General features: G+C 34.8%; 5 protein-coding genes, 1 long non-coding RNA gene, 1 other non-coding gene and 3 pseudogenes across 10 annotated transcripts in view; 6 read left to right on the plus strand and 4 right to left on the minus strand.

The window, feature by feature from the left end:
• Positions 1 to 17,329: 17,329 nt before the first annotated feature.
• LOC107627535 (serine carboxypeptidase-like 11) lies at positions 17,330 to 35,173 on the minus strand. 4 transcript variants are annotated; one of them, XR_015904799.1, is made up of 15 exons: positions 34,958 to 35,172; positions 34,598 to 34,746; positions 33,543 to 33,619; positions 21,488 to 21,607; positions 21,276 to 21,378; positions 20,205 to 20,242; positions 20,020 to 20,118; positions 19,843 to 19,929; positions 19,608 to 19,751; positions 19,444 to 19,515; positions 19,059 to 19,174; positions 18,807 to 18,920; positions 17,807 to 18,280; positions 17,657 to 17,702; positions 17,444 to 17,526 (listed from the first exon to the last, which is right to left on the minus strand). XR_015904799.1 is itself a non-coding variant. In XM_088503626.1 (14 exons), the coding sequence occupies exons 1-14, from the start codon at positions 35,107 to 35,109 to the stop codon at positions 17,443 to 17,445; spliced, it is 1,401 nt and encodes a 466-aa protein (XP_088359752.1). In that variant the 5' UTR covers positions 35,110 to 35,173; the 3' UTR covers positions 17,330 to 17,442. The 4 variants fall into 4 exon arrangements, 1 of the variants encoding a protein (XP_088359752.1); XR_015904800.1 differs by having other exon boundaries at positions 17,330 to 17,526; positions 17,657 to 18,205; XR_015904798.1 differs by having other exon boundaries at positions 17,330 to 17,526; positions 17,657 to 18,280.
• On the plus strand, positions 25,056 to 31,625 carry LOC148575046 (lysine histidine transporter-like 8; annotated as a pseudogene).
• LOC110268946 (uncharacterized) lies at positions 25,153 to 26,163 on the plus strand (annotated as a pseudogene).
• On the minus strand, positions 29,846 to 30,927 carry LOC148575047 (uncharacterized). Its single transcript, XM_088503627.1, has 2 exons — positions 30,050 to 30,927; positions 29,846 to 29,976 (listed from the first exon to the last, which is right to left on the minus strand). Exons 1-2 carry the CDS (start codon positions 30,466 to 30,468, stop codon positions 29,868 to 29,870), a joined length of 528 nt encoding a protein of 175 aa, XP_088359753.1. The 5' UTR covers positions 30,469 to 30,927; the 3' UTR covers positions 29,846 to 29,867.
• Positions 35,174 to 43,561: 8,388 nt separating the features above from the next.
• On the plus strand, positions 43,562 to 50,263 carry LOC148575048 (uncharacterized; annotated as a pseudogene).
• Positions 50,264 to 50,676: 413 nt separating this feature from the next.
• Positions 50,677 to 51,357, plus strand: LOC148575049 (uncharacterized). The gene is made up of 2 exons (XM_088506026.1): positions 50,677 to 51,026; positions 51,117 to 51,357. Exons 1-2 carry the CDS (start codon positions 50,677 to 50,679, stop codon positions 51,355 to 51,357), a joined length of 591 nt encoding a protein of 196 aa, XP_088362152.1.
• Positions 51,358 to 57,782: 6,425 nt separating this feature from the next.
• On the minus strand, positions 57,783 to 57,888 carry LOC148575050 (small nucleolar RNA R71). Its single transcript, XR_015906460.1, has one exon. It is a non-coding gene; the product is annotated as a small nucleolar RNA R71 (small nucleolar RNA).
• A 25,199-nt stretch (positions 57,889 to 83,087) lies between these two features.
• On the plus strand, positions 83,088 to 90,176 carry LOC107625591 (uncharacterized). The gene is made up of 3 exons (XR_015905055.1): positions 83,088 to 83,310; positions 83,400 to 83,718; positions 89,438 to 90,176. It is a non-coding gene; the product is annotated as an uncharacterized LOC107625591 (long non-coding RNA).
• A 16,598-nt stretch (positions 90,177 to 106,774) lies between these two features.
• LOC107627537 (uncharacterized) lies at positions 106,775 to 108,497 on the minus strand. The gene is made up of 6 exons (XM_016330371.1): positions 108,224 to 108,497; positions 107,939 to 108,132; positions 107,588 to 107,811; positions 107,496 to 107,501; positions 106,887 to 107,376; positions 106,775 to 106,792 (listed from the first exon to the last, which is right to left on the minus strand). Exons 1-6 carry the CDS (start codon positions 108,495 to 108,497, stop codon positions 106,775 to 106,777), a joined length of 1,206 nt encoding a protein of 401 aa, XP_016185857.1.
• A 31,846-nt stretch (positions 108,498 to 140,343) lies between these two features.
• Positions 140,344 to 144,179, plus strand: part of LOC107625592 (serine carboxypeptidase-like 11) — a 5,619-nt gene continuing 1,783 nt past the window's right edge. The window contains exons 1-11 of the mRNA XM_088503632.1: positions 140,344 to 140,581; positions 140,794 to 140,942; positions 141,963 to 142,039; positions 142,163 to 142,282; positions 142,390 to 142,492; positions 142,701 to 142,738; positions 142,852 to 142,950; positions 143,041 to 143,127; positions 143,257 to 143,409; positions 143,662 to 143,733; positions 144,037 to 144,152. Of these exons, the coding sequence (XP_088359758.1) occupies positions 140,430 to 140,581; positions 140,794 to 140,942; positions 141,963 to 142,039; positions 142,163 to 142,282; positions 142,390 to 142,492; positions 142,701 to 142,738; positions 142,852 to 142,950; positions 143,041 to 143,127; positions 143,257 to 143,409; positions 143,662 to 143,733; positions 144,037 to 144,152 (1,166 nt within the window). The 5' untranslated portion in view covers positions 140,344 to 140,429. The remainder of the gene's footprint in view (positions 140,582 to 140,793; positions 140,943 to 141,962; positions 142,040 to 142,162; positions 142,283 to 142,389; positions 142,493 to 142,700; positions 142,739 to 142,851; positions 142,951 to 143,040; positions 143,128 to 143,256; positions 143,410 to 143,661; positions 143,734 to 144,036; positions 144,153 to 144,179) is intronic.

Raw genomic sequence — 144,179 nt, forward strand, 5'->3', positions numbered from 1 at the left:
CCAGCCAAGCAAACATTCATAATAATTTGAGACAATCAATAATACATAAGGATGATATCATCACCAAATACAAAATTGTCTCACAACAGTATCCATATGTAATAATTCTAACATATAAAATATAGTTTTCGGAAACCGCCCCTACCTCAGAATGCAAAACCATAGCCCAAATTCATCACAGAATCCTTTCCGCCTCGACCCAAGGTCAACAATCAAAATCCCGGCAGCCAAAACCTCGGTTCCAAGCCACTTTCGCAACGGCCTCAACAACTCTAATCGCAACATACAACAACCGAAACTCAATCGTATAGCAATTAACGCCACAAACCTCAGCGTATGATAACAGAACAGCAACTAAAGGGCTTTCAAATCGAAACGCTTACCGAACCAAAGAAGGAACGGTTGAACCGAAACAGCGGCGGTCTTCGAACCGGTTCGGCGGCAACCCGGCAGTCAGCCCCAAGCAGCAGCGGCGATCTGAACCACACGCAGCGACGATGAATTTCCAGGAAACTCAACTTAAAACCCTTATCGGTAGTGGAGTTCGGTGGCGGCAGCGGCGTTTCCGGCGGTTGAGGCTCGGCCAGAAGCTCCGGTGGATCAACGGCAGAGTTCTCCGACGGCCAGAACAATGATGACGGCACTAACCAAAATAGAGCAGGATCTGAATGAGTGGCAAAACCCCGGAACAGTTCCAGCTAGTTCCATTAGCGGCGGCCTGGACCCTTCTCTGGCGGCGGTGAGACCCCCAACAGCACCGGCGCGGCTCACTCTGTTCCATAGCACAGCGGCGCCTGGCCCTTCCCCCACCGCGAGCTCTCTGCCTCTTGCTCTCCTTCGTGGCGGCTCTGGCGGCAGTAGTCCGAGACAACGGCGACAGCACACGGCGGCGCAGCTCCGCGCAGTAGGTCGCGCTCCTCCTCGCACGATTCCGACAGCAGCTCGTGGCTGGACAGAACGGCGGCGGCGGCAGCGCGGCCTCCTCTCCCTTCTCCTCTCTTCGAATGCGTCGCTCTCTCTCTCTCCTCGGCCCTTCTACTGCGGTGGTGGTATGGTGCGACGACGACGGAGCAGTGGCGCGGTGCTGACGACTGCACGCAGTCCCCTCCTTCCTGATCTCCCTTTTTCCCCCGGATCTCTTCCTCTCTGCCTCTCTTCTCGTTTCCTCCTAACCCATTCTTTCTTTCTTTCATTTAGTTGGGGAAACTGTGTGTTTGGCTGCTGGGGCATGGGGGGAAGCAACGGGTAACTGGGTAGGGTTTTAGGGTCAGGGTTTCGTTTTCAAAAATTAGGGTTAGGGGCATTTTAGTAGTTTCAAATAAACTTGGAAATAATATAATAATTGAAATCCAAATCAAATCCAACACTAGTATATAGAAAATACTATTTGTTCACCAGTTTTACAAATTATTTTCAATAAAATGCCTAAATCAAATAATTAGAAATAATATATTAAATTTCTCTATTTTCCCAAAACAGTAGTATTAACATTTAAAATACTAATTATTTAATCCGAATCATATATAAAATTCGTATTATTTCATAACTATCAACTTTATAATGCAAATAAAGGAAGTAATCCAATAATTGTAAAATTGGATAATAATCTCAATTTATTTCAAATTCAATAAATCAAAACTTGCTTTAATTTTCTTTAATAGAGAAATTTCTAAAATTAAAGCTACAGAAACACTGAATTTGAAATTAGCTAATGATAACCCTTTTTTAAAGGTTTTGGGTCTTACATTCTACCCACCTTATAAAAATTTTTGCCCTCGAAAATTGATACAAAACGAAAGGAATTTCATAACAGTTCACCCTTGAACACATTTAAGGAAGAAATAAAAATATTTCATCATATAAACATATATACGATTTTCAAATACTTTGATTGTCAGATGCATAAGGATGCAAAGGTAGGAGTGTGATTGCAAAGCAAACGTTACAAGATAGGCTCAATGCACAAGGTTATATGATCTCAAAGCTTTACAAAAACTTGAGGTGCCAAAATAGGGTGCAAATCAAGATAGGCGTTCACAAAGCAAAGTGATAATTAGTATGGTAAAAGGCTGCAAAGCATGTTGGTATTTAAACAGCGGCATAACGTTCACTGATAATTCTCGTTCCCACTTCAGAACTTCAATTTCCCAACTCCACCAATCATTTTACAACCTCATAGCCAATCATAAGCCTAACAACCGCAAACTTGTTCGCAAGGAACAGAACACCCACAACTCATAACATTTTACACCTACCGCTTCACCTTCCGCATTCACATATCACGTCTTAAAGAACTAACGCATCGCGCTACTACATCTACAAGTCACACGTGATATCAAAACAATTCTCGAGTCTACTCAGAAGGATACCAGATTCAAAAAGGAAAGACATATGTCAAGAATAATACTCATAGATTTGGGAGAATGTATCCAATCCAGGTAAACAAAGACACTCAACCAATAAAGTTTGCTAGAAATAAATCGATTGACAACTTCAAAGATAACCCTTGTATCAAAGAAATCCAACAGGACCAATAAGAAGAAAATTCAATGCATTATTTTGAAGCAAACTCAAGCTAAGTCGAAGAAGTATGAATTTTATAGAGAAGAATCTCTCAAACCCAAGACAAAGCTCACAGAACTCCAAGAGCACGATTAAAAACACTTCCGAATACATTGTTCATAAAAGAATCGAAAACTTGCAGGAAAATCACCTCGCAGTCTAAAAGAAAAGTTAAGCAACAAATATCCTTCAAGAGAGTAACAAAAGCATAAACGTGGCTTTGCTCTAGTTCAATTTCACATCGAAGTAGATTATGTAGAGTTTTAAAAACAAGATGCTCACAAGTTTGGCTAAAGGCTAAAATATTCCCTCAAATATTTTAGAAAGATAATTAGGTGCACAACTTACCAAAAGCAATCATAAAACTCGGAAGAGAAATCAAATGCTTGTTCAAAAATCTCCAAAGTCCATATTCAAACAAGCGTGTATAAAATCTTAGCGAGGTCAAAAGAGAAAGTTAAGCTCTATTTAGGAAAGAAAATCCGAAGTAAAAGTTTGCTATAAATTGGTAAAGGAATTAAGTGTTGCATTACAAACAAACCGGTTTCCAATAAACAAGGAAGCTTTTCAAACCTCATTTAAAATAGCGCATGCCGACTTTAAAACAATTTTGCCAAAAATTGAACAGTGGTCTCAATTATAACCAAGCAAATGAAAAATAAGTTCAATTTAGAACTTATTCAAAGAGAATTCAATCTGCTTTATAGAATTCAAAACAAGTCTCCAAAAGTATACTTGAAATCACCATCTCACAATAATATTCAAGAAAATTAGGATGTACTTGAAAAGGAGTCAAGCCATACAAGAAAGGATCTTAAACCAAAGTAGTTCAAACAAGATTTACTAGGCATGAGTCATCAGACAAGCTTTCCATTGATCCAAAAGAATACAAAACCTTAGGAAAAGACCAATCAATCATTAGAAATTTCCCAAGGATAAATCTTTGATTAAAAACTCTTGTAAAGACAATGAGAGGATAAACAATGCACTAATTTGAAATGAATCAAACTGACTCATATAAGAATGAGCTTCACCAGAGAAGAAAAACCAAGATCAATGGTAATGTTCACAAAATATAAAAGATTAGTTAAAAACAAAGTCAAGTATAACATTCATAGAGATGGAAGGTTTAATAGAGAATTTAGTCCGTTCATAGGAAGAAAGCTATGAGCCCAACACCTTCTAAAGAACAACAATGGCATAAACCATATAGCATGCTAAATCAAACTCGATTCAAAATAAGTTAAGTAAAGCTTATCAAACGAAACTCAACCGGGATAACAGTGAAAAATCCTTTCTTTCCAGAATTTTGAAAAATATCCAAATACATAATCAAATGAAGATGTGCATTGGAACTATAGTAAAATTACTAGAAAGCCAAATTGTAATTTAAGGTAAATGCAGTTCCATAAACCAGTAAAAGCATAGGCGAGGTATTAGAAATAAATAGTTGTTAAACTGTATAAGAAATCTTCAAAGCTTCATATATAGATAGGTACATATCTAATCAACAGCAACTTCTATAAAAATCTCAAAATTAGCTGTAATCACTGTCAAAGAAGAGGAAAACTGAACCAACAAGTTCTCTAAGAATGGACTCGGAATCCGAAGTTAAAATGAACAACGAATTAGGACAAGTTCAAAACCATATCAAAGAATACATGAATCAAGAAGAATTCAAACAGAGGAAGATAGATGTAACAAGGATTTTAAACAAGCATATGCACTTAAGGTCATACAAGAATGCATATGATTAGAAGAATAGAGTTGAAAAATCAAACTACTTTTCAAGAGAAGTAGCAAACAAGAACTTCAAGTTAGGATATAAAAGAACAGGTCGACTCGAACAAAATTCAAGACACACAACTGAATAGCCTCGAAAAATAGTTTCCAACTTTTCCAAAACCCGCGATTCGCTTTACTCAAAACTCGTATTTTATCTATGATAACCCATTAGTACTTTCATATACATAATTCACTAGTATTAAGCCGGCCAAACTTAATACCAAGAATTATGCAATGCGAGACTAACAGCGTTAATCAATAGACCGTCATGTGCATAAAGCTCTAATTCTCGTCATTCGACAAGACCTAATACATGACAAACACTCAGAGTATGCAACTAAAGCATAGTCGGTCCATTCCTCAGGCTCTACAAGAAGGACTGCTCTGATACCATAATGTAACACCCTAACTACCAAAGTTCATGCTTCCGGCTGCGCTTTACTGATAGCTCGGACATTACGACGACACTTATACTATTTAATATTAAAATATGAGCCTGTTTAAAACTTTAAACTGTGAAACCACTCCCAAAATACTTTCATCCGATAACATACATTCATAGATACCATACAACTTACAAAACTCATAAAGAGTACATCCATATATATACATACATAAATATAAATAAATAATATTACAAGAAATAACCAATACAATTCCTATCCCTCTTACAGAATATATCAAGATAATGGCGAGGGTTCAATAAACCATAACTAAAACAATACAGAGCATCTCAACAACAACTAAATAAACTCTTCGTAACTTCTGCGCCCATATCCTGAAAGGGGAAAAATGTAAGGAGGGGGTGAGAACATCATCCTCGAAAGGGTTCTCAATAAAGGGTTTTTGGGAATTACTGTAATAGGATACGTGAAGATAAACCGTACCAGTGATTAATAACTTACTTATGCCACTTTTCAAAAACAACGGTTTACAATAAAAGTAAAGTCGGAAATCTTTTCTGAAAGAAGAACCGTTCAATTTTCAAAAACTCAAAAGCCTTTCAAAACGGTTTATCTATGCAGAACCAAAATAGCCTTTCATATTTTATTCCAAACCAGAAACACAAAACCGAAATCAACCATCAGTTTATCTCATTCCAACCACGGCCCTAGGCCCAAACAATCCAACAACAACCAATCACCACAGTTCAATAGAGTCCCAGTAGCAAACACAAATAGGAAGATGCAAGCACAAACAAACAATTATTGCAAGTAGAACAGTTAGCAATTAATCACATAGGCAAACCAAGTATAATATGCACACCCAAACAATGTCACATAAATGCATATGATGCATGCCTGTCCCTAGTGGCTGATGATATCATCTGTCGGTTATATAGCCAACCTGACACGTCCTGGTAGCTAACCATGGACAGAAACACCCATCGCGGAGCAAGTAGGTTTGAGCTACAACCCCATTGCTACTACCCGCTCAACCCAGAGCCAGTGGAATAACCACTACTGCAGCTATTACCCAGGCGGGTGTTTAAAAGCTCAACCTGGAGCGAGTGGAATCACCAATACTACCGCTACTACCCAGGCGTCACAGTCTCTAACCTGGAGCAAGTGGGACGAACCACAACCCTTGCTACTACCTAGGTATCTCAAGCATATATTCATTCAGTCCCAGCCATGGATCAACATCCATCTCAGCCATCCGGCTTAAATTCATAATTCATAGTCAGCCATACGGCCCATAACTCATTCGGCAATTAGCCATAAATCAATATCATACACAGCCATTCCGGCTCACGGTTCAATCCAGAACCAGCCAATATTCATAATCATACACAGCCATTCCGGCCCATAACAAAACAGCACTTCCACCGTCCAACATCATCAAATTCATAAAACCGGCATTTAAGCCATAAATCACTTTTTTCTCAAATCGCTTTACTTTGAAATCAAGTTTCAACTCTTTTCAGCCTTGGCTTTAGAAATCTCGTTTCTCAAATCATCTCAGGCTCATAAGCCAAATTTACTCAAAGTGAGTTCCCTTTTTAAAACAAAGCCACTCTCGGCATTCTCTTTCCAAAACTTCCAAAACCATGGTAAGTTAAGGATTTATTTCAAAGTATTCAAAATCACCCATACAACAATGGGATTTTATAACAAAAGTTTCTCGACAGAGTCCCAAGTCTTTAGGGAAGGTCAACCTATATCAATTCCTCAAAATTCACTGAAACTCTTAAAATCATGGATTCTCGGTTTAAGTAAATAAAAATGAATTTATTATGAAACCAACCATACAAAATCACAAGTTCCAACCCGGTCCAAAAATCAACTCATTTGAAAAGGAACCGGTTCATTTGAATCAAACCACTTTCAGGTTTCTTTTTGGAATCCATTTTTCTAACTCTTCCAAAATGCCTCAAACTTAATTACTCAATCAAAAGTCTAGATTCCTTTGAAATCACTAAAAGCTCCTTTTTATATTGAAATCAATATTAGAGCATCATTCTTTCGTTTAGTGATTCAAACGGTAAAAATAGTTCATTTCTAAATAAGTCAAACTCAAGGCATAAAGTTCACTAAATAAATTAAGCTTGAAAATATAAATATTCTCTTAATAAATCAAATAATACAGCTTCTCAAATCCAATCCTTTTTAAATAACTTTTTAAACAAGACTGGGATTTTGTAGAATTTTTGGCAGCACCTCCCCTAAAACTTGGACTTTTGCCACCCGGTTCGGGTCCCAACTAAACCGTTTCTCATTCCTTTTCAACAGCTCAAACCAGAAATCAATTCAAAGCAAGCTAAATCCAACAGTCGCCTCAGTGGCATATCTCAAGAAAACCATTTCAAAGTCAACTCAATATCAACCGATTTAACTCATTTCCAAAGCTTTAAAGAAATGGTTCAGTAACAAATCATTTGTCCAAGATCAAGTCAATTAAAGTAAACCAGGCTGAATTCAAAAGTGCATTCGACTTTTCACATCATCAAACTAATTAACTCAATTCAAATCAATCCTCAACAGATTAAACTCATATTTCAGACCTTTAAAGAATCAACTTCAAAACATTGCATTTCACAAAAACACACAACAATCCAGCCAAGCAAACATTCATAATCATTTGAGACAATCAATAATACATAAGGCTGATATCATCACCAAATACAAAATTGTCTCACAACAGTATCCATATGTAATAATTCTAACATATAAAATATAGTTTTCGGAAAGCGCCCCTACCTCAGAACGCAAAACCATAGCCCAAACTCATCACAGAATCCTTTCCGCCCTGACCCGAGGTCAACAATCAAAATCCTGGCAGCCAAAACCTCGGTTCCAAGCCACTTTTGCAACGGCCTCAACAACTCTAATCGCAACATACAACAACCGAAACTCAATCGTATAGCAATTAATGCCACAAACCTCAGCGTATGATAACAGAACAGTAACTAAAGGGCTTTCAAATCGAAACGCTTACCGAACCGAAGAAGGAACGGTTAAACCGAAACAACGGCGGTCTTCGAACCGGTTCGGCGGCAACCCGGCAGTCAGCCCCAAGCAGCAGCGGCGATCTGAACCACACGCAGCGACGATGAAGTTCTAGGAAACTCAACAGAAGGGAAACTCAACTTAAAAGCCTTATCGGCAGTGGAGTTCGGTGGCGGCAGCGGCGTTTCCGGCGGTTGAGGCTCAGCCAGAAGCTCCAGTGGATCAACGGCAGAGTTCTCCGGCGGCCAGAACAATGATGACGGCACTAACCAAAATAGAGCAGGATCTGAATGAGTGGCAAAATCCCGGAACAGTTCCGGCTAGTTCCATTAGCGGCGGCCTGGACCCTTCTCTGGCGGCGGTGAGACCCCCAATAGCGCCGGCGCGGCTCACTCTGTTCCATAGCACAGCGGCGCCTGGCCCTTCCCCCACCACGAGCTCTCTGCCTCTTGCTCTCCTTCGTGGCGGCTCTGGCGGCAGTAGTCCGAGACGACGGCGACAGCACACGGCGGCGCAGCTCCGCGCAGTAGGTCGCGCTCCTCCTCGCACGATTCCGACAGCAGCTCGTGGCTGGACAGAACGGCGGCGGCGGCAGCGCGGCCTCCTCTCCCTTCTCCTCTCTTCGAATGCGTCGCTCTCTCTCTCCTCGGCCCTTCTACTGCGGTGGTGGTATGGCGCGACGACGACAGAGCAGTGGCGCGGCGCTGACGACTGCACGCAATCCCCTCCTTCCCGATCTCCCTTTTTCCCCCGGATCTCTTCCTCTCTGCCTCTCTTCCCGTTTCCTCCTAACCCATTCTTTCTTTCTTTCATTTAGTTGGGGAAACTGTGTGTTTGGCTGCTGGGGCATGGGGGAAGCAACGGGTAACCGGGCAGGGTTTTAGGGTCAGGGTTTCATTTTCAAAAATTAGGGTTAGGGGTATTTTAGTAATTTCAAATAAACTTGGAAATAATATAATAATTGAAATCCAAATCAAATCCAACACTAGTATATAGAAAATACTATTTGCTCACCAATTTTACAAATTATTTTCAATAAAATGCCCAAATCAAATAATTAGAAATAATATATTAAATTTCTCTATTTTCCCAAAACAGTAGTATTAACATTTAAAATACTAATTATTTAATCCGAATCATATATAAAATTCGTATTATTTCATAACTATCAACTTTATAATGCAAATAAAGGAAGTAATCCAATAATTGTAAAATTGGATAATAATCTCAATTTATTTCAAATTCAATAAATCAAAACTTGCTTTAATTTTCTTTAATAGAGAAATTTCTGAAATTAAAGCTACAGAAATACTGAATTTGAAATTAGCTAATGATAGCCATTTTTCAAAGGTTTTGGGTCTTACAATTTTGGTTGTTTAGGAGTGCTCTAGTATGAGCTATTGATGAGTTCATAAACAAATTCTATGGGTTAAGATAAGAAATCCCCAAATTCTTGTGATTTATCAAATCTCACAAGACCCTAGATTAATGTATATGTGAAATTAGTTATATTAGTGTTGTTGGGTGAATTTGGTACACTTTGAGGACTTAAATTTACTTGTGAAACTTTTGGGTTGAGCCTTGGAGTGGAGAATTCAAATGTTGGGTGTGAACTGCCGTCATTAAAGGTACGGTTTAAGTATCATTTAAGTACCGTATGGTGTGATGAGAATTCCTAAGTTAGATGCCCCTAAGAATAAGCTTGAATGGTTTGATTGAATGTATTACTATGTATAGTGAATGTATGAATGGAATTGATATTAGATAATGATTATGCATATATGAATTTGTATTGAATTGAAAAATATTAGGCTGGAGACCGTGGAATTGGGCTGGAGGCCGTGAAGGTAAGTCCGGTAAGTTATTGAATGGTTATGATTGTGGGTGAATTGTGAAATTGATAGTTTGAGGTTGAAATTGAGATTTGAGTTGTGAATCTGAATGGTTTAGAGTTAGAATGTGTGAATTGCATAGGTTTGAGTATAAATGATGGTAAATGAGTGATTTGGATTGGTTAGAGGTCATTATGTTAAGTTGAGATTGATGAGGTCATTATGTCTAATAAATTTTTATGAAAATTTATTTATCAATCTTTCCAACGGTTTAAGAATGGTTGAAAAAAAATTTTGTGAAAAAGATATGAAGGTTTGAAATTTGGGCTGAAAAATTGGTTTTTATAACATATAAGCTTTTTCAAGTTCTGGTATGGCATGCGTACGCGAGCATTATCATGCGTACGCGGGAATCGGCCTCTACCTGCAACCATGCGTACATGGACAAGGTGATGCGCACGTGAGTTTGTCGAAATGACGCCCCCGCATATGCAACGCAAGTCATGCGTACACGAGCATCTTCCACTGCCCAAATTTCTCGCGTACGCATGAGGCATGCATACGCATGACCTCCCAGATTTTCAAAATTTTAATTTTAACGTTCTTAACCATTCTTTTAACCTTCTAAACCTCTGTATATCCCAATAAGAGTATAGAGCCGGTAAAATTAAGGATGCAAGAGTTAGATACCAAATCTAAAGAGTTGAGTTAGTAAAATTGAGAAAATTGAATAACACGTGAAGTGATGCGTGATGAGGATGAATGTGATGATGAATAATGATTGATTATGATGATGAATGAGTTTAATTAAGATTGAATATAAATTGAGATAAGATTGTAAATGAGATTAATGATGAGTTGATAATGGAATTAATGTTGAATATGATTATGATTAAGATATGAAGCGAATGATTAAGAGGTTGATTGGTAAAAAATAATTTATTATGATTGAGATATAATGAGGAAGATTATGATATTGAGAGATAGTGATAATTGATTAAGATTGAAATGTACCTGTCCGGGTAGATGCAGTAGAGTGATTCCGTTTATTCCGGGACGTGGTGACATGTAATTGCCTAGGTAGATGCAGTGGAGTGATTCCACTTACTCCAGGATGTGACATTTTGATAATGATATTTGATCTGAGTTTCAAATACACCTGCCTGGGTAGATGCAGTGGAGTGATTCTACATGCTCCGGGATGTGGTGGAAACTCTGTTGATCCTGCGTCTCAAGTTGTGGCCGGATACTTATACCTTTTCGGAAGTTTCTCCTTGAAGATGTAAAATTCCTTCTTGTCTTGACTTTCCTATTTATATATAATTAAATGTCTATATGCTATGTGCTGTACTTGAATTTAATTGTGCATTATTTTGTCTATTTTGCTTATACTTGAACACGTGAGAGGTCCCTCATATTGGTGTCGGTTGATGCTGAGGGCTAGTTCTGTTCTAAATTGGAAGTTGGAAAGTTTGGAAGGTTGGGAAAGATGAGAAATTGAATTAGACTTAGTATTCCTTAGGACAGTTACCTAATTCATGGATTAGTGAGAACCTAAGGTAAATAATTGATGAAAGGAAGCTTAAGATGCTTAATGAGTTCCTATTATAGTGCATTGTATTTATTTGGCATTTTTACCGTACTGAAAACTCATAGGTTGGGGGTTCTCATTCCGTATATACCTCTTGTTTTTCAGATGTAGGTCCAGGTGCTCAGTAGTGAGCTGTGATTCATCTGAGAGATAACGAAGATCATTGGATGCTGTTTATATTTGTTTAGAATCTTTCCGTATTTATTTATTTCTTTTGGAATTTGTCTATAGAGGCCATGATGTATATTTGGGAGAGATAGAAAAATACTGTTGTCAAACTGATTTTATTTCTTACCCTAGCCGGCCTAAATTTCGTATGTCGCGACTAATGGCTAGTTATATATATATATATATATATATATATATATATAGATCCTGTCTTTATCTTTTTCTTCCTTAATGTTTATAGCTTATCGCTTTTTGATTGCACTTTACCTTTCGTTTTCATTGATACGTGAGTGTTCCCGATTCGCAATTTTATTTTATTCCTTTTCAGACTTCTCGTTTAATTATTCCATCCAAATATATATATATATTAGGGTGTTAGACTCTGAAACCTCTCGTTTGAGTGAAAGTCATTGGAAGTCTCCTATCTTCTCTTTTTGCTTAAGTACGTGGTTGAAGTCCCCGAATATCATCCACAACATGTTGTTTAATTATCCAAAAAATTTCAGCAATTTTCAGGATTTTTGTTTATTTTTTTACTTCTGGACATCCATGAAAGCCGGTAGCAGCCCATGGTTGTTCATCCTCTTCTTTTTTAATCACCGTATCTATGTAGTTTGACGACATAGAAACGATATCCACAGCTATAGAATCTTCCCATAATACAGCTAGTCCCCCGCTCTACCTCTTTCTTCACCCACGCAATCCACCCCTGTTGCATTGTTTAAATTTCCTCTTCTTCTTAATCTGCTGATCTCGTTCGCTTTTCTCCTTGTTTTCATGAGAAAAACGAGGTTGGGAGATTTTTTTATTGATGAGCTTGTTCAAAGCTCTAACTGCACATGGGTTCTCAAGTCCACAACAATTCCAACTTATAAGCCTCATTGATTCCGGCAGGGCTACCTTGCAGCCTCTGCCTCTTGTTGGAATGGTTTTACTATGTGTCTCTTGGTTCTGGTCTCCTTTTTTCATGCTCCTCCTTTTAGGTGTCTATCTTATCTTAAGAATCTCTTTCAGCTCTGTATCTTCGCTTGCATTTTCTTTCTCTCGTTATTCTCTTCCACTTTCGCCTTCCCCTCACTTCTGTCCCTCCTCCTTATGTACCCTCTTTTTGTGCTTTTCCAGATTCAGCCTTATACTCAGTTTGCTTGAGATTTTCTGTTTGGTAATTCTCCTCCTCCGAGCCTGGATGTCTTTGTTTGCCTTTCTCCTTTATTTGTTGCTCCATTTCTTCAATCTCAACGTCTGCCTCTATCCCTCTTTAGTTTTCCATCAATTTCTCTGTCGTATTTTTATTATTTAGTGTTCCTTTATGTTTTATTATGCTTTCACAGTTCACTAATAAGTTTGCTAGTTGTTCCAAGAGTCTTTCTTGTCTTTTCTGGTTATTTCCTCTTTGGTCTCTTCCCTCTTCACTCGCTTTCCTTGTGCCCCCTTCTCTGTGCTTATTTCTTTCACCTTTGTACCCATTATCTCTGCTCAAATCCATGTTCCTAGTTCTTTGGACTTTCTTTGATTCCCTGATATCTCTTCTTCTTTTTTCGCACAAAATCTCATCATGGTCTGTGAGCCCACAAAAATAACAAAGTGTAAGGAGTCTCTCATATTTGAAATCAATCTAGGTTATTTCATCCGCTGCACCTTCAATATTTGTTCCTTTTTTATTAGTTGATCTATTTTCATGATCACTGAAGATTTTATGAAGTCTCCTTCAAAAATGATACGGTCTCTGACCTCTCCTACCAAATTTGCAAGTTGATATAATTTTCATGAGTTCAAGAAAAAAATCACTTTTTTTCGGTTATTATAAGTCAATTTATAAAGTTATTATTTTATTTTAAATTTTATCTTAATTTTAAACCTTGAATTCTCATCCTATATTCTGTACCCTCTAAAAAATAAAAATTAAAAAATTTTACAATAAAAAGATTGACTAATAATTCTAATTAAAAACTAATTTTTATATACTTGTGCATTTTTCAATAGTTTCGAAAACTCCCTCGCCACCTTTTCTCCTCCTTTACTGGATACTAAGACAATACTGAAGCTAGTTGTTTTGGGAGCTAAAAGAATTTGAAGGAGATTGCATGACCAACGAACAAAGTTTTGATCTTTCGAATAATTGGGCGCGACTCACTTGATATACAAAATGTTTCTCGTGTCATTGATAACTCAAAGTAGTATTAGAAAACCAGCAACTATTCAGTAAATTTCAACCGAAAATAATAATTTTATTTGTCCACAATTTTTTTGAAATTATTTTTTATTCTTTCCTCTTTTACTTTCTTTCTTCCACCACCATAACTTCATCACCACCAGCACCGGCAACCACCGCTATCGTTGACCGTTGCCGTGAACCACCACCTCCAATCACTTTATATTCTAAATCCTAAATTCTAAATTTTATATATAAATAGTAAATTCTAAACCCTAAATTAGTTTTTTTTGTTTGATGTTTAAATATTTTTTTATTTGAGTTTTTGATGATTTGATTATTTTTAGTTTTGGATTTATTTTTAATGTTTAATTTCAAGTGATAAATGTTTAGCTACAATAATGTTGGTTGAGAGATGTTAACTCATTTTACTTTCTCTGAAAAATAAAAGAGACCAATTCAAACAAATCTCAGAGTAATTATTAATGAGAATCTAATATGTAACCAAATTTTCTGGCGTCTTTGTGGCTCAATTTTTTTTAGATATTATAATAAACAGAAATTCTTCGCATACAAGCGATTAAGGCTTGTAAGCCTTACAAGTCCAATTAAAACTAACGCTCAAAACGCGTTTCGAACCTCTTCTTTCTCTTCGACTTCTTCTTCTTTTATTTCGTTTCTTTCCTTCTTTTTTTTCTTCTTCTTCTTGCTGCACGTTCTTCTTCCTCTTCCTCTTCTTCTTCTTCTTTTCTTTTGTTTCTTGCCTTCTCTTTCTCCTTCTTCTTCTTTTTGCTGCACGTTCTTCTTCCTTGTCTTCCTCTTCTTCTTCTTCATTTACGTGCTTTTCTCTTTGTTTTCTTTCTTCGTTATTCTCGATTACCATTGTTTTTTGACATCAAGCTCTGAAATTATTTTTGAAGAAGAAGAAGTAGCAGAAGATGAGGAGGAGAAAGAGAAATAGTTCTGAATTATGCATAAGGTGTACTTCAACGAATTTTGGGTGTAGTTTTGTAATCCTTTGGGTGTATTTCTGTAATCTTTTGGGTGTATTTCTATAATCTTTTGGGTGAATTCCTGTAACCGTTTGGGTGTATTTCTGTAATCCTTTGGGTGTATTTCTGTAATTGTTTGGGTGTATTTCTGAAATTCCATTATCTTCAAAACTTGATTTCAGAAACCATGAAAATCGAAAAAAACGAAGAAGAGGAAGAGGAAGAGGAAGAAGAAGAGTCATTCATAATACATGGTGAGTGTAGCGCTTTGAAAACAGAAAACGGTTGAATAGCGTATTAAAAGGCCCGTATGTGTAGCAACTTGTAAGACTTGTAAGTCAAAAAGACTTGTATGTGTAGCAGACCTCTATAATAAAATGGGTGATATGTTTTATTATTTTCGTACAAGTGAATTATACAGTGGTATGGAAGAATGCTCACTTCTTAGAAGGTACAAACGTTATTGACGTTTTAGGTGTGTCTAATATTTTTTTAATCCTTTCAAAACAAAACGGCACCCACGTTTTTATTAAAAAAAAATGTTTCAACATTTTGATTAACAAAACAAGCCATTTTGGTTTTTAAATATTTAGATTCTTTAATTAAATAGTCGGATTTTCTTTATTCATATTAGTTTTGAGTTGATTGTTCGACATTCGGGGAAGAGGTCCCAAAAGGTCCATTTTCAATCCATTCCCCGACTAACACATGATGATCCGTTTTTGCTACGAGGCAGTTCGAGCAGTCCACCGACGGGTTCAGAGCCGGGACCCCCTGTGCCCAACCCTCAGAGCCAATTATTTTTCCGAGGTTATGGATTCATTTTGTCGACTTTCCTTGTCTACATTATTCCATCAGCCAGAAGCTAACCGTTTTGGAAAAAGTATAGGGAGACCATGAGAATACTAAACAATGTGAACAATGGATATGTCTGATGTTCAATTCAATAGGTATGCAGATGATTATGTTGATTATTTTTAATTGGATGGTCATTTTTTTTTATTCGATTTACTCATGCACAGTTAACAATGGCTGGATATTCAATTCACTATGTGTGCGGATGGTTATTCTAGTGTTAAAGTTCAGGAGGTAATTTAGGAGTGGAGTATTTTTTTATTTTATTGAATCAATTCTAAAATCCATTGTTTACATTAATTAGAAAGTCATTGTTTCCCTAATAAAATCGTTGTTTTTAATTTAAAGAGTAAAAAACAAATAGGCCCTGACCTTTTTTTCCGCAGACATTTTCGTTCATCACCGTTGAAAAATACTTTTAAGTCCCTGACGTCCTTAAAAGTTGGACGAATCAGTCTCTCCGTCCAAATGCCTCCGTCAGACCCAATGGAAAAGTCTGATGTGGCTCCCGTAATGCTTGTCACGCGTACGCGTCATCTGGCAGACTTCCCTCTACGTTCACGCGTACGTGTCGCCATGAATTCTCCACTTTGCCCTAAATTTTTGACTTTGCATACTTTTTCCATTTCTTTCAAGTCATTCTTACCTTCAAAACTTTAAATCACTCAAACCAAAAAAATGAATAAATTAGATGGAAAATTCATTCCTTTTCTACCAATTCTACCCTTCATTTTCTTCTATAAAAAAGATGCAAGTAATCATATAACTTTTACCGTAATTCTTTGTGTATGTTCTTCGTTCCAAATTTTTTTTTATCAGAATCTTTTGGATTTATTTCAATCACGCTAAGATAAATATTTTAATTTTTTTTATTATTTTTAGTACTTTCTTTCATATTTTAATTTTTATGTTTTTATTGTATTTTTTTATTTTTATGATAAATATTTTAATATTATTTTTTTAGTGTTCTAATGTTATATTTTTATTGCATTTTTTTATTCATATGACAACTATTATTAATATAAATTCTTATTTTTATTAATTTTTATGATATTTTTATTATTTTTTGTTTATATAAATTCTTTTTTTTATCCTTTATTATACTATATTTATGTGGTGTATAAATTTTTTTATTTTTTTATTTGATTTTATTCATATAAATTTTATTTATTTATTATAATTTTTTTGTTCATATGATATATGTTGTTGGTTGTAATTATTATATATTATATTTGTATGAAATTTGTTCATTTTTTTATTGTTTGAGTGATTTAAAGTTTTAAACATAAAAATGACTTGAAAGAAATGAAAAAAAAAAGCATGCAAAGTGAAAAATTTAGGGCAAAGTGGAGAATTCATAGCGATGCGTACGCGTGTACGCGTCAAAGGGAAGTCTGCCAGGCGAAGGCGACATATACGTGTACGCGTGACAAGCATTACGGGAGCCACATCAGACTTTTCCGTTGAGTCTGATGGAGACATTTGGACGGAAGGACTGATCCGTCCAACTTTTAAGGACGTCAAAAACTTAAAAATATTTTTCAATGATTAGAAACAAAAATGTCCGTAGAAAAAAAGGTCAGGAGCTATTTGTCTTTTACTCATAAAAATAAAAACATCAATGACGTTTTATTATTTATATATTTTTTAAAGTAAAATTTGGTCAAAATGTGTCTCTCGTCCGTAAAAAATGTCGGTAACGTCGACGTTTTGATCAAAACATCACCGCGGTTTTGTGACTAATGGCGTCGACGTTTTTTTTGTGTCAAGCATTAAACACGCATGTGGGCTCATTCTGGAGAGAAACAGCAATGAAAATCCAAGATTAAAAAAAGAAAAATATAGGTAAACAATGAAAATATTAAATAATATAAACAATAGATATATCGGATGTTCATTTTACTAGTGTATGGATGGTTAGTTTAATATTAAAATTTAGAGGGTTAATTTGGAAATATGGTGTGTTTTTATTTGATTGGTGGTTGTTCATATTGTTCAACAAAGTCATTGTCCCCTAGCATTCTCCTAAAAAATATATGCCGTCTTTGTTGCTCAGTTAAAGAGGCTTATTAGATATCCACCTAGCGAACATGGCAAAACCTTCGTCTGGCTTAGTCTCCTGAGATGTATGTCCTGCACCCTGCAATTAAATAAGATGAGGAAAAAAAATCAGCAACCTCTCTAATTGAAAAGACTTGAATCTTTCGTTAAAACATGAGAAATTATAAATAGTGATATTAAGAGTTTAAAGTGTATTCTTAGTTTCTTACCCTTATAGTTGCAAATGTCATTTGATTCGAGTAAGTCCTCGTGTATCTGCATGAAAGACACATTTGTTCATAAAGTTTTTTAGATGCATGCTTTTCATGGTGTGGTTAGTACTCCTTCCCCGTTGTTTGGGTTTAATTTCAAGAGCTTGCCTTAGTATGAATCCCATCTACGGCTGAGTCAATAGCAACCTCCAACTTTAGTGATTCAATTGCAAACAGAAAGACAACTGCAGTTGCTGGACTAGCACTTCAATTAGCTGTGACAGTTCAGCCACTCGATCGTCCATGAGCTTGAAAGAGAGGGGTGCCTCGGCCTCTGGTTTGCCTCCGAGTCTCAAACGGTGTGTGTCTGATCCCACACCTTCACCTGCCAAGACCTTTTCGACTTACAGTTAAAAGCAACCTCTAGAAGTTGCACCTGATAGCCATCCGTTTCGTTCGGGCTTCTCTTTACAGTCTTTACAGGAAGTACACTATCCAGCATTTTCCTTCAGGCCTCAACAACCGATCTTCCGACAGCAGGAAAAAACAATTGATCTTGCGACATCGCTTTTAGCGGCAAATAGAACGAAGCAGACAATATAACGCAATCTATCAATTGTTGAGCTAAACCAGCCTTTTACCCTAAAGAAGATTTCCAACTAACACTATATAAAAAAATTATCAACTATGGTAGATATATACTAAAATCAATTCCTAGTAAAATATATGTTGGACAAAAATATTATTTATACACTAAAATTAGCTATTATATATTTTTATATAAATATATGTATAGTTTAATTTATTTTTAATGTATATTTTATATTTCAATGTATATTTTATATTAATGACTAATTTTAGTAGCTGATTTTAATATATTTGTATGTATTTATATACAAATAAATAGTAGCTAATTTTAGTGTACAAATAGTATTTTTGAAAAACTATATTAAAAAATAAGATGTACAATAGAATTATTCCCTTTTTTTAGTTAATAACAAGATTCAAAAAAATTTAATTTAGGTTAATCTAATAGTTCGTTTAAGCAAGTGTCCAGATTCAATTTCTGCCTTGTGCATGCAACAACACATTATCCAATGGTAACTCTTAAATGAAGTCCAGATATGCATCGAATTAGTCCTAAGATTATAAAAGTTTCATATCTTACCCCGCAACTTGGTCATTTAAATACCACGGCCTCCAATCATCCACGATCGAGTAATTTAGAGACCTTATCCATCGTTGAGTCGACGAGAAAGGAATCACAGCGTCGTGATCTCCACTGTAAACATCACAAAATCAGTTAGTTCCTAATGGCTACAAGAGAGGTGAAAGAAAGAAATTTTTTTTTCTTTCTTTTTGGGAAACTACACAAGTTTTCAGACAAATAGGAACTAATTTAGAATGTGATAATCTTCACCTGTAAATCAAGGAACGGTAGCCTTTTGCACTGAGATTTGCATGAAACGGAACGCTGCTACGGATGTCATGTACATAATTGTCGCTATAACATACTTTCCATTTCTCTATAGTTCCCTGCAGAACATTAATATGTATGATATAATCCATTAAATGTTAACACTTCATTGCTCTCTGTTTGAATCAAATTTAAAGCACACACTGTAATTGAACCTGAAACAACAGTATTGTAAAATACTAAATAATCCTTTTAAGTCAAGTTGCAACACTTTAAAGGTTAATAAAAGTGGCGATACAAACATTGAAACAACAATAATTAATAAAAAGCAGTAAATAATATCAGGGGGGAAAAATTCTTAGAGTGAGTATCATTGTATCTTTCAAACCTCTCGAATATGCAATGCGCTGCGGACAGCTGGATTGTTCATCCATTCCGTACAAAGGAAGTAATCATAAATCTACAATAGAAATATCAGATCATATTTTGAAAATACTTTGGCCAAGATGTGTATGAAACTATAAAAGAGATGTAAAAAGGGAAAAAAGGTACCGGACAGCGAATATCGGGCACCGGATAAGCCTTTATCTTCTCAGATAGAGATCTTCTGGGGCTCCATCTTGTTCCTTTGACAGGATCATGAAGATGAACACAATATATCTCCAAAATATTGTACAATTCAACGTCTTCAAGGAGCTGGAAAAGATAAGAAATAAGAAAGATTAGAAAGAAGTATATAAATAAATATCATATAGTAAAATTTATTAGGACAGTCATCATCACTTGCCTCATGATAGTATTCCATGTCATTTACACACAATTTATTTGTGGAATCCACATTTATAATGTTCCCTTTACAATTTTTCTTCAAGGACTGTATCCATAGATAACAAATATGTTAGAATCACTGGCATTTCATTCTAATAATCACTTTCAGTGAATGCTTGAAGAAAAATATTATTACCCAATAGAGTTCATCAGAGATAAGTCCCATTCCATGAACATAAGGGATCCGATCATTATCTTCTTCTCTTGATGTTAGAGGGTTTCCTAGTATATATCCCTGTAAAATTTAAGAACAATTTAGGCTTCATGGTACAGAGTTCAGAGTCATTTTTAAAAACATAGGCAGAGGAACTGATTACAAACCTGGAGATTTATCCAGGGTTCGAGACCTCTTTCATTTCCTGTTGGGTAAGGAAATTTAGTAATCATAGTTAGTTATGTTCAATTATTGATGCAGACAATAATAGTAAGTTTAAGAATAAATAGCTATTTTAGTACTCGAAAGTTTCTGATTTTGATAAAATGGATCTTAACTTTTATTTTTGATAAAATAAATCTCCAAATATCAGTTTTATTTGACAAAATAGTTTAACTATCCAAAGTAAAGGGTTAATGATTTAGTCCATTTTGTCAACAGAAAAAAAAAAAAAAACTGATATTTGAAAATTCATTTTGTCAAAAACAAATATCAAAGTTTATTTTGTCAAAATCAAAATCTTTCATATACCAAAATGATTATTTACTCTAAATTTGACCATAATTATGTCTGAGTCAAACTTTTTATATGGTAACCATATATATAGTAACTAAGTAATATGATTAAGAAACAATGTCAGCCTTATTATTTTCATAAATTATGAAGATTTTTGCTATTGATTCTTGTTGAGTTTGAAAAAACAACATATTAACTTTTGGTCATGATAAATATTGATATTTAGTTGGATTAAAAGTCTAAAATTTGTTTGATGTGTGTTTTAAGTTACAAATTGTTATGTTTTCTGATTCAACAAAGACATTCATGAAGGTTTACAGCTAGTGCAACTTGTCCAAATAGTTTCGGGTAAAAGAAGAAGTTGCAAAGAAAATGGATTCTCTTCAATCCAAATCAAAATGAATTTTTCATCTAATGGTTGGAGGAAAAAAGATCACAACTTGGAGTCAAAGGAAGAATTAGATGGTGCTAATTCAAATAGTACAACAAGATCAAATGGCCTCCATCAAAAAAAAAAGAAAAAACAACAAACAAGGACAGCAGACCAACATTCTTTCTAAGCACGATCCTCTGCTGCTGCTGTAATGTTAGATTATTTTTCAGTAAAAATATAAATAATTATATTTGTTTTCATATTAGTCATTTGGATCTTTTCTCCAAGTTTATGGAGTTTGAAAAAACAACATATTAACTTTAAGTATTAATAATTAATAATTCGTTACCATCGGCGATCTCTTGAGTAATAGGAGGAGCAGGAATGCCGGAGTATGAATCAGCTGCCATGTAGAACTTATTTGAAAGAAATTCCGGGTTCTCAGCAAGCCACTACAAATATTACGATATAAATACCATAACTTTATTACTACATTATCAAAGTAGTTATAAAGCACTCATCAAGTTGGAAGTGACATGTTCGTAAGCATAGTGACTTTACCTTTCTAATAAATCGATGGGTTTGATGAACAAATTTCCAGTCACTTCGATGGGGAAGGATATTTTTGGCGTAAGAGAATCCCGTTCCCATTGGCAAATCCACAAAAATAATGTTAGCCACCTGAGAAGAGAAAAGAAAAGCAATGAACATAGCATAAAACAGTTAATTTTATTAACCCGAGTATTACTGGATATATATTTTTTTTGAAAATTAGTTTAAAATTATGTCATTTTCAGTATATTTTATTTAGGGTAAAATACTTATATAAACTAAAAACAATCCAATATTATCTGAATCATTTAAAACTAAAAACATTACTTGAATAATGTCTTTAACTTCATGTATATATCTATGTAAATCAAAATTACTGAATTCGATTTGCACATTTTAGTAGTAAATCGAATTAATGTGTATTGAATTACATGGATCACTATATTTAAACATAAATCGAATTCATATAATTCAAATTAGCTATTGTAATACTAAATCGAATCCAGTTGATTTGATTTACTACTACTTCACATATATAGTAAAACGAATTAGCTTTATTCAATTTACTATCTGTACAGATTATTGACTTTAAAACATAAATATTAATAAAAAAATACCCTCATTTGAATCCAAATAAAATATCAAAAAATCAAAACGAATAAGAATAGAATTCAACTTTTGTGTTTTAGTTCAAAAAATTTCAGAAAATTTACATTTTTATAAACTTATAAATTTAAAACGGAACAATAAACATTTCTAAAAAGTTTATTAAAAATCATCATTTGACTCATTAGTTTCTAAAGAATCATTGTCGGGACTTTTAATGTTAAAAAAATTAATATAAAGTATAGCCTTCTAAGATGTTATAAGAGTTAAAACTTAAATTTTTTTCAGAGTCAGTCAGAAGTAACAGATGATTATATATTATACAACATGTAAATTGAGAAATAATTAAAATGACCAACTATATATATTTACATATTGATATATCAATATGTAAATTGATATAATATTTTAATTATAATTTAATTAATATAATATTTTAATTATTATAATGTAATTGGTTATTTTAAAATAGGTTTAATTATTCTATTGGTCTTTATAGTTTCACCAAATTTTTAATTAGGTTCCTATACTTTTTTTCCTTTCAATGCAGGGACGGACTCAGGTAGTGAAATAGGGGGCATTTGCCCCCACTATTTTTTTTTTTTAATATATACATATATAATATACCCCCATTTTAAATTTTAAATGACCCCATTATAAATAAATTTAGCCCAATTATTTAAAGTCTCAAATCCACTTTATCTTTCTATCATTTTGACTATTAGTTAACCTAATCAAATTTAGTCTTCTCTTATTCTCAAATTTCAGCTGTCATCACTCCTTTATTCTCTTAAATTCTCTTCTTAGTTTCAACCTTCTTTTTCTATTCCTTTTCTAGTGATCATCTATTCTTCATTAAAAGGTAAATTTTAAGTTTTCTATTTTTTTAATATAACTCTTTATAACTCTATATATCTTTCAATTTTATTGTTTTTCTTTTTGATATTTTCAATTACAAATTATAATTCAAGCAATTATAGTTTAGGTATTAATCTAATTTTTTATTCTCTTTATAAATTTATATATTTTATTTTATTCTCAATTTAGTGATCCTTATTATTTATTTGTTTATCTTTCATTCTATTTTATTATATGTAATTATGTTGCATATAAATTTCTAAAGTCAATTGATCAATTTACTAATTTAGAATATATATTTTTTATTTATAGAAATAATAATGGAAATATATTTTAAAAAATATCTTTTGTTCTATTTTATTATATGTAATTTTTGGCTTTTTTTATTCGAATAAGTAATGTGCATTTTTATTTTTTTGAATATAGATTAATATATCTTTTGATAGTAATGTATATTATTTTTGCCCCCCAAACATAATTTTTTTGGGTTCATCACTGTTTCAATGGGTCCCTACACTGCTTTAATTTTGTAATAAAGTCATTCCTAATGTAAAAAATATTAGAGTTAATTGACTATTTCTTCGTAAATTGAAGGTATTTATAATTAAAAACTTAATTAAATCTTTGACAGCATGTATTTTGATAAAAATATTATGTTAATTTTAATATTTTTAACATGAAAAGGACGTAATTACAAAATTAAAACAGTGTAGGGACTCATTTGAAAGGAAAAAAAAGTATATGGGACCTAATTAAAAATTTGGTGAAACTATAAGAATCAACAGAGTAATTAAACCTTTAAAATATTATATCAATTAAATTATAATTAAAATATTATATCAATATATAAATATGCATAGTTGGTCATTTTATAATGTAGTTGGTCATTTTAATTATTTCTCAATTTACATATTGTATAAATATAGTTGGTCATTTTATAATATATAACTATCTGTTATTTCTGATTTTGAAAAAATTCAAGTTTTAAGTTCTATGTCACTTTAGAGGGCTATACTTTATATTAACTTTTTTAACATCAAAAGTCCCGGTAACGATTCTTTAGATGCTAATGAGTCAAATGATGATTTTTAATAAATTTTTAGAAATCGTTTATTATTCTATTTTAAATTTATAAGTTTATAAAAATGTAAATTTTCCAGAATTTGAACTAAAATACAAAAGTTGAATTTCTATTCTTATTCGTTTTGATTTTTTTGATATTTCATTTGGATTCAAATGGGGTATTTTCTTATTAACATTTATGTTTTAAAGTTAATAAAAAATTAACTTAAAATAGTAAATGTCAATAATCTGTACAGATAGTACGTAAATCGAATCAACTAGATTTGATTTAGTGTCACAATAGTTAATTTGAATTATATGAATTCGATTTATGTTTAAATATAGTGCTCCATGTAATTCGATACAGGTTAATTCGATTTACTACTAAAATGCGCAAATCGAATTTAGTAAATTCAATTTACATAGATATATACATGAAGGCATTCAAGTAACGTTCTTTGGTTTGAGTGATTCAGGTAATATTGGGTTGCTTTTGATTTATATAAGTGTTTTACCCTTTTATTTATTTTAAAATTTTATTCCAAAATGATTTAAATTTATAAGTTAGGACATTAATTAAATTAATTATGAGATTATTTAAATATTTATTTTTAATATAAAATTAACAATTTAAATTATGATCTAATTACTCAATTGGTCCTTATAATTTTACCAAATTTACAATTAAATTTTTATATTTTTTAATTAAATCTTTAAATTATTTTAATTTTTTTAATTAAGTCCTTATTAATTATTTTAATTTATAAGTTAAGAAATTACTATTATAACCATTGTTTTCACTTTACATAACCTAGCACTAGCCTAATCCTAATCCCCTTCAGCGTTTTTCTCTTCTCTTCCCTTCTTCTACATGAAAGCAGAATAATGCATATTCATAATATTGATGAGGGAACATCAATAATATTATTACTAAGATATAAGGAAATAAGTAAATCAGAAACAAAATTTGCTTTTCAAGGATGAACTTTAATCTCCAAACTCCAATGTATATGTAGGCGAGTAAATCTCTATAGTAGTTATTGAGATTTGCATGATTATCCAATGTAATCCTCGAGATCTCGATTTTTCTATTGTAGTCCTCCAGATAGAATTTCGAGTACTCATAGTGGTCTCTGGATATATTTCTGATGATAAGTCATTACCGGAGTGCTTACGAGGCGTCGTTTTGCCACGCTGGTCCCTCCCACTATACCCACATTGGTCCCTCGCAGTTGGTGTTATTGTACAAAGCCCCACTCCTGAACGCTTCACTCTCCCTCTTCCTCACGTTCTTCATCGCATTCTTCAGGTTTCCAATTCTCTTCCTCTATACTCTCCAAACCTATATCACCCCAATGCCCAACCCTGCACGTCCGACGGCCTTCGTGCTACCATTTGCCGCCCTAGCGCCCCCGAAGGCCCTGCTCCCGACCTCAGAAAGCAGCCCAAGAATAAGGACAAGCTCGATTTCGACGAGAAGAATGCCCAGATCTTTAGGCTCAGGCTCGACCATGCTCACCTTCAATCTCGCCTCTACATCGATCAATACTGCGTTGCGTTCACCGTCTCCTTCGTTACCTTCTCTTCCCTCTTCCTTCACACTTACTTGGGTTCCGATATCAATTCTGGCTTCTTCGTGAGTGGTGCTTTCGTTCCGATTCTGTTGTCAAGTTTGAGCCTTTACATGTGGGTCATGATGCTTGCGAAACTCACTTTTCTAGAGATCCGCGTCCAAGAGATCAGAGAAGCAACTCAGTGTTCTTTTTGGTGTTTTTGAGATTTTTGTGGGAATTTTGGGTTTGGATCACACCACTTCGTTGCTTTTAGACCTCCATTTTGTTGGTCTTGATGGGTTCTGGAAGGTTCTCCTTGCTGCATTCATGGGATTCCTTTCATTGGTGTTGTTCATTCCTGTTGCTAGAATTGCACATTCCTTTTGGCTTGGAACTAATAAGATTCGTTGCAATTTGTCCATGATCACTTGTGAATAGTTTGGTCACACCATCCTTTATGCAAACCAACTGTTTGTTATATTTACTGCTTTGATTTGGATTAAGCCTTTAGCTGAGATTTTCGTGGATAGTTTGGGGAATCCTTTCTTTAACCATAGTATATTGTTGGCAACTGTATACTTTATGGCTTTTGGTTCAGCTGCATGAAGCTGTTCCTGGAAAAAGGTACAACAGATATGTGGAGCTTGCTCAAGCAACATTTGGTGAGTTTATTTGATATAGTTTATTTATTATATCACATTGTTATGTAAAGTTGCATAATTAATAATGCAAGAATGCTTTACATATAATTGATCCTAAAAAAACTGTGTTGGGTACTCAAACCAAGTTAATTGAAGATTCATATGCATATAACAGTCCTAAAACTTTTATTGCATGATTTGAAAAGGTTTCAACCTTGCTTTTTCAGGAAAAAGATTAGGGGTGTGGCTTGCTCTCTTCCCAACTGTTTATTTATCAGCAGAAACTGCAACTGCATTGATCCTTATAGGAGGGAAAACTATGAAACTCGTCTTCCAAATAGTTTGTGGTCCAACGTGTACCTCAAATAATTTAACCACAGTGGAGTGGTACCTGGTTTTCACTTTTCTATCCATTGTCCTGCTCAGCTTCCAAACCTCAATTCAATTGCAGGGCTCTCACTCATAGGTGCTGTGACAACAATCACTTACTCCACCATGGGTTGGGTTCTATTTGTGAGCCAACAAAGGCCACCCTTCATCTGTAATATCCTAACTACCAAAGCTCACGCTTCCGGCTGCGCGTCTTTGATAGCTCGGACATTACGACGACTTTTACATTATTTAATACTAAAATATGAGCCTGTTTAAATCTTTAAACCGCAATACCGCTCCCAAAATATTTTCATCCAATAACATACATCCATAGATACCATACAACTTACAAAACTCATAAAGAGTACATCCATATATATATATATATATATATATATATATATATATACATACATATAAATGATATCACAAGCATTAGACAATACAATTCCTATCCCTCTTACAGAATATCTCAAGATAAAAGCGAGGGTACAAATAATAGTCTAAAACAATACAGAGCATCTCAACAACTAAATAAACTTCTCGTGACGTCTGTGCCCATAACCTGAAAGGGGAAAAATGTAGGGGGGGTGAGAACATCATCCTCGAAAGGGTTCTCAGTAGAGGGTTTTTGGGAATTACTGTAATAGGATACGTGAAGATAACCGCACCAGTGATTCATAACCGTCTTATGCCTCTTTTCAAAAACAACGGTTTACAATGAAAGTAAAGTCGGAAATCTTTTCGGAAAGAAGAGCCGTTCAATTCTCAAAACTCAAAAGCCTTTCAAAACGGTTTATCTATGCAGAACCAAAATAGCCTTTCATAATTTTATTCCAAACCAGAAACACAAAAACCAAAATCAACCATCCGTTCATCTCTTTCCAACCACGGCCCTAGGCCCAAACAATCCAACCAACAACCAATCACCACAATCCAACAGAGTCCCAGATGCAAACACAAACAGGAAGTTCAAGCACAAACAAACAGTTATTACAAGTAGAACAGTTAGCAATTAATCACATAGGCAAACCAAGTATAATATGCACACCCAACCAATGTCACACAAATGCATATGATGCATGCCTGTCCCTAGTGGCTGATGATATCATCTGTCGGTTATAGAGCCAACCCGACAAGTCCTGGTAGCTAACCATTGGACTGTCCCTCTGTCGTGCATCCCCAACTCGAGTTATACTCATCATAAACTTGATCATAATCATGATCCATATCCATCACCCTCACTGGTGAATATTTACGGGGGCGAGCTCATCCGGGCCTTTCACAGTGCCCGGCCACACTTACGACATAGGGTCAACAGAGTATCAAGTCTCGACCTGGAGCACGTGGTGGCTAGCCACTGCTACTATCCAGGGAAACTCGTATCTCAGATAGTGGAAGTGCAACATTCACATTTATCAATGATTCAGCATAAACATGCATTCAATCTCATCCATGGATCAACATCCATCTCAGCCATCCGGCTCACGGTTCAATCCAGAACCAGCCAATATTCATATCATACACAGCCATTCCAGCTCACGGTTCAATCCAGAACCAACCAATATGTATAATCATACACAGCCATTCCGGCTCGCAACAAAACAGCACTTCCACCATTCAACATCATTAAATTCATAAAGTCGGCATTTAAGCCATAAATCATTTTCTCAATTCATTTCACTTTGGAATCGAGTTTCAACTCTTTTCAGCCTTGGCTTTAAAGATCTCATTTCTCAAATCATCTCAGGCTCATAAGCCACTTTTACTCAAGGTAAATTCCCCTTTGAAAACAATGCCACTCTCGGCATCCTCTTTCCAAACTTCCATAACCATGGCAAGTTAAAGATTTATTGTGAAACATTCAAAATCATCCATTCAACAATGGAATTTTATAACAAAGTTTCTCGGCAGAGTCCCAAGTCTTTAGGGGAGAATAACATATCTCATTTCGCCAAATTCATTTAAAATCATTAAAACATTGGCTTTCTGATTTGAGTAAGAAAATAGGATCTAAGCCAAACCGAGTCACGTAAATCATTTACTTCTTTCAAAGCCGTTTCCTTTACTTAGGCAAAACCAACTTCAACCCCCCATGATAAATTCTAAAGCGTTTCACTATTCAAAATTGCCTTAGTCTTGCAAGAATTCAGAATTCAAAGAGTACTTAAAACCTTTCTCAAAACATTTCAAAATGAAACTTGTCAATTGACATTCAGGTTCTTTCAAAGTCATTGAAACTTCTTTAATTGAAACCCCAAGTCAAATTCAAAGGCATAAACCCTTTTCACGTTCAAACAGCTTTAAAACACAAGTTTCATCTAAATAACTTTCTCTTGAAAGAGATACAATGCCTTTCTTAAGAAGCAAGACTAAATTACAATTTCCCCTTTTACTAACTCATTTCAAAAGCATGAATCATCCTTTTCTTGATAATTCAAATAAAATAGTAGAAGTCTTTAACTCATCATTCTCCAAACAACATTTCAATAAAGACTCGGATTTTTTTGAAATTTCGGCAGCACCTCCCCTAAAACTTAGACTTTGCCACCAGGTTCGGGTCCCAACAAAACCATTCCACAATCCTTTTCCAACAGTCCAAACTTCAAAAATCAGTCCAAGGCAAGCCAAAAATCCAACAGTCATCTCAATTCCATATTTCAAGAAAACCGTTTCAAAATCAAATCATTATCAGCCGAATACACTCATTTCTAAAGCTTTAAAGAAATGGTTCAGCAACAGTCATTTATCAAAAACCAGCTCATTTAAAGCCAGCCAGGCTGAAATCAAGAGTGCATTCTATATTACACATTCTCAAAAAAAAATCCATTCAATTCAAATCATTTTCCAACGAATTCAACCCGATCTCAAAGCTTTAAAAGAATTAACTTCAAAAGCATTTCGTTTCACAAAACCACACAATAGTCCAGTCAAACAAACACCCATAATCATACAAAACAATCAAATAATACATAGGACTGATACAATCACCAAATACACATCCTCACATCAGTACCCATATGTAATAATTCCAATAATAAACTATAGTTTTCGGAAAGCGCCCCTACCTCAAAACGCAAATTCATAACCCAAATGCCTCATCAAGTCCTTTCTGTCTCAAACTGAACTGGCGGCAACCAAAACCTCAGCTCCAAGCCACTTTCGCAACAGTCTCAACAACTCTAATCGCAACATACAACAACCGAAACTCAATCTTATAGCAATTAACGCCACAAACCTCAGCGTATGATAACAGAACGGTAACTAAAGGGCTTTCAAATCGAAACGCTTACCGAACTAAAGAAAGAGCGGCTGAACCGAAACAGCAGTGGTCTCTGAACCAGTTCGGCGGTGGCCCCGGCAGCCACCTCCAGCGGCAGCGGCGACCCGACTCCGGCAACGGTGACTGAAACCAACATGCCGCAACAATAAAACTCCAGAATCTCATAAGAAACGAAAATCAAATTCGAAACCCTTACCGGCATACTTTTTCCGGCGACGGCAGCAAGGTCTCAAGCGACAGAAATGGCCAAAAGCTCCGGCGGCGGTCCCGGAAGTCATAGAACCATCCTCGGCGGTCCGAATCACAGAGATGCAGCTCCCTTCTCCGGCAGCGACACCGGCGGCGGCCTGAACCCCTTGACATCATCAGAACAGCCGGCGATGACCAGGGACGCGATGAACACCGCGACAGCCGCTGAGCGACCCAACAGTGGCGGTTCTGGAGGAACGGTGACGGCAGCTCAGCAACGGCGATGACAGCAGCGTCGCCTTCCCCTCGCGCGAGCACGCGCGCTCCCTCTTTCTCGTGCCGGGCTCCTACATCGCATCCCTCACGCCCGCAGTCCTGGGTTCGACGCGGCTTAATGATGATTAACGGCGACTCCCAGATCTCCATCGACGGCGGCGAGGTGCGGTGGCCAAACAGCGCCTCCTTCCTCTCCCCTGCGCGCTCCCTTCGCGCACGAGCTCTCCCTCTCGCCGTTGCGATTCTCCTCAGGCGACGGAACGAGGTGGTGGTTGGCAGAGCCACGATTGGGTAGGGGTGACGGCACGGTTATGGCGACGAAGCTCTTCGCGGTTCTGGCGACAAGGAGGACGGCGTCTCCCTCCCCTCTGAACCCTCCGTCTCTCAAATCCCCCCTTCAGCTTCTCTTCTTTCTCATTGCAGCGTTGCTGCTGCTTCTGATTGAGTTGCATTTGTGTGAATGGAAGGAGGAAGGGAAGCAGGCTGAGTGCGGCGGCTGGGTTGGGAAGGATTTGGGTTTCACTTTCAAAAGTTAGGGTTAGGGACATTTTTGTAAATTCAAATAAAAATAGGGGTAATATGATAATTAGGAGCAAATTTTAACCCAATAAAATTAATGTATGAAAATACTATTTGCTCATCAATTTTACAAATTATTTTTAATAAAATGTCCCAACCAAATAATTAGAAATAATATACTTAATTTCTTCATTTTCCAAAATAGCAACATTAATATTTAAAATATCACTTATCTAATCCAAATCATATAAAATCCTTATTATTTCATAACTATCAACTTTATAATTCAAATATAGAAAATGATCCAATAATTATAAAATTGGATAATAATCATAACTCATCTCAAATTCAATAAATCAAAACTTGCCTTAATTTTCCTTAACAGAGAAATTTCTGAAATTAAAACTACAGAAACACTGAATTTGAAATTAGCTAATGATAGCCCTTTTTTAGAAGATCTGGGTCTTACATCATCTCTTATGAACCTTTGTCATCGCCATCATCTTTTGCATCTTTGTTTCTTGTCTTGAATGCTCTTGGAATCGTAGCATTTTCTTTCAGAGGCCACAATTTGGCACTATTGATTCAGGTACTAATAATGTCTTGCTATAAACTTTGTCTAATTAAACTTCTAATTTTTCTCTCTTTAGTTAATGAAAATATGAGCTTTTCTTCTTTTTCAGGCTACAATGCCATCGACTTTTAAGCACCTGGCTCAGGTGCCAATTTAGAAAGGTGCCAAGATTGCTTATTTCTTCATTGCATTGTGCCTCTTTCCTTTAGCTTAGTTACTGGATTATGATTGATTTTTTAGGCAGAATTTCAAATATAACTGAATTGTTTGTACCTGTTTATCAAAATTTGGAGATTTAGGGTTAAATATAGTGGAAAGGACCAATATGAATATAAATTGGAAATGAGCCAGCTTAGCTAGCCGTTGAAGTCATCCAGCATGGCAAAACGACGCCACGTAAGCGTTCCGGTGATGACTTATCACCAAAAATATGTGCAGGGACCACTATGGAGTGCTCGGAACTTGAGAACTACATTGGATAATCACGCGAATCTCAGCAACTACTATGGAGATTTACTTGTATGTAGCCACATTGTCAAATTCATGCTTTTTACATTAACTCCCATTTTGTCAAGTTATTTGGGTTATCTTTGCCATAAGTGACTTTAGCTTCTTGAGAATTAGTAGCAGTAGCAGCGCCATCTTGATACGGAGCACCTAGATAAAGAATGTGGGAAAGGGCCTAAAATCTTCTTTGGATATTCCGATTGCTCTTGGCTCTCAATAAGAAAAGCCAAGTCAACTATCAAGCTCGGGATGTAACCGAATACCAAGTGGACGCCAGCACTGTTAACCATGGAAGATCCTATGTCAATATCAACTTCCATGAAATTCTCTCCTGAACAATATTTACAATGAAGGGCTGGCCGATTATGCATATTTTCAAAATCCATTGTCACCCCTCAAGAATTTGTCCACGAGGGAACCCTCGGCTACAGGCTCCACGAAGGCAAAATACGCTACGACGCTGTTATTGTTGTGGTTGTTGCCAGCTTTGTAGTGGCAGCACTTGTGGGTTGTGGCCACTCAATTCCTCACCGGTAGTGAAAGACTTATGACGTGTGGAACACTCGTGCATCTTGGGGCTGCCGTTCGTGGTGGTGGAGGCTGACACGTTTTCGTTGTTGACTGCAGCTGCTGTGGTGGCGGCGGTGGTGGTGTTGTTATTGTAGTCGAATGTGAACTTTTGGGAATGTTAGGGTTTTGGAGGGAGAAAGAAAGACAAAGGACAGGGGAGAGGATTATTTTGTCATTATGTAAAACAAGAGAAAGTCACGTTTAGAGTTTTATTAATTACTCAACGGGTATCTTTGATTTAAAAGAGTTTTGCTAGATAGAGAATCATTTTGTAAATAATGTGACAATAGATTTTAGAATTGATTCAATAAAGTAAAAAAACACTCCATTTTTAAATTGTTTTTTAGATCTTAACATTAGAATAATCATCTGCACTCCTAGTAAATTGAATATCCAATCATTGTTAACTGTGTATGATATATCGAATTAAAAGAAATAACCATCTAATTAAAAATAATGAACATAATCATCTGTATACCTATTGAATTGAACATCCGCTATATCCATTGTTCATATTGTTTAGTTTTTTCATTGTCTACTTATACTTTTTCAATCTGAAAACAAAATATTTTGATAATTTAAATATTTTTGTCATTATAAAAATTTAATTATAAATTTAATAAAATTATAGAGACTAATAGAATAATTAAATTTTAAATTATTGATATTTTATTAGTTAAAAATTATTATTTAATTTTAAAATTTGTAAAATTTACATCTTTATTTTTCTATAATTATTAATCTCTTGACCCATATGGAAAGAAAATCTAAAACAGAAGCAGAAAATAAAAAATGACATCTAAATTAAATCAATCAAGACTCTTGCCTAGATTAAGAAGTTTATCAAATTATAAGTACACTAAAAAATTTTATAATAAAAAAGATAATTTTAAAATTTAATTTTAAATTTTAGGGACGATTTTATATAAAAAAATTTTTTTAATATATACCTTAAAAATTAAAATCGTACTTAACTCTAAATAGTATTTATTATTACATAATATGGATTAAGTTAGAAGCAGAACAAATAATTATATTGGATGGATATTTTTACCTTTGTCCATGACTGTGGCCTTGGAATCAGCTTAGGGAAGCTCCCATCATATTCCTCAATTTTGAATTTCATTGGACCTGCTCAAAATCTCATTAAATATATTGTAAGCGTGATAGATTAAGATTTAGTTTGGTAAAGTTTTTCGAAGAAATATTTGTACTTATTAAAAGCTCAAGTTCTTTATTTTGTGTTTGGTAAATCAAAAAAATCATGTGATTGTACTTGCAGCTCTTAAAAGACTGGGGTACTTTTAAAAGCATTTAGGATAGAGCTTTTCAAAGTTGGCTTGTACTTTTCAATTTTAAAATTTAAAAGTCTAATATAACCTCATATGTTAACTAATTTTTAAATTTAATGTTTGCATTTATGTCTATTATAATATTTTTAAATTTTAAAAGCTATTTTACAAAACACTATTAATGTTGCTTATGTTTCTTAAAAGCTATTTTTTATTTGATTTATCAAACATAAATGCTACAACTTTTAAAAAGTCATCTTTTAAAAGTTAACTTTTATAAGTTACTTTTAAAAAATAAAAGCTTTACCAAACTAAGCCTAAATGGCATCTCAAATAGTCTTTAGCTTTTTAAATTTTCTTTTTTAATAACATGCTCATGAAAAAAAAATCTAAACACATTTTAAAATAATCAAATAAAAAACTATTAAAACGTTTTATATACTCATTCAATCATATCAATTTTTTTAGATGATTATTCATGTAATTAATATAAAAAATAATTTTTATTAATATGGTATTACGTAATTTAATGTATATATAAAATTACTTAATACTAAAAATATATCAAAATTAAATCACACATACTACGTGTACACAAAAATTAATCGCTAAAATCAGCTATTAATATAAAACATACATTGAAATATAAAATATATGTTAAAAAATGAGTTAAAATACACCGTTAATTTTGATATACAAATAATATTTTTGAAATTAAATTCATGTCAAATAAGTTAAATTGTATTTCTTATTTCTAAATGAAGAGAAGGTTGTAAAATTATACTTTTGAAAAGACAAATTGCGAATTGAAGATCACCTATTTGAAAACTAAGGCCGGAAAATGAAGAACAACCGGGGCCACCAGTGAGCCATAGCAAAAGAGGGTCATTCTTAGGATCATTCTCTGACTTAATAAAATAGTAGAAAACTTGCATGTCATCATCTGAATCCCCCAACCCAATATACCTGTAACAATAATAATAATAACTTTTCCTCAGATCCAAACATTGTTCGTTAAAATTGCTGCATGGAATTGGAAAAATATACTAACTAAAAGAAAATGTTGAATAATACATGTTTCTGATTGTTTTCGGATATCTTTCTACTTCATTTGTTATTCAAAAGAATGTTTAGTAAGATTTTGAGACGACAGGTGATACGATAATAATGAACGTACCCGGTTTCAAGATGAAAGGGAAGGGGTCCATCATAACCAGGAAGGTTTTCAACTTTTGCACCAATACCTTCAATCTGAAATGGTAGAAGCTGCAAGAAAAGTGTGAGTGTGAGTGTGAATGCAAGAAGCAGCACTTGATTATTAGAAGCCATGGCTGCTACTACTTCGAGTCACTTTACTTTTTCTCTGTATTCGGTGTCTTCCATGAGTTATAAAGATGAATGCATTCACGGATCCCACCTACTACCTAATTGATAACATGACTCGTTTATTTCATGTTATTTTTAGATTGGGGCCACTCAGATAAAATGGTATTTTAAGATTTTTTTAGTAATTAAGATTTAATATATATAATTATTAATTCGTATTATTTTTATTAAAATTAAATTAGATATATTAATTTAATTAAAAAATTGATAAATTACATTTTTAATCGATTTAAATTAATATTTTTAATAAAAAATAATTATAATATTATTATTATAAAAAATAATTAAAATATTATTATTATTATTATTATTATTATTATTATTATTATTATTATTATTATTATTATTTGAGAATTTTATATTCTAATTTTTTTTTTGTATGTGGTGATAAAGTTTGGGTTTAAGATTTTTAAAATTAGAATATATAATATGAGTATTTTAGTTATTTTCTATAATAAAATTATTGTAGTTATAAATATTGATTAATTAAATGTTTGATTTATTAATTTTTTTATTAAATTAATTTATCTAATATATTTTTTGACAAAAATAATACGGTTTAATTGATTATATATATTGAATTTTAATATATTTTTAAAATTAGAACCCTCTACTGAGGAGGATAGGTTTGATGACAGTGCTGATGATGGTGAACATGAGGATTACTTTGAGTTCGATGTAGAGGATGGTGTTGATGGTGGACAATCAAATGCGTTCGGTGAGTTTAATGGCCCGCTAAATCAAGAAGGGACAACAGATAAGGGTGCTAAGGATAATGAAGCTTCTGGAGAGATGGATGAACAAATTGGAGATATTTTGGATGGTTATGAAACTGAAGACATAGATAGTTACGAGGGAGATTCTGATGACATGGTTAAGAAAAAAAGATTTCCTAAGTATGATGAGGGAGAAAATATGTAGAGAGTATGAGTTTAAGGTTGGGTTGGAGTTCAAAACACTGTCCCAGTTTAAAGATGCAATTAAGGAGCATGCCTTATTGAATGAGAGAGACGTTAGGTACAAGAAGAACGACAAGTTGAGGTGCAGAGTAGTGTGTAAGGGACAAAAAGGAAAGTGTAAGTGGATTTGCTTTGCAAGTAAGGTAGGAGGATCTGATTGTTTTAGTATAAAAACCTTGAAGGGCAAGCGTAGCTGTGGGAGGAGTTATAGTGGTAGGCTTGCTTCTAGTGAGTGGATATAAAAAAAGATTGTCAACAACATTAGTCGTGGAGAAGATATGCGGCTGGCCACTATTATTCAAACAATTCAGGATAAGTATATGGCAAATGTTAGTGTTGGAAAGGCTTACTGGGCAAGGAGAAAAGCAAGGGAAGAAGTACATGGAAGGGCCATACTACAATATGCCAAATTGAGGGATTATTGTGCTGAGATTTTAAGGGCAAATCCCGGGTCCAAGCTTAGTATTATTGTGGATAGGCCATCTTTAACACACCAACCGCGATTCATGAGGATGTACATATGCCTCGATTCGGTGAAGCAGGGCTTCTTGGCTGGTTGTAGGCCGATTATAGGAGTGGACGGGTGTCACTTGAAAGGGGACCATGGTCAACAGCTACTAGTTGCAGTAGGGAGGGATCCTAATGACAATTATTTTTCAATTGCAGTTGCAGCAGTGGAGGCGGAAATAAAGGACAGCTGGGGATGGTTCCTTGATTTGTTGCTAGATGATATCGGTGAATCAAGAAGATGGGTTTTCATGTCAGATCAACAAAAAGTAAAGATAATATGACTTATGATTCTAACTATTTCATTGAATAATATGACTTATGATTCTAACTATTTCATTCTACTTGCATTGTTTTTGTTGACTGAATAATGATACTGGATACTGTTGTTTTTGTTGTTATAGGGTTTGATGCAAGTTTTTGCTGAGATGGAACCATCTGTTGAGCATAGATTATGTTTAAGGCATCTGTATGCCAACTGTAAGAAGGCATATGGTGGAGGGACAGTTTTGAGGGATCTAATCCTATCCATTGCTAAAGCTACCTATATGGAAGAGTGGGAGAGAAGAATGAATCTGCTCAAGGAAAAAAATAGAGACTATTATGATAAACTGATGGGAGTGGACCCAAAGTTGTGGACAAAGAGCCATTTCACGTTTATGGCAAAGAGTGATATGCTAATGAATAACATATCAGAGGCTTTCAATGGCAGGATTCTTGAGGTAAGAGACAAGCCCATTCTAACGATGTTTGAGTGGATCAGATGCTACTGGATGTCAAGATTTGCAGAAAAAAAAGAAGAAGGCTGAGAAGCATGAAGGATCCATTCTGCCTAAACCAAAAAAGAGGTTTGATGTTATTGCAACAAGAAGTATGGAATGGCATGCTAGATGGGCAGGTGAGCTGAAGTTTGAGGTACATCACAAAAATAGGATGATCATGGAAAGGTTTGTGGTGGATCTGTTAGCTGGTACTTGCAGCTGTCGATTTTGGGATTTGAGTGGTATGCCATGCCCACATGCATGTAGTGCCATCTTTGAAAAGGGTGATAATCCTGAAGAGTATTGCAGCAACTACTATAGTCCAGCAGCATACCTTGCAACATATGGAAAATCAATTGCTCTAATTAATGGAGAGAACATGTGGCCGAAAGTGAACTGTGATACCATCATACCCCCAGTTTTCAGGGTTAAACCTGGTCGACCAAGAATGGTGCGAATTAGAGAACCTGATGAAAATAGATCTCAAACGAAGTACAGAAGGACGGGTACCTCTGTGACTTGCAGCAATTGCAGCCAGTATGGACACAACAGGAGGCACTGTCCAAATCCTATTGTCTCAGGTACATCTTATTTTGTTGTTGTTTCATAATTGTTGATTGCACCAGTTCTTTTCTGTAATGTTGCCTTGATTCGATTGAACTTGCATCAGCTCCTGAACCCGCTGCTGCTGCATCTGATGTTGCAACTGACTCAGCTGAACCTGGAAATGGTGCACATGATGCTGGAGCTGCTGCAAGGGGGAGAGGCAGAGGAAGGGTTGCGGGACTGGGTAGAGGAAGGGGCAAAGGAAGAGGAACTATTGTCACAGGTAATTCTAGGATTTGTTGCTGCATACTAGACGATTGAAAATGTTCTATTATGAAATGAGTTAACCATTATACTTTTGTTCCATCAGCCTCTGCACCAACTACTGCTGCTGAATCATCTGCTGAATCTGATGCAAGGGGGAGAGGCAGAGGAAGGGGTGTGGGACTTAGTAGAGGAAAAGCAACCAGTTTCACAGGTATAACTATATTTTGCTATTTCATACTACATAATTGAAATGGTTTAGTGATGGAATGATTTAAAAATTTGGTTGTTGTTGTCTCAGCCCCTGCACCAAATACTCTTGCTGCTGAATTTGGATCTACAACTGTGTCACCCCTTACTGGATCTGGTTCTGCAAACGACTCACCCCTTGCTGGATCTGGTTCACCTACTATTGGAGCTGCTGCAAATCCTCCTTATACACCAGCAACTCAAGCAACTCCCTTCATTGAACCACTCATTCAGCCAACTCTACAAGTAGCACCAGTTACACAGCCTTTGCCTAAGACTAAGACTTTTGGGATGAGAAGAAGTGAAAGATTGAAGATGGGGATAAGAAAGGGAGCAGCCAAACCTGCTGAACACATAGACCTCACAGATGATTGAAGCTTTTAGGGTTATGTAGCTCCTCCTACTGTGGATTTATGTAGGGCTTTTTTTGTGCATTATACTCTACTGTGGAAGTATTTTGGTATTGGGAACATCATTTTTTTAGTTTATTTTGCTTTGTGGTGGACCACTTTTGATAGTACATTTTAGGTGGAGCATTTATCTTGTGACTAGTGGAAGTTAGATCCACTGAACTTATCTAATGTGTGGAACATGTTAAGGACCACTTTTGTGAATTATATTATTCTAATGATGCATCTGTGATAGGCTGATAGCAGTTGTTTTTAGTTGTGTATATTTTCATTCAATATCACAACATTATATTTATAGCAGCAAACAAAAAAAAGTTTCATCCATTCAATCTAAATAACATAACATACACTTTTTATAACTGCTCTGTTTAAAGCCAACAATGACCACTTCATCAATAAACTTTACCACATAGCACTGCAACTATTAGGATTACACAACAAAAAAACAACATCATCGGCATCTTGGTCTGCTTCATGTTTTCTTCCAACTTTCAAAGTTCCTCCTGGACCGAATTCAACTCTACACAGATTCTTCCAACACAATCATCAACTTCTCCAATCTTCTCCTTTAACCTCTCCGTGTCAACACTAAGTCTATCAACCCTCATTTCTTGTGCATTTTCACCCCTAATTTCACCCTATACCCAACCAGAGTAATACTGTGAAGAAAATAAGCAAACATCGCCAACCTTCTTATCTTCATCAACCCACTCAAAAAATTTGCATCTTCTACTTGGGCAAGACATAAACCTTATATTTGGATTCTTGGGTGTATTAGCACTTTTCAGAATTAGAGACTCTCCACAGAAGCAATGACTCCTCCTCTCCTTCTGCTTCAACCACTCACCTTTCATATCATCTTCATTATCAATCCACTCAAAAAAACTGCACATTGGCACTCGTTCACAAGCTACATACCTCCTTCCATGGCTGGCCACTTCAGAAGAAGACAGAACAACAACTGCCTCCCCACAATAACACAAATGTCTTCTCTTGTTGAGACTTCTTGAACTCGAAATTCTCGAAGAACGTTGGGTGGAATCCATGCAAGATGAGAAAATTTCAGCAACAAATAAGAAGAAAGGGAGAAGAGGAGAACGATGAACAGAATAGGGTTCTGGAGTTTTAGGATGAGGGCAAGGATTATGTAGGGTTATACACATGGGTATTTTGATAAATTTAACACAGGTAAACGTTTTATTTAACGTTCACTGCGAATAGGGACCCAATTAAAACAAAAAAATTGGTATAGGGACTCAATTGAAAGGAAAAAAACTATAGGGACCTAATTAAAAATTCGGCCAAACTATAGGGACCAACAGAGTAATTAAACCTCTTTAAAATAATACTGGTATCAATAAGAACTTATTATATTATTAGAAAAAAAAGCGAAATGCTATCACTTGTATACTTTATTAAACCCCATTAAAGGGTAAATCACTAAAAATGCAACCGAATAATTTGTAACGGACGAACACGCATTCGAATTTTGTTATCGACAAAAATTCTCTCAAATAATTTTAAAATACGACAAAAATATCTAACATTAAATATGTATTTTTAAAAAATACCTTAAATATTGAATTTGATGCGGTTTTTTGCAAACATAATTAGAAAAATAAGATATTTTTATCTTTAAAATTTAGTGATTTTTCGCTAAGTATATATTTTTTTATGATTTTTTAACAACCAATAATATTTTTAAAAAATCATAAAAATTATATATTTAGCGAAAAATTACCAAATTTTAATAATAAAAATATTTTATTTTTCTAATTATGCTTGCAAAAAATGCATAAAAATTCTCTCCAAAGCATTTTTTGAGAAATACATATTTAATGTCGCGATTTTAAATTATTTGAGGACATTTTTTTTATAGCAAAATTTAGGTGCATTTTTATCGTCAACAAAATTATTCGAATGCATATTTTTTATAGTTTATCCCCATTAAATAAATATTGTAACGTTGTAACAAAAATATAATTAAAATGCACCGAAATAAATTAGGTGTATTCAGTTGTACTCCTGCATTTTATTGCTCTATTTTTTTTATTATCTTGTTATCAATTTGGTAGAAAAATAGATCCAAATCAATTTAACATAAATTTTTTTCTCAATTATTTACAAAATTCTATTTTTTCTTCCAATTGAAATACACAAAATTTTTAACCTTCACATCTATAAAATTTAAATTTTTCTATTGCAAATTTTTTTTGTAACATCCTAACTTTTAACACCTCAAGATCATACTAAAAGCTTTAGGCATTATTTATCTCTAACCCTTTTTATTGTATACTATCTTTATTTAATATCGAACCTTTATGAATACGAACCGAAACTTTAATTAAGAAAACAAAAAGTCTTCACTTAAAATATCTTAGTCACAAATATATATATATATATATATATATTCACATAGCAACATATATACATAGACTTATTCAAAGATCCTCAACTATAAGTCCTACCCCTCTAGAAAGCTAAACAGTAAACAACGAGGGAAAAATAAAATCTAAGAGCTTAACTCGTAAACACCATCTTCTATACTCCTGTAACTCCGCACTAAACCTTCGCACTTGTAGCTAAAATGGGTGGAAATAAGGGGTAAGAACTGGAGAGCTCTTAGTAGGGTCGGGGTGTATAAAATCAACAAAACTCAAATATTCAAATCTAAAACTCTCATATTTTTCTTGTATAAAATTTTGCACAAAACTGCATTCCATATATTTCACCACTTACTAAGAAACTATTTTAACCAAAACTTACCGCTGATCCTACCAATCACGGCCTCTGGCTCGACTCAAATAAACTCAGCCTCTGGCCCAAATTAAATCAACATCAAAACTTAATCACAAAACAGAATCAATCATAAGCACAAACAATACAAGACAAACACAATCAGATAGTGATTACAGCACGTACAACAAATAACAATTAGACAGAAACCATCAGATAAGAAAACCAAAATACTTAAGCATACATAGAAAAAGCAAACAAATGTAGTATGATGCATGCCTGTTCTACTGGCCGTGAGCTCACGTGCCGGTTATATTGCTAGAACCTAACACATCCGACAGCTAACCTGGATATCCTCTTCTTGAAAACCGGTGTGCGGTACACCACCACAAACCCCACCTGGCGGCCAGTACACCACCACAAACCCCACCATTGTGAGTGGGACACCACCACGAACCTCGCAAGATCTTCAATTGAAAAAACAACACACACATGAGCGGTAAATAACCACGATCCTCACAAACACATTCACAACCCGTGGGTGGTAAACCACCACGATCCCCACGTTCATCACGACACTGGACAAGCAGTACACCACCACGGTCCTTGCCAGGTCATAGCTCAAATTCAAAACCACAATCTTTTAAAATCTTGACCTAGAGCAAGTGGGACTAAGCCACAATCCTTACGTACTGCCCAGGTATTTTTCAAATATCAAAATCTCTCTTTTAAAAATAATTCAAATCTATTTTTCTTTCATTAAACTCCTTTTCTTGATAAATCAAATTCAAACATAATACTTTTCTTGATAAAATTCAAAACATAATTATTTCGTTAATAATTCAAAAAAGTTAATATAATTTTTAAAATTTTTGAAAATCCATTTTGACTCCCAAAATAATCAAAACACCCTAGGTGGCTGTTCATACATCACCAAATCAAAATCCCAAGCAATCAACAATAATTCAACATAAATTCATTCAAACTCAAACAATAATTAATTAAACCAACATTCATTTATCAAATTCACATTTAATTATTATAAAATTACTAAAATCCTACCTTCGTACAAAATCAAAACAAAGAAAACTCTAGAGAAGCTTTCTAACCGAGCTGCTGAAGAAGAAAATGTCAGAAGTCATCTGTGCCTCCTAGAACTTCAATTGGCCAAACTCAAGGGGAAGAGGGGCTACGTCACCGTCAACTTCTACCGGAAAAAAGTAACGCCAACGTGTAGAGGATGATGATACGAACACTTTTACCGAATTAGATTTTTTGTTGAAGTTACGAATCTCAAAAAATCGAAGCCAAAAATTTTGGTGAGAGTCACGATTTTTTTTTCAAGGAAGCTTCGGTCTCTCTCTCACCCATGGTCATTTCTCTCTCTCTTTCTTTCTTAAATGGCTTTGTGATGGAAAGAAAGAATAGACTATGTTGAAGTTTTCAAAAGAAAAGGGTTAGGTGCCATGGAAGGGACATGTCATTTAATATATGGCTACGTTTGGTTAGTGTATACTAAAAGACATAGACACTGAGTCATCAATAAAAAAGACATAGACACAAAATACATGTGTACATATTTTATATTTGAAACATAAACACATAAGACACAGAAATTATTGAAAAGACTATAATATCCTCATCATCTACTTTCACCACCACCATTACTGCTTACCAGATTCTTCATCAACCCAAAAAAAATAAATAACAAAAAAATTCAATAATTTTGACAATAAATTTAATCACCAATGGCAGCAAGAACTCTATTTAATAATTAATTCAACAATTATTTTTTTAAGAAGATAAATTAAAACAAATAAAAAAAAGAGTGGATAAAGAGAAAGAGTAGGAGAGATGCGGCAATGGAGAGGCGACATGGGAGAAGCGAAAGTGGCAGACTCAAAGAGGGAGAAGAAGAACAACGAATCTGGAGATAACGTGAAAAATAGATCTGAAGGCAACCATGTCAAAAGGCGACGACGGCGGTGATGGAATAGAAGCAAAAAATAAAGAAGAAGGAGAGAAGAATGAGAGAAGGAAGAAAGGCAATGGTTGTTTGGTTGGAGAAAGGGAGGAGAAAGGTGAAGATGCTGGTTTGGGTATGAGGAAGAAAAGGAAGAAGAACTGATGCAGAGAGAGGGATAACATGAAAAATAGAAGAAGGAGAAAGAAGATCTATAAAGGGCAAAACTGAAAAAAAAATGAAAAAAAATGTGTCTGTGTCTAAAAATTTGTATTCCACCCTTTGGTCCAGTACACAAATTTTGTGTATTTGTGTACTTGCGTGTCCTTCTGTGTCTACTAAAAATCTATATCTCAGTAAACAAACAATGAACGTGTACTACTGTGTCTATGTCTCAGTGTTTATGTCTCTCAAACCAAACGCTGCCTATACATGCATGCATAAGCCACGTTTGGTTTTTCTTGCTTTTTTTTTTTTTGTTTCCTAATGAAACCGCCAAATGAATGTAAATAATAATAATAATAATAATAATAATAATAATAATAATAATAATAATAATAATAATAATAAATTTAAAATTTTTCTATCAAAATAGTTTTTAATAAAAAATTCAAACTAATAGAATAAGTCATAATTAAATTAAACTTAAATAATCATAAAATTTTATTTGATTATTTTTGTTAAAAAAATAGTTTTCTTAATGGTTATGCTACACATCCATATAATTTTTCATCCAAATCTATCCAAGTTGGCCCAATACCAAAAAAATCTAATACCATTAAATGAGCGTGTATACACGGGCTCACAACACCGAAACATTAACATATTCATTCGCGCCTTGAATATGAAACAACGTTTCTTCTTCAACATTGAAACCACTACTGGAGAACTTCGAATCTCTCTCAAAATCTCTCAAACTTAACTTGTGTTTTCTACGAAAATCGCTACTGGAAAAGAATTGGGAGAAGATTTCGAAAGGAAGAAGAAAAAACAAACAAAAACAAGAACAGAGACTGTGAAAGGTATGATAAAAACTACTGTTCATTTAAAATTTTGTAACCTAGCATTTCTCTTAGTTGTATTTTAGGTTTACTGAATTGAGTTGCTTCGTTTAGTATATTGACTTAATCTGATTCCATTTTTTTGCGTAACTAGGACGTAGGAATGGAAATGTGTTCTTACTTTCTTTCTGTTCAGCGGAGTTGCTCATTTTCATTCATTTGATTGTTAGTGTGTTTAGTTGAGTCCTTTTGCATGCAGAAATGATTTACTTGATGATTGAATGTTTATCACGTTTTATTCAGCACATGATTGGTATTCGGTTCACTGGTGTTTGTCATTTGATTCACCTGATTGTTAGTGCATTCAGTTGAATTCTTTTGTATGTAGAAATTATTTACTTGATGATTGAATGTTTATCATGTTATATTCAGCACATTATTGGTGTTCAGTTCATAGGTGTTTGTCATTTGGTTCACCTGATTGTTAGTGCATTCAGTTGAGTTCTTTTGCATGCAGAAATATTTTTCTTGCTTATTGAATGTTTATCAAGTTTTATTCAGAACATCAATGAAATTCAGTTTAGTGGAGTTGGTTATTTTAATTCATTTGATTATTAGTGTGTTTAGTTGAGTTCTTTTGCATGGAGAAATGATTTACTTGATGATTGAATTTTTATCACGTTTTATTCAGCACATGATTAGTGTTCGGTTCACTGGTGTTTGTCATTTGATTCACCTGATTGTTATGTGTTCAGTTGAGTTTTTTTGTATGCAGAAAAGTTTTTCTTGATGATTGAATATTTATCACATTTTATTCAACCTGAATGGTGTTCGGTTCAGTTGGGTTGGCCATTTTGATTCACTTGATTAAAATATGCATGATTGTGCTTGTCGGTGTATTGAGTGAAGTATTGACCAAATATTTTTGGCTTCGGGCTCGAATATGGTCCAAATATTCTATTGCACAAACTGAACAAAATCAGAGACCAAGTGATTCGGGCATCTGAAGAAATAAGACTCCCAAAGCCATCTGCTGCCCTTTCCAACCCTTATTGTAAATTTACATCTGGGGATATAAATAGTAAATAGGATATACTTTGTTTGACTGGTTGTAATTAACACTATTTTGTTTAACTTGTTTAAAAAACCAAACAATGTATATATGTGAATATTAGTGTAAATGTTATTAGAAATTTAATGTTAATGTATATATCTTATTCAAGATGGATTAGTCCTTGTCCTGTTGGTCTGAGATGTTAATATATATATGTTGTAACTATCTAGCTACTGTTTTGTTCTAGGTTGACAGTGAATGGAATCAGGGTATTTATCAAACATTAAGAGCCCAAAAAAACAAATGAACCGAAATTAATATACAGGGTGAACTGAAAAAGTGCATATATCAATATAGCAGAGAGATAATTTTAAAAACATGTTGCTATCAGTATTCTTGGTTCTATCTCAATTCCTAACTTAACCCCTAAGCTCATCACCTTTTCTCCAATCCTCTGAAACACCGATGCACAGACAGATAAAGCAGACATGGCAAACATAGGTAGATATTCAAATATAGCAAATACGCATAGATATTCAAGTAAGCAAACCCAAGTAATGAAAACCAAACAAGTCACATAAATGCACATGATGCATGCCTTTTCTACTGTCCATGAGCTCACGTGTCGGTTACTTTGCTAGAACCCGACACATCCGACAGATAACCCGGATATCGTCCTCTCAAAAACCGGTGGGCGGTACACCACCACGAACCCCACATGGTGGGTGGTACACCAACACAAACCCTGCCATTGTGAGCGGTAAACCACCACGAACCTCGCAAGATCTTTAATTGGAAAAATAACACACACATGTAGGCGGCAAACCACCACGAACCCACAAAACATTCACTTTTAAAAACATGTGGGGGGTACACTACCACGAACCCCACAAAACATTCACTTTCAAAAACATGTGAGCGGTACACCACCACGAACCCCACATACTCCTCGACACTGGGCAAGTGGTAAACCACCAAGAACCTTGCCAGGTCAAGCTCAAATAATTTCGTTTTTAAATTCATTATACATTATTCATCCAAAATCATTCAATAAGACCAGATTCATCATATACATATCACATTCACACACTTTTCATTCGTAATTCACCACCTCTCAAACTTTTTTCATCTCCAAGTTACTACTCCTCCCTACCTTCTACTCACCATTTAACATACAACTGAGGTTTATGGGCTAAAAGAGTGAAAATAGAGGTCTAGAGATTCAAAATTACATTTTAAAACACAAAATTCATTTTGCTAATTTTAGGGGTCACACGTACGCGTGGGCCACGCGTATGCATGCATGCCGAACAGAAATGCCTATCTGCGTATAGAGGGGTTTGCGTACGCATGCACTGCAGATTAGTCAAAGATGGCTAAGTCTGCAGAATTTCAGTTTTACATACCGAACTTCCGATGTACATAAATTTTTTGTTTTAAAATATTTTTCATCTATTCTTCAAACGGTGCAAATTTTACGAACCCAATTTTTATATGAAATAAGTTTGAAACAATTTGGGGGTCTGAAAATCGAGTTATGGCTCGCCAAAGTTCGGTCAAAAATCAACTTTTCACAAAATTTTCACAAGATTTCTAAGCCTCAATTTTCATAACACTTCAATTCCATCCCTTTTAAAACTTACCAAACCACATCAACCCAAGCCCCAACATTACTCAATACACCAATTTTACAGGTATGGTCACTTTCACACAATAATTCATTCTCAACAACAATATAATTCATACCAAAAACTCACACACACACATACACACACACACACACACACACACACACACACACACACACACACACACACACACACACACACACACATATCATCAACACCATCAACTTTTTCATACAAAATGACAACCACTTAGCCAATCCACATTCAATTCAACATAAATATACTACAAAATACATCACCATTATCATATCCAAGTCCAATATACATCACCAACATTATCATTATCATAACATCATAATTATCATTGTTCAACACACACTCAAGGTTAGTTCTCAATATTCACATTGTCCAATCCCAACAATCAAAATCATGCAACACAAATCATGAATACCATCATTCCTCACCCAAGTTCAAGATAACTCAACATTTACTTTAAGGTCACTAACCACTAATCATACATACATGCTTCAACCTATCTTATGATTATCTAGCCTATGTTTTTACAAGATATTATATTTTAGTTACGAGAAACCGAAACCATACCTTGACCAATTCCCCGATAAACCCAGAACACCACGATTAGCACCGTTTCGCAAAGACCCAAGCTTTCAAAGTCACACCAAAAGAATCCCCAGCTCCTCAAAGTCCAACGTCAAGTCTCCAACACCACTAATGACCACTAACATGCCCCAAAATAACCCACAACTCAATCTAATATAAATAATCATTACTAAATCAATATAGATTCTACTTAATCACAGATTTCACAAGGGTTTGGGGGTTTTTACCTTTCTCAAGCATCAATAGAGTAAAACTCAATGATTTTCTCAAGTTAGTTCAAGCCTATAACATCAAAGGATAAAAAATCTCAACACCCACACATTGAATTTTGAAATTGAAGGGAGGAAATTCGAAAATGAAAATGAAAACTCCTTACCAAATTGATTACTGGACTTTGTAGAGCTCATTGCTATGGACACATGGTCGCAAACGGCTTGTCAATCGGAGTTCCGGATCAAAAGTTATGGGCGATTGAATATCGGGGTGAATAGTGTTTGGGGTTTTGCTTCTTCCTCTCTCACTCACCGTGTCTCTCCTCTCATGGCTGAAAAATGAGCTGAATTGCTCAAAAGGATGGCTTGTGTATGTTGGGCTTGGGCCAATTTGGACCTGGTTCAATCGGTTCGGCCCATTTGGCCCGACTTTGGGCCAAATTCTTTAAAATAAGTGTCAACATTCTTATTTTAATTATGTCTATCTCATTAAACTATAAAATCCTATTTTCTAATTTTTTTTATTAATAATTAATTTATTAGTTAATTATTTACTAATTTTGTAGATTTACATCCATTGTAGACTACTGTGATGAGGATGAATGGAGTTTGATTGAGGTATATGAAATAGTGAGTTTGATTGCAATGGATATGGCAAGAATTAGGGTGAAGGATGATATGGTTGAAGTTTATATTGTTTATAAGACAAGTGAAGTGGGAGAAGATGCAGAAGAAGTGCAACTGGGGCAAATTACTACTCCTGCAAAAATAGGTGATGAAGTTTGGCCTGGCCCAATTGTTGTGTATGAAGGCCCTGGTGTTGGGCTTGGGCCAAAGCATGCAACTGATAGGCCTACTGATGTAGAAGAGGTTGGGTCCATAAGTGATGGATCATGTGAGGTTGCTAAGAGTTCTGATGCTACTGAAGAAGAAGCGGAGGGGAGTGAGACCTCTAATGATGATGACTATGAACCTAGGGGTAGTGAAAGTTCCTGGAGTTCTGATTCAGTTGCTGGTTATGCATCAGATCACAGTGTTGGAAGTCTTGACTTTGGTGATAGTGATGATGACAGGGAAGGGGCTGAAGGTTTAATTGATGTGAACATCATAGAAGAGGGGGAAAAGGAATCTGCACCTAGTCAGACCCAAGCTCAATCTTCACAACCAGCTGCACCAACTCATGGAAAGGAAAAAATTGTGGGGGGACTTTGTGATGAGGATGAATGTTATAACAATGAGGATTTTTTAGATATTCCGTTTAGTGATGATGAGGATGACATATTGGAAAAGAGGTATTTGATTCACAAGCCATTGAAGAACATGAGTGAATACAAATGGGAGGTGGGAACTTTGTATGTGTCAAGAGAGGAGTTCAAGGACTGTGCCAATGCATATGCTGTCAGTAGTGGGAGGGGTCTTCGATTCTCAAAGGTAGATCTTAAGAGGGTTAAAGTAGAATGTGTGGAGGGTTGTGACTGGTATGCATATTGTGGAAAGATGAAGCATGAATAGAGTTGGCAGTTGAAAAGTTGCATCAACAAGAACAATTGCTTTAGGGAGTTGAAGATTGGAATAATGCATGTAAAGTGGCTGAGTAAAGTTTTTTTTGAACAAAATTGCTGAGAACACAAAGATTAAGTTAACCACACTAATGAGGAAAGCATATACTAAGTGGAATGTGGAGCTGACCAAATCTGAGGCTGCAAGGGTCAGGCAGTTTGCTCTCGATGAGTTGCAGGGGACATATATAGAGCAGTATAGAAGGTTGTATGATTATTGTCATGAGTTGCTTAAGACTAATCTGGTGTCATCAGTGTATTTGCAAGTCCAAAGGCCACCTGGGTTTGCATCTGAAAGACCAGTGCCAAGGGTAGATTTAAGAACCAAGTTTGAGAGTATCTATGTCTGCTTGGATGCCTGTAAGAGGAGTTTCATGATTTGTAGGCCCATGATTGGATTGGATGGTTGTTTTCTGAAAACACCGTATGGAGGCTGGCTGCTCATAGCAATGGGTTGGGACCCAAATGGGTTGGGACCCAAATGATCAAATCTTGCCGATTTCATATGCAGTTGTCGAAGCTAAAACCAAGGACTCTTAGAAATGGTTTCTACAACATCTATGTGATGACCTAGGAGTTGACAAAATCAAGATCTGCACCTTCATGTCTGACCAACAGAAGGTATAAGTCTCTCTCTCTTTCTCAATTCTAAATTACAAGTGTTGTTAATTACGATTCAGAATGTATTGTAGTTGCAATTCAAATATGCACATAAAGGGATTTGTTTCAACAACATTGTTATTTAGGCATTTTTTTTACTCAAAATAGGGTTTAGTGCCAACTTTTGAGGAGTTTCTGCCTGGGGTGGACCATAGATTTTTTGTCAGACATCTATATGCAAATTTCAAGAAAAGATATCCAGGACTTCAGTTGAAGCTAATGCTATGAAAGCAACTTATCTTCAAGAATGGGAAAGGAGGATGAGTGAGATATAGAAGGTTGATCAAGGAGCATACAACTATCTAATGGAGATTTTGACAAAGTATTGGTGTCATCACAGGTTTGCGTGTAGACCTAGGTGTGACACTTTAGTAAACAATATGTGTGAAGTTTTTAATTCTGTTATGGTTGAGGCAACGGAGAAGCCAATTGTCACTATGCTAGAGGACATTAGGGTTTATATAATGAAACGTTGTGCTGACAATAGGGACAGGATAGTGCCTTACAACAGAGATGTGTTACCTCGAATTAGAATTAAGGTAGAAAAACAGGCAGAACTTAGTGGTAATTGGGTGAGTGTGTACGCTGAACGTGATAGATATGAGGTAGTTAGCATCCAGAGAGGGAAGGAAAAATTTGTGGTTGATCTTAGGCATCACGAGTGCTCATGTAGGAAGTTTAAATTGTCAGGAATTCCTTCTGCTCATGCAATGAATTATATCAGAAAAATGTATTTCAACGTGGATAGCTATGTTGCTGACTACTATAAAAAGGTTACATACGTCTCATGCTACTAACATGTTGTCTTCCTTGTAAATAGACCCAACCTTTGGGAGAGAACTCAATTCGAGGATGTGTTGCCTCCCATTTATAGAAAACCTATTGGGAGGCCAAAGAAGAAGAGGGAACAAGCTACTGATGACCAACCAACTAGGTCTGGACTATCACATGAAGGACAACAACAAAAGTGTTCTTACTATTTGTGCTCTGGTCATAACAAATGGAATTGTCCAAAGAAGCGCAAAGTCACTCCAAACTCTGCTGTAAGCGTCTGTGATTAATTATTGGTTGTAGTCCTTACTTTTGTATAAAAATTTGCTTCATTGAATTCTATACCATTTGATTTGTGCGCAGGTTAACAATGCTGCTGGTTTAACTTTAAAGGGGAGATCACAGAGAGGTGTTAGAAAAAGTTCAAGACTTGATGAATCCATATTTGATGATAAATTTTAGATTGATTTGAGTGAATTTCATCATATAAACCCACATTTATTCACCTATATAGCATACTTTTGTGTTTTCTCTCTAGATTGAGCTTAATTGTGAAAACATGCATTTTTGTGCTTAAATTGAGCAATTTAATCCCACTTTTATTCTATTCGATGCCGTGATATGTTTGTTGAGTGATTTCAAGTCCTAGAGGCAAGAATGGTTTGGTAGAAGTGGAAGAAAGCATGCAAAAAGGGAGAAAACATGAAGAAAACAAAGGAGAGAAGCATTTCAGCCTATGCCCACACACACCTTCTGTGCCCACGCACAGGGGTCAAAATCAGCACCTGTGCCCACGCACAGGTCTGTGCCCATGCGCAGGAGAAAAATCAGCAAGTGTGCCCATGCACAGATCTATGCGTACGCACAGGTACCAGCGCGTGCCTCCATTAAAAAGTCACGTAGACTCGCGTTTTGAGGGTATTTTTGGCCCATTTTTGAAGGCTTTGGAGCATATTTGAAGGGGGAAGCAACCATATATCATACCATACACTACCATACTTCATAGAATAGTTTTTAGGAGTAGTTTTAGGATAGTTTAGTTTAGGTTTTCTCTCAAGTTTCCTTATGATTAATTAGGGTTTGTAGCATTTTATAGTTCAATTTTGGTCTTGGATTTTGCTATTTCATTGTAAGTATTTCTTTAATTTCTCTTTTAATTACTACACTTGTTCTACACTTTCTTTTCTTTTCATTTCTCTTGTCAATATATACATAGTTTTGTAATTTTGGACTTCTAGTTGGTTAATTTGATGTTTGATGATTATTGCATGTTTGTTTGAGTTACTTTTATTGATTTTGAGCATTTGTGATTCATAGCTTTCATTAATTTACCAATTTTACCATGTTTTATGTTTATGCCCACTATTTGTTCGATAAAATGCCAATTTTGATTATGGGGTAATTTCCACCCCTTGGCTTGGGAAAAATGAGTTTATGGATTACTAGAGCCATAATGTCCAACATTTAGTGATAATTCTTGGGTTGTTAGTTGTTATTGTTTCCACTAACGCTAGCTTTTTACCAATTAATAACAATTATGCTCACTTGACTTATCCTTCGATGTTAAGGGTTGACTTAGTGAGATTAATCCATCACAATTATCATAGTTGTGGTTATGACAAGGAAGGGATTCCATGACTCATCCCAAGTCAAGGTTTCATTTATGTTTTAAACTACTTTTCCATCAATTTTGAGTCTTACTTGTTTATATTACATACATAGTTCTTTTGTTCTTTTATTACTTCATTAATTGCAATTTTATCTTGTTCTTTTATTTCTTGATTGTTTGTTTCTTTGTTGAGAAAACCCCTTGCCTTCTTGCAACCAAAATTGTATGCACTTGTTGGCACTAGTTCCTAGGGAGAACGACCCGGGAGTCTAAATACTCTCGGTTTATATATTTGCTTTGAATTGTGACAATCTTTAGAATAATAATTTGACTATTGGCCAATTGTTGGTTCGGAGCTATACTTGCAATGAAGATCTATTTGGAGAAAATTCTAACCTACAATTTGGTCCTTGTTAAGACTCTCTACCGAAACTGCTTCTAGTAAGGGATCTAAGCAAGGCAGTAGGAAGCAAAAGGGGAACAACAAAAGACCACCCTCAAACCCAAAGAAAAAGCCAGCTGTCAGTACCCAGCAATCACAAACTGCTTCAAAAAGGGCTAAAGTGAACCATTCACATACTACTTCTGCACCAGCCCCAACTATGCCAAGGGTGCTGCCAAGCCCAGTCAAGAGGGTCACCCAGTCCCAGCTCAAGTTCATGGCCAAAACTCCTCCAAGAGCATGGAGAGTGATTCAATGACTTGTGATACATTTTGCTTTTTTTTTTTTATAGGATAATAACTATGGTTGTTGATTTCAGTTTTTGTATTTGGTGATGCTGCTACTTCAGAAACAATGTTTAGTATCTTGGTTGATTTATATTTTGAGTTCTTAGACATCTATATCATATCTATGTTTGTTAAGTTGTGAACTATTGCCACACTATGCCTAATATTGAGGTTAATACTTTATGCAATTCCTCGGTCACTATTTCAGTTAATTAAATTTGCAAACAGTTACTATACTAATGTACCATGAGAATATAAATTGAGGACATAAAGGTTGTTAACAATGAATTTTCATTCATAGTCATTCAATCTAGAGATTACACTTAATGCAGGCTAATTCCTACAACTACAACCCAAAATACAGACAATATATTGCAACCACATGCTATTAGTTGCTATGTTATCCAGCCTCATTGCAAAAAAAAAAAAACTCCCATTTCTAGTCAACGTGATCCTTTCACACAATAATATTATAGCACATGTCCATCCAACCAGAGCAACTGCTACTGCCAATGTCAACATCCTCTCAACTATTGTCACTTTACCCTTAAAGGTTGTGACTTTTCTTTTCAATCTTGCAACTTGTGGCTCTTGCTCTGACACTGCCCACACAAAGTATCCACACTCTTCTCCAATCTAGGCCAAAAACAAAAGAAAAATTCCAATCAAATAATCAAATATCAACAACTTATAACAGTCATAAAAATAATTACATTTTCTACTTACCCCATAGTTAACACAGCCCCAGAACCTCCGTCCCGAGTTCTCTGCCGTCGATGAAGTTGCAAGCACTGGCCTCTCCCTACAATAACAAATTGTTCTCCGTCGACGGCCTTGGCTGCTGTTTTGACCCAAAACACCACTACTATGCGCCGCCTGGGAGCCCTGCGAAGCCATGGAGTTAGCAACGACTACAATAGCAACGGCGATGGTGAGAAGACGAAACTACAAGAGAAGATTTTGCAAATTAGGGTTTTCACACCTATTTCAATTAAAATTTCTTTTATTATTTTTTTATTCAATTCTCAGTAACGGTCATCAGGGGAATGGTTTGCCACAGTGGACAAAAGCGTCCACGTAGGCAGCTTCGTTAGTATTCCGTCAGTGTAGATAAAGGAAGGATAACATTGAATCAATTTTAGAATGTTTGGGACGAAAATAGGATGAATTAAACGTTAAAGACAACTATAGGATTTACCCCAAACATTGGAGACAAAAAGTTAAACTTTACTCTAAATAAATATTATAATAAATATTTGAATATTTATAACAATATTTATATTGATGTTGATTTGTATTATAAATAAATATTTATTGGTAATAATTATTATTTATTTAAACTAATAAATATATTTTTGTTGAACCAGTCTAACATGAATTTGATGGTTCGTAAACTGGATCTGCCGCAGATATGGAATTCGATGGTCAAAAACTACTTACGCTCAACGGAATTCTACCACATTCTTAGGATTAGGGTGATAAGAGGATTTTACGCCTTATTAGCTGCTTTGGTGGAAAGGTGGAGGCCAGAAAGTCACACCTTTATATTGCCGGTGGGTGAGGTTACTGTGACACTAGAAGATGTCGCTCATATATTTGGCCTTCCCATTGATGGAGAGCCTGTGAGCGGTTGGACAAATGGTAGTAGCGACTTCCTACAGAGTCAGAGCATCGCGATTGGATTGGCATGTGTGCGTTAATGATGTTTACAGGATGGACCAGGTCCAAAGGATTTACAAAGTTAGGTTTAGGCTCCTTGGGAATCCCACTAAATGGCCTGTGTATCACGGACCTCGATTCGTACCCAATCTTTTTCTCAAGCGAGTGACTGGTGCACGAAATTGTGATCACACTTTTCACAACTCCGGTACAACTAACCGGCAAGTGCACTGGGTCGTCCAAGTAATAAAACCTTACGTGAGTAAGGGTCAATCCCACAGAGATTGCCGGCTTGAAGCAAGCTATGGTCATCCTGTAAATCTTAGTCAGGCGGATTCAATTGGTTATTGATGCGTGAGCATCTTGTCTATCTTTTCCTAGTGAAAATTTGCATCTAAATTGTTGAATTTAATTAAGAATTAATTATATTTTAGCCACTATGGATGCTATTTTGAGTTTTGTACAATACTGTTTATTTTAGGTAGCATTTGGCGGAATTTGATGGAGTTTCTGCAGAGAAAGAGAAGAAGTCAAAGAGATGACCAGCGAATACCGACGCGGACGCATGGCTCACGCGACCGCGCGGAATGGAGGAAATAGCAATGACGCGATCGCGTGCCTGACGCGAACGCGTGAACTGGGGGCGATTTCTGGGCTGTTTTGACCCAGTTCTTAGCCCAGAAATCACATATTAGAAGTTGCAAAATGGACAAATCAAGTGGTCCCACCCATCAGCTGAAGACTTGTTAATTAATTCGAATTTAAATTCAAATCTTATTTTAGGAAAAGATATTATTTTAATTTTAATTTTAGAAATTTGATTTTTTAATTATTAGGATTAGTTATAAAAGGGATCCCAATAGGGTGGTTCCAGAAGAAGATATTCGACAACATTATTTCATACAAATTTACATTCCATATTCCATGAGCAACTAATCCTCCATTGTTAAGGTTAGGAGCTCTGTCTATTGTATGGATTGATAATATTATTTTTCTATTTTAATTCATGTTTTGATTTATATTTCAATAATTGTTTTCGTTCTTTATTTTATGAATTTGGGTGGAACGGAAGTATGACCCATGTTCTATTTGAGTTCTTGTAAAACTTGGAAAAGCTCTTTACTTGAACAATAGCTTGAAAACACATTATCCTGAATTTCTAATTGTTTGTATTTAATGGGATATGTGACATATAATCCCTTTATTTTTGGATAATTAGGATTCTTGTGGCATATAAACTGGAATTTGATCATCACCCTCTAATTGGAATCAATTGACCACGGAATTGGCAGTTGATAAATTTTAGAGGAGACTAGGAAGGTCTAAGGAATTAGGGTCTAGTCACAAATAGTTTGCCATAAATTAAATCTTGCACGATTAAAATAGTTAATAAGAAAAGTCAATCAGGAAAATAGATAACTCTGAACCCTTAACTGCTTTCTCAATATTTTATTCCCAAATTAATCATTTCCCTATCTTCTATTTAATGCTCTTTGAATATTCAACATTCTTTTCTGTTTGTCTAACTAATCCTATCAAACGCTATTGTTGCTTAATCCATCAATCCTTGTGGGATCGACCCTTACTCACGTAAGATATTACTTGGTACGACCCGATGCACTTGCCAGTAAGTTAGTGGGTTGTAAAATACCGCACCAAGTTTTTGGCGCCGTTGCCGGGGATTGACTGTGATTAACAACTATTCGTTGTTTGATTGCTTAGATTAGATAATTTTTCTTTATTATTATATTTTTTATTTTATTATTAATTTTTATTTTACATTTTTTTACGTTAATTTTTTCTTTTCTTTTACGTTAATTTTTTTTCTTTTCCTTTACGTTATTAACTTTCTTTTCCTTTTTGTTTATATCCCCCCTCCCCTGTTTCGTTTTTTCGTTCTTTCTTTTTATTATAAAAAAAAATTTAATAAATAATACTAATAATTTTTCTTAATTTCTGAAATTAAGTTTGGTGTTACTCAGTTGATTCTATTTTAATTTTTCTATTTAATTTTTCTTTTAAATTTTCAAAATTTTTATTTATTTTCAATTATTATTTTCGAAATTTTATTTATTTATTTATTTAATATTTTTATTTTATTATTTTACACAGGTTACCTCACGGGGACTTCTCTGCACTCTGACGTAGAGAGTCCCATTTTTTCTTGTTTTCTGCTTGTGTGTACGCAGAAATAGAGACAAAGAACATCTCTTAGACTTTGATCCTAAACCTGAAAGAACTTTCAGGCGACGTTTACAACAAGCAAGACTTTGCAAGGCTGCAGAATCCACTATGGCAAATAATAATGCTAATGCCAATGTGGTAAATCCGAATAGGATGATCAGCAGAGAAGAGTGCTTGGCTCTTATTCTGCCCCTACTGCGGATCTCTATGGAAAAAGCATTGTGGTGCCTCCTATAACTGCAAACAACTTTGAGTTGAAGCCACAATTGGTCACCCTGGTGCAACAAAACTGCCAGTATCATGGACTTTCTCATGAAGATCCAAATCAATTTATTTCTGATTTTCTGCAGATATGTGATACTGTGAAGACAAATAGAGTGAATCTAGAGGTATACAGACTCATGCTTTTCCCATTTTCTCTGAGGGATAAAGCAAAGCTATGGCTAGATTCCCAACCAAAAGAGAGTTTGAATACTTGGGAAAAGGTTGTTACATAGTTTCTCACTAAATATTTCCCACCAAAGAAGCTAACTAAGCTTAGGTTGGAGGTTCAGACTTTCAGACAGAAGGAGGGTGAAACTCTTTATGAAGCTTGGGAGAGATACAAGCTACTGACTAGGCAATGCCCTCCAGACATGTTCTCCAAGTGGACCCAACTGGATATCTTTTATAAAGGCTTAGGAGAGATGTCAAAGAAGAGCCTAGACACTTCTGCAGGCAGTTCATTGCACAAGAAGAAGACACCAGAGGAGACTATTGAGCTGATTGAATTGGTTGCAAGCAACCAATATTTATACACATCTAACAGGAATCCTGTGAACTCTGAGGCCGCTCAGAAGAGAGGCGTGTTGGAAGTAGAAGCTGTTAATGCTCTTTTTGCTCAGAACAAGCTTATGTCTCAGCAGATAAATCTACTTACTCAACAGATGGGTGGCATGCAAGTCTCAGCTATCAACACTCAAAACCCACCCCAAGATACCTCCTATGACATGACAGGTAACATTATGCAAAATGATAATTATGATTGTGCTCAACCCTCTTCTGAACAGGTGAATTACATGGGGAGTGGTCCTAGAAATCCCAACAATGATCCATATTCTAAGACATACAATCAGGGGTGGAGGAATCACCCAAATTTTGGGTGGAGAGATCAACCTCAGAGACCTCAGAACTTCAACAATAGTTCTCAGGGTGGTTTTCAACAAAACAACCATAATAACTGCCAATTTCAGTCTCAGCAACAACAAGCACCTTAGCAGGCAATTTCTAAATCCCAAGAAGATTCTAAATGGGAGATGATGATGAGTTTCATACAAGAAACCAGAGCCTCCATTAGAAACTTGGAGGTGCAAATGGGTCAAATGAGCAAGCAATTACCTGAAAGGTCTTCAAATACATTTCCTGGTGATACAGTGGTGAACCCAAGAGAAGATTGCAAGGCTATTCAATTGAGAAGTGGTAAGGTAGCTGGTTCTGAGACTAAGGTCAATGAAGATCCAGTTGAAAAGGAAGCTCCAGAGGAGAAGAAGGAAGAGGTAGAGCACGCCCCACCTAAGCGTGCAGACAACCCGTTTCCTGACTCTCTTTACACTTATCCCACCTTACCAAAGGCCCCCGATACAAGCCGAAAATGCCATATCCTCAGAGGCTTCAGAAGGCGTCCAAAGAAAAGAAATTCTCTAAATTTTTAGATGTCTTCAAGAAGCTGCAGATCAACATCCCTTTTGCAGAGGCTCTGGAGCAAATGCCTCTCTATGCTAAATTTATGAAAGAATTGTTGACCCACAAGAGGAATTGGAAGGAGCAAGAAACCGTGGTGTTAACCAAGGAATGCAGTGCTATTATTCAACACACCCTTCCTGAGAAGATGTCAGACCCAGGGAGTTTTGTCATTCCTTGCACCATTGGAGAAGTCGGCATTCAGAGAGCTTTATGTGATCTTGGAGCTAGCATCAACCTCATGCCACTTTCAGTGATGAAAAAGCTTCAAATTGAGGAGGTAAAACCTACTCGTATTTCTCTTCAACTTGCTGATCTTTCTATTAAATTACCTGTAGGTGTGGTTGAAGATTTACTTGTTAAAGTAGGACCATTTATTTTTCCTGTTGATTTTGTTATATTAGACATGGAAGAGGAGGTAAAACCCTCTATTATACTTGGTAGACCCTTTTTAGCTACAGGTAGAGCTCTGATTGATGTACAAAAGGGTAAATTAACCCTGAGGGTCAATGAAGAACATGTGGTCCTAAATGTTTTTGAAGCTCTCAAGCACCTTAATGATTCTGAGGGGTGCATGAAAATAGATGTTATTGAACCACTTGTTCAAGAAGTACTGGAAGCTGAGGTACTTGATGATGTTCTGGATCCTATTTCTGAGTATGAATTAGTTGAAGTTGATGATTTACCACCCCAAAAAGAGCTGATGAACACGCCTATAAAGGAGAAGGAAGCCCCCAAGCTTGAGCTCAAACCCTTACCCCCTTCTCTGTAATATGTGTTTTTGGGTGAAAATGATTCATATCCAGTGATTATTAGCTCTTCCCTGAAACCTGAAGAGGAAGAGGCGCTTGTTTCAGTGCTCAAGAGTCATAAAACAGCTCTTGGGTGGACCATTAGTGACTTGAAAGGGATTAGTCCAACCAAGTGTATGCACAAGATTCTTCTTGAAGATGATGCCAAACCAGTTGTGCAACCACAAAGGAGACTTAATCCAACTATGAAAGAGGTGGTCCAAAAAGAGGTAATGAAATTATGGGAAGCAGGTATTATTTACCCTATTTCTGACAGTCCTTGGGTAAGTCCTGTGCAGGTAGTTCCCAAGAAAGGAGGGATGACAGTGATCAAGAATGAAAAGAATAAGCTTATTCCTACAAGAACAGTCACAGGATGGAGAATGTGCATAGATTACAGGAGGCTCAACACTGCTACAAGGAATGATCATTTCCCCCTCCCTTTCATTGATCAGATGCTTGAGAGGTTAGCTGGTCATGCTTTTTATTGTTTTCTAGATGGATATTCTGGATATAATCAAATTGCAGTGGACCCTCAAGATCAAAAAAAGACAGCATTCACATGCCCCTTTGGAGTATTTGCCTACAGGAGAATGCCATTTGGACTTTGCAATGTTCCAGCAACTTTTCAGAGGTGTATGCTTTCAATTTTTTCTGATATGGTTGAAAAGTTTATTGAGATATTTATGGATGATTTTTTTGTTTTTGGTAATTCTTTTGAATCCTGCCTTAAACATTTATCTCTTGTCTTGAAACGGTGTCAAGAATCAGACCTTGTTTTAAATTGGAAAAAATGCCATTTTATGGTTATAAAAGGCATTGTTCTTGGACACCGGATTTCAAGTAAGGGAATTGAGGTTAACAAAGCAAAGGTGGAGGTAATTGAAAAATTACCACCACCAACTAATGTTAAGGCAATTAGAAGTTTCTTGGGTCATGCAGGATTTTATAGAAGATTTATAAAGGATTTTTCTAAAATTGCTAAACCATTGAGCAACATGTTGGTTGTTGATGTTCCTTTTGTCTTTGATTCTGATTGTCTGCATGTTTTTGAAACTCTGAAAGCAAACCTTACCTCTGCTCCCATTATAGCTCCCCTTGACTGGGATTCACTATTTGAATTAATGTGTGATGCTAGTGATTTTGCTATAGGAGCTGTTTTAGGACAGAGGCATGGTAAGCTTGTACATGTCATTTATTATGCTAGTCCTGTGTTAAATGATACTCAAAGGAATTACACAACTACAAAAAAGGAATTATTAGTTGTTGTGTATGCTGTTGATAAGTTTAGGTCATATTTACTTGGTTCTAAGGTTATTGTTTATACTGACCATGCTGCTTTGAAGTACCTTCTAACCAAGCAAGATTCTAAACTAAGATTAATCAGATGGGTGTTGCTCCTTCAGGAGTTTGATATTGAAATAAAAGACAGGAAAAGGGTCAGAAAATCAAGTAGCTGACCATCTCTCCAGAATTGAGCCTGAAGCAGGAGTGCAACCACCCACAGTTGTAACTAAGATATTTCCGAACGAGCAATTGTTCCTCATTCAGCAGGCTCCATGGTTTGCAGACATTGCAAATTATAAGGCCATGAATTTTATCCCAAGGGAGTACAGTAGGAAACAAGTGAAGAAGCTATTGACTGATGCAAAGTACTACATTTGGGAGGAACCATACCTTTTTAAAAGGTGTTCAGATGGTATAATCAGGAGATGTGTCCCAGATGAAGAAACACAGCAAATTCTTTGGCACTATCATGGTTCCGAATATGGAGGCCACTTTGGTGGTGAAAGGGCAGCTACAAAGGTCCTTCAGAGTGGGTTCTACTGGCCTACTCTCTTCAGGGACTCAAGAGCTTTTGTGAAGCACTGTGGCAGATGTGAAAAAGATGCAAATCTCCCTGCCAACCATGAAATGCCACAGCAGGGACTTCTTGAGGTTGAGCTGTTTGATGTGTGGGGTATTGATTTCATGGGACCTTTCCCACCCTCACATTCAAACAACTATATCCTAGTGGCAGTCGACTATGTGTCCAAATGGGTGGAAGCTGTGGCTTTACCCACCAATGATGCCAAGGTGGTAATGAGCTTTCTTCAGAGGTATATCTTTAGCCGGTTTGGCATCCCAAGGACACTCATTAGTGATGGAGGAAGTCACTTCTGTAACAGACAGCTGGACTCTCTTCTGCATAGATATGGAGTCCGTCATAAAGTGGCAACCCCCTATCACCCTCAGACAAGTGGACAGGTTGAAGTTTCCAACAGGGGACTTAAGAGGATTCTAGAGAAGACCGTCAGTGTTTCAAGAAAGGACTGGTCAAGGAAGCTTGATGATGCTCTCTGGGCATACCGGACAGCGTACAAGACTCCTATTGGTATGTCTCCTTATCAGTTGGTCTATGGCAAAGCCTGTCACTTGCCAGTCGAACTGGAGCATAAAGCTTACTGGGCAATCAGGTACCTGAACCTTAATTTAGAAGCTGCAGGAATTAAGTGAATGCTTCAGTTGAATGAGCTTGACGAATTCAGATACTCAGCCTATGAGAATGCCAAGCTCTATAAGGAGAGAACTAAGCTATTGCATGACAAGAAGATAGCCATCAGAGTCTTTGAGCCAGGACAGAGAGTGCTTCTATATAATTCAAGGCTCAAAGTCTTTCCTGGGAAGCTGAAATCTCGGTGGTCAGGACCATTTATGGTTACCAGAGCTTCACCGTACGGTCATGTAGAAATACAGGAAGAGAATTCTGACAGGAAGTTTACAGTGAATGGCCAGAGGCTGAAGCACTACCTTGGAGGCGAGATCGATCGCCAAAGATCCACTCATCTGTTGAATTAGCAGAACTGACCGTCAAGCTAGTGACATTAAAGAAGCGCTTGTCGGGAGGCAACCCGATAATTTCGTATCCTTAGTTATTTTTCGTAGTAGTAGTTTTCTTACTTGTTTGGTTTTTATTAAATTCTTACTAATTTTCTGATCATGCAGCTATTCTATCACAGAAACCGAACACCTCAAGATATTTCAAAAAAAAAAAAAAGCGCACACGACGCGAACGCATCGCTGACGCGTCCGCGTCAGATGGGTGTCTGTGAAAAAAATAAATTTGACAGAGAGTTGCGAGGGAGTGGCGCTGGAATAGTGCCTTTGGCATAAATTGTTCCACGTGACCGCGTTGATGACGCGTCCGCGTCGGGTGGGAACATTGGCCTGCCACGCGACCGCGTCACTCACGCGGCCGCGTGCCCTGGAATTCGACGTGAAAAGGGTGCACGACCAAAAGTTGTGCTAGAATGGTGCTGGATTGGCGCTGAATTCCCAATTCTACTCACGCAGACGCATGGCTCACGCGTCCGCGTCATTTCCTTCTAATGGCCACTCACGCGATCGCATGCCCCACGCGATCGCGTCACTTGGCAAAAAAATAAAATTTCAAATAGAGAGTTGTGCGAGTGCGAGGCTGCCCTCGCGCCAGTAGCATAAAACGGTTCACGCGACCGCGTGGCCGACGCGACCGCGTCAATCAGCATAAGCGCAATTCGCGCGACCGCGTGCTCCATGCGGCCACGTCGCTTGCGCCGCACAGCTTCCCTGATTTGCCAATTATCTTATCTTTCTTTTCTCCCAATCCTAATTCTCTCTTGTTCTTTTACCTGTATATTCTTCTTTCCTCTCACTATTTATTTTTATTTTCAGTTCTTTTTTGCTTGAGGACAAGCAAACCTTTAAGTTTGGTGTTGACGCTTCGCTTATAGGTTTTCTGTCTATTCTTATGGCACCAAAAGGGAGGCAAATCATCTTCGCGAAGGAGCACAACCTGAAGAATAAAGCGACCGCCAGGATAATTAAGGTGGTTGAGTTCCTTTCATTTTTTATTCCTCCCCTCTTTTTCTATGTTATGTTCCGGTTTTTTGCTATTTTGCTATGTTTGTTGCATGATCCTTTATTAGTTAGAATGCTAGGACTAGTTTAGTTTTCTCTTACTTGCCTTAATTCTGAAAAGATGTCTCATGTATTACTCACTAAGCTTGAATTTAAATAAAAAATTACAGAAGTGATATATTGCATGAGAAATTGAGTAATTTTTAGCGTAGTCTCATTTACTTAGATGTGGTGGTATTTTCTGTGATTCTGAATGAATGCTTGAATAGTGCATAATTTTGATAGTGAAGTTTATGAATGTTAAAATTGTTGGCTCTTGAAAGAATGATGAAAAAGAGAAATGTTATTGATAATCTAAAAAAAAAGCATGAAATTGATTCTTGAAGCAAGAAAAAGCAGTGAAAAACACGAGGCTTACGAAAAAAAACAAACAAGAAAAAGAAAAAGCAAGCAGAAAAAGCCAATAACCCTTTAAACTAAAAGGCCAAGGGTAAAAAGGATCCAAGACTTTGAGCATTAATGGATAGGAGGGCCCTAAGGAATAAAATCCTGGCCTAAGCGGCTAAATCAATCTGTCCCTAACCATGTGCTTGTGGCGTGAAGGTGTCAAGTGAAAAGCTTGAGACTGAGCGGTTAAAGTCGTGGTCCAAAGCAAAAAGAGTGTGCTTAAGAACACTGGGCAACTCTAACTGGGGACTCTAGCAAAGCTGAGTCACAATCTAAAAAGGTTCACACAGTTATGTGTTTGTGGCATTTATGTATCTGGTGGTAATACTGGAAAACAAAATGCTTAGGGTAACAGCCAAGACTCATAAAGTAGCTGTGTTCAAGAATCAACATACTGAACTAGGAGAGTTAATAACACTATCTGAATTCTGAGTTCCTATGGATGTCAATTATTCTGAACTTCAAAGGATAAAGTGAGATGCCAAAACTATTCAGGATTGTAGCTGTAAACCCCACTATAAGAAGAGACATGAGCTTAATCGAACTCTCATTCTCATGCAAATTCACATCCTAAGCTTATATTAGTTTTGGTTGCTTGAGGACAAGCAACAGTTTAAGTTTGGTGTTGTGATGCGTGAGCATCTTGTCTATCTTTTCCTAGTGAATTTGCATCTAAATTGTTGAATTTAATTAAGAATTAATTATATTTTAGCCACTATGGATGCTATTTTGAGTTTTGTACAATACTGTTTCTTTTAGGTAGCATTTGGCGGAATTTGATGGAGTTTCTGCAGAGAAAGAGAAGAAGTCAAAGAGATGACCAGCGAATACCAACGCGGACGCATGGCTCACGCGACCGCGTGGAATGGAGGAAATCGCAATGACGCGATCGCGTGCCTGACGCGAACGCGTGAACTGGAATCTACACAAATGACGCGAACGCGTGGATGACGCGGACGCGTCACATGCGCCACGTACAGAAAATGTAGAAAAACGATGGAGGCGATTTCTGGGCTGTTTTGACCCAGTTCTTAGCCCAGAAATCACATATTAGAAGTTGCAGAATGGACAAATCAAGTGGTCCCACTCATCAGCTGAAGACTTGTTAATTAATTCGAATTTAAATTCAAATCTTATTTTAGGAAAATATATTATTTTAATTTTAATTTTAGAAATTTGATTTTTTAATTATTAGGATTAGTTATAAAAGGGATCCTAATAGGGTGGTTCCAGAAGAAGATATTCAACAACATTATTTCATACAAATTTACATTCCATATTCCATGAGCAACTAATCCTCCATTGTTAAGGTTAGGAGCTCTGTCTATTGTATGGATTGATAATATTATTTTTCTATTTTAATTCATGTTTGGATTTATATTTCAATAATTGTTTTCGTTCTTTATTTTATGAATTTGGGTGGAACGGAAGTATGACCCATGTTCTATTTGAGTTCTTGTAAAACTTGGAAAAGCTCTTTACTTGAACAATAGCTTGAAAACATATTATCCTGAATTTCTAATTGTTTGTATTTAACGGGATACGTGACATATAATCCCTTTATTTTTGGATAATTAGGATTCTTGTGGCATATAAACTGGAATTTGATCAGCACCCTCTAATTGGAATCAATTGACCAAGGAATTGGCAGTTGATGAATTTTAGAGGAGACTAGGAAGGTCTAAGGAATTAGGGTCTAGTCACAAATAGTTTGCCATGAATTAAATCTTGCATGATTAAAATAGTTAATAAGAAAAGTCAATCAGGAAAATAGATAACTCTGAACCCTTAACTGCTTTCTCAATATTTTATTCCCAAATTAATCATTTCCCTGTCTTCTATTTAATGCTCTTTGAATATTCAACACTCTTTTCTGTTTGTCTAACTAATCCTATCAAATGCTATTGTTGCTTAATCCATCAATCCTCGTGGGATCGACCCTTACGCACGTAAGGTATTACTTGGTACGACCCGGTGCACTTGCCGGTAAGTTAGTGGGTTGTAAAATACCGCACCAGTTATGAGTTTTGATAATTGAAAGATAAATAAAATGTAAATTAAAATAAAGATACTTATGTAATTCATTGGTGGGAATTTCAGATAAGCGTTTGGAGATGCTTTATTGCTTCTGAACCTCTGCTTTCCTATTGTCTTCATCCAATCATGCGTGCTCCCTTCCATGGCAAGTTGTATGTTGGTGGATCACCATTGTCAATGGCTACCATTCGTCCTCTCAGTGAAAATGGTCCAGGCACAGCTTCTGTACGGCTAATCATCTGTCGGATCTCTCATCTCAGATGAAAAATACCAGGCACAGCTACCGTACGGCTAATCATCTATCGGTTCTCACTTGTGTTGGAATAGGATCTCTCTATCCTTTTGCACACTATCACTGCGCCCAACATTCGTGAGTTTGAAGCTCGTTTATTCTAGCACTTACCACGAAGGTTCTGATCTCTATGAGTTTGACTGCTCTGTTGTCAGGAGATGCAAGTCAAAGTCATGAACCAGAGGCCTAAGATATTATACTCCAGCTGTCATCCAATGACTACGTTGAACATCATGTAGACTGCTCGTGGTTGTCAGGCACGTGGATCATGACTAAGCGAGTAATGAAGATAATGGGTGATTATCACGGGTCACCCCTTCATTCTAACTTAACTAAATTAAGAATGAGAGTATATCTTGGAGAAGAGACATGCGTGAATTGAAAGAGAAACAATAGTACTTTCATTAATTCATGAAGAACAGCAGAGCTCCGCACCTTAATCTATGAGGTGTAGAAACTCTACCGTAGAAAATACATAAGAGAAAAATGTCTTGGCATGGCCATGTGGCCAGCCTCCAAATGTGAAAAGTGGCATAAGCCTCGAATATAATAGTAAAAAGTGCTATTTATACTAAACTAGTTACTAAGGATTACAGAAAATAAGTAACTAAGTGCAGATAGTGCAGAAATCCACTTTCGGGGCCCACTTGGTGTGTGCTTGGGCTGAGCATTGAGTTTTACACGTGCATAGGCCTTTTCTAGAGTTAAATGCCAGCTTGGATGCCAGTTTGGGCGTTTAACTCCAGTTTTGGTGCCAGTTCCGGCGTTTTACGCCTGAAAAGGGTCTCTGGCTGGCGTTGAACGCCAATTTGGGCCATCAAATAGCGACCAAAGTATGGACTATTATACATCGTTGGAAAGCCCAAGATGTCTACTGTCCAACTCAATTGAGAGCGTGCCAATTGGGCTTCTGTAGCTCCAGAAAATCTACTTCGAGTGCAGGAGGGTCAGAATCCAACAGCATCTGCAGTCCTTTCTCAGCCTCTGAATCAGACTTTTTCTCAGATCCCTCAATTTCAGCCAGAAAATACCTGAAATTGCAGAAAAATACAAAAACTCATAGTAAAATTCAGAAATGTGAATTTTTGCATAAAGACTATAAAAATATACTAAAAAGTAACTAGAACATATTAAAAACTATGTAGAAACAATGCCAAAAAGCGTATAAATTATCCGCTCATCAGTAACCAAGGGTTGGCCAAAGATAACCCAGTTTTTGAATGAGATGGACACACAAATGATGCGTGCACCAAGATGCTATGGTGGTTGATAGGAGGATTAATGTCGGTCTAGAATTTCTCAATAGAGTTTTGTTGCAAGCATAGTCTAAACCAACGAATAACCCTCGATCAAAATTTAAAATGTATGTTGTAACAATACAAAGCAAAATAACCGGGAGTATTAATCCCGGGTCGTTCTCCCTAAGAATTACAATCAAGTGCTCAAGTATTGGCTATGAGAAAAATCGGGGGTTAGATAGCAATTGATACAAAATTAAATAGCAAAAAAGTAAATGGTAATTAACTAATAAAGGAAAGGAGAGTCAAATGGTAAAAAGTCTTGGCAAGAGGTTGATGGTTAAGGATCACTATCCTTGTTACTAACCACAACATGATAATTACAAGAGCAATCCCACTTTGTCATCCCCAACATCGGAGGAAAGTCAAATGGGCCTAACTAATCTTAATCCATAGTCCTAGCCAATTCACTAATTAGCTTAGTGAAAGACTAGCGTCAATGGAAACAAGACTCATTAGGATCTCCAAATTGTCAATCAACTTGAATATTAGTAACTCAAGGTCATCCAAGTTACCAACCCAAGCCAAGAATACAAAAATCTACTATAAAACTAAAGAGTATTTCATCAAACACTTAACATGCACAAAAGTAAAATATGACAAATTGCAAGAATTGTAAAAGCTATAACTACCAAAACAAGAAGGCAACAATACCCAATCAAATAAACATTATTAAACATGAAAAATCTTAAATTGTATTAAAGGAAAATTTAAATTGACAAGAGAGTTCATGAACTAAAATGAACGAAATAAAGGAATTAACAAGAAAAACTAAGCAAATTGAGACAATAGAACAAGAAAATATTAAGATAACTAACAAGAACAAGAATAAAAATCTACATCTAAGAGAATTTAACCTAAGACTACACTAAAGTCTAGAGAGAAAAAAGAGCTTCTCTCTCTAGAATTTTACCTTAAAATATGGTAAAAACTATTCTAACGCTACTTCCTACTTGTCCCCCTTATCCTCCTTGAGAATTGCATCAAATACTTTAGAAATGAGTTGGATTGGGCCCGAAATTAGCCTAAAATTGTGAGCCATGTGTTCACTCAAGTGAAATCAGGTGCTGGCAGTCATGCATACGCATGAGGCGGCATACATACACACAAATTGGCAAAATTTCAAATCATGCGTATGCATGAGGCATGCGTACGTGCAACTGAGCAGATTTCTAAAACTTCATTTATTCATAAATTCTCCACTTTACATGCTTTTTCTTCACTTCTTCAAACCATCCTTGCCTTCCAAGCCTGAAATCACTCAACAAACATATCAAGATATCGAATGGAATAGAAGTGAATTAAATTTAGCGATTTAAAGGCCTAAAAATCATGTTTTTAATTATTAAGCACAATTAGAAAAAATTTACAAAAACATGATATTTCAATGAATAAATGCAAGATAAGTTGATAAAATTCACTCATTTCAATACAAAATTTACCATAAAATAGTAGTTTATCAATCTCCCCACACTTAAACAATAGCATATTCTCATGCTAAACATCAAGGAAGAAACAAGAAAGGGGTGTCAACATTTATTTGATGCAAATTGTCTATATGCAATCTATCTAAATGCATGTAATTACTTAGTCAAAAATAAATCAATTTCCAAGAATACATATATGAGCATAAGGGCTAAAGCAACCACAACCAAGTCAAATCCACAATTGAATTGAGTCCTAGAGGAGAATTTATAAACTTGCAAGATAAGAAATAATCATAGGAGAAAACATAGAGTTGAGCAATCAAACCCTTCACCGGATGTGTATATGGTCTAGTCGCTCAAGTGTTTAGGGTTGATTCACTCAATTCTCCTCTAATCATGCTTTCTAAGATTTGTTCTTCAGCTAACAATCAATAATTATTCAATGCATGCACACAAATATCATGAGGACTTATCCAAAGGTTGTAATGGGGCTAGGGTAAGGGCAAGGATACATATGGTCAAGTGAGTTTGAAATTTGAATCTTTGATTAACTTAAGTTCTCACCTAACACACATAACAACCTATACAATTTTAATGCAAAACTAGCTACCCATTATTCACTTTTTCACACACTCATGCATTCTTTTCAATTCACATCCTATATGCATTATTCTTATTACTTTACTTTGGGGTTAACATTTGTCTCTTTTTTATTGCTTTCTTTTTCTCTTTTTCTTTTTCTTTTTCTTCTTTTTATTTTTCTTTTTATTTTTTTTCTTTCTCTCTTTTTTTTCTTTTCAAAATAAAATATATACAAAAGTATCAATGCATATGGTTTAAACATTTAATGCATGAGTATGTACCCAATTCCCAAGATCTTCAACAAAAATACAAAAATATACTTTTATCTCATCCAATATTCTCCAAACTTCACCACACTTAAATAATACACACTCTCACTAGTCTAAGCTAATCAAAGACCCAAATTAAGGACATTTATTATTTTTCACTTAGGTGTAGTGATGTGCTAAAATAAAAAACAAAAGGAGATTAAAATAGGCTCAAAATTAGCTAACAATGGTAGATGAAAGGGTAAAGCTATTTGAATAAGTGAGTTAATTGAAATGAATGCCTCAATCATATAAATACATTCATACACAAAATAATGGACATAAAGAATCAAACAAATCAAAGGTTACAATCATAGAAAGAGAATAATACACAAGAATAAAAATAATGGTTAATATGATGCAACCACACAATTAGGTTCAAAACCCACAAGGTTGTGTGTTCTTAGTTCAAAAATCATGTTCCACAATGTATAATTCAAGCAAGTTTCAATGAAAAATTTTCACTCAAATCAATTGGGATGCCCTATAGATAAATTCCTTGAAAAATTTCATTATTTTGACTAAGCTTATTATATATATGTATATATGAAAAGAAATGTAATAAACTAAGAAGGATGCAAATAGAGCTCTAAAATATATGCAAACTAAGAAAAATGCAACTAAGAATTCTAGAAGACCTAGAAATGGAAGAAAGAAAAATGAAATGTGAAAGTGCTTGGATTAGAATTTTTCACCCAAGATTGGCCAATTGGTTGGACAACCTCCCCACACTTAAAAGTTTGCACGATCCTTCGTGTATCCAAAGATGAGAAAGGGGGTACGGAGACTTCATAGATCGCCATCTTCAGCTGGTGGGTCATCTAACTGCTGCATGTTCTTTATTCTGCTTCCCTTTTTGCTTATGGTGAATCATCCTGAAAGATGAAAAATAGGATATAGTAAAATGATTAAATGCAAAGGCAAGGAAGCATAGATGGTTGGAATGAGGTAATAATCACTAAAATGAAGTGAGTTAATCAGTTTATGACATTAAGAAAAATATAATGCGTGAATTATAAATTATGTGCGGTTTAGAACACACACACACACTAGCATTGAAAGCTATGTCACAATTACACAAAAGAAGTATACATTTCACTCATTCTAGTGTGCTTGAGATACTTTAAAGAAAACTTGTAGGTTAAGACAAACAAACAAGTGATAAAGAAGCATGAAAGTACTCAAGCAAGACTCAAGCGATTGTGAAATGGATAACGAACGAAAATTGGTTGATGTGCAAGAGAATTTAATGGATCAAATGAAATATGGAAGTCACGCATCAATCAATGACCTACTTTGAAGTTTTGTTCGCATCACCTAATTGACATAAATTTGGGAACATAGGTGCTATGCAACTTAGTAAAAGAGGGGTATAAGTTGAAGTTAATCAAATAGCAAACATGATCCATATAGCTAGAGAATTTCAAAAAGATGTCACTAGGTAAGCTTACAATCTAAATCCACAATTCCACAATTTCAATGCATCGACTTGGTGATGTAAATAAAAACCAAAATAAGCAAGTATCACCTAGCAAAAAATTCATCAACTACACACAACTGCCTAATAATAGATAGTGAATTCAAATTATATGGTGGCTAGCTATAACATGTAATTTAGAAATCCAAAATCATTCTTAAAGGCAAAGTCATCGGCACTTGGTATGCATAGATATCCAACAATCATAATTCAATACCAAGAAATAAAGTAAACCTCAATAAAGAAAGTCAACGATGTATATCAATAACAACGATGCTAAAATAGCATCATGCCAATAATCAACAGCAATATCTTAGTAGAATCAGCAAATCAAATTAATAATCCTACACTTATCACCAAAATATAACCTATTCTAACCAATTACTCTACTAAAATAGAGAATTAAACTAACTAACGGAGATAGTGGTAGATGGTCAATGATAATGAAGTGGGAGAGAAGAGAAAGAGAGACAGGGAAAAAAAGAGAAGAGAAGAGAGAAAAAGAAAAGAAGTGGAGAGAAGAAAAGAAAAGTATGTGAGAACAGGGGAGTCATGCGTAAGCCATGCGTACGCATGACATGAATTTTTTTTTAAATTGTGCGTACGCATCATTCACGCACAAATCGCACACAAAAATGGTTGTACTCGGGTTTGATGGTCATGTGTACGCATGGTGACTTCAAACTCCATGCACGCGCAAGGTGCTCGCACGACCTTTGCACAATTCATGTTTTGTTCTATTTTGGTGTCATGCGTACGCATGAAGCATGCATATGCATGAATTGGTGAACTTTGGGGGGTCATGCGTACGCATGACTGTTGCTCTATTTCTCAAAAAAATTTTAACTTCTTGCACCAAACCAAGCATTCCAAACACCAAAAGATTACCAAAACAATACCAAACCTTATAGAAACATGCTAAACTACCTAATAAACTTAACAAACTAACTAAAATGGAAAACCAACTTATTTATCAACTATATACAAAAAGAGAAAATGAAAGGATGTTACCATGGTGGAGTGTCTCCCACTTAGCATTTTTATTTATTGTCCTTAAGTTGGACAATTGGGGATGCCCTTGCTATAGTAGCTTATGCTTGAATTCTTCCTTGAATCCCCACCAATGTTTGCACTTCCAATAGCCTTCAGGATCCCAAATTATGCGCATCAAGCTCTCAAATAAATTCAAACAAGTGACAATACCCCAAAATTGTTGATTCCCAAATTGTATTACGGGGTCCCAAATCTTATTTTTGCACCCGTCTTCTTGTTGATTACCATAGTTTTATCCAGGTGTCATTACTTGTGAATTCTCGTTTAGGCACCAAACTATCCTTCGAGATCCATTGCATTGAGTGTCTCACCTTTGTTTGAACTCAACCTTTGAGCTTGCAACCTTAACGAGCCTTGAGTTACATTGCCAACCACTACTCAACTATCTCTTACTTTTTAACCCACAAAAAGCTCTAAGTTGACCATCCATTTCAAGCAAACCATATTCAAGTGGGACAATAAAGCTTAAGGATATGAGTTTTATCCACTCGAATAATGTGATGGATGGTGGTGACTTAGGAAGGGAGATATCTGATGGCTTTGGCAATGTAAGCTTCACTCCCTTTAACTCATCCTTGATAACTTCTACCTCTTGACAAGCTTCTTCAATTTCTACTTCTTGTTTTCCAACTTCTTCCAACTCTTCCTCATTGCTTAAGTCGTGTCTTGGAGGGTGTGCACATTCCTCCTCAACTTTGGTTTCACATCCAATGCAAGAAGCCTCAACAAGTTCACCAATGTCACTTGTTGGTGTGGAATTGTCTTCGCTTTTGAGATCCACCTCTTGTTCAATTTCCCCTAAATCTTCAACCACTTCTTCCTCTTCAATGATTTCAGCCTCCTCCACTTGTTGCAATACATAAGTCCACTCCTTGTTCTCCACTTGACATTCCAATCTCTCTTTTATACTACACTTACGTAATCAACAGATTATAACCATAAAAGACCAGAGGAGGTTGTTGCCAAGAAGGTTGTCTATAAGCATGCGGCTCCTTGCTCAATCGAATTTCTGATCCACAATGCGATCCATCATTGAGGCTCTCATTTTTTACAACATAGTTGCAACCAAACTCAGCCAAATGGGTGAGAATTCATAGTAAAAACAAAAAAATCAAAACAAAAGCTAATAAGAAACAAAGACAAACAAACTCTTACAAACTAGCAAGAGCTAGCAAAGAAACAAAAATAAACTATTCACAATATTAACATATATACAATAACCAATAACAAGCACACATTTTAAATCCCCAGTAACGGCGCCAAAAACTTGATGGGAGGATTAATGTCGGTCTAGAATTTCTCAATAGAATTTTGTTGCAAGCATAGTCCAAACCAACGAATAACCCTCGATCAAAGTTTAAAATGTTGTCACAATACAAACCAAAATAACTGGGAGTATTAATCTTGGGTCGTTCTCCTTAGGAATTACAATCGAGTGCTCAATTATTGGCTATAAGAAAAAATCGAGGGTGAGATAGTAATTGACACAAAATTAAATAGCAAGAAAGTAAATGGCAATTAACTAACAAAGGAAAGAAGACTCAAATGGTAAAAACTAAAAAGGTCTTGGCAAGGGTTGATGGTTAAGGATCACTATCCTTGTTACTAACCACAACATGATAATTACAAAAGAAATCTCACATTGTCATCCCCAAGCTCGGAGGAAAGTCAAATGGGCCTAACTAACCTTAATCCACAAGTCCTAGCCAACTCACTAATTAGCTTAGTGAAAAACTAGCGTCAATAGAAAAAAGACTCATTAGGATTTTTGAATTTTCAATCAACTTGGACATTAGTAACTCAAGATCACCCAAGTTACCAACCCAAGTCAAGAATACAAAAATCTACTTTAAAACTAAAAAGAGCATTTTATCAAACACTTAACATGCACAAAAGTAAAATATAACAAATTGCAAGAATTATAAAAGCTACAACTACAAAAACAAGAAGGCAACAATACCCAATCAAATAAACATCATTAAACATGAAAAACCTTAAATTACATTAAAGGAAAATTGAAATTGACAAGCAAGTTCATAAACTAAAATGGACAAAATAAAGGAATTAACAAAAAAACTAAGCAAATTGAGACAATAGAACAAGAAAATGTAAAGAGAACTAACAAGAACAAGAATAAAAATCTACATCTAAGAGAATTTAACCCAAAACTACCCTAAATTCTAGAGAGAAGAGAGAGCTTATCTCTCTATAACTCTACCCTAAAATATGGTAAAAAAAACTATTCTAACACTACTTCCTACTTGCCCCCTTGATCCTCCTTGAGAATTGAGTCAAATACTTCAGAAATGAGTTGGATTGGGCCGAAAATTGGCCTAAAATCGCGACCTACATGTTCACTCAAGTGAAATCACGTGCTGGCAGTCATGCGTACGCATGAAGCATGTGTACGCATGAAGCATGCGTACACGCAAATTGGCGCAATTCCAGGTCATGCGTATGTGTGAAGCATGCGTACACGCAACTGGGCAGATTTCTAAAACTTCATTTCTTCATGAATTCTCCACTTTTACATGCTTTTTCTTCACTTCTTCAAGCCATCCTGCCTTCCAAGCCTGAAATCACTCAACAAACACATCAAGGCATCGAATGGAATAGAAGTGAATTAAATTTACCGATTTAAACGCCTAAAAAGCATGTTTTTATTCATTAAGCACAATGAAGAGAAATTCACAAAACCATGATATTTCAATATATAAAAGCATGATAAGTTGATAAAATCCACTCATTTTAATACAAAATTTACCATAAAATAGTGATTTATCAGTAGTTCCAGACTTCCAGTGCAGGCAGTGCTGCTCAAAATACCTGACAGTTATTTTGTTGGCATTCTTATTTATTAAATTTAAACGCTTAATGTCGTTCAAGAACATTATCTCCTTTAATTATGTCCTTTATATTATATTACAAAACATTATGTCCTACGAAACATTTATTATGTTGCCACTTTAAAAGTCCAAATATTTATTACACAAAGTCTGAATATTTCTTACACAAAGTTCAAAGATTAATTAAAAATAATATTCTACTTTCGCATTGCCCATTTTACATCCTTACATTCGTAAATGCGGACAGTGTGAATCTGTTTGCACTACGGTGTGGAGGATTAGATCTAAGATTGTATCCTTTGCCTCTAGAAGATGAAGATGATGTCCCACCTGTGGCTGTATTCGCCCCAAGAAAAATTAAATATAACATTCATATCAACCTACAAGCAATATTTGACACAATAATATATGTTGTAAGGATATCAACCTACTAAGTGTTATGTTAGTTGCACTAGTCCCAGGGTCGTCACCACGATCGTTATCTTCACCATCACCTCCAACATCCTCGTCATTGTTCTCCTCCTCATCATTACCCTTATTCTCGTCATTACCCTTTGGGGACTCTACCAAATAGTCAACATCATCATTGTCATTACCCCTCATGCTCTCCTCTATGAGACCCATTTAAATGCGACGGGATTTTTCGCTATTAGCAACACCTCAACCCCCTTCACTCTTGCTTGAGTCAATAGATAGTCTACCTCCAGAGTGTTTTGAAGGTGCATGAAATCAAATTCTTGCATCCAATGACCTCCGTCCTTGGGCTAACACATCCTGGTCAGCTGTCTTGGGTGGGGGCACTTCGCTCAGGTTACACAACTGTGATTAACTCGCTTCTGTCGTCATGAATCTAAGCAGTTGGCTGAATGATGCTTGATCTCCAGTTTCAATGTGCGATACACCCCAATCTTGTTGATGCAGTTGATACAACAGTGTAAAAGGTAGTGTGAAATAGGTCTGAGGAACATATGGATTGGAAGACTGCTGGGGTTGCTCCTATAGTGGTGATGACTGTGGAGGTCCTTGCAATTGTAATGATGGCTATGGCTCTTGATGGTTTGGCTAATTCGGGACAACATGGTCCTCTTGATTTTCTTGCAACACCACATCAGATAAGTGCAAATGAATTCCATATTTTTCTCAATACCCGTACATGTAAAGATATAAAGGATGATGCAAAGGCACAAGATCCTCTGTTAGGATATGACTCAATTAGTTGGTCCATCGCATTATCCAAAATCTTTGTGTGACAGACCAATCCAATTTTTTACGTCTAATAAAAACCTCACCATGTTGACTGATGCGTGAGCATCTTGTACCTTTTTTCCCTCTATTTTCTAGTTATTTTCAGTTAGAACTTATTAAGTTTTATTATGTTTTAGTGCAAAAATCCTCTTTGGATGCTACTTTGAGTTGTTTTAGTATTTTTATGATTTCAGGTGAAATTCGGAGCAATTTGCCAGAGTTTGGAGCAAAAAGAGAAAATTCAAAGCCAACCCCCCTTAGGCGCTAAATGCCAAGCTGGCGTTTGGCGCCAGCACTCAGAAACGCTAAGGGAGCCTTTGCCTCTTTGGGGCGCTAAACGCCCAGTTGGCGTTTAGTGCCAGGCAGCCCAAGTTGAAAGCCCACTCTTAGAGCATCTCTAGTTGGATTTAGCCTTTATTAGTTATCCTATCTTTTATTTTTATAATTTTTATTTACAAACAATATCTTTTAGTTTTAGGATTTAATATTTTATTTAATTTTCAAATCAAATTATGTTAGATATAAAGGGAAAAGATCCACCATTTAGGGGGCATCTGGAGATTTCTGGATCTTCTCTCTGCCGCACTTTTCAGAACCCTAGTTTTTCTCTGTAAGTCATGAGCCACTAAATCTCTTTGGTTAAGGTTAGGAGCTCTGTTCACTTCTATGGATTAAGGCTATTATTTTTCTATTTTAATTAATATACTGATTCAATTTCAAGGATTACTTTCGTTCTTAATTTTATGAATTTGGGTGGAACGGGAGTATGACCTTTATTGTAGATGCGTTCTTGTGACCCTCTGGAAAAGTCTCTCACCTGGACACAACTTGAAAGTAAATTCCTCCTAAATTGCTAATTACTTGAACTAATCTGGATATGTGGCATATAATCCGTTTAGATTTGGGTTATTAGGGTTTTTGTGGCCATAAACTAGATTTGAACTTAACCCTCTAATCGGAATTAAGTGACCAAGGGATTGGTGGTTAATAAAGATTAGAGGAGACTAAATCACTAAGGGATTAGGGTTTAGTCAATCACAGTTTGCCATGAAATAAATCTTGCATGATTAAAATAGTTGGTAAGAAAACTTAATCCGAAAAAGTAAACATCTCCAATACCTTAACTGTTTCTCTCATTGATTTCTACACCAAACGCATTGTTTACTTTCTGTGCTCCTTATTTAGTGTTTAATGCTTTTAAAAACCCACATGATCAACTTCTCTGTTTGCCTGACTAAGCCAATTAGTTGACCATTGTTGCTCATTTCCTCAGTCTTCGTGGAATCGACCCTCACTTACCTGAGGTATTACTTGGATGACTCGTTGCACTTGCCGGTTCAGTTGTGGACATTCTAAATCTGCACCATTGACCATCTAGAGACTTCTTCTGATGTGGAACACTCTGGACAAAACCAAACTATTTCCTGCACCTGTCGGTTGCATATGCCACTCAAGAGTCTCAAATGATATCAATGGTACTGTTGCACTCCATAATTGTGAGAGACGATGGATATCTTCTAGGATTGCATCTGACTCTATCCGATCAACATCATAAGCTTCCCAAACAAACTGGATAGAAACAAAATAGAGAGAATTATTCACCAGATAATGCAAAGGCATCAACATACATGTATATCGAGCTGATTCCATTCAACAGATGAAAACATACCTAGCCTTTCAGAACTTCATCTAACAATCTCTTGAAGTGAGCAACAGTATGATATCTATATGGCCGATAAACACGCTCCTAGTTATGCCACCTGTGATAAATTTTTTTTCATTACTAAACTTTCCAAACAGACATTGAAACACAAAGTAAAACATTATATAAAGTCATCTAACAATTAATGTTATCGGTTGGTAAGTGAGAAATGTCGTGGAGAAACAGGAATCGGGGCAAGAAATGGCATACGAATCCAAGTTCTGATATATAACAACGTCAATGGACTGTCACACTCCTTACAGTCAAAGCGAGATGCTCTGCACAATGCTCTGTACAAGTGTGCTAGGGATACCAAGCCCTAGCTGATTTCGTGAATGCGAGAAAAGTTGTGAAGTAATGGCAGAAATTTCCAGTGAATCCCTGACCTAGGCTTATCAGCAAACAAAATTGACCCAAACAACAACAATATATGGCATTTCACATATTTCTTCATGGCAGCTCAATCACTCAAATATAATTCGTCTTTCACATTTCTAATCCAGGTCATCTTGATGTAACTTCCTCTGCAATCATTGGTCATAGGTGCAACCCCAAATTGATGTAAGCATTCAGTTTCGATGGCCTCCTGACTAGCGATGGTTGTTCCTATCACGGAAAGACCATCTATTGAAATACTTAGGATTAGAGTCATATCTTCCAACATAATGGCGCACTCACAAGTAGAAAGATGAAATATGTGAGTATCGAAGTGTCATCTCTCTACTAAAGCTGTTACCAATGCAAAGTCGACTGACCTTGGATCACTCCAACTTAGGATACGTGATAAAATCTAGTGGCCCACACAAGAGGCTCGACAATCGGATTGTATGAATCTAGTGGATTTATGTAGACACACCTCAAAGTTCGTGTACCCTACAAAACATAGACAAATAATAACTTAAGTTGTCTCATTTAATTAATCATATATAAATTAAAACACTTATAATCAACATTAAATTATTCGAACATTAAAAAGAATAATTTTACCTCTACTAGACTTGCCTGCATAAGTAATAAAATTATCCCTTAACCCAATTTTTATTTAATTATCACTATAACTAATTTTATTTTCAACAATATTCAGACGAATATATTGATCCTTTTTCTAACAATACATACTAACAAATGTAATTAATAAATAGGTTTACCCTACACAAATATGTGCACAAAACACACATAATTAATTATATTTTAACACAAACACAAACTCTAAAGAATAGTTATCTCCAATAACTTAATTATTAAGATTATGGAAATAATTAATTCAAATTGCTATCTATTCTATCACATACAAATATGGTTTATACATTAATTTAAGAATTCTAATTTATATTCTCATACAATCTAAAATAATTAAAAAAATTATCCACAAACTAAACTCTATTAATTTTGATTATTAATAGTGCTTGATTAAATTATTATGTCACTAACAGCAAATAAAAGCTACCAACAATCCCAATATCAACTGTGATAAAAAAAATTAACCACTAAACTAAATTTTAGTTACCATTTTACTCTAACAAATATAATTAATAAACTTATAAAATAAATATAATTATGGTATAACAAATATAATGCCATTTTTTCTTCACCTAAATTAAAGATTATTATTATTATTATTACTACGTAAACTAAGTAACTAACATTATAAACATATATATGTAAAACTAACAATTATCTGCAAACAATATATGTTAATATTACAATTTATTTACTATAAATTACATTAAATCTACAATATAATTATTTTTATATTTATATTAAAAAAATAAAAAAAATACTTATATAATAAAATTGACTAATATAATTTATAATATGAAGTTTAGAACGATCTATTTCTTTAATTTATATTGTGATTTTTATTTAATATTAGTGTTTGAATTTGATAGTATAAAGGATGACGAATGGTTGCTGAGAGTGAACCAAACGAGATTAAAACGGATGAATTATGAGAGAAGAAAGAGATGAGCTTCATTTAATTGCCATCAACCCCACCCTTCTATGTGCATGCGCTACACATGGTTCTTGAACACAAATTGGAGGCTCAAAATTGTGGAGTACTCCCTCACCGTCGATCTTCGCTGATATACCGCTGTCTGTCGGATTGATAAGGGGTCAAATCTGAGGTTCAGATTTCGAGCATCAAGCAATTATCATTCAATCTCCATCCATTTGTTCTTTGGCCATTTGATTGTATCCAATTACAATCAAATCTGAGGGTCGGATTTAGAAAAAATTGACCCTCTAATTTATGGGGCTGTAAATCTAAGCCTTAAATTTGTTTTCCACCGGTTCACACTCGAAAATTACACGCACATTACCGATAACAGTGAAAAATACTATTGCAATCCCAATATTCAAATAAAAAAGCGTAACCCATAGTATTAGTAATAACGGAGCTATTTTTTTTCCTTCTAGGCCAGACCAGAAGGTTTTGTTACGAAAAATTCTAATATTTTTTATGGGGAGTTTTCTAAAAGTTTGATTCCATGCCTTTTGGATCAATTACTGCACGCCACGTAGAAAAAAAAATGTTATAACAAGATGTTTCAGAATATCAAAAATAAAACTTTAGGTCTATTTGAATATAATGTTTCATTAACTCAACTTCAAGGATCAAAATAAAAGGAAAAAAAAATTCAATAACGTGTGCGGGAAGACCTCTCCAAAAAATCCAAAAAATGAGAGGGATAGATATTCGATCACAGACTATTTTATATATTATTACTTTATGAGAATTTCTTTGCCAATGAGTAATAGGTAAAAAGTAAATATGATAATTAAATTTTTAAAATGAGGATTTATTTCACATAACAGCTAATTTTTTTTATACGAAAAGAATTGGTTATTTGATTTTGGCAGGATATGATTCATCTCAGGCACATTGAAAAAACATTTTTAGAGTTGAATAGGTGTTCATCATAGAAAGATGTACAAGAAATAGTTGATATATTTTTTTTGTAGTTATCTAAAATATATAAAAGAAAAAGGAATAGAAAGATATTTTAGAATAAAAAATAAAAAATCAAAGAAATTATTAATAATTTGTTTCAGAGCTACAAGAAATAAAATAGTGTAGATCTTTTTTATTATTGATGGTAATGCTAAAGATAATAATAGAATTATTTTATTTTATTTTGTTGGTTTTTGTGTTTTATCTATTTATTTATTTTTAATGCTCTACTTTATTGTGTTGAATTTTTCTTTTCAAAAAAAAATATATAGTTATTAAAAGGGTTAGTGCTTTCTCTAATATAAAATTAATTTGTATTTAAATTGTTATTAAATAAATCAAACGATTACATTTGTTAAGGATAAAAGAGATAAATAAAATATGGAGTTTCGATTTAAGTTTGGTACACAAACCTAAGGATCGAATTTGTATATTAAAAATTATACAAATTTTAAAAAAATCAGATACACAAATTTAAAGATCAAATTTATATTTTTAGTAATAAATTTGATAATCTAATTTACATTCTCCATGATTAAATATATTATACTTCAATAATATTGCAAAACACCATCTTTTCTTTAATGTTAAAATTAAAAAAATATTACATAATATCTTTATTTTTTAATATTTATTTATTATAAAAAATAACAATTATTATCTTTTACTCAACTTCATTCTTTATTATAATATTAGTCCATTTTATAACTTTTAGATCACTTTGTAACTTCTATCCTTGTCATAAAATTTTTATTTAATGCAGTTGAACAGTAACCACATCACCTTTATATCTCCAAATCATATATAAATAAAACAAAATTAATTTTATAATTAAATCTAATCAAGCATTTCAAAACTTATTTTTCATTTATCTTAGTACTCAACTTTTAACTTTTGGCTATTTTTTTATATTGATTAAATATATGTGTAAATACGTTATTGTTAAAAGTTTGAGTGTTTTTGTTTAATATAGAATTATTTTTTAAATTGATATTAATCAAATTGGACAATCTAATTTATTTAAAGAGAAAAAAAAAACTATAAATTAAAGAGTTTGATTTATATTTTTAATTTTTTTATTTTGAAAAACAAAAATTGAAGAGTCTAATTCTAATTTTTTATTTTCAAAAACATAAATTAGACAGTTTGATTTGTGGTGTTTTTTAAAAAAGTTAAACACATCTAAAAATATATCTAATTTTTAGAGATTACTGTATAACTAAATAAAAAATCAAAAACACTGATTTCTTTTATCCTATATTGTTAAAAAATACATCTTCTACTCATATTTTTGTATTACACACTATCATGTACCATAAAAAAAATAAGCGTCAACGTCTTTTCATTCTCCTCCCTTTTTTTTTAATCTTTTTCTTTCTCCAACTTTTTAATGTCTTTTTTTTTCTTTACCTAATTCTTCTTCTTATTTTTTTTATTTTAGATTTTTTACTTTTTTTATTATTCTTTTTCTAAGTTTTCTCTTTCTCTATTTATTTATAGTTTTATTATTTTATTTATAATTTTATCAAATTTTTAATTTAATCTTTATATTAAATTTTATAATTAAATTTTTATATTATATTAAATTTTATAATTAAATTTTTACCGTGATAAAAATATTAAAATTAACATAATATACTAAAAATACTCCAATTAAAATTAATATTTGAAATATATTTATTTAATTAATCATATTATCATTATCTTTTTACAACTTTATCCTTCATGCTTTATCTTTTCCAATTGACCATTAATCTGATAGACACTTCATTCCCAAGTTTCTTCTTCTTTCCATGTTTGTTTTCCATTTTCAAATATTTTTAATAATGCTCTTTTATTTTTGGCATATGCAACAAGGTTTCTCTTGATAGTTCCTCAAATGTTGTCCCTCCTACCACAGCCAAATCAGAGGCTGAAGCAGTAGCCAAACCTTCATCTGGAGACTGGAGTCTCCGCATCTCAAGAATCTATCTCTCGCTTATTACTCAAGTTGCAAGTCTTACCAAGTAACCAACCTAATCTTTCTTTAATAATAATAATAATAATTAATTGCTCATTTTCTTCGCTAGATTTAAGAGACCTTGTCGAATTGCAGTTAAAGCAGCATGACTGTGAAGTAACAATCAGGAAGAGGGAGGCTATGTCTCAAGTCTCAACCACAGCCTCCTGCTCAGCCTGCCATGTACTATCAAAATTTATGGTTGTTATGTTTGGTGCGGTTAAAGATGGCTTTTGCTTTGGTGACGACTCGGCTGAGGATGGAGCGGCGCTTGCACTTACGGAGCAGGGAGAGAGCGCAGTCAAGGTTCTTGGAGGCTTCTGCAGTGACACGGCGAAAGTGTCGCTCGTAGAGAGGGGGACGCCACTACCGCCATCTCTCCTACTGACATTAGTGAGGCCAAATGAACGCAAAGGTATGGATAACTAAGTAAATTCATATTACATATATGCTTTTTTAACATTTATTATTAATAGATACTTAATAAAAAATTAATATAATATAAAAATCTAATTAAAAAAATTATAAAAATTTAATTAAAAATCCAGTAAAATTATAAAAATTAATAGAATAATTTAATTTTTATTTATTTTTTTAATTTTAAAAATTTGATATAAAAAAAAGAATAAAGAAGAGAAATAATAGAAATGCGTAAGGAAAAATAAAAACTTTTTTACACAAAATATAATTTTTTGAAGAGAAATTTAGAAAAATAACATAAATTTTGATGGTTATTAGTAGTTTAGAGAAAAAAGGATTGAATCTAGGCTATTTTTTATTTTGTTTGATTTTACTTCAAATATGATGGAATTTAGAAAATATGTTAAATTTGCTTTTATTAAAAATGCAAGAGACACTTTTATTTTGTCTCTTGTTGATAGAGGAGTCAAAATAAATTTGTAAGCGAATAGAGTTGCTATGACGTCTTGCTGGATAGAATAAGTAGGAGACAATTTTATTTTGTCTCTAAGAGAATAAAATTAGAATCAGAACAGAGAAGGAAGAGTGATACATCCATATATCCTGGTTCAACCACCATGTGTAATGTGAACTACATCCAATCTCCCTCACAACAGTGGTGAAATTTTCACTATCTTTCAAATATTACAAACATCAATTTTTCTAGGATTCAACATAATCTTATCTGAGACAAACTCAACTTCTACCCAAGCCAGATTTGACTAGGTTCACTCCCTAGATTTGTAACCACTAAGTCCTCACCCAACTTAGTAAGAAAATTTTTTCAAGATCATTATTGCAAAATAAAAAACGTACAAAAAATTTCTAAAATAAACATTTGGTTTTTCTCCAAGTCTAACTCTCTTTATCTTTTCTCTCAATGGCTTTTTTTTAATTCCTCAAATTAATGCTTTTTTTTCATTGAAACAAAGGTAAATAAAAAACTAAAAAAAAAGAGTATTCAACAGAAAACCATGAAGGAGAAGAAGGTATAGCTTTGTAAGCTATGGAAACTCAATCTTTGTCCTCTCACTCCTTGAACCAATCTCTGGCCATTTACCCCTTTAATAGAGGAGTAAATCTTCCAAAGTTTGATACTTTGCTTCAGCACATTTGACTTCCTCTCTCCAAAAATCAACAATAGCGGCGGCGCAAAAGAGAGATAGAATAGCAACAATGATTGAACCATACATGCATCAATACCTTCTATCTTTTCTTTCATTGTTTTTTATATTGCTTCAAGTATCTGAGCCCTTCATTTGTGCTTTGACTCCAAGTAACTTTTTTGACCATTGATTTCTTGCAAAGCTCTATAACCTCCATTTGAATCAGATTTTTCATTCGGTGCATACAAAAGGAGAATTTCTTCAACAATCTTCAATGAAGCACAAATGAAACAAAATGTCTCTGATGTAGTCTTAGGATGTGATCTTTGCTTAAAGCCCTAATTTGTTTAACCTTTTTTTTCTTGCTTAAATTTAGTAACCCACTTTTTTATTTTGATTTAATTCCTAATTAAACTTTTTTTTTGCTTTCCTTCTGAACTTCTTTACGTGGGTGAGAGAAAAGAGAGAAGAGAGCATTTGGTTTGGTGGTTTAGTTTTGGTTCTAATGAGAATAGAGTTCTATTTCTTAGTTAGAAATCAAGTTGAGTGAATGGACTTAGATCATCAGTTGGGCCTTATGCTTGTGTTTGGTTCAAATTTATTTCTCTATACTAGCCGTCCAAATTTTTTATCACTTTGGGCTTTATTAGTTTGTTGTTGGGCATGTTTGTTTTCTCTGGATTACTGAACCATTAACAAACTAAATTACACACATAATTGGTTTATTAATCCCAATAATAATATTTAGTTATCATCAAATAATAGTTTTTAGTTCTTCAAACTCGACAATCTCCTCCTTGATGATAAATATTATAAAATAAATTGTAAAAAAAAATGAGAAGAGTTTTAAGAAACTTCTCTTTGATGATACAATCCTGATGTGAACTCTCCCTTTCTTTTATTCACTTGGCTCCCTCTGAATATTTGCATTCTTCAACCTGTGATCAATAAATTTTATACAAGAACTATGCCAAACATTCAAACAGCCATTCAAAAATTATTAGCTTTCAATCCAGAAATATCATTCATCAATATTTTGATAAAGAGTTCAAAATCAAAGCTATAAACAATATTTTTGGAGGACAAATATATAAACTCCAAAACAGATCAAACCAAAGAAATAATGATTCACACCAGTCAATGGGTACCAGAAGCAACAAAGGCAATAAAAATATTAGTACTAACATCCAACAAATGAATTAAACAACCTATCAATTCATAAATCATTAACACAATGCCATAACAATAATTCATTTTCATCATTCACTCTCCCTTTTGTCATTAAGAGAAGGTAGTATTACCTACACAAAGATTTTGTTAGGCTAAAATAGTATTCCAATTAGGTCAAAGTTAAGTGCCTACAACTATTATAGTTATCCAAAGAAAAATTAACAATATTCAAAAGATTCAAAGACTAAAAATTTTAGCATAAAAAAAGCAGGTTCTTAAAAAGCAGCAGCATCAAGCAGGAGCTAGACATCATATTCCTCATCCTTGATTTCTAGAAGATTTTCTTCTTGCTCAGACATCACTTGGTCATCTTTCAAGGAATCTATGTACTTTAAAAGCACTTCAACCTGGCTTTGAGACTTTCGTAAGGAATTCTCATTTTCTATAGCTAGTGTCCTAACTTGTTTGCTCGAGTTGATCATTTGTTTGGCGAGGTTCACAAATTTTCGTAAGACATCTTTCATGATGTCATTTACCAAGTACTTGTAAGAGGATGATGTCCCTACAGCTAATGGAGGAGGAAGAATGCTTTTGTCCTCTTCTTCTTCCATAACAGTGTCCTTGGCAGCCTTGGTTCCTTTTTCTTTTGATTGCTTGACTGCACCATCGTCCTTAAAAGATGAAATTCTATTCTTGTGGGTCTAATTGTTTAGATCAACACCAAAGTAGTCAAAGATGCAAGTAAAAAACATGCTATATGGTAGAGAAAAAAATTTGTCACTTTTGATACAATCATGTATATGGCACATCATCAAATATGTAAAGGAAATTTCAGTTTTGTTGATGATGGCATAGATAACTAAGGTGTCACAAAGAGTCACTCGCTGATAAGAACCACTTTGAGGCAAGACAATGTGGGTAATAATGCGACGTAGTTGGGATTTGACAGGACGTAGGGATCGATAGTTGGGGGTAACACCATCCATGAGGAAAATATTTTCACATATGTTTGCCAACACATCCTTGTGTGAAATGCCCAGATCATTATCCCATTTTTCAAAAATGTAAGCATTGACGCTAACATCATAATAATCAAGGACTTCATCAATGGATTGTTTATTTAAATGAATTCCTTGGCCTTTTACATATGAGTGAATAGATTCCTCACGATAGTACATATTAACATATAATTCTCTTACTAAATCAGGGTAAACAGATTTTTTTATTTCAAAGAATTTTTTCAATCCAAGTAAACAATGTTTTCAATAAAATCAATCCCTTTCTTAGCTAGAGCATTTAAATTAGCCACAAAAGTAAAACATAGGGATCTTTTAGAAACAATGGCTCTATGAAATTCAACATTCATGCTTGAATAAAAATAAAATAGATCATAGTGAGAATGAGGAAGGTTACAGAAATGGGATTTAAAATCTACAGGGTCAGGATTTGCAGGTTCTTTTACAGAATTAAGGAAAGGTCTTCGGTTACCTTTTGAAGGACGACTAGACGGTGCAGATCATCCTTGAGGATGAGATGAGGAGCGAAGAGGTGGAGATATTAGAGGTTCTTCGTCACCCATATATTTCTTTTCTTTTGCTCTAGAAGTTCCAGCTTTAGTTGTCATTGAGGATGGATGACGAGAGGTATTTTTGGTTTATGCCATAGGTTCGGGAACTGGAGACAAGTGTGATGAGGAATGGGAGTGAATATGAATATGAATGTGTGCTTGGCCTTTTAGAGGAGGGTTTCGTAGAGCACGATAAGTTCCTGTGCCTCTTTGTGTTGCTACATTCTTTCTCATATCTATGAAACTTAATGAATGCGATTATAGGAGTGGTGGAGGTTGGAGAAAATGAGAAGTTTTTAAGAAGTAACTACTATTAATGCTTTGAAAATTTTTGAAAATACAAACTATTATTTAAACAAAATGAAAAGGTGTTTCAAAAAAAATTGATTTTGAAAGGATATGTAAACTAGCAGTTTGAAAAGACAAGACAATAATAAAATTTGAAAATCTGAATTTTGATTTGACTTGATGAGAAACCCTAAAACAATTAATTTTTGAATTTATGATCAAAATAAATAATGAGGCCCACATCATAGAAATAGAACTTCTTCCCTTTGGGCCCAATGATGGTTTTAAGGAAACACAAAGGACCACCAAAGATTCACTTTTGACCCAAAGGAATTATCTTTACCACAACTCAGTCTGATAACCAAAGAACCTAGAAGGAGTCATCATCTATCCAGTTTTATCTCCTGTCGATCTAAGAGACAAAAATACACAGAGAACTACATCATCAATTTAATTTAAGAATTCAGAATCAACAATACCCAATGCTTTTCTCAACTTGCAAAATCTATCTTCAGACAGAGGTTTAGTAAAAATATCAGCAAGTTGATCCTCAGATTTCACAAATTGTATGTCAATTGTATCTTTTTGCATATGTTCCCTAATGGAGGGAAATCTTACTTTAATGTGCTTGGTTCTTAAGTGCAAAACAGGATTTTTAGAAATATTTATGGCACTCATGTTATCACAAAATAAATGGATACTATTGACTTGCAATTTGTAATCTGCAAGTTGTGTTTTATGCCATAACAATTGTGAACAACAAGAAGAAGCGGCTATATATTCAGTCTCAGCTATGGGCAGTGCAACAGTAGCTTGCTTCTTGCTTGACCATACGATTAGAGACTGTCCAAGGAAGCAACAAATCTCCGAAGTTCTTCTTCTATCAACTTGGTCACCGGCAAAATCTGCATCACAATATCCCATTACACAAAACTTATTAGATTTAGGATACCATATACCAAAATCAATAATTCCATTAATATATCTATTGATTCTTTTTACAACTAAAAGATGGGATTCTTTTTTATATTATTGGAATCTAGAGCAAACTCCAACACTTTCAAATATCTCTAGTGGTGCGCAGAATCCCACACTTTCACACAAATTAACCATCAAGTGCACTGGGTCGTCCAAGTAATACCTGAGTGAGTCAGGGTCAATCTCACGAGGATTGTGATTTGAAGCAAGCTATGGTTATCTTGCAGATCTTAGTCAGGCGAAAAGAAGAGTTGTTGGATCTGGTTAAGAGCATAAAAGGAATAAAGAGATCTTAACTAGGTTGATATGTTTATAATGATAAGAAGATGGTTAAGGCTTGGAGATGCTTTTTTCTTCTGGATTAACTCTAGTCTTACTGTCTTCTTCAACTGTGAATGATTTCTTCTATGGCAGGTGATGAGCGGATATTTTATATGCTTTTTGGGGTTAATTTCATATAGTTTTTAGTATGTTTTAGTTAGTTTTTAGTTTATTTCCATTAGTTTTTAGAAAAAATTCATATTTCTGGACTTTACTATGAGTTGTGTATTTTTCTGTAATTTCAGGTATTTTTCTGGCTGAAATTGAAGGAGCTGAGCAAAAATCTGATTCAGGCTGAAAAAGGACTGCTGATGCTGTTGGATTCTGACCTCCCTGCACTCAAAGTGGATTTTCTGGAGCTACAGAACTCGAAATGGTATGCTTCCAATTGCGCTGGAAAGTAGAGATCCAGGGCTTTCCAGCAATATATAATAGTCCATACTTTGCACAAGGATAGACGATGTAAACTGGCGTTCAACGCCAGTTCTCTGCCCAATTCTGGCGTCCAGCGCCAGAAAAGGATCAAAAGCTGGAGTTGAACGCCCAAACTGGCACAAAAACTGGCGTTCAACTCCACAAATGGCCTCTGCACGTGGATTGCTTAATTCTCAGCCCCAGCACACACCAAGTGGGCCCCAGAAGTGGGCCTCTGCATCATCCATCATAGTTTACTCATTTGTTGTAAACCTAGGCTACTAGTTTGGTATTTAAACAACTTTTAGAGACTTATTTTGTATCTCATGACAATTTAGATCTAAACTTTGTATTCTCTGACGGCATGAGTCTCTAAACCCCATTGTTGGGGGTGAGGAGCTCTGCTGTGTCTCGATGAATTAATGCAAGTATTTCTGTTTTCCATTCAAACACGCTTGTTCCTATCTAAGATGTTCATTCGCGTTTAACTGTGATGAAGGTGATGATCTGTGACATTCATCACCTTCCTCAACCCATGAACGTGTGCCTGACAACTACCTCCGTTCTATATCCGATTGAATGAGTATCTCTGAGATCTCTTAATCAGAATCTCCGTGGTATAAGCTAGAACTGATGGCGGCGTTCATGAGAATCCAGAAAGTCTAAACCTTGTCTGTGGTATTCCGAGTAGGATTCAAGGATTGAATGACTGTGACGAGCTTCAAACTCCTGAAGGCTAGGCGTTAGTGACAGACGCAAAAGGATAGTAAATCCTATTCCAACCGGATCGAGAACCAACCGGTGATTAGCCGTGTTGTGACAGAGCACGTGAGCGTAGTTTTCACTGGAAGGAAGGAAGGTAGCCATTGACAACGGTGATCCCCCAACACACAGCTTGCCATAGGAGGACGTGCGTGCGTGAATCAGAAGACAGAGAAAAGCAGAGATTCAGAAGACAAAGCATCTCCAAAACTCCAACATATTCTCCATTACTGCACAACAAGTAACCTTTAATTTATGCTCTCTTGGTTATTCGCAATTCAACTGATAAACATAATTGACTTCCTGACTAAGATTTACAAGATAACCATAGATTGCTTCAAACCAACAATCTCCGTGGGATTCGACCCTTACTCACGTGAGGTATTACTTGGACGACCCAGTGCACTTGCTGGTCAGTGGTACGAGTTGTGAGAAGTGTGATTCACAATTCGTGCACCAAGTTTTTGGCACCGTTGCCGGGGATTGTTCGTGTTTGGACAACTAACGGTTTATTTTGTTAGAACGCGGTGTTTATGTTCATGGTAATTGGCTATCATATTCTTTAAAATCTTTTTCAAAAATAATTTTTTCTATTAAATCCTGTGCCAAACTTTAAGTTTGGTGTTTTCTTGTTGATTTTTCAAAAAAAAAAAAAAAAACATATACTTCTTCAAAACAAGTGTTACATTCATAACTCATTTGGCTAGAGCGTTAATCTGTGTTCTTGGTAATTGGGTTGGAATCTTTTATATTCTTTTCAAAACCTTCTTTTTCATAAATAATAATTTCTCTATTAAATTGTGTGCCAAACTTTAAGTTTGGTGTTTTCTTGTTGATTTCCCTTTGGTTTTCGAAAATTTTGGTTTGGTTTTCTAAAAATTTTAAGTTTGGTGTTCTTTCTTCATGTTCTTGTGTTCTTGTGAGTCTTCAAAGTGTTCTTGAGTTTTCCTTGTGTCTTGATCTTAAAATTTTTAAGTTTGGTGTTCCTTGGTGTTTTCCCTCCAAAATTTTCAAAAACAAGGAGCATTAGATCTAAAAATTTTAAATCTTGTGCTATCTTATTGTTTTTCTCTTTCCTCACTAAATTTAAAAATATCTTTTCTCTCTATTTTTAAAACAAATTTTCGAAAATTATATAAAAAAAAATTCAGATTTTTTTTTTAAAATTTAAAATCTTTTCCAAATCATATCTTTTTCAAAACTTCCTAACCACCTCCTCTCTCTCCTCATTTTTTCGAAAATTTTTAACCATTTTTATTTATTTTATTTTAATTTATTTTATTTTTGAAATAAATAAATAAATAAATAAATAAAAATAAATTTTTTTATTTTACATCATCCCCCTTTCTCCATCATGGATCTAAGTGGAAATGAACAGTCCAGGAGGACTCTGGGGTCATATTCTAACCCCTCTACTGCTTCATATGGGAGTAGCATCTGCATACCCTCCATTGGAGTCAGTAGCTTTGAGTTGAATCCTCAGCTCATTATCATGGTGCAGCAAAGTTGCTAGTATTCCGGTCTTCCACAGGAAGAACCTACAGAGTTTCTGGCACAGTTTCTACAGATTGCTGACACAGTACATGATAAAGAAATAGATTAGGATGTCTACAGACTGTTACTGTTTCCATTTGCTGTAAAGGATCAAGCTAAGAGGTGGTTGAATAACCAACCTAAGGCCAGCATAAGGACATGGAAGCAGCTAACAGAAAAATTCCTGAATCAGTACTTTCCCCCAAAATGGATGACACAGCTAAGGCTGGACATCCAAGACTTTAAACAAGGAGATAATGAATCTCTTTATGATGCCTGGGAAAGATACAGAGAGATGCTACGAAAATGCCCCTCTGAAATATTTTCAGAGTGGGTTCAGTTAGACATCTTCTATTATGGGCTTGCAGAAGGAGCTCAGATGTCTCTAGATTACTCAGCTGGTGGATCTATCCACATAAGAAAGACAATTGAAGAGGCTCAAGAGCTCATTGATACAGTTGCCAGGAATCAGCATCTGTACCTGAGCAGTGACCCTTCCATGAAAGAAGAGGTTAAAACAGCAACTGCTGAACTCAGTCCTGTGAAACAAGCTGCTGAATTCAATTAGCAATTGGACTTCCTAACAAAGCAATTAGCCGAATTCAAAGATAGACTACAAGAGACAAGGATGGCTAATATACATATGGAAGAATAGTTTAAGCAAACAAAGCAGCAGCTGTCAAGACAAATAACAGAAGAATGCCAAGCAGTTCAATTAAGAAGTGGGAAAACATTAAATATCCCACCTCAAGGCAGCAAAAAGCTAAGGAATGAGCAGACCACCCAAAATTCACCTGAGGACAGTAAGAGCCCAGGAAAAAATAATTCTGGCACTAAAACGCCAGAAAATTGGTGGAAGGCTGGCGCTGAACGCCCAGACCATGCCCAAAACTGGCGTTCAACGCCAGAAACAAGGCAAAACTGGCGTTCAACACCAGAAATGGGCAAGGATCTGGCGTTGAACGCCCGAACTGGGCAAGATCTGGCGCTGAACGCCCAAAATGGGCACAATTCTGGCGTTCAGACGCTAGGAACAGACAAGGAGTTGGCGTCTAACATCACTCCAGTTTCTAACTCTGGCACTCAATTGCCAGTGAGGGATCAGACACACACAAGTGCTGATGACAACCCCTCTAAAAAGGCTTCTTCAACCACTTCTGTAGGCAATAAACCTGCAGCAATTAAGGTTGAAGAATATAAAGCCAAGATACCTTATCCTCAAAAACTCCGAAAAGAGGAGCAGGATAAGCAATTTGCTCGCTTTGCAGATTATCTCAGGACTCTTGAAATAAAGATTCCATTTGCAGAAGCACTTGAGCAAATACCTTCTTATGCCAAGTTCATGAAAGAGATCTTGAGTCATAAAAAGGATTGGAGAGAAACAGAAAGAGTTCTCCTCACTGAAGAATGCAGTGCAGTCATTCTGAAGAGCTTTCCTGAAAAGCTTAAAGACCCTGGGAGCTTTCTGATACCATGCATATTAGAAGATAATTGCACCAAGACAGCTTTATGCGATCTTGGGGCAAGCATCAACCTAATACCTGCATCCACTATCAGGAAGCTTGGCTTAACTGAAGAAGTTAAACCAACCCGGATATGTCTCCAACTTGCTGATGGTTCCACTAAATACCCATCAGGCGTGATTGAGGACATGATTGACAGAGTTGGGCCATTCGCCTTTCCCACTGACTTTGTTGTGCTGGAAATGGAGGAGCACAAGAGTGCTACTCTCATTCTAGGAAGACCCTTCCTAGCAACTGGACGATCCCTCATTGACGTCCAACAGGGGGAAATAACCCTGAGAGTCAACGATGATGAGTTCAAGTTGAACGCTGTCAAAGCCATGCAGCATCCAGACACATCAATAGACTGCATGAAAGTTGATCTTATTGACTCTTTGGTAGAAGAGATCAACATGGCTGAGAGTCTCGGATCAGAGTTGGAAGACATCTTTAAAGATGTTCAGCCTGATTTGGAGGAATCAGAGGACATGAAAGAGCCTCTAAACTTTCTTCTTAAAGAGGAAAAACCTCCTAAACCCGAGCTCAAGCCATTACCACCATCCTTGAAATATGCATTTCTAGGAGAAGGTGACACTTTTCCAGTGATCATAAGCTCTGCTTTAAATTCACAGGAAGAGGAAGCACTTATCCAAGTGCTAAGGACACACAAGACAGCTCTTGGGTGGTCCATAGGTGACCTTAAGGGCATAAGCCCAGCTAGATGCATGCACAAAATCTTATTGGAGGATAATGCCAAACCAGTGGTTCAACCACAGAGGCGGCTAAATCCAGCCATGAAAGAAGTGGTGCAGAAAGAGGTCACCAAATTACTGGAGGCTGGGATTATTTATCCTATTTCTGATAGCCCCTGGGTGAGCCCTGTTCAAGTCGTCCCAAAAAAGGGAGGCATGACAGTGATTCATAATGAAAAAAATGAACTGGTTCCTACAAGAACAGTTACAGGGTGGCGCATGTGTATTGACTACAGAAGGCTCAATACAGCCACCAGAAAGGATCATTTTTCTTTACCATTCATAGACCAGATGCTAGAAAGACTAGCAGGTCATGATTATTACTGCTTTTTGGATGGCTACTCAGGCTATAACCAGATTGCAGTAGATCCCCAGGATCAAGAGAAAACAGCATTCACATGTCCATCCGGAGTGTTTGCTTATAGAAGGATGCCATTTGGGCTATGTAATGCACCTGCAACCTTCCAGAGATGCATGCTCTCTATTTTCTCTGATATGGTGGAAAAATTTTTGGAAGTCTTCATGGATGACTTCTCAGTATATGGAGACTCATTCAGCTCCTGCCTTGATCACCTGAAACTTGTTTTGAAAAGATGCCAAGAGACCAACCTAGTTTTAAACTGGGAAAAGTGTCACTTCATGGTGACTGAAGGAATTGTTCTTGGGCATAAAATCTCAAACAAGGGAATAGAGGTGGATCAAGCAAAAATAGAGGTAATTAAAAAATTACCACCACCTGCCAATGTTAAGGCAATCAGAAGCTTTCTGGGGCATGCAGGATTCTATAGGAGGTTTATAAAGGATTTTTCAAAAATCGCAAAACCTCTAAGCAATCTGCTAGCTGCTGACACGCCATTTGTGTTTGACACAGAGTGCCTGCAGGCGTTTGAAATGCTGAAAGCTAAGCTGGTCACAGCACCAGTCATTTCTGCACCAGACTGGACGTTACCATTTGAGCTAATGTGTGATGCCAGTGATCATGCCATTGGTGCAGTATTGGGACAGAGGCATGACAAGCTTCTGCATGTCATTTATTATGCCAGTCGCGATCTAAATGATGCCCAGAAAAATTACACAACCACAGAAAAAGAATTACTTGCAGTGGTTTACGCCATTGACAAGTTCAGATCATACTTAGTAGGATCAAAAGTGATTGTGTATACTGACCATGCTGCTCTTAAATATCTACTCACAAAGCAGGATTCAAAACCCAGGCTCATCAGATGGGTATTGCTTCTGCAAGAGTTTGATATAGAAATAAGAGACAGAAAAGGGATAGAGAACCAAGTGGCTGATCATCTGTCCCGGATAGAGCCAGTGGAAGGGACGTCCCTCCCCTTTCTTGAGATCTCTGAGACGTTTCCTGATGAGCATTTATTCGCCATTCAGGAAGCACCATGGTTTGCCGATATTGCAAACTATAAAGCTGCAAGGTTCATACCCAAGGAGTACAACAGGATACAAAAGAAGAAATTAATTACCGATGCAAAGTACTACTTGTGGGATGAACCTTATCTCTTTAAGAGATGTGCAGACGGAATTATCCGTAGGTGTGTGCCTAGAGAAGAAGCACAGAGGATCCTGTGGCATTGCCACGGATCTCAATATGGAGGCCATTTCAGAGGTGAGCGAACAGCCACGAAGGTCCTCCAATGTGGCTTTTATTGGCCCACACTCTATAAAGATTCCCGAGAGTTTGTACGTAATTGTGACAGTTGCCAAAGAGCTGGTAATCTGCCTCATGGTTACGCCATGCCTCAACAAGGAATCTTGGAAATTGAGTTGTTTGATGTATGGGGAATTGACTTCATGGGACCTTTCCCACCATCATACTCAAACACTTACATTCTGGTGGCAGTTGACTATGTATCAAAATGGGTTGAGGCTATTGCCACACCCACCAATGATACTAAAACAGTGCTGAAGTTCCTCCAGAAACATATCTTTAGCAGGTTTGGTGTCCCTAGAGTACTAATCAGTGATGGGGGCACTCACTTTTGCAATAAACAGCTTTACTCCGCCATGGTTCGGTATGGAATTCGCCACAAGGTGGCCACTCCATATCATCCACAAACCAATGGGCAAGCTGAAGTCTCTAATAGAGAATTAAAGAGAATCCTGGAACAGACAGTAAATACCCGTAGAAAGGATTGGGCAAGGAGCTTGGATGATGCTCTGTGGGCTTACAGAACAGCATTCAAGACCCCTATAGGGACCTCTCCATACCAACTGGTGTATGGTAAGGCATGTCACCTGCCCGTGGAACTGGAACATAAGGCCTACTGGGCAACCAGATTCCTAAACTTTGATGCCAAATTAGCAGGAGAAAAAAGATTGCTCCAGCTAAATGAGCTAGAGGAGTTCAGATTCACAGCTTTCGAAAATGCCAAGCTATATAAAGAAAAATAAAAAAAGTGGCATGACAGAAAGCTGTCATCTAGAATCTTTGAACCAGGACAGAAGGTTCTGTTGTTTAACTCTAGACTCAGGCTATTCCCCGGGAAACTGAAATCCCGGTGGAGGGGACCATACGTGATTACAAGTGTATCACCATATGGTTATGTGGAGCTTCAAGATATTGATTCTGATAAGAAGTTCATTGTCAATGGACAGAGAATCAAGCATTATCTAGAAGGCAATATTGAGCAAGAATGCTCAAGGCTGAAGCTAGATTAAAAGCTCAGCAAGGTCCAGCTAAGGACATTAAAGAAGCGCTTGTTGGGAGGCAACCCAATTTTTATTTACTTTCATGGTTTTTCATGTTTTATTAGGTTCATGATCATGTGGAGTCACAAAATAAATATTAAAAATTGAAAACGGAATCAAAAACAGCAGAAGAAAAATCACACCCTGGAGCATGGTTCTGGCGCTGAACGCCCAAAATGGGCAACATCCTGGCGCTGAACGCCCAGAACAAGCATGGTTCTGGCGTTCAACGCCAGAAATGGCTAGTAAATGGGCGTTGAACGCCCAAAATGGGCACCAACCTGGCGCTGAACGCCCAGAGTTGTGTGCAAGGGCATTTTGCATGCCCAAATTGGTGCAGGGATATAAATGCCTTGACACCTCAAGATCTGTGGACCTCACAGGATCATTTCAAGATCTGTGGACCCCACAGGATCCCCACCTTCCCTCCTCATAATCCTAGTTTTTTCTTTCCACATCTTCTTCTTCATCTATTCCCTCTTCTTTTGCTCGAGGGCGAGCAACATTCTAAGTTTGGTGTGGTAAAGCAATTATGTGAAGGATCTATAGCTCAGTGGTAGAACATGTGGCTGCAAATCAAGAGATACCTCAGGGGATGCACTTCCCTCCACATAATTATTGGAAGCAACTGAGGATAGAAATACCAAAAATCACTAGGAATCAAGCCACAAAGGCAAGGAAGAGACATAAAAGAGCTCAAGAACATCATTGGTGCCTCAAGAAGGAAATGCCATCATCACTAAGGTGGACTCGTTCCTTGTTCTTACTTTCTCTGTTTTTCGTTTTCTCTATGTTAAGTGCTTATCTATGTTTGTGTCTTCATTACATGATCATTAGTAGTAATTAGTGTCTAGTTTGATTTTATCCCCAATTAAGTTATAGTCTATTTTTCTCATCATCAGCAAACATGAATAAAATAGTAGATCTTTTGAATAAGAGGCAATAAAATTTCGAGTTTTTAATAAGAAAAATTCTAATTAGTAACATGTGGTGGCAATGCTTTCTGTCTTCTGAATGAATGCTTGAACAGTGCATATGTCTTTTGAATTTGTTGTTTAAGACTGTTAAATATGTTGGCTCTTGAAAGAATGATGAACATGAGACATGTTATTGATAATCTGAAAAATCATAAAAATGATTCTTGAAGCAAGAAAAAGCAGCAAAGAACAAAGCTTGCAGAAAAAAAAAATATAGAGAAAGAAAAAGAGAAAGCAAGCAGAAAAAGCCAAAGCTCTTAAAACCAAAAGGCAAGAGAAAAAAAGCCAATAGCCCTTAAAACCAAAAGGCAAGGGTAATAAAAAGGATCCCAAGGCTTTGAGCATCAGTGGATAGGAGGGCCTAAGGGAATAAAATCCTGGCCTAAGCGGCTAAACCAAGCTGTCCCTAACCATGTGCTTGTGGCGTGAAGGTGTCAAGTGAAAACTTGAGACTGAGCGGTTAAAGTCAAGGTCCAAAGCAAAAAGAAGAGTGTGCTTAAGAACTCTGGACACCTCTAATTGGGGACTTTAGCAAAGCTGAGTCACAATCTAAAAAGGTTCACCCAATTATGTGTCTGTGGCATTTATGTATCCAGTGGTAATACTGGAAAACAAAGTGCTTAGGGCCACGGCCAAAAATCATAAAGTAGCTGTGTTCAAGAATCAACATACTGAACTAGGAGAATCAATAGCACTATCTGAATTCTGAGTTCCTATAGATGCCAATCACTCTGAGCTTCAATGGATAAAGTGAGATGCCAAAACTGTTCGGAAGCAAAAAGCTACTAGCCCCGCTCATCTAATTAGAATCTGAGCTTCATGCAAAAAAACTCTGAGATATTATTGCTTCTCAACCTATTAGTCTTCTATTTTATTTGTCTAGTTGCTTGAGGACAAGCAACAGTTTAAGTTTGGTGTTGTGATGAGCGGATATTTTATACACTTTTTGGGGTTAATTTCATATAGTTTTTAGTATGTTTTAGTTAGTTTTTAGTTTATTTCCATTAGTTTTTAGGAAAAATTCATATATCTGGACTTTACTATGAGTTGTGTGTTTTTCTGTAATTTCAGGTATTTTTCTGGCTGAAATTGAAGGAGCTGAGCAAAAATCTGATTCAGGCTGAAAAAGGACTACTGATGCTGTTGGATTCTGACCTCCCTTCACTCAAAGTGGATTTTCTGGAGCTACAAAACTCGAAATGGTATGCTTCCAATTGCGTTGGAAAGTAGAGATCCAGGGCTTTCCAGAAATATATAATAGTCCATACTTTGCACAAGGATAGACGATGTAAACTGGCGTTCAACGCCAGTTCTCTGCCCAATTCTGGCGTCCAGCGCCAGAAAAGGATCAAAAGCTGGAGTTGAACGCCCAAACTGGCACAAAAACTGGCGTTCAACTCCACAAATGGCCTCTGCACGTGGATTGCTTAATTCTCAGCCCCAGCACACACCAAGTGGGCCCCAGAAGTGGGCCTCTGCATCATCCATCATAGTTTACTCATTTGTTGTAAACCTAGGCTACTAGTTTGGTATTTAAACAACTTTTAGAGACTTATTTTGTATCTCATGATAATTTAGATCTAAACTTTGTATTCTCTGACGGCATGAGTCTCTAAACCCCATTGTTGGGGGTGAGGAGCTCTGCTGTGTCTCGATGAATTAATGCAAGTATTTCTGTTTTCCATTCAAACACGCTTGTTCCTATCTAAGATGTTCATTCGCGTTTAACTGTGATGAAGGTGATGATCTGTGACATTCATCACCTTCCTCAACCCATGAACGTGTGCCTGACAACTACCTCCGTTCTATATCCGATTGAATGAGTATCTCTGAGATCTCTTAATCAGAATCTCCGTGGTATAAGCTAGAACTGATGGCGGCGTTCATGAGAATCCAGAAAGTCTAAACCTTGTCTGTGGTATTCCGAGTAGGATTCAAGGATTGAATGACTGTGACGAGCTTTAAACTCCTGAAGGCTGGGCGTTAGTGACAGATGCAAAAGGATAGTAAATCCTATTCCAACCGGATCGAGAACCAACCGGTGATTAGCCGTGCTGTGACAGAGCACGTGAGCGTAGTTTTCACTGGAAGGAAGGAAGGTAGCCATTGACAACGGTGATCCCCCAACACACAGCTTGCCATAGGAGGACGTGCGTGCGTGAATCAGAAGACAGAGGAAAGCAGAGATTCAGAAGACAAAGCATCTCCAAAACTCCAACATATTCTCCATTACTGCACAACAAGTAACCTTTAATTTATGCTCTCTTGGTTATTCGCAATTCAACTGATAAACATAATTGACTTCCTGACTAAGATTTACAAGATAACCATAGATTGCTTCAAACCAACAATCTCCGTGGGATTCGACCCTTACTCACGTGAGGTATTACTTGGACGACCCAGTGCACTTACTGGTCAGTGGTACGAGTTGTGAGAAGTGTGATTCATAATTCGTGCACCAGCAGGTTGTATGTGATTAACACCGGTTGAGAGGTCACCAATGCACCTCCAGATCTGAACCCCAGGGTTAGTCTGGATCCATTCTGATTGAGGGTGAAGCTCCTGCAATCCATTCTCCTTAATGATCTTACTCAAAACGCCACAAACAAGGTCGAATCTTCTGAATCAGAGAATGTTGTGCCTTTGGATTCTAGCCTCTACCACAAAGACTCTAATCTCCCCATACCTCGGTTAAACTGATGTTTCGAGAAGTCCCCAACGAAGTCATGGATTAGCCGTCTAAGAGATGTATAATCAAGCTGGTGGTTCAATGCTTTTCAGTTACATAGTCACATGAACCCAAGAAGAACACGGGTGGTTGTCAGGCATGCGGTCTTAGAATGAAGAACGAGGATATATCTTAGAATAGAGAATCAAACACTATTGTTTGAGATGATGAGTGAAAGGTCGGCTTCGGGAGCAACAACTTGAAACTGAGCTTTCAGATTCGCAACCATTTCATCCATACCTTCAGCTATCGTCTCCTCAAGCTGCACGTATCTGTCTCAATATTTAGTGACCTCGTCCACCAATGGCACAAGCGTTAGACAAATATCCATCTGTTGGAATTATTTGTTTTTCTAATCAACTTGGGTGGAGGAACTTCTGCGGATACTGTTAATGATATCCCTTTAAGTGAGGCAGTTAGAAGAAATATTAGAAGGACGATGGTTGACTTAAATATGTCACCTGAAGGTAGTCAACAGGGGTCAAATGTCAAAGATTCTAATGATGGTATGATGCAAGTTGATGTTGAAAGTCATGGGAGTTCTGCTATTAGAGACCCGACGACGAATCCATATCAAGTTAACTCTAATGACGGTGAAGATGTTGAGGCTGAACCAAAATGTTCCAGATAAAGAGAAGGAAGAAATGAACTATTACAGTGACACACAAATCACACTGACATAGCCTACTATTTTTCGACCATATGATTGGCCGGATCACTTTTTCACATTAAATCTCGAGGCAATGACTTCAGATTGTTTATTTAGTCAAGGAGGCCCCGATGATGATCCCACTAATGAATTTGAGATTGGACAATAGTATGAAAACAAAAAAAAAAGAGATGTTGGTGTTATTAGGAATGACAAAAAAATTCGAATTGTGAATATCTGCGGGAATTATCCATGATAGAGACTGAGACCCGCCTCGTAAATAAATAAGGATGGGGACGGAGATTGAGATACGCTCCCCATAAAGATTTGCGGAAAGAAATTACTTAAATGTTCTTATATATATAAGTTGTGTAAGTATTTCTAATTTATTTTATTTTAATTTATATATTAAAAATTTTATGGATATGTTATTATGTTAAATTTATAGTTAAATCGTGTTTGATTTTATATATATTTTTTTGGTAACTTTTTTTTTGTGACTGATTTGATATATTTGGTTGAATTGTATAAGATTTTATCATGTTTGTATCAATTTTTTAAAAAAAATAAAATTTAATATCCATGGATATTCGCTGAAAAAAAAATAAATGGAAACGCGTAACAGGAATATAATGGGGACGGGAGACATTTTACTTAACCTTTCCTATCCCATGAAGACTCATTGCCATCCCAAGTGTCATAGGTTGAAGATGAAATAAAAGGACAACTTTGAAATTTTGGTTAATTTTTAAAAAGTCAACAAAATTTAAGTTTAGGTTATTTTTATTATACAGAACTCAATCTTATATCAAACACAAAAAAATTGACTATTCAATAAAGACTAACACAAAAAAGTGACTATTCAGAGTTGGAGATATCTTGGATTTTCACCTCTCCTCTCTGCTGCATATGATTAGTTGATTCTTAATCTCGTCTCCCTTCCGAGTCGTGTTTCTTATTTTGGTAGAAAAACCGGCAAGTTTAAAATAATTTTTGTAGAACTTTCTAACTTCTTCTAGTGTCTTAAAAGTCATCCCGACCTTTGAGATAAATTGTTCATCCACGACATACTTGGTATGCATAATGAACCGAACATGTTATTAAAGTAAAATAATTGTATAGTACTAAATGAACGGAACATTATCCATTATATAAAATCAAATTCAATACAGTTTTCTGCATAATGAACCGAACACCTTATTAAGGTGAAACAATTGTATAGTACTAAATGAACGGAAGAATATCCATTATATAAAATCAAATTCAAAACAGTTTTCTGCATAATGAACCGAACACCTTATTAAGGTGAAACAATTGTATAGTACTAAATGAACGGAATATTATCCATTATATAAAATCAAATTCAAAACAGCTTTTTGCATAATTAATCGAACACCTTATTAAGGTGAAACAATTGTATAGTACTAAATGAACGGAACATTATCCATTATATAAAATCAAATTCAAAACACCTGTGTCTACAATTTAAAAATTATATCAATTCAATTCAATTTAACAATTGCATTCCATTCAATTCGATTGAAAAAATAATCCAAACATTGTCCGCTTGATTCGTTTCAAAAGAATAATCCAAATCGCTCTGATTCAACTGATTTGAAGTTGAATCATTCATTGTTTTGATAACCTATTGAAATCCACAGATCGAAGAAGAAAACGAAGAAGAATAGCAAGAAGAATGACGAGTAACAGAGAAGAACAACGAGCAGCAGAGAAGAAAAAAAGAAGAACGACGAGCAGCAGAGATTGCATATCCAAAAATTACAATGCAAATCATTAACGTTGAAGATGTTTATGTCGAAGAAGAAACTTTACGTAATTCTGTTACGATAATAGGAGGGAGAAGGAGGAGCGCGTATATTTCACAGAACTTAGATGACTTGATTAGATTTTTTGCATGAATATGGAGCATTATTGATAATTATAATAGTAATTATATATATATATATATATATATATATATATATATATATATATATATATATATATATATATAAGAACTTATCTATATGCATGTAATAATACAAACAAAAATTGAGGAAATTAATATTACGCACTATTATTACTAAGAATTAATTAGTAAAAGGGACAAATACCAATAAAAATATTAAAAAATATTGACCATGAGTTGCCATTAAATATATGAATTTAGCTAATTTTTAGAACACATAATAACATTATTATTAATAAAAATTTTATTTTAGCAAGTATGTAACAAATAGCATATATAAGATAAAATAACTTTGGTATTAATTGATAATTTTATATTAGATTAATTTAGTCTATTTAAATTTTTTGATATTATCCAAATATGTTTTATTTTTTTAGACCATGTTTTTATTGAGACAAAATATATATATATATATATATATATATATATTTCCTTATTTACAACTCTTCTTAAGCAGTAAGCAGTAGATGTGTGCAACAATAATAATAAACACATAAATTTATATTTCAAGTATAAGTTATGTAAATGTACAATGTGTCACCTCTCCATTACTAAGGAGTTTTAGAAAATGAATAGATCTCGAATACTCAGACCTTGATCTGTGTCACAAAAGCTAAATGGGTAATGAGTATTCGAGATACGTGCAAAATTCATAAAAAGTCTCAATATTCGACATATGCACAGAGTTTCAATTAGCGTTTCAGTTAGGGGTGTGCATGGCCCGGCCCGACTCGAAGACCCGACCCGAGCCCGAACACTTTAGGGGCTATTTTGGTGTGATTTTATCGGGTCTAGGGTCGGGTAAGGGTCTAAAAAATAGACCTGGTCATTATTTCGGGTCGGGTCCGGGCCATGGCTTGGGTCACCCGAAGTCGGCCTGGTGGCCCGGTCATCATATACAATTAATATTGTGTTATTAGTGATGGATGATGGCTATTCTTATGTGGAATTTAAGTATTGTAAACCTTAATATTTTGTGTTATTAGTTATTATAAGACTATAAGTTAATGTTTTATGTTTAAAATGCAAAAGATTTTAGACTAATGCATAATATTGTGTTATTTATATTGATTTAAATATTTGGTGTTATTAGACAATATTAGTATTGATTATGGTTATGCTTTAATTTTAGAGAAGAGTTGGTTCTTGTTATATTTTTCTAAGTGAATTTTACCATGTCAAATAATGGTTGGAGTCTTGGAAATTTGGATATTTTCACATGCTAGCTTATAAGAAGGTATCAAGGTAATGTAATGTTAATGGCCCGGTTTTTACCCGGTATAATCGTGGCCCGAAAGTGTATAGGTTTCATCGGGTCTAAGGTCGGGTTCGGATCTAATAAATAGGCCCGGTATATATTTCGGGCCGGGTCTGGGTCACATCAAACCCGGTTTCACCCGACCCATGCACACCCCTAAATTTTCAGTCAATGAAATGTATGTATAATTGAATTGATTCTATGTTTGTGTGATTTTTTTCCATCTCATTTAATTTAATTCAAATAATTTTAAATTTTATAATTATAAAAATATACTTGTATTGTTGTAGTAGTTATTTATGAGTACTGCAAAATTAAATTTTAAAAAATGGCATTATTAAATTAAGTTTTCCGCGTATAAAAATAAATTGGCTACAATCTAAGTGCATGCTTAATCTAATAAGGCCATCTTCTATGTTGGTATGGTAAGATAGTATCTATACAATATAAAATTAAGGGTTAAGTACAATTTTAGTCCCTAACGTAGAGACCGAAAATTTTTTTCGTCCCCAAAGTTCATGTTGGTTTTAAAATGGTCCCTTGGACAATTATGCCCCTGAGTTTGTTACTATCCGTTATTGATTTATTATCGAACAACAACAACAACAACAATAATAATAATCGAAATAAATAAAAAAGAGATCATTGTGTGTGAAGGAGAAGAGCATCGTCTTCTTCGAAAGCTCAGAGGAGGGAAGCAGCTATAGGGTTCAACAAAGCAGAGGAAGGGTTCGGAAAGGCTGCGTCAATGGCTTCCCAGAGTTCTAGATCGTGTTGAGCTCGATCATCTGTGAAGGAGTTGGTATGTGTACATAGAGAGAGGTCGATTCTGCGAACGTCAATGACGAAGGACAACCCAGGCTGACGATTTTGGGGTTGCATATACTATGAGGTATCTTGTTGTTTCCATTTTGTGAGCATGAGTTTTGGCACCTGAGTTTGTTTTATCTAAAGATTTCTGGGTTGTGATAGGTTCAGAATGCTTGTGATTTCTTTTGGTGGGCAGACCCGGAGGCTGGAGGAGCGCAACAGGATACTGAAATTGCAAGAAGTAGGAAAAAAATTACAACTTTGAAGACAAGATTAAAGGATGTTGAATAGAAGCTGAGGATTGTAGCTACTTTAGGGATATTTTGGTGGATTGGATTTTTGTATCTGTTTCTGCAGAATCCACATAAGTTAGGGCAACCATATGGAATGCACTTAAATTGCATATGATTAGTTAGTCAATTTTAGGGTTTTATTGTGTTATTTTGGTAAATTGATAGGAAAACTTGTGATGTTACAATGGGTGTTTCTGTTGTATAATTTGTGAACCTGTTTGAATCTATGAATGAAAGTGATGTGTTAGTTTCCAAGCTTAAATCAAAAGCTCTGTTTTGCAATAATTTAAAGTAAATATCTGTACATGTGGTAATGCCATAATGAGTTGAAGGCCAAATTCAATTCAAGGCAACTTAAAACATTGACAATTCAACTCATGCATAACACAATTCATAAGCTAAAAAGGGCAATTACATTAGATGTGATGTCACTTAAACAAAAAACACAATCCAACATACGACTTAAACATAGTTCAAAACACTTAACCACCTAGAACAAAATAACAAAATAACATTGTTTGAAGCTTAGTGACACGGTCATAACAGACAAATCATAACAGAAAAATGTGAGACAAAAAATATAATAATGAAAAATTAACAAGAATAATAAAAAAATGTAAAATTAGTTATGTCCCTTGTTAGTGTCTTCGTGTCCTTCCTGTCAGGATGGACACAAAATACACTAATTCAGTGTCTCTGGACACAATGTCTTTGTCCATATCTCCTCTGTCAAACACGATTTTGTGTCTCTGTGTCTTTGTCTCAGTGTCCTATCTCTGTAAACAAACACAGCCTTAAAGATTTTCCCATGCACTAGGAGGTAATTTTGCCATTAGCTTCAATTTCTGCAGAGGGACATGTGGTGCACCAGTCTGGATGACAGAAAAATGCCTCTTTCTCTCAGTTGGTTGACTGTGTGAGTGCTTCTTGCTGGTAGAGGATGCTGCTGTTGCACTTCTCTTCTTAGCCAATCGTTGGCTTGAAGGAGCTTTAGGGTTGGACTGAGCTGGTGCAGTCCCTGACTTTTTGGGCTGGATCTTGGGCTGAGTTGAAGCATCATTGGGATTAGTGGCTAATTTCTTGGGCCTAGTTGCTGGTTTCTTGGACTGACTTGTTGGAGGGTTGGGTTGTGAGCATGAAATCCTTCTAAGTATCCCTCTCTGAACTGTTTGGTCAGGGGGTTGTGAGCGTGAAACCTTCCAACCTCTCTTAGGACCCCTGCTAGCTTGTTAGTTTGCAGATTGGACCTATGAGGGAAATTAAAATTTGATAACATGAATCACAATTTAACATATAACAATTTATTTACCAAATTGAACCCTAAAACAAATTGGCACATACCCTCTTAGGATTTGTGCAGCCTCCCTTCTTGTGTCCTACAGTACCACAATTACAGCATCTTTGTATTTGGCCCCTTCGGGAGAGGTGAGTCTGGCGTCTGTTATCCTCATCTCCGGGTCCTCGCTTCCTCTTCTTCACTAGTCTGTGACTTGGCCTCCTATAGGGTGGTGGCATGACATCATCATACTGGGTTCTCTCCCATATATCTAGCCCATTCAGAGGATGTATCACTTCCTGGTAGTACCTCAGGTAAGCATCCTTTTTGTAGCAGTCATCCACATATGACTCCAAGTCCAGCCCCTTAAAGGTGATGCAGCTGATGGCATGAGGAAAAGGTAGCCTGCTCATCTGCCACCTTCTACAGGAACACTCAGAAGCAGACAGATCCACAACAAATTTTTCTAACCCACACATCACCTCATACTTACTAGCAGTCGACCAATATGGCCTGCAGTCCCTAGCAAACGTTGCCCTTTTCTCTAATTTCTTCCTAATTATTAGCATGATGTTACCTTGGTACAGTTGAATCCTATCTCTATTGGCAGCTCATCTAGTCATTAGATACAGCCTAATGTCCTCTAACATAGTTACAATTAGTTTTTCTCTTACCTCAATCTATTACAGCATTAAAACTTTTACTCATGTTGTTAACAAGGGAGTCACATTTTGAATGAAATGTAAATCTAGAACGGGACTAGAACCTGGGTGGAATGTTGTTCAAGTGTCGAAATTCCCCCTCATTCATGATCCTTGGTGATTTCATCTCCTTCTCCCAATCTTTCCAATGCGTTGACTTTGCACACTGCCACATTTGGTTCTTCAGCTCCAATCCAGGAAATTTCTTCCTGAAGTTGTTATACAGATGCCTCACGCAATATCTATTGTCCACCCCTGGAATGACCTCCTCAAAAGCTTGTAACAAGCCCTGCAATACGAAGGTGAGCATGCCAACATTAGTCCAGTATTAAAGGTTTCTTAATGCCAAAAACTAATGTGCATCTGCCAATTTTTTCTGGACCTAAATCATCAGCAAGATGGCATAGAAACCAAACCCAGGAGTCCTTTGTCTCAGCTTCAACCACCGCATAAGTAATAGAAAGGATCTGGTCATTGGGGTCTCTTCCTATTGCAGTCAACAACTGGCCACCTTGAGGAGTCTTTAAAAAGCACCCGTCCAAACTCCAAACCAATAAAGGGTCTACAATGTTGGAAACTCTTCTTGCATGCATCAAAGCAGACATACAATCTCCCAAATACACAGTAATTCATTAACTCTGGGGTCTGGATCTAATGGGTAAAATCTGTGGACCGAATCACTTTCAGGACAACCGATGAACCTGGATTTGCCCTTAGAAGCTCAGCACAATAATCATTAATCCTTTTATACTGCTCCCTAAATGCACCCTGAATCTGGCTTAGTGCCTCTTGCTTCGTTTTGGCTGCCATGGATTTAGTCACAGTGAGATTCCATTTCTTCTGTGCCTTTGCCACCAACTCCTTTATTTTGATTCTAAGATTAGACTCTACCTTCTTCTTAAACTGGGCTCCAAGCCACTTAGTGTGCATTATGCCAACCTCGTGTGTTGCACGTTCATGCTTCTTAACTGTCATGTTGATTCATCCCAAACCCTATGTGCATAGAGCTAAAATGGGCAGTCTTTCTGACAAACAGTCCTAACCCTCACCAAGTCACACTTCTTAAACTTGATACTTCTAGCCGTATGAACTGCATAAGCCAAAACAGTATCCTTAAATTCTTGTCTAGATGCATAAAGTATTCTTACCTTCCATCTATAGTTAGTCATATCCTTCTCAGGTTTATGAACTGGAAACCTTTGACCCCCACGATCTGATGCATCATCAGCGTCCTCCTCAGGATCATCATCCTCCACCTCATTTCCACCAATCATATTGTCTATCTCCAATTCATCACTATCTACCCCTTCCTCATCACTAAGCTGACTTGTCCCAACCCCCTTTCCCTTGGCAGCAGTATCTTTGTTAGGCACAGAATTAGTTTTCCCAAATCCACTATCGTATTCATACTCCTCCTCACTATTAGTGAAGTGAATGTCACATGCACTGTCCCCCTCCTCATCGGATGGCAAATACTCAGGGTCATCACTATCTTCATCACTGGATTCATTTCGATCTCCTCCAAACTGTCCTCCAAGCTGGGTTCCCTTATTATGTTCCCCACTTCCCTCAACTGCTTCAGCCCCATCATCATCGAAAACAACCATATCAAGACTAGTAGTATCACGTTCTTCAGCTACTCCCCCAACGTCAATGTAATCCACATCCGAAAACCCTTCCGCATCCCCAACATCGTGGACCACAAACAACTCTACCAAGCCCCTCAACCGAGCAATGTTGCACATTTCAATTGCGTCTGCGTCACCTTTCAACATCTTCAAGTTATTCTCTGAATCATCCAAACTTGGATCTTTATACCATAATGCTGCAATATTATACTGCAAGTACCCTAACTGTCTTAGTTCTTTGTAGGCCTCAAACACATACCACTGATCGCCTTCAATGTCTTCGATAATTGTAGTTTGCCCCTTCAAGTACTTAAATACCCCGTCCTCATATCCAAATGCACCACCATGATGCACCCTCATGTTAATGTACACCATCTTCAGCTCAATCAACCCTGTTATTCAACACAATACATTACTAAAACAGAGACGAAGGAAAAGAAACAGATATATACAAACCCTAGCTTTAGCAACAGTCTCGGAAGCCTACATTAAACCCCAAAAAGCTCAAAGGCAACAACATTGTTGTCAACCTCAAACCCCCCAAATGCAATAAACAGTTGACGTTATGCGACAAGGCATGGAAAGTAACCATACCTCAAAAACCACTAGGTGCAGTGATGAAGATGAGTCACGAATGTCACACCTCACTGACAGTGAAACTTCCACCACCCAAATCCCTTTAACCACTACCGTAGAATATCTTTGCAGCAACGTCTACGAGGGTTTCACACAAACGTTTCAGCTTTCAAGTGTTTTAAGGAACATTATGAGTTATTTGAGGAGTAAGAAACGATTATGCGGGAATAAAATTAAGGAAAACAAACGCACGGGGCAAAATTGTCATTAAAATTTATTTTTGGTGCGAAATGACCATTTAAAAACTAACATGAACTTTGGGGACAATTTTGTTTGCAAAATAAACTTGGGGACGAAAAAAATTTTCGGCCTCTATGTTAAGGACTAAAATTGTACTTAACCTTAAAATTAATCTAATAATATCACACAATAATATCTAAGAGACAATAATTTTATTAAATATAGTACTCTTTTAATTATTAAATATTCATTCAATATTTATAGTTATATTTAAAAATATTTTGATAATTAATTTTTCAATAACTCATAAATAATCAGTATAATAATACGAGTATATTTAATTAATAATTTAATTTAATTCAATAAAAATAAATATACTTATTCGTTATTTATCAAAAAGATCGGTTATTAGTTACTTTTTTATTAAAAATTTAAAATTTTTATTTATAAATATATAAATATCATAAGAACCTAAATACCCACAATTTTTTTTTTCTTCACTACTCTCCAATTCTGCCAGGTCTAAGATTTTGCTTCAGAAATGTTCGGTTCAATGGATATGATTTCTCAACTACAAGAATAAGTTAATAAATAATGTCATTTTTTAGAAATTAATTTTACAATACTCATAAATAATTAGTACAACAATACAAGTATATTTATTTTCATTAATTAAATTGGATGAAATAGAAAACTAAAAATCAAACAAACATAGCATCAATTTAATTATACACACACAAAGAAGCACGGACACTTCGCTGAGTTATCGTGTCCGCGTTTCGAACACATTTGGACAGGAGACTCACCGACACTCGTCTGACACGCGTGTTTGTTATGTCCAATTGTGTCTTAATAAAAAAGAAAAAGTTTTTCTCCGGACACACCTAAATATCATCACGTGTCAGCGTGTCCAGTCTTATTCTTAACATATATTCTTAAAATAAATTTAGATATAATATATATCATTATTTATTAAAATAAAAAATATTTGAAATACTTGATATAATTAAAATAAGACATTAAAAATAATTAAAAATTTTAATTTATATTTTAATATCAATAAAATATCAAAATATCATTGCGATTTATCTAAAAAATACTTTATATTTTATATGTATGCAAGTCCCAGTGTCATATAAGATTTTAAAATTCGCGTGTCGGCGTGTCCCGTGTCCCGTGTCCGTGTTAGTGTCCGTGCATCATAGTACACACATCTCGGTGACTGAGATGCCAATTAGAACTTTATGCATATCTCGAGTCCTGAGATCCTTTACAAATTTTCGCACGTATCTCGGATACTTAGTATCCGTTTAGTTTTTGTGACAGAATTTTGAGTATCCAAAATCCATTTATTTTTTAAAATTTCTCAATAATTAAAATGCAACACATTGTGTATTTATATAAGTATGCTGTATTTTATGTATTTTCGTAAATTTTGTATTTATTTAATTTAAATTTAAAAAATGTGAGTTATTAATCATTTAATAATCTATATTTTGCATAATTACACAGGGACATAATTCCACGTTTTTTATGTTCCGCAAAGAATAGGGCCGAGGGCTGCTATTCTTGTTTACAATCGCATCCAACATTGATTTTTCTTCTTTGTCTTCTTCTTTTCTTTTTAAAACAGTTGCAAAATCATTTTTGTTTGATACCATATTAAAAGAATACGGAGCCGCCTCTGAATTCCTAATTTGATGAGAAATGTTTTTTATCACGGAAGTGGCTGGTCCTGTTTCTTCTTATGTAATGAGTGCGTAATATAAACTTGAATCTTGATGCTGTGTTCTTTCACGTGCTCTTCATATATTAATCTTGGTTATTGATCCAGTCGTTTTACAAAAATAAAAATTCAATAATAATTCTAAATAATTAGGTGCAATTAATAGTAATAAATAATCAAATTAATCCCTAAAAGATTACTAGTTCTTCAAATTAGTTTTTAAAAAATTTTTTTAATCAAAATTATTGTTTAAAGATTTTAAATTGGTCATGTTAGTCCTTTTGTCGCTTCCATTACTAATGACGTCAGAATTTGTTATTATGATAGGTTAAGTAACATCACAACACACACTTAGTAATCCTAATTGATTATTAACATGATTAGTTTATTAAATTAGATCAAATCAATCTCAAATTAAGAGATTTCAACGTCTCAAGTTTTTTCCTCAATTAGGTTTTGATTTGATCTAATTTCATAAATTTATTATGTTAATAGTCAATAAAAACTTAGGTGTGTATTGTAGTGTCACTTAACGTGCTACATTAATAATTTTAACACCGTCAACAAAGAAAGTGACAAAAAGACTAGCATGATTAATTTAAAATATTTAAAGGACGAATTTGATTAAAACAAATTTTTTGGAGACCAATTTAAAAAATAAGTGACCTTAGGAACTAATTTTGACCATTTACTCTAACTAGTAAATATGGCAAAAGACATAAAACATAATATTTTAGGGTATATTAAACGAGATATAGATAATAAACTAGTGTAGTTGCACGAAAAATATTTAATATTTTATTTATATCTGAGATATTTTTAATAAAAGAATAATTTTTAACATATTTAATTTTAAATTAAGTTCAATTTATTTTTTTTATTCATGCAAACACTAAACAATAGTACATAATAAAGAAATTCACAAAATAATTAGATTAATTAAAAAAAGACATAATATGAAATAAATTAATATTTTAATTTCTATGAGAAAATGTGTATATATTTTTTGTCTTTAACATTGATCATTGTATATCTATAGGTTGTATCTCCATTTCTATATCAAATAAAATTTAAATATTATTTATATACAAATTTCTATCCAATAACAAAACAAAATATGAAAAACACAATTAACAACAAAGAGATACCAATTAATTAAACAGTACCTGATCATTTTAATTTATCAAAGACTTCTCTATACACAATATTAATCGTGTAATTCTCACAGATTTCCTCATGATTTTGAATTAAAACCTTTATATCTTGCTTGCTCCTAACTCTTGAAAGCACTACATATAACACAGTCAGTGCATAAAAACCTATCTTAGTAGGTATAGACCCACGATTTTTAACGTCTGTCCTTGAGTTTTGTTAATTGTCATACCAAAAGACACTATCAATGAAAATTGTCCTCTCTAAAACTTGATTAGAATGCTGTCATTATTTGGAACCATATTCATTCTTGGGATTAATGCAATTTCCCCTATTTTGGTCCCTGTTAGTATTTCGCATTCAACCAAGTGATTTTCAAGTCTCCTAACTTGTAGTCGTGTACCATTCCACAGGTTATTTGACTGATCTATGTTCTTAAGTAGCATCACTGAAATACCAATCTTAAGTGTGAGTTTATGAGGGAAAAGACTAGAACAATTAAGAGCATTAAATACTTTTGAACCAAAGAATTTCAAATGACTTTCTATATTACCTTCCTCAACATAAAGATTGTCTAAATCAAGATACACCTTTTTATCACAAAAAATAATTGATAGTAGTTAACTATTTATTTTGTCAACAACGTCTAAGATCAATACTAATATTATTCGATCATTAAAGTAATTGTTTTACTTATAGCTATGCACAAAGTCCGGAAAGACAAAATCAATTAACTCATTAGATGCTTGTTTGGAATCTGGAACTATCATATCCATAGAAATCTCAATTTTTGATTCTTCATTTAGGTTATTTTCTATTAGGCCATTACCAACTTTAACAACCAATCACTAAATTCCTTGCTTTCTTGTTGGTTTTTATTTTTACATCCCATAGTTAGCCTCATGTTTCATGACAGACTGACAGTCGTAGAACTTCAACAAACTCACAAAGGTAAGAAAATTTTGTGGTTACATGCACTATATCCTGTCAAGCTCCTTTTGGAATTATAGGTAATATTTATCTAAAGTCTCCACCGAGTACAACTGTCTTCCTCCTGAATGGACGTTCGCCATTAAAAATTGATGCGTGTCTCATAATATCTCTCAAACATTTATCCAGTATCTCATAACAATACCTGTTAAGCATGCATATGTGCCTTGTCCCAAATTATTAAATATGTCCTTTTCAACAATTTGGTAAGGGGTGAGTCCTGTCGAATATTGCACGTAAAATATTAATCTACAGTTAGAGGTATCTTGAATCTAGAGTATGCAGTCCTATCGTTTGGTAGGAGAAGCGAGGTTATTCCACTGGAAGCCACATTAACCACTATTTTATCTTCTGACTTAACTTTTGCTAACATCAAGTTTTAAATGACCATTTTACCATAACTACTGTGACCATAAAAAAAAATCTTTTCTTGGATTTGTTCACAACCCTCATAATTCTGTCATAAACTTTCTTTTGTTCCATAGTTACGGTGGCACATCGAAGGTGTTAACATGTCTAATTGATGTTTGTCATACTTGAGTTTTTCTATTATTAGTCGCTCATCCTGTAATGAGTAGTTACTACCAGAAGGGATTAGCATTGGAGGATATTCTTGCAAGCTCCTTCCATAAGAATGCATGATATCTTCTATGTCTGACGATACAAAATTTTTGATATCATCATCAGACAACATTAAAATCTATCACAGTTTTAAAAAAAGTTAGGTCAACAAACTATATCTAGCCATAAAATATTATTTGAAGTTATAAAATATACAAATAAGATAGTAAAATTATACATTCATGTTCAAATGCCTTCAATATCTATGCAGAATATCATCTGAAAGTTGCGGCAACAATTCTCCTAGACAAAATCAAATCTCGAAAGACAAATAATCAAACATATACCTTTTTCTAAATGCTTATACTTTCTAAAAATTTCCATTAATAAAAAGTGTGGATCCATAATTGGCATTTGAAACTCACATTATTCCTAAAAAAATTACAAAATAATATATTATTTAAAATTTATAGTTATGTATGTATAAAAAAATAGGTATTTACAGTCAAAACTCTTAAGCTTCTCAAATTGCAATATAATCATATACTGTCCATTTGGGTGATTTTACATGTACTTAACGAACTGTCTTGTGAAACTTTTTTCACAATGTACATCTCAATTTAGGTCCACTCCTATATCACATGAAGACAAAATAGTTACAAATATAATAACTTAAAGAAATTTAGAAAACAAAATTAATAAAATTATCACAATTTTTTTAACTTACCGCATTTCATCAAGTTCTAGCACAACAAAAGAAACATGACTTTTAAATTTATTAGAGACTTCTCAATTTTATTTTCCAGTTATTAAAAGGTCTATTACATTTGGAATTTTAAAAATACAAAGTGTTATTACCTTAAAAATTATCAAAATAAATTGATACCAACAATTTTAATATGAATTATACAATTCTTACCTATCAAATGCGAGTCTTCTTTTTTTTTTTAGTATTTCTTCATGCAGTTCAAAGCAAAATAAATTTATCGGGATCGAGAAATCTTCAATCGAATGCAAAATGGTATTCTTTCTTAAGTAAATCCTATGGAGTACGGACATTTCGCTGAGTTGCCGTGTCCGTGTGTTGGACACATTTCGAACATGACACTCATGGACACTCGTCTGACACGCGTGTCTATCGTATCCAACCGTGTTTTAATAAAAAAACAAAAAAAATTTCGGACATATTTGGACACACCTAAATACTATCTCATGTCATCGTGTTCAACCTTATTCTTAATATATATTTTTGAAATAAATTTAGAATAGTATATATTATTATTTATTAAAATAAAAAATATTTTAAATATTTTATATAATTAAAATAAGATATTAAAAAAATTAAAAATTAATTTATATTTTAATATCAATAAAATATAAAAATATCATTACTATTTTTTTTAAAAATACTTTATATTTTCTATATATATGCGTATCCCGTGTCTTATAAGATTTTAAAATTGTCTGTCGGTGTGTCTCATGTTGTGTCATGTTCCGTATCTATGTCAGTAACTATGCATTATAGAGTAAATCCTATATTCATGCCTGTAAGTTTGAACCCAATATTATTTTGACTCACGCTGATGTTGATTATAACATAAATACTTTCTTTAGATATCTTTTTTCGAAATAGGGATACTTTTGGATTTTTTTTATTGTGCATTGTATATGGGAATCCTTATAAAATAATGCCACAAAAAAATAAAAAATAATAAAAAATAATAAATTAATTTTAAAAATAATATACAATTTTAATTTATATTATCTCTTCATCAAGTAGAACCATTTCTATTGAAGTTTTTGTGTACGTGTTTTAAATTGTTTAACAATTCATAATCGAATTATTCTAACATCAAATTTTCAAATTTTATGCTCATATGTTACCTTAAAATTCTTAATAAGATCATACATACAAATAAATTAAGATAAAATAAAAAGACAAAAGAATTTAAGTAAAAAACTAATTAAAAATTATATTTAGCATTATGTTAAACTCAAGGTTAGAACATAATCCAGTAGCCATGACAATTGTCAAGAAAAATATAAGCCTCAAACAGATATAAAAGTTTACAATCACATAATATATGAATACATGAAGGGGACATATATATAGTGTAGGATTAATCTATTCTAAATTAGAAATAGAAATAGTCAATTAATTTGATTATCTATTTTAGAACAAATCATTATAATTAAGTGTATTTGATTCCTAAAATAAAAATATACGATTTTTTTTAATTAATAGTTTTTATATTTATGTATACGTATATATTAATTATTTAATTAATAATTTTTTAAATTAAATAATTCTAAATATTTCCTTATTTATGTATGCGTATATATTAATTATACATAAATATAAGTCGCATAGTTTAATTTATTTTTTATTATGGTTATTTTTTTTGAGCCCACAATTATTAAATGGTTCTTTTATTCTATTATTATCACATACGTGTAATAATCTTCATAAATCATGATAGTTTTTTTAAGGTTTAATTATTCTGTAGGTCCCTATAGTTTCACCAAATTTTTAATTAGGTCCCTATATTTTTTTCTTTTTAATTGAGTCTCTAGACGTTAATTTTTTTTTCAATTTAGTCCCTGCCGTAACAAAATCGTTTGAGATAACAGAATATTCTATTAAAAAATCGAATATTCTTATAATTGGGTTAAAAAAGCAAACTGAACCCACCTCCACTTTTTTAAAATTCTAAAACTACCCTTGACATTTTGTAGAACCCTAGCCAGCGCTTATCCTCTGAAGTTAGTGGCGTTTCTCCTCTGTTCACTGTCATCCATCTGCGTTGTCGTTGTCCTTGGCAGCGTGAGCATCCGTCGTCGTCCGTCGTCCTTGGTCTGTGCTGCACTGCTCTGTGCTATTAGTGGCAACTCCAAAATACAGACGTCACTATCGAAGTCTTGGTTACCTCCACAGCTTTGGAGGAAGCTCTTTAATTTCTCTTAAACTGAATTCATTGAGCTGAAGAATTCAAGAAAGAAAGAAGAACGAAATAAAAAATGGGTAATTAGAAGCAGATTCTCAAAGATCTCCAATTCGCACCCTCAAATCCTCCTCTAAAATTCTCTCACTTACCACCTCCACTATTTGCTCTATTTCATCCATGTCCTCTGCCTTGGACAGCTCTTTGTAAAATTTCACTATTATATTCTGTATCTTCTCTTCTTCAAAAATTGTGCTTGCACCATCTGAGGTTCTTTCAATTCTATTTCTCTTGTTTCTTTGTGAGGCTTTTTGATAGAAAAATCTTGTGTTTTTATGTTCCGCTTTTAGTCAAATCTGCCCAAGATCATTGTGCCCAACCGATTTACTCTTGGTAAAGGATATTGTCTAGTTTTGCTTGGGTTCTTTTCAAATTTAGCAAAATTTCATCTGTTTGGAGGAGTGTTATGAGGTAGTCCAAGTGTTGCTGCCTCTCATTAATTGCTTTTGGTAGTTCTCTAAACTTAATGTATCCCTAATCATCTAGTACTTTGCCACAATTTTCTATTTTTTTTCCTATGCGGTTGTAGTTATTTGTTCAAGATCTTTTCATAATTTCCAAACATTCTGACTTTTTCAATTATCTCTCTTTTTTTTTTTGGTCAGTAGTTATCTCTCTTTGAATCTGAAAAAGTGTGGTCTTTTTTCTCTTTCTGGATTCACTTGTAACATCTATAAGAATAAGACAATGGTCAGAATAGTACCTTTGTAAGTGTTGAACAATTACTTCCAGAAAGGCCTCCTTCCAATATATATTTTCCATCGCTCTGTCTAGTCTCTCTTGAATGTTTGATATCCTACTTGGTTGTTTGACCATGTGAATTCATGTCCAACAAAGTCCAAATCCAATAATTGATTCATTTGGAGAGCTTATTAGAAATCTTTGACATGCGCGTATGTCACCGGCAATTCCCCTTTTTTTTATCTCTTTGCTCTAAAACCTGGTTGAAGTCCATGTAGACCAGCCACAACATATTTTGGGCTTGTCCAAGTGTGCACAATAAATCCCATGATTTTTGTTTGTTTGCAGCATCTGGGTAGCCAAAAAATCCTTGGATTCTCCGCAGTCGCATATCTCTTTCTGTCTTGATGATCATATCTATATGGTTCTAAGACATGGATAAAATATCTAGGATAATTGAATTGCCCCACAAAACTACTAGTCCTCCAGCTCTATGCCTCCCTTCTCCTTCGCGGTCTAAACCCATCACATTCTTAAGACTGTTTTTATGTCAAAGTCTATTAATTTCTACTGCTTTTCTTTTTGTTTCCATGAGGAAAACAAGGTTGGAAACTTTCTATTTTAGGAGATTGTTTACAACTCTAATTGCCCATGAGTTTTCAAGCCCACGACAGTCCCAACTTAAGAGCTTTATTTGTGGTGGCAGGGCTGCTTCACAATGTCTGCCTAATAAGTGTCTGTCTCTATTTGTTACTTCTTATTGGGCAACTCGTTCTCTTCAATCTCCATGCTTGGGTCTTCTTCTAGCTTCCTCTTTCTTGCTTCTGATATCTTGTTATTTTGTGAACTTATGACTGTTTGAGTTTCTCTAGCCATTTTCTTCCATTTTTTTTGCTGTCTCCTCTTTTAATACGGTTCTAATTTGTTTATTGCTTTGGTTTTGTTATCTCCTATTTTTCCTAGTTCTCTACTGACTCATTTTCTTTATATTTTCCTTTTGAGAGGTTGCTGCCTTCAATATTCTCTTCTATGTTAGTTTCTTTCTCCTTTCCTTTCTCTTTCATTTGTTCCTTTTGTTGTGGGTTTACTACTTTTAGATTCAGTTTGGTTGTTGGCTCTCCTTTTAGTTTGTCAGTGTCTTGATGAGGTTTCCTTGTCCTTTGGATTGAGTTTTCTCTATTTGTGTGCTTGAAAGTGGGTTGGTTGAGCACTTTTTAGTTTTTCTCTGGTCCATTTTTGTTCCTGTGATTTCTGCCTTCAGCCATGCTCCCAGTTCCTTGGAGTTTCCTCTGTTTTCTTGTCCTTCTTCTTCTGCCTTATCACAAATTTTCTCATCGTGTCCTATTGCCCTGCAGAAGTAGCAGAAAGTAGGTAGCTTTTCATATCTAAAGTCCACCCAATATTTTTTATTTGACCTACTTCCTACAGTAATACTTCACATGGATGGTTGCTTTTATAAAGCATCCTTGTCCTGGCCTTGCTGAGTAGATACCATAATCCTTTACTTCATCAATTCGAGTTGCTATCTTCCTCTCCAACGTCACTATTTCGCAATGTTCTAGCATATTCCAGATTTGGAGTTTAACTTTCACATTTGAAAAATCTATCTCAGCTGGATATGTTCCTCTATACCATTTCTTTACCAGTAACCATGAGTTTCTAAAGGTCCAAATATTACCTTTCAATATTCTCTTTAAATCTATCTCTTTTTAAAAGAAGAACTGATAGAATTTTGGGTGGACCTCAACCATGCTAAAACCTTCTGAGTTTCTTCAGATGTTGTACATTGCTTTCTGGATCCGTAGAGGGTTGATGGATTTTTCAGTTACTAGTTTGCCTATTAAATTGTGCTCAAACTTTTGCACCCTTTTTTTATGTCATCTTCCTCGTACACTATGTAATCTTCTTCCACTGTTGTATCATTTATTGTGGCGTTTATATCTTTCTTAGTTGTTGGTGTGTTTTCTTCCATTTCATCAGGTAAGGCTTGTCATTTTAGCATAAGGCGAATGAAACTTGATTTTGAAAATAACAGATACTATTTACTACACTATTGTGCCCTAGCAGAGCAACAAGAAGAGAGAAAAGACAACGATAAGACCTTATTTTCAAAGAAAGCTTAACCACCAAAAATGTCCCTGAAATATTCTGGTGTTGACAAAAAATGACCCTCATTTTATTATTGACAAAAATACCTTTAATTAATTTAAAAATATGCCAAAATTGGCCATCTGTAAAGACATAAGAGGTCCGTTAACGTTTCGGTCCCTCTACGTTACCAACAGCATATCTGCCAACTTCTGCCAACTTTTATTTATAACTGTCTTTCATGGAAGTGTCTTCATGGATGTATCTAATAAAAATGTCTTTTTTATGGTTATGTTTAATAGAAGTGTCTTTATAGATATATTTTCTGGATGTGTCTCTTTATATATGTTTTTAAAATATAATAATTAATTATTGTTGGCAATAAGTTGACAGATAATATGTTGGTACCCTACACTTTTCCTTAACGTTTTAGTGTAATGTAGCAAACAAAATGATCTATGTGGCAAACAAAAAGGATGACATGTCCCGTTTTATTTTGATCCCAATTTAAAACCCTAAATTTCTAGTATCCTCTCATCTTCTTCTCTCTTGTCTGATGTCTCAATTCCCTTACTCACTATCTAACTCACTCACTCACCACCTCCAATGCTTCTATCCGCCGTGACAAAGTCACCACAAACCACCACCGTCGCAGCTCTATCCCCTCTCTTCTTCTCTCACTTTCTCTCATTCGCTTTCCCTCTCTCACCTCCTCACCATCAAATAAAATTGCTTAAAAGTTAACTAACAAATTGATTCATTTAGAATTATTTTGGCATCAATGGCATGATTGTTCTTTTCAATTCGAAAGCCTAAGTCCCTATATGTGGAACATAGTGAGACAGAAACAACTGATCCACTTTTTCATCTCTATGTATTCATCAAATTTTTTCTTCTTCTTTTTTTTTTCTACCAACCTTCGATGTTGCCATTCTGTCACATCCATTAGAGAGAGAGAGAAGGAGACAAAGAGAGAAAGACAAAGAGAGAGAGAGAGAGACAGAGAGAGAGTTGATCCCTTCCGCATACGCTTTGGAGGATGTAAAGAACGGTGAATCTGAAATAACAAAGATTGTTAATCTGGCTGAGGAAAGTAAGCTCGCTAGTTGAGAAGGCGTCGTCACCGCCGTTGTTGCTCCCTCTTATACCTTCACCACCATCTGCAAGTCTCTCCTCACCTCGCGTGTGGAGTCGCCAGAGGAGTGTCAATTCTGTTTCTCACCACTTTTTATTTCTTTTATTTATTTTGAGGGAAAATTAAATTTAGAGAGATAGAGAAAGAGAGAGAGTGTGTGTGTGAGTGAGCAGAAGTGAGAGAAGAATAGAGGGAGATGAAATAAAGGGGGATGGAGTTGCAGCGGTGATAGTTTGTCGGTAGCTGTTGTATGAGTGAGTTAGAGGGTGAGTGAAGGAGAGGAGACATCAGAGAATAGAGAAGAGAAAAGAAAGTGAGAGAAAATTGAGATTTAGAGTTTTAACTTAGAGATCAAAACATACGACCACATAATCCTCCCGTTTGTCACATAGGTTATTCTGTTTGTCATAACACACTAAAATATTAACGGACTATATCTATGTTTATAGATGGATAGTTTCGGCACGTTTTAGATTAATTAAGGGTATTTTTGTTGATAATAAAAACGGTGACCATTTTTTCGATATCTAAATATTTTGGGAGCATTTTTGGTGATTAACCCTTTTAAAGAATTAAAAAATATTCAAACTACTAACTCTAAAAAGACATTCATAAATTACATGGGTCATGGGAATGGGATTTTTTATTTAAATAAAAAATTAATTATTTACTCAATTAAATATATTTTTTAAATTTTACCATTTTAAACATTTAGGTATGATTATGATAGCACAAAAAGCAAAATTGCATATTACAAGGTTTGCACGATTACTGGTGTAACATCCTAACTTTTAGCACATTATGATCGTACTAAAATCTCAAGCGTCACTTACCTCTAAACCTTTATATTTTATATTATCTTTATTTAATATTGAGCTTTCGCGAGTACGAACCAAAATTTTAAACAAGAAATCGAAATGAAACTTTATTTTAAATCACTTAACCACAGAAGTATAAATAGTCACATAGCTTTATATATATATATATATATATATATATATATATATATATATATATATATATATATATATTCAAAGATTGTCAAATACAAGTCCTGCCCCTCTAAAAATCAAAACAACTAACGGCGAGAGGAAAATAAAATCTATGACTAAACCAAATACAGAAAGTAGGAATACATGTATATGTTAAGCTTCATAGTTCAGTCGTGGCCTCGCGCCGAGGATTCCTAAACCTGTCACTGAACAAAAGAAATCTGTAGGGGGTGAGAACTTCGTCCTCGCAGGTTCTCAGTAGGGACAGAGAATGCTGTGAGAGTAAAGAATTAAGTTGCAAATAATCGCTTTTAAACTTTAAAAAAATTACCTTTAGAACTCTTTAAAACTCACTTTAAAGACTTTGATTAGTTCTCAGTAAGTTAAATCATTTAAGAAAATTCCAGTCAACAGTAGCAACCGAAACCCGCAACAAACATACTAACTAAAGCACATAAAGAGAAACAAACACAACACATACATAATCACAGAAAAAAATAACAAGCAAACACAACCAAAATAAATGCACAAACAATATGATGCATGTCTATCCCTAGCACAGGTAATGCGCTCATTTCTCGGTTTTGACCTGCACCCGACGCAATCTGACTCGCAAGTCAGATAAGACATTCTAGCAGCATAACCTCTGCAAGTTTTTATTTCTTACAGGTGCTGATTCTCCATCTGAAGTATGCCGAACATGACCTCTGCAAGTACTTGCAGGCACTGATTCTCCAACTGAAGCATGTGCCCACGGCTTAATATTTTCCCATTGGCACCATAACCACTTACTTTCTGCCACCCTCTCGTGACCTTTTAAAAATTTCATAATCACACGTGCCATGTTCTCTTTTCTCATTCTTTCTTTTTCTTAACAAACCAAATTCATATCATAACTTAAAACAAAATCTCTTTTCAAAAGAGTGAATTTAAAAGATTATACTTTTCTTAATAAATCGGATTGAAAATAACTCTTTCCGTAATAATTCAAAATCAAACAATATTCATAAATCAGATTGGCTTTTAAATAACGCCTTAAACAACGTCTTGGAGTTTTATAAAAATTTCGGCAGCATTTCCTCTAAAATTCGGACTATGCCACCTTTCAAGGTTCCTGCCCAACCATTTCCAATTTTTAAAAATCATTGATAAATCCAACAAACCATATCCATTATCATAACATTTGTGAATCTGAAAGCTAACCAGGTTCAATATCAAAAATCATTTTTAACTCTTCATTCGTTACCAATAAATCAAGCTAACATTTTCTCAAAATAAGCTTATAAGACGGATTTTCAATTCAAAATCACTTTTTCGTATGTTTTACAAAAACTCAGACAGAAACTCCCTTTTAACATTCAACTTTACCCCCCTTACAGGCTCCTTTATTTTCTCACTAATCCACTAGTCCGATTCCACAATCATCAATACAACATGATTCTCAATAATCAACCCACTTTAACTCAGTTTAATAACCAACAGTTCACTTCCACATTCAATACAACAATATCCAAATTGAATTAGCATATTCAACAAACAACAATTCCCAAACCATTGCAACAGTGCTCACTCTTATTAAATAAATCTCAATCAACAACCAAACCAAGAAGGTAACATGACTAGAAATTCAGCAACAATCCAAACTCAATCCATATTTCAATTTAACAAACAGCACCAATTAAACATCATTCACAATCACAATTCAACCAATCCTTATCAAATAGTAATACCACACACTTATAAATTACTTGCAATTATTCAATAAGCCTTTCGGGCATTCTTAAATTATAACTTTTAATTTAAAAATGAACCCCCTACCTCAAATCGTCGAACTCGGTGATTATTAAACGCAGCGAACCTCTCCTTTTCTTTCCGTTCACAGTAGTGGCATCACTTTCGATCGCTCTCGTGGCAGCAGTAGCCATCACACACCGCATGCAATCTTAGTAGCTCAATCCTAAGATATCAACGTCGCAAAATCCTTAATAACTTATAACAGGAACAACGATTTAAGAGGGTTTTGGAGCAAAGCGACTTACTGTACTACTAGGAAGGAAGAACAGGGACAGCAGCACCTCCAGCGGTGCTTCCCGGTGACCATGGCGCCATTCTCCGGCAGCCAGGCATGGCGGTGTATCCTTCTACTCATCTGGCGAGTTTCCCTCCTCTCTGTTCATGTTCTGCTCATCTGTGACGGCAACGCTCCCGCGGAGGCAACCTCCTTATTCTCTCACTCCCATTCGAGCTCTTTTTTCTGGCGAACCCAACAGCGACAGCGGCGGTGCAGTAGCTCGTCGATGGGGTCTCCATTGGCAAAGACGGATCGGCGGTGGGGAAGGCTCGGCGGCGATGGATCTGACGTCGACAAAACTGACCGCGTCCCTCTAGGAGACTAGTGCGCGGAATTAAACTTCGCACAACTGAACCAACAAGTGCATTGGATCGTCCAAGTAATACCTGAGAGAGTCAAGGTCAATCCCACAAGGAAAGTTGGTTGGTTGTTTAAAGCACATAAAAGTAAAATAAAGAAAATGTTACTCAATTGATGGTGAAAGCAATGATAAAAAGATGGTTAAGACTTCAGAGATGCTTTATTCTTTTGGATCAATTCATCTTTACTGTCTCCTCCAACTGTGAATAATTTCTTCTATGGCAGGCTGTATGTGATCAACGCCTTTCTTGAGAGGTCACCAATGCTCCTCCAGATCTGAACCCCAGGGTTAGTGCGGATCCAGTCTGATTGAAGGTGAAGCTCCTGCAGTTCATTCTCCTTAGTGATCCTACTCAAAATGCCACAGACAAGGTCGAATCTTCCGGATCAGAGAATGATGCGCCTTTGATTCTAGCCTTTACCACAAAGACCCTAATCTCTTCATACCTCGACTGAACTGGTGTCTCAAGAAGTCCCCAACGAAGTCGTGGATTAGCCATCTAAGAGATGTATAATCAAGCTAGAGGTTCATCATTGTCCGATGAGAGACTCACTCTGAACCCATGTAGAATGAGATAACCTTATGCCAGTTCAACGCATTCATAAAGATGAAGAACGAAGATACATCTTAGAATAGAGAATCAAACACGGATTGAAGACAAAACAGTAATACTTTATTAATCCATAAAACTCGGCAGAGCTCCTCCACTCGACCTAGGATGTTTAGAGACTCATACTGATAGAAAATACAATGTAAACGTGTAAAGTGTCAAAGGTCCATGTTCCCCTCCTGAAAGAATAAAAGTTCTCAAATAAATACTAGACTAATGACTAAGGATTACATAAGAAGGGTAAAACAATCTTTTAGTGCTAAAATCCACTTCCGGGGCCCACTTGGTGAGTGTTTGGGCTGAGCTTGATTGAGATCCACATGCTAGGAGGCCTCTAGGGCATTGAACGCTGACTAGAGGGTCCTTTTTGGGCGTTTGGATGCTGGTTTCTTCTCCCTTGGGCGTTGGACGCCAGAATAGGGCTGGAAGCTGGTGTTGAATGCCAGTTTTGGGCCTTTAATTCTGAAGCAAAGTATGAACTATTACACATTGCTGAAAATCCCTGGATGTTAACTTTCCATAGCCGTTGAGAACGCTCCATTTGGATGTCTGTAGCTCCAGAAAAGCTCTTTCGAGTGCAAAGAGGTCAGATCCTGACAGCATCTGAGTGCTTTCTCTGCCTCTGAATCAGACTTTTGCTCCAGCTCCTCAATTTCAGCCAGAAAATATCTGAAATTGCATAAAAACACACAAACTCAAAGTAGAATCTAAAAATGTGAATTTTGCACTAAAACCTATGAAAACTTAATAAAACTTAAACAAACATACTAAAAACTATATGAAAATGATGGCAAAAAGCGTATAAAATATCCGCTCATTAGTGACCATGACGGCGGCACAACGAACCACTCACGACAGCGGCACAGCTTCCTTCAACTTGTAGACTCCCTCTCTCCCTCGGGTTGACGTCGATGGCGACTTGGCAGCGCGGCGGCACGACACCGTCCTCTCTCTTCTCCTCTCTCCGTTTCTTCTGATCGCAACTCCCCCTCTTCTCCCTTTGATTCTCAGTGTGCGTGTGTTTGTGTAATGTGTGTGTGTATCCGTATGTGTGTGTTGGGTGAGAGTGGGGTGAGGCGGTGGCTAGGTTACGTTAGGTTAGGGTAGTTTAGGTCATTTAATAAAATTAGAGGTAATAGAGTAATTGAAAATCAATTTTAATCCAATAATAATATCTATAAAAATACTATTTAATTTATAAATTTATTTTCAAATAAATACTCTAATTTTATAACTAGAGATAATTAAATTATTTTTTTTAAATCATAAAATAAGATTCAAAATCTAATTAATCAAATTAAAGTAGATAAAACTCTCATTATTTCAATCACTAAAGTTTTAAATCAATAATAAAAAAGTATTTGATTAATATAAAATCTCTAAAAATATATTCTTAAATAAATAAAATAAATTATAAATAATTTATTGTTTAATTTCCAAAAATATGAGATCTTACAATTGGCATCAAAATCTAAGAATAATAGAAAGTGCGCGATTGTACTTCCGCTACCAGCAAAATCGTAAATTAATTACCTTCTTCTTCTAATATGAGTACATTTAATCGAATACAAATAAACATATATATACTTGTATAATACAAGTACATTTATTTTTATTAGATTAAATTAATTTATTAATTTAAATTATATTTATCTAAATTTAAAAATAAAAAATTTTGTAATTTTAAATTTTAAATTATTTGAATAAAATTGGATAAAATATAAAAATAAAAATTAAACCAACACAATACTAACCAAAACATTGACGTATTAAGAGGTTTTGCACATATCTTAAATAATTGTTAATTTTTAATTTAAAAAATTTAAATCATCATTATTTTAAAATCGAATATTTAATTAATTATATAAGTAATATTGTATTTAAATCGTTATAATAATATATGTATTCTGGAAAAATGAATTCTCTCAATTTTTTTCTCACTTGAATGGATAAAGTGTGATCTCTTACCATTAATTTTATAAATGAGACTAAAAAAATATTAAAAAATTAAAAATCACACTTTACTTCCCAAATTAAAAAAAAATAAAAGAATCCATTTTCATATCCTGATACATATACTCAATTAAATAATACGAGTGTTTCCGATTTCGCTGGTAGCAAAAACAAAGTTGCATGCTTTTTATTATTCCTGGATCTTCTTGATAGTAACTTCACAAACTTCGTAATCTATAATTTTACTCTTTGTGCCAGCAAAATTATTTTTAAATATTTAAAACGGCAAAATTTTAAAAATATATTTAATAGACAAAATAATTAATTTATTTTATTTAAATAAAAAAATTCATGGACACATTATTCTATGTACAGAATAAAAAATAAAAAATTATCTTTTGAAAATAATTTTGTTTATAATAATTGAAGGATAATAATCTATCTATTAATATATAATAGGAGAATAGTAGTGGGTTAGTTGCTCAACAAGTGTTTGATTTCATTGAGCGACACGTGGCAAGGAAAAACAAAATAAAAAAAAAAAAGAAAAAAAACCAAAGCTCCGTGAGAGAGTGAATAAGAAAAGCATTGGGTGGACTTTTTGCTAAAATTCAATTTCAAAATAGAGGTATATGGTTCACGGTGTGAGGGAGAGAGAAAGACAGAACAGTAGGGGAAGAGAGAAAGAAAGACATAATGTTACAGAGATGAAGATAACATAAGGGTGAAGAAAGGAAACACCACGCTGCGAGGAAGAAGGAGGAGCTTGCCGGTGATGAAAGCAATAATTGACAGAGAAAATAGAGAATGGCGGTGGTCAGTGCTGCAGTTACGAGAGCGTCTGGCAAAGAACAAAGAAGACACGGCATGGGCTCCGAATCTGTTTCCGATGAGTAGCAGAGATGAAGAACAATAAGTTAGAGGTGACGGTGGCTATTGATACAGCTTCAGGTAGAAAGAACAGTGGCAGGGTTTAGGGTGTTGCTGCCATCAATGAAGAAGGAACCGTTGACAACAAGTTCAGGACACCGATCAAGAGAATGGAGAGCTCTGAGATCCATATACCATCCATATTTTTTGCAGAGGTCATTTTTCTTTTTTAAAAGTATAAATTTTTTTCCTTTTTTTTTAATAAAATTACAGAAAATGTCATTAGGGTTTGAGATGCAAGCAAAGGAACCGCCGGAGGAAGGTGTGATGGTTTCGGCAAGAGTTCCAGCACCGGAACACCAGAAACTGAGGCTCGATCCATTCGGCAAGAGTTCCAACCCCCACTATTCTAAATCGAACAGCTTTGCCCAGAAAAGGCCAAGTCGTGCAGTGGCTCACTCCACCCCAAATGACTTCAAGCTTAAATATGGTGAGATTGGTTAAGTTTCTCTGCTCAATATTCTCCACTAATCTTTTTATGTTTCGGGTGTGTAGGTATGGCCAGTTAAAGATTTTGGACCTTTTTGGAAACACTGATGTGGTGTGTAATCTATAATGTAAGTTACCATTTTTGAGTAGCACAACTAAAGTTTCGAAGGCAAAATACTGCTACTAATTTAGATTCTGTCCAACTATTTACTTATTGCTTAAAATTATTTTGTTGTTATCAGTTTTTTCCAATCTTTTCTTCTCCTCAATTTTGCACTGTAATACTGGAGCAGTAGTATTTTAGAGGTGAAAATTTTGCTTAAATTCTATGTAAACCCAGACAAATTGAAACAATTTCATTTCATAAATGATGTTGTAACTTAGATTATTCTCTTTGTTTTTTGTAGTAGCATAGGATCTGTTAAAAATTCACCTGCGCAAAGATGAGGTAATGCAGTTGTTTGATTTGGAGTTTTTATTCTTTGTATTTTTTGCTTTTGCTTTTTCGAAGACAAATAAAGAAGCATATCATTGGTGCACCAAGCTAATAATTCTTTTTGCATTTGTAATATTATAAAGAAGTCATCAGCAGAGGAGCTTTCAATACTATGAATAGATGCTATGAAGGAGTCACACATTCCTGACTTCCTTGGATTAGTAAGTTCTATGATTTAACAGTACCAATGCTTCCATAAATTATATAAATAGCATTTGCACCAATATGAACATGTTGATGATTTTACAAGTTATAGTATTTACTGTATTCAAAATATTTACAAGCTATACAAAAAATGCTTGATAGAGGATAAACAATTTATTTTGTGAAGCTACTTTATCGCTATGATGCAAAATTTTCAAGTTGATATAATCTCTTATTTATATTTTGTTTATTTAATGTTTCGACAGGAGTCTGGTTACACATTTTAATTGGTTTGCATTTGATTCGATGAGGACATAATTAACCAGATTGGAACAAAGAATATAGTTAGCATGAACACATTTTTATGTAAAATCAATTTGAATATATTGATGTTAAAATTTGACTGAATACATGGACTATTTTTTGGTTGCTTTTGAGGTGCTTGATTAGTTGCCATTTATCCAATATCAAACTTTGTATATTTTGATGATTATTTTTTAGTGCAACAGATCAGAATATACAATGGTACTGCTTTGGTTGGGGATCTTATCAATTAAATGTGTCAATTTGGTGTGGCATAGCTTCATGATGTGGCTGCTTTGGTTGGTGGAATTGCATCTCAAAAAGTCATCAAGGTTTTCATTCTCGCTCATCTTAGATAACTTTATTACATGCTTTTCTCTATAGTTATTTGCTTCTAAAGATAATATTTTCTATATGAATTTATAGACACTACTCTTAGTCCAGTCATTTTTTGAGTTTTGACAAGCTTACAGATGTGGAATGTTCACATAAGAGAGATGTCAAGATATGTGCTTAAAACAAAGTCAACAAAACATGGCCATTTGTTATACCTTTTTTTGTTTTTTGCACGGTCCTGCTTGCCTCTTAAGACTTTAGAGTGGATAAGCTTTTATTACCTTTGCTTTCCCTAAGAAAGATCCTTTTTCGAAGGGGTGTGTGATTGTAAACATTGCCACTAGGGGTGTTCATGGTTTGGTTAATCCAAAAATCAAACCAGTTTTTTGGTTAACCAAAAATATAGTTTTGGTTAATTAACTAAATTGGTTTTACATGATGAAACCAGTTATTAATCGGTTAGTGAATTTCAAAACCGGTTTTTAACCGGTTATTAAAATAAAAACCGGTTTTTGTACTAAAAATTGGTTTTTATACCATAAAATTGGTTTTTACATGTAAAAATAGATTTTTACACAAAAATTAATATTTTTACATATAAAACCCAAATTTTTATAAATAAATCAATATTTTCTATAAATAATTTTTTCTCTTTCTCTCTCTCTCCTCTTCTCTTTCTTTTCTCTCTCTCTCTCTTTTTCTCTCTCTCTCTTTCATTTTTCTCTCTCCTCCTCTCTTTCTCTTCTCTCTCTCCCCCTCCTTTCTATCTATCTCTCTCTCTCCCCTTTCCCCTCTTTCTCCCCCTCCCCTTTCGTTCTCTCTATCCTTCTCTCCCTCTCTCTCCCCATGCTCTCTCTCTCCCCCTCCCTCTTTCTCTCTCCCCTCCTCTCCCTCTCTCCTTCTCTCTCCCCTCTTCTCTTTTCTCTCTCTCCTTCTCTTTTTCTGTCTCTCTCTCCTTCTCTTCCCTCTCTCTTTCTCTCTCTTTGTCCTCTTTCTCTCTCTGCTTCTCTCTCTTATCCTTCTTCTCTCTTCTTATCTCTCTTCTTTTTTTCTTTCTCTTCCTCTATCTTTGCCTCCTCTCTCTCTTCTCTCTCGCTTTAGAGAGAAGAGGAGAAAAGAGATAGAAGAGAGATAGAGATTGAGAGAAGGTTGAGAGAGAAAGAGAAAAGAGAGAGTAAGAAAAAAAAGAGGAGAAGGAGAGAAAATGAAGAGAGGAAGAGGAGGAGAGAGAGAAAGAAGAAAAAGAAAGAGAGATGAGCGAGAGAGAGAAAGAGAGAAAAGAAAAAAGAGAGAGAGAAAGAGAGGGGATGTAAAGGAGAGAGAGAGAGAGAGGAAGGAGAGGGGAGAGAGAGAAAGAGAGAGAAGGGAAAAGAGAGGAGAAAGTAGAGAGATATGGGAGAGAGAGAGAAGGAGAGGAGAGGATAGAGAGAGAGAGGAGGGGAGAGAGAGGAGGAGGAGAGATAGAAAAGGGGAGAGATGATTAGAGAGAGAAAGGGGAGGAGAGAGAGGAAGAGAGAGAACGGAGGGGGAGAAAGAGGGCAAGGAAAGAGAGAGAGAGAGAGAGAGAGAGAGAGAGGAAGTGGAGAGCGGAGAGAGAGATAGAGAGAGAAAGAGAGAAAGAGAGAGGGAGAGAGAGAAAGAGGGAAGGGGAGAGAGAGGGAGAGAAGGATAGAGAGACAATGGAGAGAGAAAGAAAGACGAGGTGGAGAGAGAGAGAGAAAGAGAGAGAGAGAGAGAGAGAGAGGAGGAAGAGGGGAGAGAGAGAGAAAGAGAGGAAGAAAGGGAAATAGAGAGATAGGGGAGAGAGAGGAGGAGAGAAAGAGGGAAAAAGGAGAGAGAGAGAGAGAGAGAAGAGGAGAAAGAAGGAAAGGAGAGAGGAGATAAAGAGAAAAATGAGTTAGAGAGAGAAGGGAGAGAGAGAGGGGGGAAGAAAAGGGGAGAGAGAGGAAAAAGGGAGAGAAATAGGGGGAAAAGAAGAGAGAGAAGGGGATAGAGAATAGAGAGAGAGATAGAGAGAGAGGATAGGGAGAGAGAAAAGTAGAGGAGGAGAAAGAAGAAAATGAGAGAGAGAGAGAGAGAGAGAGAGAGAGAGAGGAGGGAGAGTAGGGAAAAAGAGAGATAGGAGGAGAGAGAGAGAGAGAGAAAGAGAGAGAAACAAGGGAGGGAGAGAGAGAGAGAAAGAGAGAGTAAGGGGGAGAGGGAGGGAAAGAGAAAGGGAGAGGAAGGGGGAGAGAGAAAGAGAGAGAGAGAGAAAGAGTATGTAATTTGGTTTTGAAATTATGTTTTGATTTTAATTTGGTTTTGGTTTTGGTTAACCGGTTTAAAAACCGGTTTTTTTAAATTTGGTTTTGGTTAACCAATTCTAAAAAATATGGATATGGTTTTTAAATTGTTTCATTAAACTGGTTAACCAAAATGTGGTTATGGTTTTTTAACCGGTTAACCACATTTTGGTTTTTTTTATGAACACCCCTAATTGCCACCGATATGGCAGCTTGACACATGCATGGTAATCTAAGCATATTTTCATAGTAGCCACTTTTGTTTCTTAATAACTAATTTAAAATAACAAAGCTATACAAATTTCATCATTTTGTATTTCAAACTGATGGAGAAATGAAAATGGGACAGCAAAGAATAAAAGTGATGTTATTTTAAAGATGTTAACTATTATACAAATGATAGCATTCTCAATTAATTTTTCAGCAATTCTGTTTTCAAGCTTTTGTAATAGAAAAATGAAAACAAATTGTCATCTTTTAAAATTGTAAGGTTTCTAAGCTATCATAAGGATGATTCTTGCTTCTACTAATTGTTGAGTGAAAAACTTTCTGTAGAAGGGGATCCTGCCTCATCTATTTTCTCTTAATGCTCTCTCTTAATGTGAAAAAATTTTCAGTATAAGAATGTTCTCTGTTGCATGATTAATATATGTTATGTGATTGTTCTTTAAAGTTTGAAATTTCCTCCATCTTTAGCTGTGTTTAGCAATTAAGAATTGCATATCAACATCTGAGAATATCACTGTCAATTTTTTTGGTGAATATATATTTATAAATATAAGACTATAATCAGTTTTGCTTACCTGTGATGTGTTTTGCTGAAACTATAACCAAGATTTTCATTATTATCTCAAATTGCTTGGGTTGTTGACATTCATGTTGCAGTTGGGGATTTAGATATATTTTGCTTTTAGTAATGATAGTGATTGTAAGTAGAAGATAGTTACTTGAAGTTTGTCTTAAGGCTTCTCTTATTGATAGTGTCTTAAGGTGGGATGTCAAGGTTTTGGGACTTAGTTCAAAGGTGGGAAGGAAATTGAGCAGCTCACCAATGAGGTATTTTATTTTATTTTGTTTGAATACTAATAAAATATAAGTGAAAGCTAGGTAGGTAATGTTCAATGAATGTTGGCATTGTTGTTTTGTCTAGCTTGGATACTAACATCTTCTATTAACATGAAACTTTGTTCATCCTTTTGGCCTTAATGCTTATGTTGATAGATTTTATTTCTGGGTGGCTAATGATGTTTATTTACTTATTTTATCTTTCGGATGAAATGAGTCATGATATGATTACTACGTGCATTATGTTCAAAACTATCTTGGTGTTTTTTTTCCAAAAGTTCTGATTAAGTGTTTAGCTTATCTAGATCTGCGACTTCATGACCAACTATTGTAGTCTGAGTTAGTCTGCCACCAGTTTTTAAAATTGTGCTCCTTTCTCATTAAGCTTCTCTCAACATCTCAATTTTGCAAGAGATACTGAAAAATATTATGTGATGCTTCTGCTGTTTCATTTTATCGTGATCAAGTATTTATAATATTCTATTTTAGTGTGATCAATTTTTTGCTCATAAATTAAAAAACTAAAAGATAAAATAGATTTATGAAACAAATTTTTTGCACTTACCCATATACAACATGTGTTTTTCTTTATACAAAAATGCCTTCTATTGAATATTTGCCACCATATTTTTCTTTGCCATTAGGTTAGTGCCAATTGTAGTCTTTTTCATGGGATCAGAATTTGTATTTTCTGTTTGATACTAATTATATCCAGATGGAAGATCAATCTATAGTTTACTACTTGAAAAGGCAGAAGAAAATTATAAATTGGCTGTTTGGTCTCTAATTTTTATGTTTCTTAGAAGATCAATATATAGTTTACTTTACTATTTTATATTTGCATTTTGGTGTTTCATATTAACAGAGATATTTATATCACAAATTCCATTTGCAGATTTCATAATACGAATTTTATGTCACTAGCGTTTAGTGTTCTTGAGGATCTTATTGAGCTTTTAAGGAGTAAAAGTAGCCTCATTGAAGAGACAGGGAGCTTGCAATGTCTCCAATCAAATTGGTAGGTATCAATACTGTTTGCTATATTATTAGAAAGCAGTATCTAAGACTTATTTTTTCATTTAAGAAACTTATGATCTATGAATGAGAGACCCAACCTGTTGGCATTGGTAATTGAATTGCAATTTGCATTAGTTTTAATTCAACTTAGTGATGAATCTGATGAAATATGCTGTTATCTCTGGATGGCTATATAAGATTCTAGATCAGTTAAATATTTTTTTTTTAAAAAAATAAATAAAATACTTTGTAGAATAGCATATCATAGTTTGAGCTGTTTGGTTAAATGTGAATTTTGCCTCAGATTTTATTTTGTTTATTTTCCTTTTGAAGGGTAACCATATTAATAGAGTGTAAGCTTCAAACATGATTCTTTTTTGGGAGAAAAACCATAATCATTTATCTATGAAAAATTTTAATTTGAATGTCTTCCCTTCTTGATCGATGATTGTTGTATTTGTTTCAGACTATGAAAGCACTTTATTTATTTATGGACAATGTATTAGATGTATAGAATGATTTATGTTGTGTTATATATTCATGTATGAGCTCCTTTGTGCATAGATTAAGAAAACAAAATAAAATTGATTTATAAAAAAATATGCTCGAAGAATAGAAAATATATTAAAAAATATTTTGAATAGTTAATTTTGAATAATTAATTACTATATACTATATTAGTACAATAGAATATTTGTAGTTCAAAATATAAGTAGGACTATTATCCTGATTTTTAAATAAGATTGGTATAAAAGGAATGAATAACTATAATACACTAACTGTTAAGTGGTATTTTTACAATTTAATTATATAATTAATTAAACAAAATTTACAAATAAAAAATTATATTTCAAACATTTTTTATAAATTGAAATCACAATTTAAACAATATTATAAATTATTTTTAACTGTCCTCTGTTCCACTTTGTTTAGATAAGAAAAATATAATCATACACCAACAAATAAAATAATGAAATTCAAAAAAATTTAAACAAAAAAATAAGTAACATTATAATGCAACTAACTAGACATTTATTATTCGTAAAGAAGTGAAGCTTTTCGACATAGATTAACATATTTAAATTGAAAGATTGACTTTTATCATTACACATGCTTATATCATTGTGTTTAAATTTAGACTTTTTCTTTATTTCTTTAATATCAATTTTTATGATTGATTAGCCATATAGATAAATTATATAACCGCGCGTAGCGCGGGTGGTACTCTAGTAATAATAAATTATTAATAATAATAAAAAGTGTGTTATGGTAACAATGAGCACAGTATTAAATGTTTAAAACGGCAAAATTTTAAAAATATATTTAATCGATTAAATAAGTAATTTGTTTTATTTAAATAAAAAAACTCATGGACACATTGTTCCATGTATGGAATAAAAAATAATAAATTATTTTCTAAAAATAATTTTGTTTATAATAATTGAAGGATAATAATAATAATAAAAAGTGTGTTATGTAGGGGTGTACATGGTCCGGCCCGAAGACCCGATCCGGCTCCGAACATTTTAGGGGCTAATTTAGTGTGATTTCATCAGGTCTATGATCGGGTAAGGGTCTCAAAAATAGGCCTAATTATTATTTTGGGTCGGGTCCGGGCCATAGCTCGGATCACCCGAACTCGGTCCGGTGGCCCAGTCATCATACATAATTAATATTTTGTGTTATTAGCATTGTTCTGAAAATCAAACCGGACCGACCGGTTCGATCGGGTTAACCAGAAACCGATCCTCTAACCGATTCGGTTGATGTACAAAACCGCTTGACAAAAAACCAGTATAAAAACCGGTCAAATCGGCGGTAAACTGGCGAACCGGTAGAACCGACCGGTTTTTAAAAGGTTTTTAGAATTAAAAAAAAAGAAAATGGATAATATAAATAGTATACTGCTTGCAGCCCTAACCCCAAAAATCCCTAACCTCTACGGTGCTACTCCTCTCGCTCTCTCAGCCAGCAGCCCCTTTCTCTCTCAGCCAGTGGCAACAGCAGTCACCGCCTCCGCCGTCGCCGAACTCTTCTCGTCAGCCAGAGGGTGCCTCGCCGCCGGCAGTGACAGATAGAGGGTGCTTCGAGCTCTTGGCCGTCCATCCTCGTCTCCTCCACGTCGTTGCCTTTGGCCGTCCATCCTCGTCTTTTCTACATCGTCTTCGTCTTCGTCGTGTGGACTTGCAGATCGAAGCGCGGTCGGCTGGATTCCTCCATTGTTGATCAGTTTGCTCAATCCCGTCTGTCTCGCCGTTCCTCCCTTGCTGCCTGTTTCGTTCCTCCGTCACGTCAGTTTGGTTCCTCTGTCGATAGCTCTGCTTTAGTTTTTTCTTTTGTTAATTTCTATGATTGACTTTCTATATTTTAAAGTTCAACTCTGTTTGCTTCATTTATGTTTCTGTATTTTGTTAATTTTACTGAGTTACTGAAATCTGAGATCTGATTCTTGAGTTGCTGTTTCTGTTTCTATTTGTTGTGTTCTGAATCTGAATTGGGGTGAGTTGATTTTTTTTTCTGTTTGTTGTGTTCTGACTTCTGAATTAGAGTTGGTGGTGGTATTATTAATTTTATCATGGTGTTTTACATTGATATGCATATGAGGACATACATGTGTTACAACTTCTTTATACAAATTTGTTAGACCTAGCAGAAAGATTGCAAAAGACATGCCCAGAAACAGAATAAAATCTTCACCCTCATGCCCTCATTTTTATTCCCTTCCATTTCAGCATTGTTAATTCTACAATGATTTCTTTCTTTAATTTCTCCTTTTACCCTAAATTTAGGAAATTAAACGTTAGTTTGGATTTTTCTTATTTTAATTTTGAAAAGAATAAGAAGAAATCAGATTTTAGTTTACTTACCAGATATTGTTAAGGTAACAAAAAAAAAAAAAGGTCATGTTACATGTTTCATTGTATGTTTAATTTTTAATAATTTTATTTAATATTTAATTAAACCGGTTGAATCCTAATTGAACTCCGGTCGAACCTTTGAACCAGTGAACCAGTCACTTTATCGGTTCATTAATCGGTCCGGTTCTCGCAACATTGGTTATTAGTGATGGATGATGGCTATTCTTATGTGGAATTTAAATATTGTAAACCTTAATATTTTGTGTTATTAGTCATTATAAGATTATAAGTTAATGTTTTATGTTTAAAATGCATAAGACTTTAGACTAATGCATAATATTGTTTATTTGTATTGATTTAAATATTTGATGTTATTAGACAATATTAGTATTGATTATGGTTATGCTTTAATTTTAGAGAATGGTTGGTTCTTGTTATATTTTCTTAAGTGAATTTTACTATGTGAATTGTGAAATAATGGGTGGAGATTATGTGATTTTTACATGTTAAAGACCCAGTTTTCACCCACCCCGAAGGTGCGTAGATTTCATCGGGTTTAGCATCGAGTTAGGATCTAAAAATTAGGCTCGATCTATATTTCGGGTCGAGTCTAGGTTAAGCCAAACCCGGTATGACCCGACCCATGTACACCCCTAGTGTTATGGTACCAATGAGCAGGGACAGTTAGGGGTGGCAAAACGGGTCGAATCTGTCGGGCCGATCCGCTAAAAAGGCGGGTTGGGCTAGGATTTGGAGCCCGCCAAATTAAAAAAACCCGCCAAACCTGCACCGCCAAATTGGCGGGTTTTGGCGGGGTGGGCCGGTCCGCCGGGCCGAAGATATTTTTTTCCTTTTTTTTTATTAAATAAAAGAGTGATTACTATTATAAAATTAATAATTATAGAATTTTTAAACACTTTTTTTAATTTTTTGTTTATATTCTTCTTTTAGTTATTAACTTTATTTATTTTATTTTATAATTTTGTATATATGTTTAAATTATGTGACTTATTTTTTAAAATAAAGATGATTCTATTGACAAATATTATTTTGAACAATTTTATTGAAGTTAAAAATTAAAAAAAATAGTAAAAAAATTATATTATAATTTAATTATGTTTTATTTGTATTTAATTTTTTAATTATTATTTTTTGGTTAATTATAATGAATTTTATTTTTCAAAAAAAAAAAAAAAAAAAAACAAAGTCAAGCGGGCTAGCCCGCCGACTCGCCAATCCGTCATAAAGCGGGGCGAGCTAGCATTTTAAACCCATTTTAGTTGGCGGGGCGGGCCGGTCCGCTCCGTTTTGGGAGCGGGTCTAGGCGGGGCAGGGCGGATTGAAGCGGACCGGCCCGCTTTGCCACCCCTAAACAGGGTATTCACTATTTAACTAGTGGAAGCTATTCTACCTTTATAATGACAAAAAAAAAAAAAACACACACACACACAAAATATGATATCTAATAAATTTATATAGACACTTTAGATTTTAATAAATTTTTATTTATTTGTCAAACAAATTAATTATTCTGTCGTTTTTAATTAAAATTTTAATATATATATTGAATAATTAAATCTTTAAAAAATTTTATTATAATATTATTGAATTTTTAAAAATATTATTATAAGACAAATTAATTTTTTTTAAATAATAAATAAATTAATTTATCTGACAAAAAATAATTATCAAAAAATTCTAAATGATAAAAATTTGTTCTGAGAACAAAATATTAAATTCTTTAAAAATTAATTTGAATGTTCGCTCTAAAAATATAAATAAAAAATAAAAGTCATTACCTATCTTCTCGTTTTCACTTGTTCACAAATCATATATTATTTTCTTTTCTATTTTTCATTTTTTATCGTTACTCTTTAATTTTGTGATTGCTGAGGTAGAAGAATCGCCATTCATCTCACTCTTTTCTTTAATTGATTACTGTGAACTACGAATATTTTATTGAATTATCGTATCTACGTATTAGACATATTTTAGATACGATATTTATTGGTATTTGTTTGATACGTGTATTTATTGTATTTAACCGTATTTTAATAAAAAATAAAAAATTCTGCTTCAGATATATTTGAACATACTTAAATATTATCACGTATCTGCGTGTTTAATTTTTTTCTTAACATATATTTTTAAAATAAATTTAAAAATAATATATATTATTATTTATTAAAATATTTTTAAATATTTTATAAAATTAAAATAAGACAATAAAAAATTATAAATTAATTTATATTTTAATATCAATAAAATATTAAAATATCAATATAATTTTTTAAAATTTTAAAATTTGTGTGTAAATATATCCCATATTTTATCGTATCCTATGCATCATAGGTTAATCATGTTAAATGTAATGATAAAACAACATTTATCCCATTTGAAATTTTAGAAATTTAAAATAGGAATTTGAACCAAATATTGAGCACTAAAAGAGTGAAACAGAAACCTACATATATAATGTCATTTTTTGTGTGAGATTTTAAAAGATTTTTTATCCTTTTATTTATATTTTATAAATTATTTTTATTTAAAGTAACTTTAAAAAAATCACTTAAATAAATACGTTTAAAATAATTTTTTAATAATTAAAATTTAATACATATAATCAATTAAATCGTATTATTTTTGTCAAAAATTATATTAAATAAATTGATTTAATCAAAAAATTAATAAATCAAACATTTAATTAATCAACATTTATGACTACAATAATTTTATTATAGAAAATAACTAAAATACTCATATTATATATTCTAATTTTAAAAATTTTAAATCCAAACTTTACCACCACATAAAAAAAAATAGAATATAAAATTCTCAAATAATAATAATAATAATAATAATAATAATAATAATAATATAATTATTTTTATTAAAAATATTAATTTAAATCGATTAAAAATATAATTTATCAATTTTTTAATCAAATTAATATATCTAATTTAATTTTAATAAAAATAATATGAGTTAATAATTATATATATTAAATCTTAATTACTAAAAAACATCTTAAAATACCATTTTATCTGAGTGGCTCCAATCTAAAAATAACATGAAATAAACGAGTCATGTTATCAATTAGGGGGATTTGAAAATGACCAACCTACTTGCATATATTCTTACTGTACAACAACAATAATAATTTATTATAAAGCCATCGGTACTTTGGTAGTAGGTGGGATCCGTGAATGCATTCATCTTTATAAGTCATGGAAGACACCGAATACAGAGAAAAAGTAAAGTGACTCGAAGTAGTAGCAGCCATGGCTTCTAATAATCAAGTGCTGCTTCTTGCATTCACACTCACACTCACACTTTTCTTGCAGCTTCTACCATTTCAGATTGAAGGTATTGGTGCAAAAGTTGAAAACCTTCCTGGTTATGATGGACCCCTTCCCTTTCATCTTGAAACCGGGTACGTTCATTATTATCGTATCACCTGTCGTTCTCAAAATCTTACTAAACATTCTTTTGAATAACAAATGAAGTAGAAAGATATCCGAAAGCAATCAGAAACATGTATTATTCAACATTTTCTTTTAGTTAGTATATTTTTCCAATTCCATGCAGCAATTTTAACGAACAATGTTTGGATCTGAGGAAAAGTTATTATTATTATTATTACAGGTATATTGGGTTGGGGGATTCAGATGATGACATGCAAGTTTTCTACTATTTTATAAAGTCAGAGAATGATCCTAAGAATGACCCTCTTTTGCTATGGCTCACTGGTGGCCCTGGTTGTTCTTCATTTTCCGGCCTCGTTTATCAAATAGGTGATCTTCAATTCTATTTCATAACATTTGATTAAATTTACCCACATTTTACGGTGAAAACTCATGTGCAGTCCTATAGTTGATAGCTAAGAACAGTTAAATGATTTGACTGATTTGACTAAATTATTTTTATCTAATGATTCTCAGTTATCAACTTCGCTGCACTTGAGTTTCTATCACATTTTATTTCCTTAATCTGTTCTTTAAAACAATGTGTTAAATGGCACTTCTTGCCAGTTTTATTTATAAAAACAAGCTAATGTATGAAATTGAAGCACAAGGTTGAAAGTATCGTAGTATAATACAGCATTTACAAGACTTCATTTTTCTCGTTTTAGCATAAATGTTACTGCATTTTGAATCTAAGTTGCATTTCGAGTAAAATCCAAGGTTATGAAACCGAATCGAACCGATTGGTTCACTAGGTTAGTCAAAAATTGGTTATCAAACCGAGTTAGTTCATAACAAAAAACCAGTTACAAGTAAATCGTAGAAAAAAAAGTATAAATCGGTTAAACCGAGTCAATTTTTTAACGGTTAACTGGTTTAAAATATATAATTTACGGTAAAAACTCAGGTGCAGTCGACCTTCACGTGAAGTTGATACCTGAGAGTCGTTAGTCAAATCAGTTAAATCATCTAACGGCTCTCAGGTATCAACTTCACGTAAAGTCGAATACACTTGAGTTTCCACCATAATTTATACATAAATATATATTTTATTATATTCGATTAAACTCTAATTGAATTTCTGTCGAGTCTTTAAACCTTCAGCTTCACTAGTTCAGCGATTCATTTTTACAACCTTGGTAAAATCACATTGTAGTCCATTCACCAATGCTTGTTCCTCTTAAGCAAGGTCTCATGTTCGAGTCTTGCGGACCGAGAAATGTTAACAGAAAAGAAAGGTTATATAGTCCACTTTTGGTATAGACTTTTCAACCCTGCAGAATCATTTTGCAGGAAATTGGAAGCCAAGGTTGTGAAATTTGTTTTCCTAAAAAAAATGCGAAATTGCAGGTCCAATGAAATTCAAAATTGAGGAATTTGATGGGAGCTTGCCTAAGCTCATCCCGAGGCCACAGTCATGGACAAAGGTAACTATTCGTCCTCAATAATTATTTGGTTTGTTTAGTAGTAATAAGACTATTTATTTTAGGTTGTGGTTGTAATAAACTGTTTTTCGTTCTGCTATCTTCATGGTTTTTCTTTTTTCTCAGGTGGCTAACATTATTTTTGTGGATTTGCCAATGGGAACTGGATTCTCTTACTCCAAAAATGTCCTTCCCCATCGAAGTGACTGGAAGTTTGTTCACCAAACCCATCGATTTATTAGAAAGGTAAAGTTACAATGCTTATGAACACGTCACTTCCAACATATTCAGCGCTATATAACTTTGATAATGTAGTAATAAGGTATGGTATTTTTGTGTCTTAATCTTTGTAGTGGCTTGCTGAAAACCCGGAATTTCTTTCAAATAAGTTCTACATGGCAGCTGATTCGTACTCCGGCATTCCTGTTCCTCCTATTACTCAAGAGATCGCTGATGGTAATGAATTACCAATTATCAATGTGTATGATGCATATGTTTTAGAATCAATAACAAATATCTTCATGCCACCCAAATTTTGCAAAATTTGGGTCCTATTTCTTCTCTACAAAGTTTGACTCATACATAGTCATAATTAAACTTACCGTTATTGTATGCATCGACAAAGGAACACAACTAACTGATATTATATTTCCTTAACTAACAGGAAATGAAAGAGGTCTCGAACCCCGGATAAATCTCCAGGTTTGTAAACAGTTCCTCTGCCTATGTTTTCACTACTAACAAGAGTTAAGAAAGTGCATTTTTGCTCTTTGAACTATGAACTATGAAGCCTAAATTGTTCTTAAACTTTACAGGGATATATACTAGGAAACCCACTAACATCAGGATTAGAAGAGAATGATCGGATCCCATATGTTCACGGAATGGGGCTTATTTCTGATGAACTCTACTGGGTAGTAATATTTTTCTTCAAGCATTCAATGAAATTGGTTACTAGAATGAAATGCCAGTGATTCTAATATGTTTGTTATCTATGGATACAGTCCTTGAAAAAAACTTGTCTTGGCAACATTATAAATGTGGATTCTACAAACAAATTGTGTCTAAATGACTTGCAGTACTATCATGAGGCAAGTGATGATGATGACTACCCTTAATTTTACTATATGATCTTTATTTATTTACTTCTTTCTAGTCTTTTTTGTTCAGAATTTGTTCACCATATGGGTAAAACTTTCATTGTTTCTTATCTTTTCCAGCTTCTTGAAAATATTGAGTTGTACAACATTTTGGAGATATATTGTGTTGATGAGAATATCAAAGGAACAAGACGGAACCCCAGGAGATCTCTGGCTCAGAAGATAAAGGCACCTTTGAGTTCTCCGGTCACAGTGCCGGATATGCGCTGCCAAGTAACTTTCTTTTGCATATCTTGTATAATTTCATAAAAAACATTATGTGCACATTAAAAATCAGTCACTATAAATAGGTGTGTAGTTTAATTATTTTAATGTAGTTTTGTATTTTAATATTTATTCTATACAAGTGATTGATTTGGTGGCTGAATTTTGGTATAGACTTATCATGGTTGATAGTTTCATACACATTTTGGCCAAAGTGTTTTCAAAATATGATCTGAACCTTGTTTTTTTTACCTGTTGTAGATTTATGGTTTCTTCCTTGGTACGGAATGGATAAATGACCCTGCTGTCCGTAAGGCACTGCATATTCGCGAGGTTTGTATTATTTTCTGGTTTAAAATTCTAATAAAGTATTAATTAAGGTTTTCAATTAGATATTTAAAAATCATTAGATGACAATTTAGTCAAACTTTGTCAAATTATCTAACGGTTTTCAATTATTAACTTTATATGAAGACAACTGCACATGGGTTTTCACCATTAATTAATTATCTTCTACTAGTGTAATCCTTTTTATTAGTTATTGCTGTTTCAATGTTTGTATCGCCACTTTTTATTAATTACTGTTTTACAATACTTGTTTCATTAACCTTGAAATCGTATATCAATGTTCTGCAGGGAACTATAGGGAAATGGAACCGGTGCTATAGTGACGATTATGTATTTGACATCCGTAGCAGCGTTCCGTTTCATGCGAATCTAAGTGCAAAAGGCTACCCTTCCTTGATATACAGGTGAAGATTACTGCATTCTAAATCGGT

This window comes from Arachis ipaensis, chromosome B2, assembly GCF_059453495.1.
Source record: "Arachis ipaensis isolate K30076 ecotype BB chromosome B2, ASM5945349v1, whole genome shotgun sequence".
NCBI classification, from domain to species: domain Eukaryota; kingdom Viridiplantae; phylum Streptophyta; class Magnoliopsida; order Fabales; family Fabaceae; genus Arachis; species Arachis ipaensis.

Coding starts and splice junctions, on each gene's coding strand:
- LOC148575047 (XM_088503627.1), bottom strand. CDS start 30,468: ATGGAGATCTGGGAGTCGCCGTTAATCATCATTAAGCCGCGTCGAACC. Junction 29,977..30,049: donor TCGCCGGAAAAAGTATGCCG/GTAAGGGTTTCG, acceptor TGTTGGTTTCAG/TCACCGTTGCCGGAGTCGGG.
- LOC107627535 (XM_088503626.1), bottom strand. CDS start 35,109: ATGGCTTCTAATAATCAAGTGCTGCTTCTTGCATTCACACTCACACTC. Junction 21,379..21,487: donor CCCATCGATTTATTAGAAAG/GTAAAGTCACTA, acceptor TAATATTTGTAG/TGGCTTGCTGAGAACCCGGA. Junction 17,527..17,656: donor TGACATTTGCAACTATAAGG/GTAAGAAACTAA, acceptor ATTTAATTGCAG/GGTGCAGGACATACATCTCA.
- LOC148575049 (XM_088506026.1), top strand. CDS start 50,677: ATGTGTGAAGTTTTTAATTCTGTTATGGTTGAGGCAACGGAGAAGCCA. Junction 51,027..51,116: donor ATGAATTATATCAGAAAAAT/GTATTTCAACGT, acceptor CCTTGTAAATAG/ACCCAACCTTTGGGAGAGAA.
- LOC107627537 (XM_016330371.1), bottom strand. CDS start 108,497: ATGACAGTTAAGAAGCATGAACGTGCAACACACGAGGTTGGCATAATG. Junction 108,133..108,223: donor GCTTCTAAGGGCAAATCCAG/GTTCATCGGTTG, acceptor TGTATTTGGGAG/ATTGTATGTCTGCTTTGATG. Junction 107,812..107,938: donor CTGAGACAAAGGACTCCTGG/GTTTGGTTTCTA, acceptor TTCGTATTGCAG/GGCTTGTTACAAGCTTTTGA.